The sequence below is a fragment of the Canis lupus genome, chromosome 17 (genome assembly GCF_003254725.2).
Source record: "Canis lupus dingo isolate Sandy chromosome 17, ASM325472v2, whole genome shotgun sequence".
Lineage (NCBI taxonomy): Eukaryota > Metazoa > Chordata > Mammalia > Carnivora > Canidae > Canis > Canis lupus.
Genome location: NC_064259.1, coordinates 60225157 through 60361791, shown reverse-complemented (window position 1 = coordinate 60361791; position 136635 = coordinate 60225157). Strand labels below are relative to the sequence as shown.

The 136635-nt window shown below is 46.2% G+C and overlaps 5 protein-coding genes and 3 long non-coding RNA genes across 27 annotated transcripts; 4 read left to right on the top strand and 4 right to left on the bottom strand.

Annotated features, from left to right (window-relative positions):
* Positions 1 to 23091: 23091 nt before the first annotated feature.
* SELENBP1 (selenium binding protein 1) lies at positions 23092 to 31799 on the top strand. The gene is made up of 13 exons (XM_025453011.3): positions 23092 to 23130; positions 23810 to 23899; positions 26361 to 26417; positions 26575 to 26687; positions 26929 to 27114; positions 27624 to 27744; positions 28905 to 29087; positions 29684 to 29862; positions 30266 to 30344; positions 30438 to 30559; positions 30797 to 30889; positions 31051 to 31169; positions 31401 to 31799. Exons 1-13 carry the CDS (start codon positions 23127 to 23129, stop codon positions 31561 to 31563), a joined length of 1509 nt encoding a protein of 502 aa, XP_025308796.2. The 5' UTR covers positions 23092 to 23126; the 3' UTR covers positions 31564 to 31799.
* Positions 31800 to 42168: 10369 nt separating this feature from the next.
* RFX5 (regulatory factor X5) lies at positions 42169 to 48527 on the top strand. 11 transcript variants are annotated; one of them, XM_025453016.3, is made up of 11 exons: positions 42177 to 42318; positions 42924 to 42951; positions 43187 to 43315; positions 43582 to 43615; positions 44041 to 44123; positions 44382 to 44501; positions 44690 to 44809; positions 44949 to 45030; positions 45303 to 45504; positions 45735 to 45835; positions 45977 to 48527. In XM_025453016.3, the coding sequence occupies exons 3-11, from the start codon at positions 43200 to 43202 to the stop codon at positions 46976 to 46978; spliced, it is 1860 nt and encodes a 619-aa protein (XP_025308801.1). In that variant the 5' UTR covers positions 42177 to 42318; positions 42924 to 42951; positions 43187 to 43199; the 3' UTR covers positions 46979 to 48527. The 11 variants fall into 11 exon arrangements, with proteins under 11 accessions (XP_025308805.1, XP_025308801.1, XP_035556846.1 ...); XM_035700953.2 differs by having other exon boundaries at positions 42924 to 42990; XM_025453013.3 differs by having other exon boundaries at positions 42924 to 43018.
* Positions 44348 to 45795, bottom strand: LOC118351241 (uncharacterized). The gene is made up of 2 exons (XR_004806374.2): positions 45701 to 45795; positions 44348 to 45572 (listed from the first exon to the last, which is right to left on the bottom strand). It is a non-coding gene; the product is annotated as an uncharacterized LOC118351241 (long non-coding RNA).
* Positions 48528 to 58540: 10013 nt separating the features above from the next.
* Positions 58541 to 82757, top strand: PI4KB (phosphatidylinositol 4-kinase beta). 4 transcript variants are annotated; one of them, XM_025453032.3, is made up of 13 exons: positions 58541 to 58683; positions 64241 to 65177; positions 69649 to 69693; positions 72115 to 72342; positions 73607 to 73834; positions 75502 to 75611; positions 76169 to 76273; positions 76483 to 76606; positions 77528 to 77793; positions 80226 to 80358; positions 80607 to 80727; positions 81419 to 81481; positions 81885 to 82757. In XM_025453032.3, the coding sequence occupies exons 2-13, from the start codon at positions 64269 to 64271 to the stop codon at positions 82064 to 82066; spliced, it is 2514 nt and encodes an 837-aa protein (XP_025308817.1). In that variant the 5' UTR covers positions 58541 to 58683; positions 64241 to 64268; the 3' UTR covers positions 82067 to 82757. The 4 variants fall into 4 exon arrangements, with proteins under 4 accessions (XP_025308817.1, XP_025308814.1, XP_025308815.1 ...); XM_025453029.3 differs by lacking the exons at positions 58541 to 58683; positions 69649 to 69693; XM_025453030.3 differs by lacking the exons at positions 58541 to 58683; positions 81419 to 81481.
* On the bottom strand, positions 74155 to 80329 carry LOC125752803 (uncharacterized). Its single transcript, XR_007403141.1, has 3 exons — positions 80192 to 80329; positions 77405 to 79256; positions 74155 to 76945 (listed from the first exon to the last, which is right to left on the bottom strand). It is a non-coding gene; the product is annotated as an uncharacterized LOC125752803 (long non-coding RNA).
* A 238-nt stretch (positions 82758 to 82995) lies between the features above and the next one.
* On the bottom strand, positions 82996 to 91635 carry ZNF687 (zinc finger protein 687). 4 transcript variants are annotated; one of them, XM_025453025.3, is made up of 9 exons: positions 91390 to 91632; positions 86333 to 88455; positions 86008 to 86186; positions 85534 to 85710; positions 85283 to 85445; positions 84800 to 85132; positions 84596 to 84708; positions 84264 to 84405; positions 82996 to 84132 (listed from the first exon to the last, which is right to left on the bottom strand). In XM_025453025.3, the coding sequence occupies exons 2-9, from the start codon at positions 88436 to 88438 to the stop codon at positions 83635 to 83637; spliced, it is 3711 nt and encodes a 1236-aa protein (XP_025308810.1). In that variant the 5' UTR covers positions 88439 to 88455; positions 91390 to 91632; the 3' UTR covers positions 82996 to 83634. The 4 variants fall into 4 exon arrangements, with proteins under 4 accessions (XP_025308810.1, XP_025308811.1, XP_025308812.1 ...); XM_025453026.3 differs by lacking the exon at positions 91390 to 91632 and adding an exon at positions 91186 to 91321; XM_025453027.3 differs by lacking the exon at positions 91390 to 91632 and adding an exon at positions 89902 to 90292.
* An 84-nt stretch (positions 91636 to 91719) lies between these two features.
* LOC118351240 (uncharacterized) lies at positions 91720 to 132480 on the top strand. Its single transcript, XR_004806373.2, has 2 exons — positions 91720 to 92700; positions 131150 to 132480. It is a non-coding gene; the product is annotated as an uncharacterized LOC118351240 (long non-coding RNA).
* Positions 128312 to 135792, bottom strand: PSMD4 (proteasome 26S subunit ubiquitin receptor, non-ATPase 4). Of its 4 annotated transcripts, none has more exons than XM_025453036.2 (10): positions 135637 to 135792; positions 132305 to 132478; positions 131237 to 131351; positions 130764 to 130850; positions 130471 to 130539; positions 130084 to 130299; positions 129595 to 129703; positions 129308 to 129439; positions 129165 to 129232; positions 128312 to 128602 (listed from the first exon to the last, which is right to left on the bottom strand). In XM_025453036.2, the coding sequence occupies exons 1-10, from the start codon at positions 135660 to 135662 to the stop codon at positions 128432 to 128434; spliced, it is 1167 nt and encodes a 388-aa protein (XP_025308821.1). In that variant the 5' UTR covers positions 135663 to 135792; the 3' UTR covers positions 128312 to 128431. The 4 variants fall into 4 exon arrangements, with proteins under 4 accessions (XP_025308821.1, XP_025308822.1, XP_048951879.1 ...); XM_025453037.2 differs by having other exon boundaries at positions 132338 to 132478; XM_049095922.1 differs by lacking the exon at positions 130084 to 130299.
* Between the last annotated feature and the right edge of the window lie 843 nt (positions 135793 to 136635).

The window sequence follows — 136635 nt, the reverse complement described above, 5'->3', positions numbered from 1 at the left end:
TGTCCTCTTAGGCATCTGGTAACTGGTCAGAACAGGGTGGTCAGAGGCCGGGTGTCCTTCATAAGTCGCTCAATCCCTGAAGCCAGGGATTTGGTGTCAAGGTGTTTAGAGTCATTAGTCTTGGAGAATGTTCATGATGACCCCGCCCTGTCATTCCTTAGATGTTATCTATTGTACTGGAAGACTCCGAAGATAATATTATCTCTTTGTCCCTTACCAGGTGGACATATGATATCTGCATTATAAGGCACATGTATAGTGAGGTAAGGGTCCTAGTGAGAATAGAAGCTGGAAAAGGAGCAAAGGGGGAAAAAAACAGCTTTTTTTTTTTTTTTTTTTTTTTTTTTTATGGGATCCCTTTAGTTTTCCTGTCTCAAAAGGATCCCATGAAAAAAGCCATTTTTTTCATTTGCTCCTTTTCCAGCTTCTATTCTTGCCGGGACCTGCACTCTTCTCCACCCTCACTCCCCACACACTCAAGCCTTAATGTATGCCCTTCTGTAAAGGTCAAGGAGGGAGGGGCAGAGAGAGAAGGATAGAGAGAATCCCAAGCCAACTCTGAGCTGAGCATGGAACCTTCTGCAGGCTTCCATCCCACAACCCTGAGATCATGACCTGAGCTGAAATCAAGAGTCAGGCGCTTAACCAACTGAGCTACCCAGGCACCCTGTAAATTGCTGCAATAAATTTTTTTAAAGATTTAATTTATGTACTTAACAGAAAGAGAGAGACTGCACAAGCAGGGGGACTGACAGGCAGAAGGAGAGGGGGAAGCAGGCAGAGCAGGGAGCTGGATGCAGGACTCAGTCCCAGGACCCAGGCTCCTGCTGCAATGAATTCTTAAACTTTTATTGTTACATAGTGAAGTTTTTGTTTCTATAGACTGCATCAAAAGATGCCTAGCTTTATTACTTCTGTATGGATGTCATACATATAGTACATAATCCTAGATGCAGGACTCAATTCATATATGTAGGGGTGCCTGGGTGGCTCAGCTTGGTTAAGCGTCTGCCTTCGGCTGGGGTCATGATCCTAGAGTCCTGGGATCAAACCCAGTATAGGTCTCCCTGCTTCGTGGGGAGTCTGCTTCTCCTTCCCCCTCTGCTGCTACACCCAGCTTGTGCTCTCTCTCTCTCTCTGTCAAAAAATAAATAAAAAAATTTAAGTATATATGTATATATCCATGTAACCACTATTCAGATCAAATTATAAATCTTTTCCCATAAACCTCCCTTATACCCTTTCCAAGTCAATAATCCTCCCCCACGAGGAAAGCACTCTCTTGATGTCTATTAACATAGATTTGTCTCTCTCTTCTTGAACTTCAAGTAAACAAATGATGCAGTCCTCTCTTATGCTTGGTTTTTGTTCAGCCATGTGCCTTTGAGATTCATCTGTGCTGTTGTGTGTAAGAGTAGGGTTTTTTTTCTCTGTGTGGTATTCATTGTATAAATTGGAGTCCATATTTAAATTTTATTATGATAAAATACCTGTTATAATAAAATACACGTGGGATCCCTGGGTGGTGCAGCGGTTTAGCGCCTGCCTTTGGCCCAGGGCACGATCCTGGAGACCCGGGATCGAATCCCACGTTGGGCTTCTGGTGCATGGAGCCTGCTTCTCCCTCTGCCTGTGTCTCTGCCTCTCTCTCTCTCCCTCTCTCTGTGTGTGACTGTCATAAATAAATAAAAATTAATAATAATAATTTAAAAATACACGTAACATAAAACCATTTCATTTTTTTTTAAGATTTTATTTATTTATTCATGAGAATACACAGAGAGGAGAGAGAGGCAGAGACACAAGCAGAGGGAGAAGCAGGCTTCATGCAGGGAGCCTGACGTGGGACTCGATCGAGGGTCTCCAGGATCACACCCTGGGCTGCAGGTGAGCCACCGGGGCTGCCCAACATAAAACCATTTTAAGTGTACAATTCAATGGCATTAATTGCATTCACAGTGTTATGCAACTATCACCACTATCCATGCCCACTTTTTCATTACCCAAACAATCGCCACTCCTCATTCCCCTCAGATGCAGGTAACCTCCATTCTGCTCTCTGTCTTTCTGAATTTACCATTCTGGATAACTTAGAATAAGTGACATCATACAATATTTGTCTTTTTGTGTCTATTTCACTTAGCAAAATGTTTTCAGGGTTCATCCATATTGCAGCATTTGTCACGATTTCATTACTTGTTAAAGTGGAATGATATTCCATGGTATGTATATACCACATTGTGTTTTCTCATTCATCTGTTGATTGGTATTTGGATTGTTTCCACCTGTTGGCTATTATGAATGAGCACTTTTTTTTTTTTTAATGCATTCTGGTGGATTATTTTCTTTCTTTCTTTCTTTTTTTTTTTTTTAAGATTTCATTTATTTACTCCTGAGAGAGAGAGAGAGAGAGAGAGAGAGAGAGGCAGAGACACAGGCAGAGGGAGAAGCAGGCTCCATGCAGGGAGCCTGACATGGGACTCGATCCCGGGTCTCCAGGATCATGCCCTGGACTGAAGACGGCACTAAACCGCTGAGCCACTGGAGCTCCCCATGGTGGATTATTTTCAAAACGATTGTATTGTGGACTGAATTGTGACTGCCCCTCCACCAAAAATTTACACATTAAAACTCTAATCCCCAATGTGACAGTATTTTGAGATAGAGACTTTAAGAAGGTTAAATGAGGTCCTGTGAGAGTGGTGCCCTAATCCTACCGAACTGGTGTCTCTCTTTATATGAAGAGGAAGAGACACCAGAGACCTTGTACAGTCTTTCTCTTGTATTGTCTCTCTCTCCCTACATGTACAGAGGAAAGGCCATTAAAGGACGTAGCAAGAAGACAGCCATCCGTAAGCCAGGAGTAGAGGCGTTGCCAGAAACCAGCCTTGCTGATGGCACCTTGGCCTCAGACCTCCAGTCTGCAGAACTATGAGAAAATAAAATTTCTATAGTTTAAGTCACCAAGTCTGTGGCATTTTTTATGGCAGCCCAAATGAACTATTAAAGATTGTATCAAACTTTTACCCTCATAAATAGTGTGTAATTAGAACGTGCCTGTTATCTCCGCACCCTCAAAACCGTTGGACATTATCAGTCTTTAAATTTTTGCCAATCTGATAGAGAAAAGTATCTCCTTGTCCTTTTATTTATTTTTTTAAAGATTTTATTTATTTATGTATGAGAGACAGAGGGAGAGAGAGAGAGAGAGAGAGGCAGAGACACAGGCAGAGGGAGAAGCAGGCTCCATGCAGGGAGCCTGATGTGGGACTCAATCCCGGGTCTCCAGGATCAGGCCCTGGGCTGAAGTTGGCGCTAAACTGCTGAGCCAACCCGGTCTGCCCTCTCCTTGTCCTTTTAACTTCCATTATGCTGATGAAGAGGGTTATATTCAAATCTCCTATGAACTACTTCTTCATAGTCTTTACACTTTATTTTGCTTATTTGTTTCACATTTATTTATTCAAGATTTTATTTATTTAACAGAGAGAGAGCACAAGCAGGGGGAACAGCAGGCAGAGGGAGAGGGAGAAGTAGACTCCCCGTGGAACAGGGAGCCCCACGTAGGGCTCCATCCCAGGACCCCGAATCATGACCTGAGCCAAAGGGCAGACACTTAACTGACTCGTTTTTTGTTTTTTGTTTTTTTTAAGATTTATTTATTTATTTTGGAGAAAGAGAGCATTAGCAGGGGGACAGAGGGAGTCAGGCAGACCCTGTGCTGAGTGCAGAGGGCTTAATCTCACCACCCTGAGATCGTGACCTGAGCTCAAACCAAGAGTCAGATGCTCAACTGACAGTGCCACCCAGGCACCCCTGCTTCACTTTCTAAAGTTTTGATCTTTATTCTCTGGGTTTTGTTTTTATATGTGATATGAAATAATGTATCTAACCTGATTTTCTTCCAGATGAATACACAGTTATTCCCATACCATGTACAACTAAACATCCTTTTCTTTTGTCAACCTTTGTGAAATAGTAAGTCCTTACATATACTTAAAATCTGCTTGTAGGTGTTGTTCTAGTGATCCATCGCACAGTTATGTTGTAATAAGTTTTAACATTAAATAAGGCAATAACCCTCCAAAAAAGTTTTTAGAACTTTCTTGGCCATTCTTGTACATTTATTCTTCCACATGAACATTAATTTCTTCCATTTCTTCAAATCCATGGGGATTCTTAATGGAAAATAATGATTAATTGAGAAAGTTCAACATTTTTTAAAAAAGATTTTATTTATTTATTCATGAGAGACAGAGAGGGGGGTGGGGCAGAGACACAAGCAGAGGGAGAAGCAGGCTCCATGCAGGGAGCCCGATGTGAGACTCGATCTTGGGTCTCCAGGATCATGCCCTGGGCCGAAGGCAGGCACTCAATTGCTGAGCCACTCAGGCGTCCCGAAAAGTTTAGCATTTTTATATTAAATTTTCCCATCTAGAAATAAGGTTTACCTTTTCATAGATTAATTTATTGATCTTTAAAATAAGAGTTCATCTTTTCCTCATCTAGATTGTGGACTTTAAATGATTACTTTTTACTAATTTTGTCAACATAATTCACTGTATAAATAAAGGGATAGAGCCCATATGATTATATCCAGCAGATGACCCCAAAGAAGCACTTTCTAAAAATCAGCAGTCATTCGTAATAAAACTGTATGCAAAATAGGAATATAAGTAGAAGTCCTAAACATAGCAATTCCTATTTGCCAAAAGCCAACAACAAATGTACTAATTGCTGAAAATTCAAATCAGGAATGTAGAGAAGCTTGCTGTTACCCTAAATACTCAACATTATTTTGAAGATTTCATCTGATTTATTTATTATTTCAACAAATGTTGAATATTTGCTATAAACTGTTTTACATACAACAGTCTTTATAAAGTGGTGAATGAAATCCTTGCCTTCATGGAGCTTTCACCTGAAGGTATAAGACAAGAAAGTGGAAAAAAGTGGCATAGATATTTGAAAAGATGAAATAAAATCATTTATACTTATAAATAATGATTGGAGGATCCCTGGGTGGTGCAGTGGTTTGGCGCCTGCCTTTGGCCCAGGGCGCGATCCTGGAGACCTGGGATCGAATCCCACGTCGGGCTCCCGGTGCATGGAGCCTGCTTCTCCCTCTGCCTGTGTCTCTGCCTCTCTGTGTGTGTGTGTGTGTGTGACTATCATAAATATAAATAAATAAATAAATAAATAAATAAATAAATAAATAAATAATGATTGGTTGGGATTGGCAGCTTCCTCAACATTCAAGCTCCCACTTTGGGGAAGTGAAAACCTCGGGGTCACTTTGATTGAAGGCACAGTATCAGTACATGTACACAAAGGAATTAAAGTCACAGGAATTATTATAAGCTAAGGGAAGGGCAGTCCTCTGTCCCAGTCCTCAGTAAGCAGGAGGTAGCAAGCACCTATTACTTATATAGTGGTTGGGGCAGAGGCCACTAACTTTCTGGGGGTTTACCACTAAGTGGTTATTTGAAAAGATGCCCTGGGGGCACCAGATGGCTTGGTCGGTTAAGCCTCCAACTCTTGATTCTGGCTCAGGTTATGATCTCAGGGTTATAAGATTGAGCCCTGTATCGGGCTCTGCCCTGGGTGTGGAGCCTGTTTAAGATTATCCTTCTCCCTCGACCTCTGCCCCTCCCCACTCCCTTACTAGAAAGAAAAAAAAAATGTGTGTGTGTGTGTGTGTGTATATATATAACATATATGCATAATATATACATATATATTTAATAAATAAAAGGCACCCCCAGAATAGCACTGGAGGAACTTGGGATGGAATCCTAAACTCAGGTCCTTATCTAAGTGTCCACACTCTGGGTGTGAGCAGGGTTGTTATATTGTGAAATACCAAGGCAGCAACTCAAAATGGCTGTTTTCTCACTACACTTACATCTAGCCTTTAAGCATTTACTGAGCTGCGAGCCCCCAAGTTCTAGAAGGGATAGAGGAAGTCTCTTGCTCAACCCCCACACCCCTCCCAGGCGGACGAACCCTGTCTGGTTATGGATATTCAGAGTTTTAACCTAATCCTCCCTAAATCAAACAAAAACAGATTGAAGATGAGAAGGGTAATTCTCACATGCTTCCTGCCAAAATTATACTTAAGAGTCTTTGTCAATACATGAGATAATAGAGCAGATCAGAGTCAGATTTTATATCTCTAAGCAAAGGTTACTGAGGCTTGAGGCAAGAAGAATATAAAAAAAGTTCAGGCTTTTTAAACATATTTGCAAAAACAATAAAATATTAGATTGACTCCAGCAGTGTATTAAATAATATAACACGACCAAATAGGGTTTATCTCAGGACTTCAAAGTTAATTCACCATTAGGAAATTTATTAATGCAACCCACCAGATTAGAGAAAAGAGAATATATAATTATCTCAGTGGAAGCAGAAAGAGAATTCAATAATATTTAACAGCCACTCATGAAAAGAATTTTTTAAAAAAAGCTTTTTATGAAGAAGGCTGATGGGAATTTCTTGAACCTGACAAAGGATATCTAGCAAAAATCCTACAATAGACATTAGTGGTAAAACATTTGCTGTTGCCCCATAATCTCATTAAAGTAAACAACAAGATAAAGAAGACCATTATCACTGCATTTGACTGACTGGCAATCCTTGCCTCATAAATAAGACAAATGGAAGGAAGGAAGGGAGGGGAGGAAAAAGAAATGAGACATAGGAATCGAGAGGGGAAGAAAGAATTGTGGCTGGGCAATATGATTGCCCATGTAGATTTTTTTTTAATTTTTATTTATTTATGATAGTCACAGAGAGAGAGAGAGAGAGAGAGAGAGAGAGAAAGAGGCAGAGACATAGGCAGAGGAAGAAGCAGGCTCCATGCACCGGGAGCCCGACGTGGGATTCGATCATCCCAGGTCCCCAGGATCGCGCCCTGGGCCAAAGGCAGGCGCCAAACCGCTATGCCACCCAGGGATCCCTGAAATGAAGTATTGATACATGTTACAACATGGGTAGATTTTGAAAATATCCCGTTAAGAAAGCCAGATACAAAAAGCCACATATTGTATGATTCCATTTATATAAAATGTCTAGAAAAGACAAATCCATAGATTAGTGGTTGCCTAGGACTGGGGCTAGGGAATGGAAAGCAGCCGCTAAATAGTAGGGTTTTCGGTGGGTTTTTTTAGATTATGAAGATATTGTAAAATTAGATTTTGTTGATGGTTGCATAACTGTAAATATACTAAAAACCACTGAACTGCCCCCTTCACATGGGTGAATTTTATGGTATGTGAATTATAGCTCAATAAAGCTGTTTTAAATGTGATCTGTGAGGAAAACTAAAAAAATAAATAAAAATAAAATAAAAGTGATCTGGGATGCCTGGGTCGCTCAGTCAGCTAAGCCTCTGACTCTTGCCTGAGGCTCAGCTCAGGTCCTGATCTCACTGTTGTGAAATCAAGCCCTGCCTTGGGCTCCACGCTGGGCATGCAGACTGCTTGGGATTTCCCTCCCCTTCTGTCCCTCCCCCCACAAATAAATAAAGTGATCTGAGAGGAAGCAAAGCTATTGGAGAGCAAAGGGGAGAACTTTAGCCCTCCTTCCTCATGTTTGGAACAAGCGCTTCAAAAATCCTACATTAGAGGACTTGTTTCTGCAGCCACATTAGTCTTTCTTGATGCTTTATTTACTATTTTCATTAACATCTATGATCCAGTTGCCAGGCTTTTTTTCAATAACTGTTCTCTTCTACATCACACTCTTTTTTAGGGCCCCTGGCCTCAAGAAAGTATTCTCTGAATTTTATGGAACAGTCCCTCTCCAGGCCCACTTGAGCCCAAAAATGACTTTTAGAAAATATATATTTAAAAAACCCTGCCCTTTATCAATAACAACAACAATAATAAAATGCTGCATACAAAGTATATACAAATAAATATACAAAGTAAATACTATCTAATTTCACTCTTTTCTTAAGAAGTAAACTTCCTTTGCATTTTGTCATGTCTGTTTTTATCCACAGGCAAACAGAGGGGTTTTTGTTTTTGTTTTTGTTTGAAAATAGAATCAGGTTATACATATGGTGTGGCAGTTGGCAGTCTGCTTTCTGCCCAGATATCTTGACCGTCCTGTGCCAATATGTATGGTCTGCTTTCTTTATATTCCACAGCACAGACATATCCCAAATTATTTAACCATTCTTTTAATGAAATGTCTACCGTTTTCACTATTATTAATAATGCTGGGCAGCCCGGGTGGCCCAGCAGTTTAGCGCCGCCTTCAGCCCAGGGTGTGATCCTGGAGACCAGGGATCGAGTCCCATGTCGGGCTCCCTGAATGAAGCCTGCTTCTCCCTCTGCCTGTGTCTCTGCCTCTCTCTCCTCTCTGTGTATTCTCATGAATAAATAAAATCTTTTAAAAAATTAAATAAAATAATGCTGCAGTGGACAGCAACTTTTGTATATTTATGCACTGGTTCAAGTATTTCCATAAAATTGAACTTGGGGTCAAAATCTTGACATCTAACACTTTGAAAGATCCAGCATTGCCTTCCAAAAAAACCATCATTTTGACCATAGCATAGTATAAGATTGTTAAATCACTATGTTGTACACTTGAAACTAAGGTAACATTATGCGTCAGCTGTACTTCAACATAAATAATTTAATGTTTTTAAAGGCATTTCAGTGAACCCTCCCATTAACGATGCATGAGTGCCATTTGCTCACACCCCTCCAGTACAGAATATTATCAACCTAACTTTTGTCAAACTAATAGGACAGAAAGGTTTTGCTGGCATGCACTGGCTTGTGAAGCCTCGTTGTTCCCATGTCCTTCTAATTCCATGGTTAGTGATGGTTCATTGGTAGCTTGAAATCAGTATTATTTACACCACAAAATCAGCAAAGATTTCAAATTAAACACACACATACACACAAAGTAAGAAAGGAAATATGGGTAGAAATTACTGTTCTTGTTTTATGTTTTTGTTTTTACTGGTCTCATTTTTATTTTATTTTAAAGATTTCATTTAATTATTTATTTATTTGATAGAAAGAGAGCACACGCAGAAGGGCAGAGGGAGAGGGAGAAGCCAACTCCCCACGGAGCAGGGAGCCTTGGGTCCAGATCCCAGGGCCCTAGGACCAGGACCATGACCTGAGCCCAAGGCTTAACCAACTGAGGCACCCAGGGATCCCTTACTGGTCTCATTTTTAATTAGACTTTTTATTTGGAGGTAATTATAAATTCACATGCAGTTGTAAGAAAAAATATAGAAAGATCCTGGATACCTGTTTCTCCCGATGGTAACATCTTTCAAACTATAGTACAATTTCACAACCAGGAAATCATTGATACGGTCAAGATTCAGAGTGTTTATGTTACCACAAGTTTCCTCGTGTTGCCCTTTTGTAGCCACAGCCACCCTCAGCCCCACCTGAACTCCAGGTAAGTCCATTTCTATAATTTTATCACCTCAAGAATGTTATATAAATTGAATCATACAGTATGTAAACTTTTGTGATTGGCTTTTTTTTCACTCAGCATGGTTCTCTGGAGATTCACCCAGGTTGTCATGTGTAAACAATAGTTCATTTTTAAATAATTGAGATATAATTGACATACGACATTAGTTTCAAGTGTACAGCATAATGATTTGGTATTTGTATGTATTTTAAATTACCACCACAATCAGTCTAGTTAACATCATCACCACTAAATTTTTCTTTATTGTGATGAGAATTTTTAATCTACTCTCTTAGCAACTTTTATTTTTTATTTTATTTTTCAAAAGATTTTATTTATTTATTCATGAGAGACAGAGAGACAGAGACACAGGCAGAGGGAGAAGCAGGCTCCATGCAGGGAGCCCAATGTGGGACTGGATCCCGGACCCCAGGATCACACCCTGGGCTGAAGGCAGACAGACGCTCAACCACTGAGCCACCCTGGCGTCCCTCTTAGCAACTTTTAACTATGCAATACAGTGTTATTATTTATGATCACTATGCTGTACATTATATCCCTATGACTTATCTATTTTATAACTGGAAATTTATACATTTGACCCCCGGCACTGATTTTCCCCATCCCCCACACTCCTCTGGGAACTATCAATCTGTGTTCTATGAGTTGTTTTTTTAATTTCACATATAGGTGAGATTTGTCTTTCTATATATGACTTATTTCACTTAACATAATGCCCTCAATAAGGATGCGGAGAAAGGGGAACCCTCTCACACTGTCGAAGGGAATGCAAGCTGATGCAGCCACTCTGGAAAACAGGGTGGAGGCTCCTCAAAAAGTTAAAAATAGAGCTACCCTAAAACCCAGCAATTGGACTACTAATTTACCCCCAAAGATACAAATGTAGTGATCTTAAGGGGCACCTGCACCCCAATGTTCATAGCAGCAATGTCCACAATAGCCAAATTATGGAAGGAGCCTAGACGTCCATGGACAGATGAATGGATAAAGAAGATGTGGTGTATACAATGGAATATTACTCAGCCAACAACAGCAAAAAAGAAATCTTACATTTGCAACAACGTGGATGGAACTAAGAGGGTATTATGCTAAGGAAAATAAGTCAATCAGAGAAAGACAATGATATGATTTCACTCATATGTGGAATTTAAGAAACAAAACAGAGGACCACAGGGGAAGGGAGGAAAAAATAAAACAAGATGAAATAAAACGAGAGGCGACAAACCATAAGAGACTTTTAATTATAAGAAACAAAAAGGGTTGCAGGAGGAGGGGTAGATGGGTGATGAAATAATTGGATGATGGACAGTAAAAGGCACATAATGTAATGAGCACTGGGTGTTATATAAGACTAATGAATCACTGACCTCTACCTCTGAAATTAGTAATACACTCTATGTTAATTAATTGAACTGAAATAGATTTTTTAGAAAACATAATACCCTCAAGCTCCATCCATGTTGTCACAAATGGCCAGATTTCCTTCTTTTTATGGCTGAATAATATTCCAGTGTGTGTGCATGTGTGTGTGTTCACACACACGCACGCACGCACATAATACATTTTTTTTACTCATTCCTCCATTGAGAGACATTTAGGTTACTTCTATGTCTTGGCTATTGTAAATAATGCTGCAATAAACACTGGGGTGTGTGTATCTTTTCAAGTTAGTGTTTTCATTTTCTTCAGGTATATGCCCAAAAATGGTATTCCTGGATCATAGATAAGTTCTATTTTCTATTTTTTAGGATGCTCAATCCTGTTTTCCATACTGGCTCTACCAGTATACATTCCCACCAACAGAGCACAAGGCCTCCCTTTTCTGCACATCCTCACCAATACTTGTTATTTCTTGTCTTTTTGATTATAGCCATTCTAACAGGTGTGAGGTGACAGACATCTCATTGTGGTTTTGATTTGCATTTCCCTGATGATGAGTGATGTTGAACATCTTTTCATGTGCCTCCTGGTTTTCTGTGTGTCTTCTTTGGAAAAATGTTTACTGATGTCCTCTGCCCATTTTAAAATCAGATTGTTTGTGTTTTTTTGCTATTGAGTTGTATACATTCTCTATATATCCTGGATATCCACCCCTATCATACAGATGATTTGCAAATATTTTCTCTTATTCCATAGGTTGCCTTTTCATTGTGTTGATGGTTTTCTTTGCTGTGAATTTAATTTAATAATTTAAGTAATTTAAGTTAATTTCTTTTTGTTGCTGAGTAAACTTACCATGGTGTGGATATACTACAGTTTATTTAATCATGGCCCATTGAAAGGCATCTGGATTGTTTCTATTTGTAGTCATTACAAATAAAACATTCCTGTACAAATTTTGTGTGTACTGTTCTCATTTTCCCAACTGATCCTGAGGCTGTTGCTGGTATTTATGACTTTCCTCTGTTACTTCTTATTGCCTTGCCTTAATAATAGCTAACATTTATAGAGTGTTACTGCATGCCAGACCCTGTCCTAAGTGCTTTCTAAGTGTTACTCACTTAATTCTCAAAATAACATTTGAGGTATATGAACTATTATTATTCCTATTTTACAGGTGTGGAAACTAAAAAAGAGACAGGTACACAGCCAGGATATAAGCGCTTAGAGTTGAATCTGGCTGGGCTGGAACCAGAACTCAGCCTCTAAACCACTATGTTATATAGCCAGGACTCAAAGATGGTCAGGATGCTTTCCTTATGGAGACAAGAAACCTAGATCTTCGCTCCTGGAGGATCTAAACTCTTGTTTATCTTGAGTCTGCTGCTTTAGTCTTCTGCTGACTTTCACCATTAGTCATGGTGGTATAAGGTACCCCTGGGGTACCCCTGGCCTGCACCCATCTCCCCCCAACCCTATTGTGTGACAGCAACCTTATTTTCTCTAAATCCCCAAGATCAATCACCCCAGCTAACAGCTCACCCCCCTTTTCTGCATGTTCACTTGATGGCATAAAAAGCCCAAAATACCCAGGTCACTGTGGAACTATTGGTGTCTCCTCTTTGTGGAAGCGAATCTCCGTGGGATACCAAACCTCTAAACCAGCAGAGCCCAGAGTCATGGGTCTGCTAGCCAAAATGTGAATGAGTCATAAGGCCCACCCTTATCTCTGTTTCTGGGCCCATCGTGTATTCTGGTTGAAAAAATAGTGCCATAGGATGCTTGCTCAATCAGAACACAAATTGCACTCTGTGGGCAGCACTCCACTCTTAGAAGGTTTTGCCATAAATGAGTCTTCAGTCAGGCCAACTACTTCTGAGGGATGGTGTACATGAAGATCCATGACTCTTGTGACTGGTCATGTGGTGGTTAAACCATGGGCTCTAGAGCAAATTGGATTCAAATACAGACTTCACCACTCAATTATTCTTGACTTTGAGTAATTTATGAAACTTTCCTGTGACTCAGTTTCCTTATCTGTAAAATGGAGCTAATAATAGTATGTTGCTCAAAATGCTTGCTTATAAAGTTTAGATGAGTTAATCTCTGCAGGCCACTTTGCACGCTGGACATTGCCAGCTGTCTGTCACTGTACAGTGAGAACTTTGGTCAGAAGCCATATTGTGAGGACCATCAAGGGAACCTACGAGGCATCCAGGATATCCACAGATAGTGGTGGTGGCAAGTGTATGAGAACAGGGAAAATAAATCCAAATATGAAATTGCTCCCTAGAGAGGAAAAAATTTCTGCCCCCTTCTTGTTGAAGAGGCCTAACATAAGCATCCTTCACCAGATGGTGAACTGGTTTGGTAGCTTTTGTTGTCCAAGTAGACCTTCAGAATAGCCCCTGCTGGGCCAAACATGGTAAGGGGCTGTTCATCCTATGAAGGCCATGTGCAGCCTGCGTTCTTGCCATCACAGCCACTTCATTCATGGAATGTTTGGGGAGGAAGTGGAATGACACCCACAAAGTAGGATCCCCTAACCACCTGATCACGAGAAGCAGTCTCCAGGAAGGAGACCTTATTTGTGATGATGAATGGCCATAGTGACACAAATTTTCTTATATTCTGGGACCCTTCTGTGAGGTTTATGTCCAAGCCATCTTCCTAAACCCTCTGTCCTCAATCCTCTGATTTTGTTCTCTCCAAGTCTGTCTACCTGGCCAAAGCACTGGCCTTGCACATTGACTCAGTAAAGCTCCTTGGACTATGTCTTCTCCCAACACAACCAGTAATGTATTCTACTTGAAATTTTACCCACTGGAGGATTTCCCTCCTCCGCTAACTTCCAGGACTGTCTCTCAGAAAGCATTATTTTTGTTTTTAAAGAAAGGGGACATTTATTACTTTTCTGCAAGTTAAGAAAAGAATCACTAATTCTCTAGCTTTGAAAGTGAATATCTTGATAATAAGATTCCGTAAACTTAGAAACTTAAAAAATTCAGTTTTCATAAGTTTTATAACATTTCTTTACTGTGGTAAAGAACCTATAACATTACATTTATCATCTTAATCATTTTTAAATGTACAGCTAGTTCAGTTGTGGGTTTGTGCCACAGATCTCTAGAACTTCAGAAGGGCTTTATTGCTGCAATCATAACACTAACACTTAGTGCATGCTCAGTGCCATTAGAAGAGCTTTACATGCATTAAGTCATTTAATTTTTAAAGCAATCTATTAGTGTAGGTATTTTTTTCTCTCTCTTTTAGAGATAAGGAAACTGAGGTACACGGAGGTTAAATAACTTGCCCAAATTCATGCAGCTGGGAACTGGTGGAGCCAGAATTCAAACACAGGCAGTGTGGCTCTAGAATTCTTGCTGTTAATGTCCTAATAGACCACTTCTGCCTGGTGATGGTGTATTATGGAGAGCCAGCCACCTGCCATCCAAGCTCGAATGTTTTTTCTTCTCCATATCTTTCCCTGAAGCCAGGGGAGCAGGCTTTGAAGCCATCAGAGCAGACTAAGGAAGGAGATGCTTTTGGCAAGACAGGGCAAGCTAGAGGGCACACTAAGACATTTTGGTTTCTTTCTGCCTTAGGTAAGTTCTCAGGCTCCACCCGCTGTCCTTGGAGGTGAAAGAAGTATGGAGCTCCTGAGACCCTGGGCCAACTAAGTGCGCTTGGGCCACAAAGTGACCCAGTGTCCCATGTTTCATTTCTCTTGGGACCCAGAAGCCCACCAGAGGCTATTTATCAGGAGAGGAGCTGTTACCTACTGAAGCAGCCGAGCCTCGACACCTCTTTTGGCCACCCTGGGGACTCTCCTGGGTCTTGCTTGCCATGGTCTCCTGGGTCCCCAATTTGCAGAGCACTGTTGGGTCCATTGAATCATAAGGCCCCAGTGGCAGATGTGCTGAACTGCAACAGGAGCAGCCAGAGAGCCCTTCTTCCAGGACCCCCTGTCAGAACACTGCCTTTGCCTCTTGTACTCCAGGTGTGACCCTGGCTCCACCATTCCTGGGAGCTACTGCAGCATGGCTAGCCACTCACATGCTGGCCTGAGCCCACACAGACCAGAGCACACTCAGCCACCATTCTCTTCCTTTGTGTCTGAGCTGTCCCTGACACACCTGGCTCTCCAGGACTGTCATGTGTTTGCTCCCCGCAGCAAGGGTATCTGGCAAAGTGAGCATCTGGCCTTTTCAGTTCAGTGGTGGTAGTGGATTCCATTTCCCACCAAACATAAAAAGGGCTGTATGCCCTTGCCAGCCCTAAACAATGAAACACATTGCGAAGGTTCTATGATTAACTACCTAAGAGCTCGAGATTGGCTGTTACAGGCACAGAGTCCCAAATCAGGTGCCTACATTCTTTTTTTTTTTTTTTTAAGATTTATTTACTTATGATAGACAGACAGAGTGAGAGAGAGAGAGAGAGAGAGAGGGGCAGAGACACAGGAGGAGGGAGAAGCAGGATCCATGCCGGGAACCTGACGTAGGACTGGATCCCGGGACTCCAGGATTGTGCCCTCGGCCAAAGGCAGGCACTAAACCGCTGAGCCATCCAGGGATCCCCCAGCTGCCTACATTCAAACCCTGGACTCTGCTACCCACTAGCTGTGTGAATTGGAGTAAGTTACTTCCTTTTTGTAGGCTGTAATTTCCTTATCTGTACAATGGGCATAATCAAACAGTTTCTACTTTATTTTTTTTTTTTTTTCAAACAGTTTCTACTTTATAGGTTTGTTGCAAGGATTAAATAAGGTAGAGCACGTAAAGAGCTTCAAGAAGTACCTGACACATATTAAGCTCTTATGTGGGTGTGGAGATCATTTCTTTGTCTTTAAAGTGCTTAAAACAACAGCAAGGATATACTAAGCATTTAAGAAGTGATATCTGTTGTTGTTATCATACTGACCTGTTTACGGCCTGCTTGTATTTCTATGGACTGGATCCTAGAAGTGGAATTCCTAGGTAGAATGCTATGTATGCACAATTTAACTTTTGATAGGTATTGACAAATTGCATTTGCTAGTAAGGCATCAGTTGGCACTCTCACCAATCCTGAATGATGCCCTCTTCCTCATGTTCCCATCATGACTGGATTTTAGCCTTTAAAATTTTTGCTCATCTGATAAGCAACAGTGTTACTATATTCTTTCAACATTTCAATGTTTAAGTTATGCATGTATTTCAAGCTTAGTATAAAATTTAGAAAATACATAATTGGTACATAAGGTGAAAAATAAAAGTTGCTCTCTTTAATCCAAGTCCTCAGAGGTAGCTAGTGTTTGGTTACATTTGGTAAGTTTTGTATGATAAAAGAAGCTTTATCTCCTCAAATCCTTTTCTATGAACACATAACCGTATATATATATGTACACTTAAATTATATACTAAACTAAAGTATACAATTACATACTATGTAATTATAAATTATAGTTTAAATTATTTAGTTTAATATATAAATGAATCAAATTAATTAAAACTCTATGGTTTAAATAATTAATTTTATATATAGTTTTAATTAAATGGGATTATACTATTTTTCTGCTTTTTTCCTCCTTGACCATATTTCTTGGATATCCTTCCATGTTAGTATGTATAAAACTATCCATTATGGTTGCTCAGTGTTCATGTTGTGGATGTTTCATACTACATTTAAGTATTCGGATGTTGGTTGCTTCTGACCTTTCACTATTATGAATAATGTTACAATGAACATCTTATTAATATATTTGGATACTTGTCTATTTCCATAGAGTAGGTCACTAGAAGTGGATTTCAAAAAAAAAAAAAAAGAAGTGGATTTCCACTGAAAATGTTGCTAGGTGTTGCTAAACTGCTTTTTTTTTTAAGATTTTATTTATTTATTTGACAGAGGGGGAGAGAGAGCACAAGCAGGTGGAGCGGCAGGAAGAGGGTGAGGGAGAAGCAGGCTCCCCACTGAGCAGGGAGCCTGATGCAGGGCTAGATCCCAGGACCCTGAGAACACGGTATGAGCCGAAGGTAGAAGCCCAACAGATTGAGCTCTCCAGATGCTTCTAAACTGCTTTATTTTATTTTATTATTATTATTTTTGAAATTTATTTTATTTGTTTGGGAGAGAGAGGCAAAGGAAGAGGGAGAGAGAGAATCTTAAGCAGACTCCACACAGAGCCTGACATGGGGCTTGATCTCACAACCCTGAGATCATGATCTGAGCCCAAATCTAGAGGCAGACACTTAACCGAGTGAGCCACTCAGATGCCTGCTAAACTGCTTTCTTGAAATGTTTCACCATTTTATACTTTTGCCAAAACCTACAGGAGTGCCCCTGTCCCCATCTTCTTCCAACATTGAATATTAACAACCTTTTGATTTTTGAAAATCTTACCATATTGCTTTTGCTTCATCAAGTAATTCTTTAATTGCTAATGAGATTGGGTATCTTTACTTATGTTTATTAACTATTTATTTATTTATTTATTTATTTATTTTAAAGATTTTATTTATTTATTCCTGAGAGACACAGAGAGGCAGAGACACAGGCAGAGGGAGAAGCAGGCTTCCTGGAAGGAGCCTGATGTGGGAGGACTCAATTCCAGACCCCAGGATCACGACCTGAGCCAAAGGCAGATGCTCAACCGCTGAGCCACCCAGGCATTCCTGTTTATTAGCCATTTATTCTTCATTTTTGTATCTTTGGAATATTTTTTCTATAGTTTGTCTTTTTCTAATTGAAATGTATTGGAAAAAAAAAAAGAAATGTATTGGAGACCTTTGTATATTAAGAGCAATCATTATTTTTTCAGTCAGAGCCTTTTTAAACTCTGGTTTCTGAGCAGCCTTTTGATAAGCTGACACAGGAAATCCCTTTCCAGACCTCGCTTTCCATCTTTCTACACTTGGACATGACCCTGGGGAAATCCTAGGGGAATAGCAGGTGTATGAAAGACAAAGAATCCAGGGTAGGCAGAGAGGCTCTTCTACATGATTCCATGTAGAGCTGAAGACAAGTCTCCAAAGCCTTAGGATTTCCGTGCCTTTGGGACACTGAAGGGAGTATCCCCCACACACACCCACATATACACACTCTTTCCAGGTGGCATTTTGGTGGTGAGGTGAGAAATGGAAGCCCTGAGAAGAAGGGAACTTGTTCCTGTTTGTCCTGAGCTTAGTAGAGAAACTGTGACTCAAGGATACGATTCCAGGGGACAGAGGTTCTTCCAGCCTCAAATAGAAAGGCTTTTACTTTCCTTTGGATTTTTTATTTGCAGTATTATAACATGTTCAAAATGGAGGCTTGATTAAAGGTTTTGATGGCTTAATTTGGGCCATTAACCAAGACTGATGTAATTCTTTCTTCCCAGGGCTTTTAACTAAGAAGGTGCAAGCCAAGTGAGCCTCTGTAAAGGTGGAGATGATTGCATAAAAGCCATTTTATGGTTCTTGTCTCAGCTTCTCTGGAGCCAGGCTTGGCACAGAAGGAAGGCTGGGGCAGGAGGGATAGGGTGGAGGTAATAACGAACTTTCACCTGCATCCCTGTGACTGCTCTTGCTGTTACCTCTTCCAGACTACATAACTGTGTTCAAACCCACTTTACCTTTTCTTCTTGTTGATTAGATATGTGACAAGATATGTAATTTCAGTTCTAGTCAGACCCTTCTTCACTTAAACTTGAATCTGTCTTCCTTTCTCACCTGCAGATTAAAGAGATTTAAGGGGCAGCCCAGGTGGCTCAGCAGTTTAGCGCTGCCTTCAGCCCAGGGCCTGATCCTAGAGACCCAGGATCGAGTCCCATGTCGGGCTCCCTGCATGGAGCCTCCTTCTCCCTCTGCCTGTGTCTCTGCCTCTCTCTCTGTGTGTGTCTCTCATGAATAAATAAATAAAATCTTTTAAAAAATGTATTAGACAATGGGGAAATTTGAACACAGAATATTTGACAATAGGAAAGATTTGCTAATTTGTTTAGATGTGATTAGGATATGGTGGTTTAAAAAAAAAACAATTCTAATCTTGAAGGGATGAATACAGAAATATAATGCAAGAAAGATCATCTGTCCATGGTTTGCTAAAACAATCCAAGGTAGAGGAGGGCTGGGAGGTATAGTGGAAGCCCGATGGGTTATGAGCAGGTTTTTAGGAAAGGTGGGTGGTATACCTGCAGGTTCATTATACTATTATGTCTCTTTTTGTATATATTGAAATGTTCCACTGAGAGAGACAGAGATACAGAAAAAGATCTCCCTCTCTCCCTCTTTATTCTTTTTTTTTTTTTTTTTTTTTGTCTGCAGAGATGGGGAACAGTTGCTTTCTAAACACTTCCCTCTCCTTGATGTTTCCCTTGCTCTTATCATTAGAGACAGGCACCTGATAAAAGTGAGTCACACTTAACACCTCAGGGGGAGTCCCTACAGCCACAAGGTGAGAAGAGGCCATCCAGTCCCACAGAACTGCACTGATAGCGGTGAAGTTTTCAACATCCATGGAAGTCCACGAGGGAGGACATTTCTGAGCGGGTTGGAGGTAGGCAGGAAACCTTCAAGGTGCCTCTTATATCATGCCCCTTGAAGGAAGCCCCTTAGCAGAGGACATTCCCCACTCCACCCCCAATCTTCTCAGAGCTTTGTTGTTGTTCTGGGTGGCAGGCTTTGAACTCAGCATTTTTCAGAGATGGGGAGGTGCTATGAAATGAGTGTGAGCAGCTCCTTGGATTTGTAAAACTCTCTTTCCTCTGATGTGAGATGAAGAAAAAGCTATTTACCTGTCCAGGTTTGCTGTGGGCAGTACCTGAGATCACTGCCAGCATGCAGAGCCCGGCCTGGCGCCAGTCACACCTGCTAACAGGTTCTCAGGAAACCCTACCCCCTTCTGCAGAGGGCGTGTAGTTGTTCTGGTAAAACAAGGAGAAATGAACAAGAGAGGGTCAGAAACTCTGCCTAGCTGGTAAAAACCTCAACCTGTCCAGCCAGTCCTACCTCAGGCCTCCACAGGCCACTGCTACACGTGCTACAGGCCCCTCAGATTATGTGTGGTGCTGCTCGTTGGCAGGCAAGTGTGCACATGTATAGACTGGACGACCTCGTCTAATCCCTGTCTACTCTCCGCCACCCGCATTATCCCAGGGCACTCATTGGACATCATGCTACTGGTTTATATGTTCCATGACACTGGCCGTGTCCCTCAGCATGCATCTCTGTGAAGCAGACACTCTGCCTCGTTCCCCACTCCATCTACCAAATCACGCTCCAGAAGTGTTTGTGGAGCACAAGATTGAATACGTGAAAGAATGACCACGCACATTTGCATCTCCCAAAGGAAAGGACAGGCAGGCCAAAAAAAAGGAATACCTTTATTTGGGGTTTTGGTTACAAAAGGAATATATGCTTATTAGTTTAAAAAAATATGCAAGTGCATAAAGTAAAAAGGGAAAATTATCCCTTTCCCTCCATTGCTTCTCTCCGAAGATAACTGTGGTGACACTTGGATGTCATATCTTTCCCAGAACACAGGGGTTCCCCCTTCCCCTTGAAGAAGACCATGAAAAAAAAAAAAAAAAAAGAAGAAGACCATGAAGACCCCACTGCTCAGTTCAGGAGACACCTGATTCTTCACCACTCTCCCCATTCCCAGGAAAGAGCCTCTGAGATTCCCCAGAGACAAAGCACCACAGCTTTCTGCCTTCCTTCTAGTGCTCCCGGCCTCCAGCACCTCCCCTCCCCCTCCACCCACCCTCCCCACCTAAGCCAGAGCCAAACCAAACACAAAATGGCCCCAGAGAGATTAGAAAAACTGTGAGCTCCAGAGGCCCATGAACCTGGATGGGAATCCTGCTGGGCAACTCCCAGGTTTTTTTACTTGGCCTCTTCCCAAGTAAAAAGAGGAGGATTTACCTACAAGATTAGGGTGTGACGAAGGTTAAGTGGGGCACAAGGGCAAGAGTGAGTGGGCTCATACAGGTTAATTCTTCTTTCTCCCTAATATCACTCCCCTGGCTGGATTTTTATTGCTTCCATGTCACTTTGGTTTTGCTAGAGATGAAGAAAAACACTTTTTTTTTTTTACATGAAAGTATTCCTGGAGACCTCAGGTTCATCATATCCTCTCCTTTCCCTTCCCTGGGCTTAGTCCTTCTTCCCTTCCCTTCCCTTCCCTTGCCATCTTGCCAAACAGTGGTCCCGGGACCCGTTTAAAGAGGCCCAAAGAAGTCCGACTGAGGCTGGAAGGAAAGGGGGGAGCCAGCAGTGGGGCTCCATGCCCCCAGATACGCAAGAATCCACTTTCTGTCTGTGGAGATGGAGCAAAGCCAAAGTCCAGGCAGCAGTTACATAACCTCCTGGCCGTTCTGCTGCCAGCCCGAAAACCTACCTCTAATATTTACTGTGCTTTTCTGGAGCTTGAAACAGCAGGAAGGAGCATAGGCTGCACACAGCCTTCTTTAAGGTGGGGGTGCCCAGTGTCAGGGCAGGTACAGCCTCCTGGGATTAGCAGCCTGGGGCCACGATCCCACCCTCCCCGAGGACAGCCTGGCCAAGGGGAGGAAGCCCAGTGCTCTCCCCCTCTCCCTTCTGTGAATCTAGGAGTCAGCCAGCTTTGGTTGGACTCTGGTTGGCTAGAGAAAGATTGGACAGAGGGAGCCCTTAAGTTCCTGAGAAGTTACATTTGGGGTGCTCAGGCCACAGTGACACTGATTGCTCCCACCATGGGAACAAAGACACCAGGGGCTATGGAATTTCCTTTACTGGCCCGAGCCCTCTCCCTGGACTGCCTCCACCCATACCCCTAATTTGGACAACTTTTCACAAGCACCTTGCAGGCTCTGGAAGAAGCACTCTGGGAAAAAGCAGCAAAGGCTAGGGGTGCCATGCAGGAGCTGCCATGAACCCCAGGTCTGAGTTCAGGAACGGAAGAACTTGCAGTCCAGGATGGAACAGTGCTTTGCAATTCTCATTCAGGACAAACAAAATCCCAGTTTCTTTTCTTTTCTTTTCTTTTCTTTTCTTTTCTTTTCTTTTCTTTTCTTTTCTTTTCTTTTCTTTCTTTTCTTTTCTTTTTAAATCCCAGTTCCTCTGGAGGTAATGACACAATGACTTTTTATAAGAGGGTGAGGATGGGTTTGCTTTCTCTTTCAGATCTTGGGTGTTGGGCTACTTCAAGTCCCAAAGCGGGAAAGTAGAGGAGGCTTAAGATGGGACCTCAGGAGGAAGAGGAGGCCAGAGTGGGGGGGAGCAGGCTGAAGGCAGGGTAAGTGGAGGCAGCCAGTGCATGAACTCAGCAAAGGCGAAGAAGCAGCCCTCGGAGGCCACCCCCTGTAGGACAGCTGTACCCACAGGGCTGACTGCAGCACGACTAGCTGATGGTGCAATGGTGAGGGTGCAGAAGGAGGAGAAAGCCAGGAGAGGTTGAGAGATCCTGGGGAGAAGAGGGTAGGAGGAGATCCCTGCCATAGGTAGCCACAGAGTATCCTCCTGTGTGGGTTCCTCACCCACAGGAACCGTTTGGCAGCCCGGTTTTCTTCCCCTTCCTTCTGCTGCAGTTTGGAAAGTCGGCGGATCTTTCCGCTGGCAGTGTCAAGACCAAACTTGGTCCCTTTCACTATCCAATAAAAACTTCACCCCATAGCTTTCATCCAAGGAGATGAAAGTGGCTTCTATAGACACAGAGTCAGCAGGTTCCAAGAAGAGTAGAGCAAAGTTTATGCTTGTCAGGCAGCCAGCTTTCAGGGAAGAGGGGGCCCTTGGCTTCAAATGAAGGACTGCTGGGGCGGGTTCCCTTGCACTAGCCCTTCAAACCCAGGCTTCTCTGGATGAGGGCAGCCCCAGAGAGGGCTAGCAGGTCAGGCCTCAACCGAACCTTGGCCCTTCAGCAAGCAGCTGCCATTTGCCCGGAGGCCATTACATGTCCCTGGGACACGCCACTCTCAGGCTCAGCAGCCCCTGCCAGCAGGGAACCCTCCAGCTGGAGGACTCCTTTCTTACATAGTTGGAGACCCTTAGAGTTTTATGACTCATCACAGGCCAGTTAGGGACAGTGGCACCATTCTGGGCTTCCCTGGGGCCCTGCTATCCACCTTGGGAGCTGTTGAGAGACCAAGCAGAGAGATGGGGGGGAGGGCGGGACTCCACTTCTATCTCCTGAGATTTATGAGGTTAATAGGAAGTGATGATGGGCACTGCTGACTTTCCTTCCACTTCAAAGCTCAAGAGGCATACGCAAGTCTGGAGAAAGTGAAACCTGGATATACTAAACCTTGCTTCTCGTCAGGACAGCTGTGGCCAGAAGACATGGGTGAGCAGTTTGAGGGTGGGTAGGATGGTGCCTTTTGGAGCATGGATGTCTGGAAAAGAGGGTGTTTTTAAGAGAAAGCTGACCCTGGCTATGGATAGGAGCAAATGGGCCCAACAGCCCTGGGCGCCTTTACAAGTACAGAAATCCAAGTACAGAGATGAGCGTTTAGAAGCAGGGACATGTGCACACATATGCTTACACAAGCATGCATGCTCATGCACACAGGAACATATGCACAAGCCCACACGGGATAAACATTCTGGCGGGCACATGCTCACAAAAATACACACAGATGTGCACAAGTCCAGACACACAGGAATACCCACACTGGCACATATTCATCCACAAACACACAACACACACACAAGGAGGCAACACACAGGTATATAGACTGTGCACATGCCAGACCCACAAAGTCACATAAGCCCAGACACCCACAGTAGAGATGTGTGCACAGCCACAGCACATATCTACATATGAACAGGCTCCTACACACACACACACACACATACACACACACACAAACCTTGTAATGCAAACACCAGCCTCCCAGGCCATTTGAGAGCGTCTTGGCCAGCTGCCCTTGGTAGTTCATTCTGGGCTGCAACCCAGGCCCTCCCTCTGCCCCACCCTACTCACCCATTGGTTGTATAAATTCCTTCCCTTTGCCCCTTCCCAGCAAAGCCTGCCTCGGACAACGGCATAGCTTCTGTCTCTGCTCACTCCTGGCAGCCCAGTAAGGATCAAAGCATACCAGGAAGCAGCATGGGTAAGGAGGGGGCTTTCTGCCAACCAAGTGTCACCCACCTCTGGCCCACAGTACAGGAAGTGACAGAAAAGCTGGGTGGGGGAAGCTGGTGGGGTGTGTAGTGGACTCTGCTCTACTGGGCCCACCCCACCTCTATATCTCCCAGTTCAGCCAAAGTTTCCGGCGCTACAAGGAGAGGAGGGCAGAGGGACGGCTGGAATTTGTGGCCCTGGACCCCCACCTGACTCCCTAGCTGGGGCCTGGAGCCAGGGGACCTTCCTGCAGCTGGGAAAATCTGGTCGGGGTCAGGAAATACATAGGGAGAACCTTTTGTCCCTGGCTGTCACCATAGGTGAAAGGCCATCCTGATTCTAGCCCTGGGCCAGCTTTTTACTCCAGGAAGTAGGAAACCCAGGCCTTTGGGGCCAGATCACTCACCCTCTAGCCACCCCAGGCACTCTGAAAGGGAAATTGGAGCCCATACACTCTCACTGGGGCCCTATTCACTGCCTCCCACTCTCCCAGAAGCCCCTCTATTCCCCATCTTCAGACTCCTGGATGTCGGCCTGAGGAGTTTGGGTCTGCTTGGGAGTATTGAGGTCCTTGTCCCCCCTGGATCTGGGTTTTTCCTAGACTAGCAGAATGCCTAGCAGCCAGCTTGACACTGGAAAACCCAGCGAGCTTCCCCTGGGTTCATCTCAAACCCAAAGATTTTCAGAGATCTTGATTGAGATGCTTAAGACAAGCCAGGAGATGGGGGGGTGCCCCCAGTAAGAACACTGATGCTCCTGGGGCCTGGAGGTTACATGGGGCCTGATTGACTCCACGAAGTGCTGGGGTGATGTGCAGAGGGGAAGATGCCACAGCCAGCAACACCTCCCTCACCTCTCCATCTCTGTCCAGCTTTGTGGGCCTTGTGTCTCTGTCTTGAGGTCTTGGGGTTTTGAATCTCCTTCTGCTTTGTGTCCAGCAAACTCCTTCCTCTCCCCCTTGCCTCCTATGCCAAGCCCCTGCACAGTCTTCTCAATTCCTTTGGGCTGGATTTCTCATCAACCGCATCCACCCCAGCTCTCTCTCTGGCCACCAACCACTGCCTGGGATTTTTGTCCCGCTTCTGGCACAATCTACCCATATTTATACCGCGTTTCTCCTTTACAAAAGTACTTCTGAATATATCAGCTTATTTGACTTTCCTAGCCACCTGGAAAAGAAGGTAAGATATTATTACCCCCTTTTAGCCAAAGAGGGGAGAAAGTCAAGAGAGCAGATACCAGATCTGGAGCTTGAAACCAATGAAAACGCTGTTGCCTCCTCCTGGCCTCCTGGCCATGTTGGCTGCCTTGAGAGGGGACCTGTTTCCCGGCTGAGGGCCTGAGCCCAGGCACCAGGGAAGGCTCCACTCCGACTGCTCCTGCCTCCCCACTGGGGGTCCCTGTGCTGTCAGGGCAGGGCCAGACTGGCTGTGGGCCAGCGCAGGGAGGCAGCACCCGTCCTGTGATCTCCACTCTGGGATTTCTGACAGCTCCTTCCTCCAGGTCAGATCCCAACCCTGAGGCCTGATGCCTGGTCCTGATCCCTCACCCTCCTTCTCCGCAGCTGACTTTGGGCCAGTTGGTTCTGTGGCTGCTCTTGCCAGGCTTGACCGATAAGTAGGGCCCCGCCTGCTGGCTCTGTGGGTAGCCTCTGAGGCTCCAGAGTTGGACCAAAGACAGATAAAGGAAGTGGGGCTCACGCGAGAAGGGGTGGCGGTTAGAAACCCAATCTAAGGATATCCAGGTGGTGACAGCCCTGAGGCCCCGACCTTCAGCCTCCTATCCCTTACCAGACCTTCAGCTCAGCAATCCAGGTTCTGGCCAGCAGCCCAAGGTCAGAATCCAAGGGGAGAAAAACAAGAAGTGTCCCAGGCCTTGTGGAGATATCTTCTGCGGTGGCCAAGCAGGTAGTGCCCTCACAAGCTGCGGTGCAGTGGGCTCACTGGCTCCCGCCAGGCAAGCACGGAGCTGCAGTCTTGATCGCACCTGCCCGTGGACTCCTCCCAGGAGCCCACTGTGAGATTCCTGTCATCTTCCTCTTATGGATGGTGTGGAAGTTGAGGCTGGGAGGCTAGATAACTTGCCCCAGCTCCCCTGACTACTCAGGAGCCTCGGGGGCTGGGATGCGCATGGATATCATACCCATTGTGCCCCACAGAGCCTGGCCTGCTCCCCCTCCTCCAGCCTCCCCTGGGTCCTGCCTGCGGGCCTGTCCATCTTCAGATCACACCGGAGAGCTCTTCCAAACACCTGCACACACTCAGCAGAGCTTTGAGGGGCAGGGGATTGGTGGCAGCGGTGGGGCAGGAGCTGACACCAGACGTGGCCTGGCCTGTCACCTCAGCCAGTGGTGCAGGGTGTGTGTCGTGTGGGTGTGTGTCCTGGTGTGTGGGGAAGGAGCCCACGCCCTCTGGAGAGTGGTCTGGCCGAGTGCCCCATTGTTTCCGCAGCTACACAATGTGGGAAGTGTGGACCTGGCTACCCCAGCCCTCTGGAGGCCATGAAAGGTCAGTGTGCAAGTGTGAGAGCCCATGATGCCCCCAGAAAGGAATTCCACGAGCTCACAGGGGTGGGAGAGCTGAGACCCCGGCCTCAGGCACACCCAGGGCCACCTGTCAGCCCTCTCTACCCTGCCCTCCCCACTAACTGCTTTCTACCCTCTAGGGCCCAGGGAGGAGATCGTCTACCTGCCCTGTATTTACGGAAACACTGGCATTGAGGCCCCAGATTATCTGGCCACCGTGGACATTGATCCCAAGTCTCCCCAGTATTGCCAGGTGAGGCGGAGTTCGGGCACTGGAGCACCCTGAGACCCGTCCTCTAGCCCTGGCCCCAGCGAGTCCCTTCTCCAGCTCCAGCCTTCTTCCCCCTCTTTGGGTGGGATCGTACAGGGTGTTCATGGCATAAGGGTACCAGCGGTCCAGGACAGTGATGAATCCCAGCCCATGCTGTACCGCCAGGCCCACGCGGGTCCCGGGCTCAGGAAGGCCCCCCTCCGCTGCCCCCCTCCACTCCCAGGTCATCCACCGGCTGCCCATGCCTAACCTGCGGGATGAGCTGCACCACTCAGGATGGAACGCCTGTAGCAGCTGCTTCGGAGACAGCACCAAGTCCCGCACCAAGCTGATGCTGCCCTGTCTCATGTCCTCCCGCATCTATGTGGTGGACGTGGGCTCTGATCCCCGTGCCCCGAAGCTACACAAGGCATGTTCCCTGTCTCTGTTGCTCAGGGACCCTGGGGGCGGGCAATGCAGGGGTGGGAGTAGTTTTTTGGTTGTGGGATTTTTTTTGCCGTTGTTTTGTTTTGTTTTGTTTTGTTTTGTTTTTTGCCTCCCTTAGGCAGGAGCCTCTGATCCTTTCTCTCAACATGTCGTTGAGTACCATCTTTGTGCCAGGCACTCACTGCTGGCTGCTGGTGATACAGAGATGACGCTGGCAATGGCCCAGGCTGGGAGAAGCTTCTGGTCTCATTGGGCTGTGAGACAGGGGGAGAGAAGTCAGTGCTTTCTGCCTGGAGAGTTAGTCTCTCAGACTCTCCCTTGCTGCTCTTAGAAGCTATCAGACTGAATCTCTGCCATATTCCCACTGGGAAAATTGTGTCCGTGTCTTGAATGAAAAGAAAGTGGGGTCAGCAGAAGTAAGGGAATGGAGGAGTCATGGGTGGGTCCCCCCAGCCCAGTAAAATCCCAATGCCATTCCTTATCCCTCTCCAGGTCATTGAGGCTGAGGACATCCATGCCAAGTGTGGCCTGGGCTATGTCCACACCAGCCACTGCCTGGCTAGTGGGGAGGTGATGATCAGCACCCTAGGAGACTCCAAGGGCAATGGCAAAGGTACGTGCTGGCATTGTAGGCGCATCTGTGGGGGGAACAGATCCCAAGCTAGGGGAGGGATAGAATGACCTTCCAGGGAGAACCAGAGGGCTGGGTCTCATTCAAAACTTAAATCATAGCCAAGTAACTTCAGTTGTTTCAATTATTTCTATGAAGATGAAACTTGACGGATGAATTCACTTCAAAGTTATAGTCAGAACAGTATGCTGTGGAGCATGTGAGCACAGACATGGCCCCAGAAAATGCAGAAATTTAATATCAGCCTTTATGAATTCATGAGCAAGTCTCACAGTCCTTAGGATCCTTAATCTTCACATTTGCTCTCTCATTGATGGTATGATCAGAACAGACACTTATAAAATGTCTACCACGTGCCAGATACAGCCTATGGAGAGCTGCTACTACTATCTCTGTTTTACAGATGAGAAAGCGGAGCACATACTGGATAAATAACTTACCCAAATTCATACAGCTAATGAGTTGTAGAGGTAGAACTCAGACCCAGAAATCTAGATCTAGAATCTATGTCCTAGTCACTACACTGGGCTGCTTTTCTCCCGACCTTACCTGTGTGATCAGAGCTCCCTCCTCCCCCCACCAAGGCTTGGAGTGCAACATCAGCTCCTTTTTCTCAGAGATGGGAGGACACTTCTAGATTTAGTGGCACTTAGGAGTAGGTATCTAGTTGTATTTGCAAAGAATTGTCAAGGCATCATAGCATACTAAGCAAGGGAAAATATGTTGGGCATTCATGTTGAGTAAGAAGTAAATATAATTTCTCTGCTCTAAAAAAATAAAAAATAAAAAAACAATGTAGTGAGCAGAATGGAGCCTAGACTCTGGGAGGAATCCACAGAGAATGGAGCAAGAGAAGCACAGGGTCCCAGACTCTTGCCTCAAGGGGACAGAAAATTTCCCCTGGTGTAGGACAGGAATAACATTGATGGGAAGAGGGGCACCAGAGTGAGTCCTCACCTCCCACCCAGAGGACTGGGTGGGGCCCTTTGGACACCTGAATTGAAGGAGCTGGCAAACCCAGCGGGAGAAAGGGGCACCAGGCAATAGACTTGGAACCTCTTGGACATACCTGGGGGTTAGGACTGGAGGAGGGTAGCATTTCTACTGCCTCCACCTGCCACTTTACCTCCTTCCCTGCTCAGGGGGTTTCGTGCTGCTGGATGGAGAGACGTTCGAGGTGAAGGGGACATGGGAACAGCCTGGGGGAGCTGCACCTATGGGCTATGACTTCTGGTACCAGCCTCGACACAATGTCATGATCAGCACTGAATGGGCGGCTCCCAATGTCTTCAGAGATGGCTTCAACCCCGCTGACGTAGAGGCAGGTGAGAATCCCCTCAACAGAGATGCCTGGGTGGCTCAGTGGTTGGGCACCTGCCTTCGGCCCAGGGCATGATCCTGGGGTCCCGGGATTGGGTCCCACATTGGGCTCCCTGCATGGAGCCTGCTTCTGCCTCTGCCTGTGTCTCTACCTCTCTCTGTGTGTCTTTCATGAATAAATAAATAAAATCTTGGGGATCCCTGGGTGGCGCAGCGGTTTGGCGCCTGCCTTTGGCCCAGGGCGTGATCCTGGAGACCCGGGATCGAATCCCACATCGGGCTCCCGGTGCATGGAGCCTGCTTCTCCCTCTGCCTGTGTCTCTGCCTCTCTCTGTGTGTGTCTCTCATGAATAAATAAATAAAATATTAAAAAAGAAAGAAAGAAAACCTATCTCCAGGCCTTTTAACTTCCCTCCTGTGAACCCAACTCCTGCGATGATGGTGTAAGATTGTGCTGAGTACTCTGACCTGCTCAAGTGTCTTTCTAATGCCTCCAACCCGTTTTTCAACCTTCTGCCCTGTGCTGTGCCCTGGCTTTTGCCCACGGCCCCCTGCCCTGATCCTGAGCCCATCCTTTGCACCCACCCCCCATCCATCCCAGGGCTGTATGGAAGCCACTTACATGTGTGGGACTGGCAGCGCCATGAGATCATACAGACCCTGACTCTGCAGGACGGGCTTATCCCCCTGGAGATCCGCTTCCTGCACAACCCAGATGCGGCCCAGGGCTTTGTGGGCTGTGCCCTCAGCTCTACCATCCAGCGCTTCTACAAGAATCAGGTGACATGTGTCTTCTGGCCCTCTCCTCCCAGCAGCCCTATCCTGTACCTCTGCTAGGCTTCCAGAGCCATGAAGTACTCCTCTCTCTAGGGATGACCCAGACCTCTCTTCCTGGCTCCCCTAGCCCAACTTCTCCAGGAACAAGAAGCAAGGCCCCTTGCTCTCTCATCTCTCTAAACCTCAATTCCCATTTACGCATTCAAAAATATTTGTGAACTTCCACATCAGGCAATGTGCTAGGTGCTGGGAATGCAGTAGTGAAGCAAACATTATCCCTACCCTAAGGGGCTTGCATAGGAGCTAGACCTTAGAGGCAAGGAGGCCCCGCATCTATTGTCTCCCTGTAGACAGTAGGCTCTGGAGAGACCCAGATCCAACCCTAACCCTCCACCTCCCAATACAGGGAGGTACTTGGTCAGTGGAGAAGGTGATCCAGGTGCCTCCCAAGAAAGTGAAGGGCTGGATGCTGCCCGAAATGCCAGGTGAGTGCCCTCTGGAGGGTGGGAATCAGAAGGTTGATTCCTAGCCTGTGGTATAAGAGCCCTGAAAGCCTCTGAACCACATCACCACCCCAGGCCTGATCACGGACATCCTGCTGTCTCTGGATGACCGGTTCCTCTACTTCAGTAACTGGCTGCATGGGGACCTGCGGCAGTATGACATCTCTGACCCGCAGCGGCCCCGCCTCACAGGACAGGTGCAGTGTTAACAGCATGAGAGAAGTCTGGGGATGGGACAGATGGCATGAACTGGCTGGGGGATGATAAGGGAGGTGTGGGAATAGCAGAAATGGAGGCTGAGGGATGGTGCAGACCAGGACTGTGAGGCTATACATGGGGAACGTGAGGCAGGAGGGAGGAGGGAACGTGCTCTTCCTACAACATCCTCACCTTCCACCACTATCCTCCTTTATGCTCTGTATCTCCCTACCTAGCTATTCCTTGGGGGCAGCATTGTTAAGGGAGGGCCCGTGCAAGTGTTGGAGGACCAGGAGCTAAAATCCCAGCCAGAGCCCCTGGTGGTCAAGGTAAGGACCTACCCACCCCACCCCACAATGCACTCCTTGCAGCCCCCAGCCTGGCTCATGGGTCCCTCAGGTCCATGCTGGAGAATTATGGGGTGGGGGCATACTCCATGATCCCCCTCCCAGGACCCACGTATTACCACACATAACCTGGTTTTCCCAAGGGGAAAAAGGTACCTGGAGGCCCTCAGATGATCCAGCTTAGCCTAGACGGGAAGCGTCTGTACGTCACCACATCATTGTACAGTGCCTGGGACAAGCAGTTTTACCCTGACCTCATCAGGTGAGAAGCAGACAGCCTGGACTTCCCTCTCTAGCTCTCCTCTCCCAGAAAATTCTGGCTTTTTTTTTTTTAAAGTAAACTCTGGCTTTCTGAAGACTCCTCGGGTACCCCACCTGCCTCCACCCAATAGGTGCTGCTTCTTCCTTAGGACCTACCATGTATCACACACTCTTGGGGGAAAGATGATAGCCACCTCTGACCTCTCTCTTTTCCCCTCCCTGTTTCCACCAGGGAAGGCTCCGTGATGCTGCAGATTGATGTAGACACAGTAAAGGGAGGCCTGAAGTTGAACCCCAACTTCCTGGTGGACTTTGGGAAGGAGCCCCTAGGCCCAGCCCTGGCCCATGAGCTCCGCTACCCTGGGGGTGACTGCAGTTCTGACATTTGGCTCTGAAGTCCACCCCTGGTAGCCACTCACATCTGAGCCCACACTTCCACAGAGACTTGGCTTCACTCTGCTCCCTCTCAGCCCCCAACCCATGTCAGATTGTCCCACCAAAGCCAAACTGAGGCTGTTGGAATGTATTGAGTAGTGTCTTCATTTACAGACCACTGTTGTGTGCTGCTCATTGGCTGTTTTTACATGAGCTTTTGGAAATTACTTTACCAAGAAATAAATTAGTGAACCTATTCCTCAGATCATCTTATCTTTGGAGGCACAGGGTCTGTGACTCCCCTTCAGCTGACCCTTTGTACCTTGCATGGGAAAGTCCTGATATTCCCAGGGGATTACTAGTTCATACCAGTGATGACAACACGATGCCAAGGGTGCCCAAATCTCACTTTTATTGCCAGACAGAATGTGAAGATTTTGGAGGTGGTTGTCACAAGAAGACCTGGGAAGAGAGAGTGTCAATTGGTATCCCTAAACTTTATTATTTTTTAAATCCATGCTTTCTTTAATGAATGTAAAATCTCACTAACCACCCCCAGGAGAATGTAGTGTGCCCCCTCACACACAAAGGACACCCCAAACCCCTAGTAGTGCAATCTGCTGGCAAGAGTACTGGGAGAACACAAAGTTGTCGGGAGTTAGGTGTATCACCTCCCATCTGGACAGGAACATGACCAGGCAAGGAGGGCTGGGAACATAAAGGTGAACCAAACAGACCGGGCTTGACACTCTTGTCTCCTCATACCTGGGTGGTGCTTTAGGACCTTGCCCAAAGCAGAGATGTCTACTTTTGCTGCACTAGGTCTTTAATTCTTTATAAAAGGAATGAGATGGAAGTTTCCAGAACCTAAGAGAAAATAGCTAGGCAGTAGTTCTATTGACTCCTTTACTCCTTACCCAAAACAACACCAAGCAACAGTCAGGTATCAACCTACAATTTCTTCTGCCTTCCATAAAGGTGTCTTGTTTTAATTAATTAATTAATTAACTAATGTAAAAAAAAATAAAAAAATTAATTAACTAATGTCAATTAATTAATTTTTAAAAGGTGTCTTGTTTTAAACATTGGAGCAGTCTAGGACTCCCAAGATGGCCAGAGCACCCCAAGAATGTAACATGTCTTTTTCCTTTGTGGTCTTTAAATATGCTCCTTGAAAGATCTACCTCAACTTAGTCCTCCTACCTTGCCTGCCATCTGGGCCAGTTATCATAGCCTTTGGAAAGCCTTCTTCACTCACTCCCTGGGGTAGGTGCCTCCAGCACTTAACCTCAGCATGAATGTATGTCACATTATGTTGAAACTCCCTGCCTTGCATCTTAGCACATACTATGATTTAATGAATAAAGGTATAAAGGAGGTGCATGGGATACGTTAGTTACAAGGAGCCTTGGGATTTAGTGGGTCTTACCAGATGTTTCTCTCCTAGATTTCTTCCCTGTACTTTTCAATAACCAAACTACTTCAGAAACAAAAAGGATCGTATAGTTCTACATCATTCCTAAATATTTCTAAAAGCTTAAAATTCCGTTCAACAAAATGAACCTCAAACACTTACCATGCCAGAAACCACGGAAACTATGAAGCTTTTAGAAATTATGTCTAAAGGACATGGGACATATCTGACAAAAGACTTATATCTAGATTACATGAAAAACTTTCAAAATTCAACAGTAAAAAAACAAAAATTCCTATTTGAAAATGGGCAAAACACATGAACAGACATTTCACCAAGGAGGATATAAAGACAGAAGTAAGCACATGAAAAGATAACCAACATCATTAGCTATTAGGGAAATACAAATTAAAACCATGTGATACCACTATACATGTATCAGGATGGCTAAAATAAAAAAAATAGTGATAATACAAAATGCTGGCAAATGTGGAAAAACTGGATCATTCATACTTTACTGGTGGAAATTAAAAATGGTATAGCCACTCTGGAAAATACTTTAGCAATTCCTTATAAAGATCAAGCATCAGGGGGAAGCTAAGATAGTGGCATAGTAGGAAGAACCTAGGCTTGCCTTGTCCCTTGAACACAGCTAAATAACTATCAAATCATTCTGAATATCCAAGAAATGGACTGGAGGGCTGATAGAAAAAAACTGCACAGCTAGAGGGACAGAAGAGGCCACATGGAGAAAGAAGTAGCAGAGTCATTTGAAAAGACGAAATAGGAAAAAAAAAAAAAAAGAAAGAAAGAAAGAAAAAGAAAATACAAAATAGGGACACCTGTGTGGCCCAGCGGTTGAACGTCTGCCTTTGGTTCAGGGCATGATCCTGGGTCTGGGGACGGAGTCCTGCATCGGGCTCCCTGTGAGGAATCCACTTCTCCCTCTATATCTCTGCCTCTCTCTCTGTGTCTCTCATGAATAAATAAATAAAATCTTAAAAAAAAAAAAAAAGACCAAACATGTACTTATATGACCCAGCAATTAACTTTCGGGCATCTATCCCAGAAAATTGAAAATGTTTGTTCCTACAAAATCCTGTATATAGTTGTTCATAGCAGCTTTACTCATAATAGCCAAAAACTGGAAACCATCCAAATGTCTTTCAGTGGATTAATGGTTAAACTGATATAGCAGTAAAAAGGAATGAACTACTGGTATACACAACTATCTGGATGGATCTTAAGGGAATTATGCTGAGTGAAAAAGGCCAATCTCAGAAGGTTATACATAGTATGATTCAATTTATATAACATTCATGAAATAACAAAAGTGTAGATTTGGAGGGGCACCTGGATAGCTCGCCTTTCTCTAAAATAAGTTAAAAAATTTTTTTAAAGTAAGGAATTAGAGAACAGATTAGTGGTTGCCAGGGGTTAAGAATGGGACTGGGGGGTGGCTATAAAAGAGTACACAGAGAATCCTTGTGGTGGTGAAATTGTCGTGTATCTTGACTGTCAGGATGGTTACACAAATAAAATTGCATAGAACTAGATATACATACACACACATATGGAAATTAGTGTATATAAAACTGGTGAAACCTGAGTAAGTTTGGTGAGTTGTATCAATGTCAGTTGGCTTCTTGGTTATGATGTTGTACTATGGTTATGCAAGGTGCACCATCAGGGCAAACTGAGTGAAAGGCAAATGAGATGTCTCTGTATTATTATTATTATTTTTTTGCAATGATGTGTGAATCTACAATTATCTCAAAAGAAAAAATAACACGTAAGTCAACTTGAAGGAGTTTCCACTGGCCAAAGACAGAAAAATTGAGTTTCCAAAAGAACAATAATTGAAATAGATTAAAATACACCGACTATGATAAAACCCAGAAGTTCACGACGTCACACATAGAGAACCCTAATTGGTCATGTTTGAAAGATGCTAGAAAACCATCTTGTTATTCTGAAAACTGGAGAACAAAGAGAAAGAACCAAGTATATATTTTGCTTTTCCTCAGGGACTTGCCTTGGGATAACCAAATAGTTGATGAGGAAAAGTTCTTTGTAGAGTTTCAGCTAATACATTTAGAAGGAATGATAGGATTTGAATAACACCAATTTGTAACCTTTAGTGACAATGATCATCAGTGGCTGCTAAAACCATTAAAGGAAACACTAAAATGAAATTTTATAATGGTTAGAGCTGATCAACAAAATCTGAACTCACTAATCAATCTGCGTCACAAAAAGAGACCAGGCATCATGTACCATCTATGAAGTATTCTTGCCAAAAAATCAAAATAAATCTGACCAAGTCTCTAGGTCTCACAATCAGTTTACAGGGAACATAGGAGACAGAAAAACAAGTTTTAAAACTTTTTAAACAACATTACAAAGATACAATCATAAAAATGAAGAATGTGGGAAACTATATAGCAAATGACCTGTTTCCTCAATGAATAAATTGAGAGAGCGTATAGATTAGAAAGATTTAAGAAACACACCAACCAAAACTAAATGCAATGCAGTATGTGGACCTTGATACTGATTTGAACATAACAGAAAAGACATTTTTTGAGAAAGTTGGAGAAATTTGGACAATACCTGTTTGATGATAATAAGAAATTATGTTTTGCTTTTTAGGTATGATAATGGCATTGGGACTGTGTTTAAAATAGTTTTTTTTTTTAGCCATACTGAAGTATTCACATGAATACTAAATTATTTACAGATGTGCTGATATACTGAGTGTCTCCATTAAAATGACCTAGAGTGGGTGAGTTGGAGAGTAGAGGAGATCAGATAAAAGAAGATTGACCAGATGTTGTTTATAATTCTTAAAACAGGATGATAGATATATGTATGTGGGAGATTATGTTCTTCCCTTTCCTTTTGTATGTTTGAAAATTTTTCATAATAAAAACTTAAAAAAAAAAACTATTCACCTGTATCCTGGTCCTGGCTTCGTTTCTCTATTTCTGACCCTACATCTGAAATAGACACTCCAAAAGGAAGAGTCTCTCCTGTCACAGATGACATAGACACCAGCAATATGTGACCCAATCTTCCCTAATCTCTGCTATCCCTACCCTGACAGGAACCATCTCTGTTGTAGTCACAAAGATTCCACCCCATGCTCCAGCACCAAAGTAGAGGACCATGAATAGCAAAACTGAACTTACCATGTAAAAGTCTAATATATCATCTAGGGGCTCCTGCCAGCACCATGGTCAGCTCCACAGGTTGTTTTTTTGACACCATCTGGAAAATTCTACAGAGTTTGCTGAGCTCAGGGACATCCCCAGAAAAACTGTAGCCCAAGTCCATCATGACATAGGATGTGACAGAGTATTGGAAGGTGTCCACCCTTGGAGATTCCTGGGTGGCGCAGCTGTTTAGCGCCTGCCTTTGGCCCAGGGCGTGATCCTGGAGACCCGGGATCAAGTCCCACATCAGGTTCCCTGCATGGAGCCTGCTTCTCCCTCTGCCTGTATCTCTGCCTCTCTCTTTCTCTGTGTCTCTCATGAATAAATAAATAAAATCTTTAAAAAGAAAAAAAAAGAAGCATAAAAAAAAAAAAAAAGGAAGGTGTCCATCCATCATTGGTCCTTTTAGCATGGTTAGCCCTCTCACCCACCGCAATTGGGTAAGTCTTTAAGGACAACCTCAGGTAACTGCATTTATGTCAGGGATTATTGAGGACCATTCTCCTCCTTGCACTTTCCATGCATTTGATTGCCTGGATCCATGTTCTAAATGCCTGCTTCTGGCCATTCTCTGGCACACTATCAGGAGTCCCTTTCCTGACTTACTGATTTTGAGGCCTAGCAAACTCTCTGCTCTAAACACTACTTGACTTAGAGGAATATGTACTACATTATGTTAAGTAAACAAAGGAAGTTGCAGAATTACATATATAAGAGAATAGTATAATCCCCATTTTTAAAAAGAAATTGAACAAAAACTTCTGGTTATGTGGACTTGTGTTTCTAAGAACATGGAAAATGGGCATGGAGGATACTGACCAGAACATGTTACTCCAGAGGGGTAAGGATTTTTTATGAAACTTATAAGCTGTTTCTAAAACTAACCTGGAAATGTAAATGCATAGTGTTTCAATTATCTATTGCTGTGTAGCAAACCACCCCAAAACTTAGTGGCTTAAAGCAATGGCAACATGACTTTTGTTCACAAATCTGTAATTTGGACAGGGCTCTATGGGAACTGTGTTCAGTGTCAGCTGGAGCAGCTTCAAGACTAGAGGTTTAAATCATCCAATGGGTCACTCACTCACATGCTTGGTGATTGATGCTGGTTGTCACCTGGGACCTTGGCTGGGGCTATGACCTACACATGACCTTTCCAAGTGGCTGCGTGGCCTCCTCACAACATGGTGGCTAGGTTCCCAGGGTAAGTGTCCCAAGAGAGAACACAGAGGGAAACTGTATCGCCTATTCTAATCTAAACTTGGAAGTCATACAGCACCACTTCCACGGCATTCCATTCACTGAGATAGTTACAAAGACTTTCTTGGGTTCGAGACTGAACAGGAAATAGATTCTATCTCTTGATGAGGAAGTGGCAAGGTTCTAGAATAGTCTATGAAGCCAGAAATACTATTGTGGCCACAATTGGAAAATACAATCTTTCATATGTAGAAACTAATAATGGATAATGTTCAACATTCTGTTTGATAGAATATTAAAGCATTCTATATAATTATATTAATTTTTTTGACACACTTCTTTTTTTTTAATTTTTATTTATTTATGATAGTCACACACACACACACACACACACAGAGAGAGAGAGAGAGAGGCAGAGACACAGGCAGAGGGAGAAGCAGGCTCCATGCACCGGGAGCCTGACATGGGATTCAATCCCGGGTCTCCAGGATCGCGCCCTGGGTCAAAGGCAGGCACCAAACCGCTGCGCCACCCAGGGATCCCTATAATTATATTAATTAAAACAGTGTGTTATGGGGACCTCTGGGTGGCTCAGCAGTTGAACGCCTGCCTTCAGCTCAGGGTGTGATCCTGGAGTTCCAGGATCGAGTCCTACATCGGGCTTCCTGCATGAAACCTGGTGCCTGTGTCTCTGACTCTCTCTCTCTCTCTGTCAAGAATAAATAAATAAAATCTTTAAAACAAAACAAAACAAAAAAAAAGTGTGTCATGGGTGACAAATAGATAAACAGAATCAACAGAAGAGGAGAAGGTCCAGGAACAGACCCAACTATAAAAGGGAACTTAGCATATGATAAAGGTATGAAAGGAAACAACTATAATAAGGAAATGAGGGCAGCCCCGCTGGCTCAGCGATTTAGCGCTGCCTTCTGCCTGGGTGGTGATCCTGGGGATCCAGGATCGAGTCCCGTGTCGGTTTTGGCACGGAGCCTGCTTCTTCCTCTGCCTGTGTCTCTGACTCTCTCTCAATCTGTGTCTCTCATGAATAAATAAATAAAATCTTAAAAAAAGAAAATGAAGGGCATTTGGCTGGCTCAGTGGAGCATGTGACTCTTGATCTCCAGGTTGTGAGTTTGAGCCCTACGTTGAGTGTAGAGATTACTTAAAAATATATTTCAAAAAAAAAAAAAAAAAAAGAAAGAAAGAAAATGGGATGCCTGGGCGGCTCAGCAGTTGAGCATCTGCCTTTGGCTCAGGGCGTGATCCCAGAGTTCCGGGATCAAGTCCCACATTGGGCTCCCTGCAGGGAGCCTGCTTCTCCCTCTGCCTGTGTCTCTGCCTCTCTCTGGGTCTCTCATGAATAAATAAATAATATCTTAAAAAGAAAAAAATGAAAATAAAAAAATAAGAAAATGATACTTATTTTGAAAAGACTGGCCATCCATTTGGAAAACAAACAAATTAAATTAGATCCTATGGAAGACATGATTGATTGGCTGAACAACCTTTCCTAAAACTCTTTTACCCTCACCAAAGGTAACTTATATCTTTAATTTTATGGTAATAATTCTATTATTTTATCTTTACCACATATGTATTTATTCATAAACAACATATTGTTCAGTTTTGCCTGCCATTAAATGTTTGTAAATTGCATTGCACTGTATGTTTTATTCTGTTTATAGTTCTTTCACTGTTTCTTTTCTTTTAGATTTCTATTTATTTATTCATGAGAGACACAGAGAGAGAGAGGCAGAGACACAGGCAGAGGGAGAAGCAGGCTCCCTGCAGGGAGCCCGATGCGGGACTCAGGACCCCAGGATCACGCCCTGAGCTAAAGGCAGACGTTCAACCACTGAGCCACCCAGGTGTCCCTCTTTCACTGTTCATCTATGTAGATACATGTAGCTGTGGCTCATTGTTCCCACTGCCCTATGACATTCCATCATATAAATATACCACAACTTATCACTTTACTGATGATGGACATTGGGGTTTCCAGTTTTTGCTAATGCAAACAGTGAGACTATAAACCCTACTGCCTCTGTCTTTAGGGAATGCCTGTAGGATTGTTGAATCATAGGATATTCACATATTCAACATTATCAAGTAATTCCAAATTCTTTTCCAAAATGCTTATAGCAAATTGCATCCCTGCCAGTAGTGGGTAAGGGCTCCTGTTGGCTCACAACCCTGTCAGCTCTCAGCATTGCCAGACTTTGTAATTGTTGCCAATTTAGCGGGTATGAAACGGTATCTTATTGTGGTTTTAATTTGCATTTTCTTGATTACTATAGAGAGAGAACAACTTTTCATATGTTTATGCTCCGGTTCTGCTTCTTTTATGAAATTCCCGTTGATTTTCTCTGCCCATTTTTCTGTTTGGGTGTTTATCTTTTCATCGTAGAAGGCCTTTATAAATTCCAGATAATAATCCTTGCCAGTTATGTGTCTTGAAAATACCTTCTCCCAATTTGTGGCTTGATTTTACATTCTTTGCATAGCAGTTTTTAAAATAAATTTAGGTTTTTAATATTAATTATCTAAATTTATCAGCATTGCCTTTTATGGTTTGCTTTCTCGTGTTTAAGAAATTGACTCCCAATATCACGCATTGTGCAATTAGTATCTAGAGCATATTCTGAATCCAGATAGCCTAGTTTCATATCTTGGCTCCCTTGATTACTGTATAACATTGGGCAAATTATTAACCTCTCAATGCTTTAGTCTTCTTATTTGTAAAATAGGGATAATCACAGTACCTATCTGATAGAGTTGCTATGAGATAAAGTGGCAACATATGTGAGGCCCTTAGAGAAATCCTCAGCACATATTAAGCTCTATATAAATACTTGCTATTGTTGTGGTGATGCTTATCAGATTATTTTTACTATTACTTCTCAGAGCAAGGTACATTTTACCTTACTCAACATTGTATCCCCAGCTCCTAACACAATGCCTGGCATAAATGAATACCTGCCTGTTTTTCCTATCTTAACCCCTTCCCCCCATGCAACCTCATCTTCAACAGTGCTGTCAAAATAATCTCCCTTACAAAGCTATGATACTTTTTCTCCCTTTACCAAAGTTTCCATTTATTCCCTGCCACCTGCAAATTCCTAATTTACCCCATCTCATTCTCTAATCAAAGTGCCCTAAATCCCCCTTCTTACCAAATAATGGTGTTCGGGGTATCTCTCCATCAGTCTATACCCATATTTGTATAATGAGTATCTACAAGTATATATACATACAGTCTAGGGCAGTGTCCAAGAGATGGGCTGCAAAGGCAGACTGCCTGTCTTTGGATACTGATCCAGCACTTACTACATATGTAACTGTGGACAAGTCCCTTCACTCCTCCAAATCTCAGTTTCTTTGCCTGTAAAATGGAGACAATAAGTACCTACTTCAAAGAGCTACCATGAGCCTTAAATGAGATGTTTAGCACTTGGGATGGTGCATAGCACACAGTAAACACTAAATGAATTTTTGAATTTTTGCTGTTATTAGAAAACCTTCTTGCCAGTATATCCTTATTCTCACCCAAACTCTGCAATTCCCTGGGTTCTCCCAGTACTCACAGAAGCCAGTAGTACCTTAATGGAAGACTATAAAGGGCAAAAGTGATGAGATTAGGCAGCATTGCTGTCCTCTTTACAAAAGTACACTGATGGGGCACCTGAGTGGCTCAGTGGTTGAGCATCTGCCTTTGGCTCAGGGTGTGATGACAGGGTCCCAAAGTCCTGGGATGGAGTCCCACCCACATCAGGCTTCCCACAGGGAGCCTGCTTCTCCCTCTGCCTATGTCTCTGCCTCTCTTTCTATGTCTCTCATGAATAAATAAAATCTTTTTTAAAAAACTACACTGATAACGAGACTAGAGAATATATTAGAAGTCATGACTGCAAATATAGTTTTAGGTATAACATATCTGTTGTGCAAAACAAAATACAACCATTCAAAAGACTGTTAACTTGCAGGCCCTGACCTCTGAAATTACATGCAAAACTTGGTCTGCATGTGCATTTTTCATGGCAGAAGCTCATTGCTTTCATTTGATTCATGACCTAAAAAAATCCTTAACGAAAAGAGTTAAGAACCCATGACCTATTCATTACTATTCTGAGAGTTCCTGTAGGCATCCAGCACCCCCTGGGGGTGTCAGTCAAAATTCCAATGTTCGCTGGGTGCAGAACTATAGGGATGCAGATACATTAGCAACTGTTTGTAAGAAAATAAAGTACCCGCGGGAAACCCAGGGACGTTTAGCATTTTAAGTGAATGTGGTACAGCTGCGGAGGTTTTGAGGCCTCCATCAGAGAGAACCGTTGAGCCTGTGTTTGCATATTTGTTGTGCGCGCTTGTACGCTGTGTTGAAGGTGGGGTCAGGAGTGTTTTTCACCTAAAGGAGGCTATGTGAGCTTACAGCGAACCTCCATCACACTACCCGTCGTTTTCTAGCTTTCTTATCATCCATTGATTCTTTTCTTCCAGTAGCTCTGACGACCGAGGGTAAAACTGAAACCCGGAAAGAGAAGGCAAAGGAAAAGCAGGCTAGCTCCGAAGGGAGCCCAGCGCCCGGCCTTTGGTCCTGCGGTCCCTTTAAGAGAAGAACCTCTTGGGACCGGCAGTCGCAACCGACCCCAGTTTTAACCGAAACCTAACCCGGACTTCCCCCTCTTCACTCAAATGAGACCAACTTTGGATTTTCCCTCCCCTATTGACCAATCAGAATCTGTTACCAGGCAGACTTTAGGTGCCGCCGGGGCGAGCCCGGCGCCTTCTGTCTCCGGGTGGCAGCAACGACCAATGAGAGAGCAGGTCGCCGGAGTATCTGGGCAGATCGGGACCGCTCCAGCCATTCAGAAAAAAGAAAATAAAGTAGCGCTCTAGCCCGCTGGGCCAGGACCGTGGGGCTGGGCTCGAGTGAAGGTGGCTACGAGGTAGTTTCTCTTTCTCCCTTACCTTGATTGTTGCTTGTGTTGGGAGGCGACGGATCGGGGGGTGGGGGGGCAGAGGGAGGTACTGTGAGTTGGGAGGAGAGCAGGAGGAGATTTTGGCTATATTTCCAACAGCTCCTTCACCCGTGTGCACGTGCCCCGAATGTGGGACCCCGTTCCCCCAACCGGGCTTCCTCCGCCCAGCCCGGGAGTTCGCCGCCCTGTACCCCCGCCCCTCGGCGACGCGGGATTGAAGCAGGGGGAAGGGAGGAGGTGGGGTGCCCTGGGGATGGGAGGTTAGGGAGATGACGTAGGGCCCCGGCCCGGCGGCGTGGGGAGGGGGACCACGGGGGAGCCGTGGCCACATTCAGTGATGGGCACCTGGGCCCGGGTTTTTCCAAGGCTGCAAGGGCAGAATATATTCGTATCCTTTCTGACCCCCCCCAGGAGAATTCAGGCGTGAGGACTAGCTTAGAGAAACGGAGAACTTTGTGTTGTGGTGGTTATTGTTTTTGTTTTCTTTCCGGGGAGGAGGGCAGTACTGGGTCAGAGGCAGAAATGGACATTTTCAACATCCATTCCCAGTCCCCCTATCTCTTCCTTTACAGTTTTCCACATTTAGAAGCCGGCAGAAAGGTGGGACAGACAGAATGGAGATGGCAGAGATCTCTTTGGGTAGATGTGGGCCTGGAGAAGTAATGGGGTAATTTCTAATTTTTGGAGAAGGCAAGCGGTGAGAAAAAGACCCCTGAGGAAATTCAGAGGCTTTCTCTCTGTTTCTGTTTGTTTCTGGGTAGGGAAATAAGGTGTGCCCCCCGGGGCCAGGGGAAGGGAGGTTAACTCTTCCTGCCTGGTCTCCTCTTGACTCTAGCCCTCATGCGGGGATGGCAGAAGATGAACCCAATGCCAAGAGCCCGAAGACTGGGGGAAGGGCCCCCTCAGGTAGTGCTGAGGCGGGAGAACCCACCACCCTTCTTCAGAGGCTCCGAGGTACCATTTCGTAAGTACTCATCACCACCTCCGAATCTTGCTCCGGAGCTGTAGCACTTCACTTCCTTTGTGGATGAACTGCCTCTCCCTGAGCAAGTGCCTCTGAGCACCAGGAGGGAGGTTCTTTATCTCATAGCAGTTGTTGCCTGATCACCCCCCCCTCACACCCCCCCCCCCCCCCCCGCGTTCTGCATCTCATCCCTCTTACTTTTCCTAACAATAAGACACCAGAGAAAATCTTGTGTGTGACCTCCAGCTTTCTCCTCTTCTCCACAGCAAGGCCGTGCAGAACAAAGTCGAGGGAATCCTGGTAAGTATTTTCCAAAGGAGGGCAATAGAGAGGTGGAATTGGTGGAGAGTGAGGATGATGAAGTTAGGCATAACTGACATGTTTATGTGGGAGACGCAGTGTTGTCTTTCCTGTCAGAACATAAGTGGCTTTGCAACTTGTTGCCAGTTTGACCTTGAGCACCTTACCTTATCTCTCTGTGACCTGTTGTGTAGATGCCCAATGAGAATAATATCAAAGCCGATCCTCTCCACTCCCCCTCTCACTGTGGTAGCTCACAAGGGCGTTCCTCAGAGCACAGCGAACACCCAGCCCCAAATCACTTCTGAGGTCCTTTTTCAGTCTGTCTCTAAGGCAGCCAGACTCTTGGCGAAGGATCAGAAAATCCTACCTTGTGTACTTCTTGGCCTTATTTTTTTCTCCTGCCTCTGTTCTCCCTACCTCAGCAAGACATACAGAAATTCTCAGACAACGACAAGCTGTATCTCTATCTTCAGCTCCCCTCAGGGCCCAGTACTGGAGACAAAAGGTAAGTTTGGTGCTAGAGTTTAAGATCTCAGAGGTTCTGGTTCTTAAAGGAAGGCTCACTGGGATGGGGCTGGGTGAATAGGAATACTCATAACAGCGGTCCTTGGTGAGAAGAATGGTCCCTGTCCTGCCCTGGTTTGCCAGGAAAAGGTGGATTCTGGGTGAAGTGATTTGGTCCAGCACTGCTGAAGTGGTAGCCTGGATAGAACCACAACTATTCCAATCTTGGTAAGGCTTGTCCCTTTTACTTCTATTGCAGCTCAGAGCCAAGTACACTCAGCAATGAGGAGTACATGTATGCCTATAGATGGATCCGCAACCACCTAGAAGAGCATACTGACACCTGTTTGCCAAAGCAAAGTGTTTATGATGCCTATCGGTGGGTGAATTGGGGCGTGGGTGGGTTGGTGGCCATAGGACTACGCCCTCGCCCCTGGAGAGCTCCCTGCATTGATAGAGCCTGACTGCTTAAAGGGTTTCCCAAACCTAATGCTAGGGACCCTCCGAATCTAACCATGACCTCCTTCTCTGAGTGTCTTCCCACTCTGCCCTCCCCCACTCACTCAGGAAGTACTGTGAGAGCCTCGCCTGTTGCCGCCCACTCAGCACAGCCAACTTTGGCAAAATCATCAGAGAGATCTTCCCTGATATCAAGGCCCGAAGGCTTGGTGGCCGGGGCCAGTCCAAGTATCCTTGAGTGGAGAGGTTGTGGTGGGAGGGCCCGGGGAGGAAAACTTAGGGTGTGGAGGGCCAGGAGTGGAAACAGCCTAATCTTCCCATGGGGCTTGGAGATCCCCACTGTTGGCTGCTCTTTAACTTGCCTCAGATATTGCTACAGTGGGATACGAAGGAAGACCTTGGTATCTATGCCACCCTTGCCTGGACTTGACCTGAAGGGTTCTGACAGTGTAAGTTACAACCAACCCTCCAATTGCATTCTTTTCTCCAAGGTTGAGGGCTGACACAGCCAAGGTCATTTCTGCACGTAGCTTCTAGGTATATAGGATATGCCCTTCTACCTTCCCTGTGGCTTAAGCAGAGGATGAAGAGAATTTGTGGGTTTCTGGGATGAGTTACTCCCATCTCCAGTCTGGTCTTGCCACAGTTGACATTCGTGTCTGAAAGGGGCCAAGGGTCCTTTAGTTTGGAGTGTGATTGGGCATGTCCTTCCCCACCGCAGCCAGAAATGGGCCCAGAAGTAACCCCAGCACCTCGGGATGAGCTGGTGGAGGCTGCCTGTGCTCTGACCTGTGACTGGGCAGAACGAATCCTGAAACGGTCCTTCAGTTCCATCGTTGAGGTCGCCCGCTTCCTGCTGCAGCAGCATCTCATCTCTGCCCGATCTGCACATGCCCATGTGCTCAAGGCGATGGGGCTTGCTGGTGGGTGGACCCTCTCTTGTTCCCAAGCAGCTGTCAGCCACTCTCCATGTCATAGGCCCTCCCACCTACTAGGACAGAGACACCTTACATTTGTCTTCTAGTCCTAGTGACCCTTGTAGGACATAAGAACATGCCTTACAACTGACTTCTTCCTCCTTCTCAGAGTCACCTCCCTTGTCCATTGTTTCCTCCTCACCTTTGCCTTACTGCATTTTCTGGCACCTCTGCAGAAGACGACGAACATGCCCCTCGGGAGCGGTCATCTAAATCCAAGAATGGTGTAGAGAGCCTAGAAGGTGGAGCCCAGAAGAAACCAGAGAGACCAGCCCAGGTAAGGAAGTTGTTGCCCAGACCTTGCTGCCCTGGGCTGGGGGCTTAGTATCCCTTTTCCCATATTTTCTCACCCTCCCGCGTCTGTATTTGCTCCGATGTCCAGTCTTCCCACTTATTATGTCCTCTTTTTACCTTTTAGCCTCTTAAGGAGATGGAACCCCGGGCTGGGGCTGGCCCCGCTGCACGCAGTGAGCGGAAGAAGAGTGTAGTGGAGAGCCCAGCCCCAGCAGCCAATAACCCACAGGTTAATGCCCTGGTGGCCCGGCTGCCTCTGCTCCTTCCTCGGGCCCCTCGCTCACTTATCTCGCCAATTCGAGTCTCTCCACCCATCCTGGCCCCCAAGCTTTCTTCGGGCCCTCTGAAAGTGGCTACACTGCCTCTGCCCAGTAGGGCTGGGGGACCCCAGGCAGCTATGCCCTTCATTAACATGATCTTACCGACTGTTCCTGCTTTGCCTGGACCTGGATCTGGACCCGGACCCGGGCCTGGGCAAGCCCTGCCTGGGGTGCTCGCTCAGCCGCGGGTCACAGAGAACAGGGAATTAGGCATAGGTGGTGACCCGGGACCCCATGACAAGGGTGTCAAGAGGACAGCTGAAGTACCTGTGTGTGAGGCCATTGGGAAGGATCCACTGGCTAAAGCAGCAAAGCAGGATATAGAGGATACAGGAAGCGATGCCAAAAGGAAACGGGGGCGCCCTCGAAAAAAATTAGGTGGAAGTAGGGAAAGGAACTCTCCCCCTGACAAATCAGCAGCTGCCATGGACTCTGCCCCATCCTCACGGTTACCGCGGGAGACATGGGCCTCTGGAGTGGGGAGCAGCTCAGCTGGACGGTCAGGGAGGCCAGGGCCACTGGGACAGGCTGAGAAGGGGATGGTGCTTGTCCAGGGTCAGGAGGATGGCACTGTGTCCAAAGGGGGAAGGGGCCCCAGTGCCCAACATGCCAAAGAAGCAGAAGATAAAATGCCTGTGGTCACCTCAAAAGTGAGTGTCATCAAGGGCAGTAGAAGCCAGGAGTCTCTTCACTTGGTAAAGGAAGAGGTAGATACTGCAGCACAGGGTAATAAAGACTTAAAGGGGTATGTGCTTCCAAGTTCCTTATTCCACGTAGGGAAAGACCCCAAAGCAGCTCCCCCGTGATAAGTATGTGCGGAAGAGTGTTTATACTCATGTTAGCTCTACCTGCCTAGCAGGGGCCCTTCTCTGCACTTGCTTCTTGTTTGGCTCTTCTTTTCCTAAGGAATTCATTCTCATGTACAGACAGCTGATGCACCCTGTTTTCCTACACAGTATCTGGCTCCTGCCTCTGACCTTTCCAGCTCAGTAACCTTGGCTTTAGAGTCATTGACAAATCTGTTGCCACTGTCTAACCTGGACCTCTATGCTATCCTGTGGGAAGATTAGGAATGGAGTAAGTATGATGAATGTATAGGCTAGGATTCTGTTGGTTTTAAGTCGTTAAAAGAAAAAAAAAAAAAGCACCTAACTCAGACTGGCTTAAAGACTTACTGGCTCACATACTGGAAAGTCCAGAGGTAGTACTGGCTCCAGGAAAAGCTGATGCAGTAGCTCAGTGTGTCTCTAAAACCTGATTGATTTTCCCCCTTGCTACCTTCTGTAGAATCATCTTAAATCTGGGCCACCTAGTGGCTGCCAGAACTCCTGGAATTATACATTTTCTCCTTTACAATCAACCAGAAAGGGAGGGCGGAGGGGCGTCTTTATGCCAGGAATCCTAGCATGCCTTAAGATTAACTCTGATTAGGCCAGCCTGGGTCACATGCCGACCCCTAACCAATTACTGTGGCCAGAAGGATGATGTATGCTAATTTGCTCATTTGCATCAGGGAAAGGCTGGGATCAGCCTCCTTAGAATCGTATAGGTCTCCAAATAGGAACTGATTTGGGCAGTTCCTGGGGAGGTTGCTGACACCTGGCCAACACTAGGAAGTATATGTGGTTTTGGCTGGCTAGGTTGGGATCAGCTACACCTGTTTCCTTTTTCTCTCACCATCTTGCATTTTTCCTTACTGCAGCTGTAACCTCTTTCCTCTTGTAGGCTCAGAAGGAACGAGAGGGAAGTCACTCTCCTTTAGGGACTATCTCTTTAGTCTCATTTAGATGACAATCCCTACATTTCAGAGATGGGGAGCCTTCCCTTTCCTGTTTCTGAATGGTCGTTTTCTCATTCTGCCTCCCTGTCCCTGACCCTACTGCCACTTTGAGCAAGTGGAGTGGAAGATTTACTTCCTAGTCATTTTATTAAATCCATTCTGTATCCACCAGGTGTCAGTCTCTTGTCATACACTTTTCAGGCTTTAGCCAGGATTGTGGGGTTTAGTTTAGGTGTATGGCAGGAGGTAGCTCTGCACATCAGCGAGCACCAGTAAGAAGGGAATCCAGATGTTATCCTTTGGAAAAGGAGTAAACCAACCAGTATTTACTGAGGACCTACTTTGTCTTCTGCATAAGAGTAGCTTCTGTCAGGGAATCTTGGTTCTGCCAAGGAAACAGATTTTCTTTCAGGGAGACTTCATTTGTTTCCACCACAGCAGATTTTTAAAAATTATATGTAATATTTGGTATCTATAAAGAATATATTTAACATGAATAAATTATGAAACATAATGTTAAATGAATACCTTTGACCTATCACCCAAACTTATACATTAAAACCTTAGAAATACCATTGAGTTTCTTGTGTTTCTGCCCATTCCTCTCCTACTGCCTCTCCCCTGGAGGTAACCACTGTCCTTAATTTTGTGTTTATCACCTGACACACACACACAAATATATGTGTGTATATATTTAACCATATATGTATAATATCTTTGAAAATTATTGTTCAATTGTTTTAGCTTTACAAAAATTTTATGCTCTAATAGTCCCCTGCAGTTTACCTTTTTTTCACTTAACATTATTTCTAAGATTCATCTATGCTGTAAGTAGCTATAATTCGTTCATTTTCACCGATACCATTCCATCAAGTACGTAAGCCACAAGTTATTTATGCGTTTGCCTATTAATGGGCATTTGGGTTGTTTCCAATTTTTTGCTATTGCAAACAATGCTGCTGTGAACATTCTTGAACCGGTTAGTGCCTTTTTTTAAAAGTAACATTTCTAAAAAGGTTTCTAAGATTGTTCATTTGGTCTGTACACCCTCTGAGTTGGGGAATGTTCCCTCTTATTCTCTGGAAGAGTTGACCTCAGATTGAAATGAGCTGTCCCTTGAAGGTTTGGTAAAACTCAATTTGAACCATTTTTACCTGGCATTCTAACATATAAAGCAAACACAGAACAACATAAGACATCTGGTAAAATTTTTTAGAATTGTAACCACTGATTCAGTTTCTTTAATAATTATAGGCTGTTTGGATTTTCTTTCTGAGTCAATTTAGGGTGTTTTTCTAGGATTTTGTGCATTTCATGTCTTTTTTTTTAAATAAATTTATTTTTTATTGGTGTTCAATTTACCAACATACAGAATAACACCCAGTGCTCATCCCGTCAAGTGCCCCCCCTCAGTGCCTGTCACCCATTCACCCCCACCTCCCACCCTCCTCTCCTTCCATCACCCCTAGTTCGTTTCCCAGAGTTAGGAGTCTTTATGTTCTGTCTCCCTTTCTGATATTTCCCACACATTTCTTCTCCCTTCCCTTATATTCCCTTTCACTATTATTCATATTCCCCAAATGAATGAGAACATATGTTTGTCCTTCTCCGATTGACTTACTTCACTCAGCATAATACCCTCCAGTTCCATCCACGTTGAAGCAAATGGTGGGTATTTGTCGTTTCTAATGGCTGAGGAATATTCCATTGTATACATAAACCACATCTTCTTTATCCATTCATCTTTCGATGGACACCGAGGCTCCTTCCACAGTTTGGCTATTGTGGACATTGCTGCTATGAACATCGGGGTGCAGGTGTCCTGGCGTTTCATTGCATCTTTGGGGTAAATCCCCAACAGTGCAATTGCTGGGTCGTAGGGCAGATCTATTTTAAACTCTTTGAGGAACCTCCACACAGTTTTCCAGAGTGGCTGCACCAGTTCACATTCCCACCAACAGTGTAAGAGGGTTCCCTTCTCTCCGCATCCTCTCCAACATTTGTGGTTTCTTGCCTTGTTAATTTTCCCCATTCTCACTGGTGTGAGGTGGGATCTCATTGTGGTTTTGATTTGTATTTCCCTGATGGCAAGTGATGCAGAGCATTTTCTCATGTGCATGTTGGCCATGTCTATGTCTTCCTCTGTGAGATTTCTCTTCATGTCTTTTGCCCATTTCATGATTGGATTGTTTGTTTCTTTGGTGTTGAGTTTAATAAGTTCTTTATAGATCTTGGAAACTAGCCCTTTATCTGATACGTCATTTGCAAATATCTTCTCCCATTCTGTAGGTTGTCTTTTAGTTTTGTTGACTGTATCCTTTGCTGTGCAAAAGCTTCTTATCTTGATGAAGTCCCAATAGTTCATGTTTGCTTTTGTTTCTTTTGCCTTCGTGGATGTATCTTGCAAGAAGTTGCTGTGGCCGAGTTCAAAAAGGGTGTTGCCTGTGTTCTCCTCTAGGATTTTGATGGAATCTTGTCTCACATTTAGATCTTTCATCCATTTTGAGTTTATCTTTGTGTATGGTGAAAGAGAGTGGTCTAGTTTCATTCTTCTGCATGTGGATGTCCAATTTTCCCAGCACCATTTATTGAAGAGACTGTCTTTCTTCCAGTGGATAGTCTTTCCTCCTTTATCTTATTTCCACTTCAGTTGCTCCAGAAATTTGCTATTTTACTTGTCTGTGATCAGCTACTATTTTGGGCTTTGTCGATCTTCTCTCTCATGTGTTGTTTTCCATTTCATTAATTCTGAATATCCAGGATTCTTCTACTTTTAGATTTAATTTTATGTTATTCCATAACATCTTGACATTTATCTAATTTTCAAGCTCTGTTTTTTCTGCTGTAAGTTTTTAAGAACCGTTTCTCTACATTCCCCCAATTTTTTGGTTGTATTTTAATTATACCTTAGTCCTAAGAATATTTACCTTTATGGCTTTTTAAACTTATAAATCATTTGGAAAAGTTTTATGGATTTCCAAATGTCTGGATATTTTAAATTTTATCATTTTCAGCTTAATCATTTGTGCTCAGAGATGTGGTTATCTGATACTAAGTCTTTGAAATTTGTCTGGATTATTATTTTATATTTTTTTTTATTTTAAAGATTTTTATTTATGATAGACATAGAGAGAGAGAGGCAGAGACACAGGCAGAGGGAGAAACAGGCTCCATGCCGGGAGCCCGACGTGGGACTCGATCCCGGGACTCCAGGATCACGCCCTGGGTCAAAGGCAGGCGCTAAATTGCTGAGCCACTCGGATCCCGTTATTTTATATATTTCTGTAACTTTTGCTCCATATCTAAATGTTTTGTTTTCTGCTCACTCTTGCCTGTGATAGCTTGTTTCTTTGTATGTTTTCAGTTTGGGGGTTTTGAGCTCATATTTTGTTCAACTTAATCTATGGGAAGCCAGAGAGCCTTAGTTGGGGGTACTCTCCTCCAGAGAAGATTTGCAATTGCTTCTGCCAGGAGCCAAATGATTCTCCTGACCTGGGCCTGTGTTAGCCCCTCAGGAGCCTCACTTCAGTCTGGACATCCCCAGTTTTCTCCCCTCTCTTAGCCTCTGTTCATAATACCCATATTGGCATTTGTCTGCGAGGAAACCTGCTGCTCCTGCTGCATGTTGCTCGTCTTTCATACACTTTTCAGCTTAATGTCATTTCCTTCCTTTCATGGTTTCTCTTACTTTCTAATGAGCCCAGCAAAGTGCTAAACATTATGTCTGTTGTTATTTATCCAGGATTTACTTGTATTTTAATGGGAGAACCCTCTTACCCAGGCTGCTGGAAATACCCATTACTGCAGTTTTTATATTTTCCCTCTTGTAATGTCTATTTCCTCATCCACCAAGTGTCATATTTTTTTTCATTTTAGCCCTAAGTTGAAAATAATTTATAACTTACTTTTTAAATAATCATTTCTATTAAACCAAGACAAGCTCTACATGTCTAGTTTATGGCCCCAAATAAATGAACTTGTTTATTTTTGTGGATAATAAGCAACTTTCTTCAGAAATGAAAGCAAATGCCACATTGATCCATATACTAAACAGGTGGACTAATGTTATTATATATCTGTCTGTTTCATCTCAAGTTATGGTTCCTCAGGAGGCCTATCCCTTCTTTGCCTAGGATTGTCCTGCTGGCTCTATACTATGAGATAAAGCTAAGCACAATACATATATAACACATTACTTAAGAAATGTTCATGAGGACGTATTTGTTTGCTGGAAAGAGCATGAATTCAGTTCACATCTTAGCTTTACCGCTTATGATTTTGACACATTTGTGTGTTCTTCAGTGATTATGATATAAAATGTATTTCTTATTGTGGGTTGAAGTAAAACAACCTTGAAAAAAATGACAACCATTCTGAAGCTCAGTTTCCATAAAATGGTATATCTCTTTCACAGGATTGTAATGAGGAATAAATGAGGTAATGTTTGTTTTCATACACATCAGGGGCTTGGGCAGTAACTGCTGGCTTATCTTTTCTCTGAAAAACACCCCCAGGGACACTTGTGTGGCTCAGTCAGTTAAGCATTGGACTCTTGATTTCAGTTCAGGTCATGGTCTTAGGGTCCTGAGGTTAAGCCCCACATTAGGCTCTATACTCAGTGCAGTCTGCTTGTCCCATTCCCTCTGTCCTCTCCCATGTTCTCACTGTCTAAAATAAATATATAAAATCTTTAAAAAATAAGTAAAAATAGGTTCAGTGTGGTGAGGAATTTTAAAGACTGTCATAAATGTCATATTTTTTAAAGATTTTATTTATTCATAAGAGACACAGAGAGAGACAGGGAGAGAAAGAGAAAGTGAGAGAGGGAGAGACACAGGCAGAGGGAGAAGCAAGCTCCATGCAGGGAGCCCAACGTGGGACTCTATCCCGGGACTCCAGGATCACACCCGCTGAAGGCGGCGTTAAACACCCGGGCTGCCCTAATGTCATACTTTTAATATGGGATTAGCATTCCATTTTATAATTTGACAACTGAGGTCAAGAAGAAGAGGAAAGTGGGGTGCCTGGGTGGTTCAATCGGTTAAACATCTGCCTTTGACTCAGGTCATTATCCCAGGGTCCTGGGATCAAGCCCTACATTGAGCCCCACATCATCAAGCCACACATCATCGAGCCCTGAGCCCAACATTGGACTCCCTGCTCAGCGGGAAGCCTACTTCTCCCTCTCCCTCCACCTGTTGCTCCCACTGCTTGTGCACTCACTTTCTGTCAGATAAATAAAAATCTTTAAAAAAAAAAAAATAAATCTTAAAAAGCAAATAGAAAGAAGAAAAACTAGTGAAAATATTTACTTAATATTTTTAATTTATTAATTCATAAAAAAATAACCTTTCCCAAACAACAACAACCTAAAAATCAGTAAGACAGTTGCATTGTTTTACATTTCTGGAAATCCCTTTAATGCCTGACTCGATTCTCATATCTGCTTCTTTTTTTTTTTTTCATATCTGCTTCTGCATTTCCTCTGTTGCTATATCAACAAACATAATTTTTTCTCTGTGTGGTAGAAACTAAGGATATGGCTAGGAAACAAGATGAGTCCTCTCCTGACTTGAGTTCAGACTAGAGAGGTTTGGAGACTCTTACAAACAGAGTAACCAAAAAAGCAAAAAACAAACAAAAAACACCTCCAGAAAAAGTCAGAAAGACCAAGTCATACAGAAATGCAAAGAAATTCACGCTTGAGCCCTTAAGAGCTGTAAACACAGAAAACTCAACACTCTCCCGCTTAATATTGTATTTGTGGGGTGAGGGCAGGGAAGGAGGTCTCACTTGGTTAATAAAGGTCTTAATAGGGGCACCTGAGTGGTTCAGCTGGTTAAGCGTCTGACTCTTGATTTCAGCTCAGGTCACAACCTCAGGGTTGTGAGATCAGGCCCATATGGGGCTCTGCACTATGGATGGAGCCTGCTTAAGATTTTCTCTCTCCCTCTCCCACTCCATCACCTCCCTCCCCCCTAAAAAATAATAAAATAAAGGACTTAATAACTGCCTGTAGCTATAAAAAAAAGTTTCCACTTGAAGTTTGAAAAGAAATGTTCTTGAAATCTTGTTTTGTTGTTGTTGGAAAACAAATCTTAGGGCATTCACATCCCTTTTCACAATGTTTCAAAACCAGCCTTAAGGGGGCACCTGGGTGGCTCAGGCTTAACAGTCTGACTTCCACTGGGGTCATGGTTTTGGGATCCTGGGATCCAGCCCCATGCCAAGCTCTGTGCTCAGCAGGGAGTCGGTTTCTCCCTCTGCCCTCCCTCCTTATTCTCTCTCTCTCTCTCCCCTAAATAAATAAATAAAATCTTAAAAAAAAAAAAAAAAAAGGCGTTAAGGCCCTTGAGAATCCTACCCCTGGAAGGGAGGGATGTGTGACACTTTAAACTCTAGGCTCAAGCAGGATCATCACCTCTTGACCCTTGCCTGACAGCTGAGTGGGAGCTGGCCAAGAGTTACAGGACCCAACAGGTGGACTGGTGATTCCCCGCTGCAGACCAGTGGTGACAAATTCAAACTATCTTTGGCACTCTTGGCCTCTTTCTTTGCTCATCTTTCATTACTGTACTCCAACTTTAACCTAGTTTACCAGCTTGCCCTCTCATAATTTGAGCAAATTCCCATTTCTATTCTTAAACATACTAATTTTTAGTCTTCAGAATGCTCTCTCTTCTTTCTTGATCTGGTGGATCGTGCCCAATATCTCTTCTAATACCTGGCTTACAGTATTTTTGAGAAGTCTTCCATTCATTCATTTGCCATATACTGAGTGGCTGGGCCTTCTGTATTAATCATACTATATTCCTTCAACAATTGGGTACTCCTCCATTTGTTCCATTTTTGTACACACTGCATATTTTACATAGGTACTTTCAAACTACTATTTTTTATTCGGCCTTCCCATTTGCTTCCACATGTTTTTTTTTTTTTTTTTTTATTTCTTCTTGAACTTCCTGGTTAACCCAGTCATTCAATGCTGCCTCCCCATTAAACCCAGAAACACTGAACCCTTTGCTTTCATCATCCTATATTATTGTCCCAATATCAGTAATGTAGTACTATGGTGGTAATCTGTACTCTAATCTTCACAACCCTATAAGGTGTTAATATTCTTGGGTCCACTTTGCAGACATAGAAACTAAGGTTCAAAGAGGTGACTTCCGTCCTCCCAAATGAATCGGCCTCTAAATGGTAGGAAGGCGGCATCCACGATCTGGGCTAGCCTCAAAAGTCTAAGTAAGGCCGCTGAGGGTGGGGACTGAGGCTCTGAGGAAGAGCTCCCCATCAGTACCACAGACAAATACACACAGCCAAAGCCTGAGGTCCATTTGCAAGGCGTGTTTTTGTTTATTTGCACGTGGTCTGGTTTTGCTGGGAAGCAGGGGTTACGATCACTCACCTCTCCCAACCTGGCCCGTCCGCCCCTCCCTGGAGGGGTCAACGTCCGGAGGCTGGAGGCCAAGGACTACCCGGGCAGGCGGTGACCTCGGAGGCAGAACCACGGCCTCGAGTCGGCCACTAACGGCGGCAGATTGACGCGGTTGGACTCCGCCATTCGTGCAGCGAGGAGGGGCGTTATCGTGACAGCGTCCTTCAAGATGAATAGGAAAAGGGTGGCTAGGGTGACTGTCTTCCCCACCCGCCTCTTCTCTCTCCAGTCCCCGCTGGGCCCCCTGCGTCCATCCCACGGCCGAAGTTACTAAGAGTCTGGCGGAGTAGGGGAGAGCCACTGATAGCAGTTCCGGTAACGCAGTTGCTCACACAAACGGACTTATTCGCATATAATTTGCATGTTCAGGTACTTCTGGAAGTACCCAATGTGTCTATACTTCTTTCCCAACAGGGCGCCCGGACCCGCCAACAGGCCGGCCGCTCTCCGCTTGAGGCCCGGAACCCCGGCCCTCACCCGGTAGGTCCTACTACTGGCCGGGTTTCCCAGCCTCGGGAAGATTGGCCCCTCCTCCCTCCCGTAGGCTCCTCCCCTCACCCTCTCCTCCCTCCCCTCTTCCCAATGCGTCTTCCCCGCCCCCTTTTCTATTTCTGAACAGGCATGTTCCGGGCAGCTCACCCGAGTCCTTAGATTGCTATGGGATTGGTAGGATCCTGAGCGTCGGAGAAGCAGGAAGGCATACCCTAAGAAGGACTACTGGGACTCACAAGAAGAACGGAGGCCTGCTGGCATTTTTTTTTTTTTTTGGTCTTGCTTTTGCAAGAGGGAGGAGAGGAGGCTGTGCGGCCGGGTCGAACCTGTCCAGGCAGCGCGAAGGCCCCCTCAGGCGGCGCCGAGGGCAGCCCCTAAGCCGGGGCCTGGCTCCGCCGCCGCGGCCGCTGTCAGGGAAGCGCAGGCGGCCAATGGAACCCGGGAGCGGCCGCGGCTGCTGAGGCGGCGGTGTCGGCAGCCCGACCCCGACCGCCCGCACCCCTCCGCTGGGGTCTCGGAGGTAAGCGACTCCCGTGCCTGAGCTCCCTGCCCCTGTGAGTGGGGGGTCCCGCTCCCACCCCGTCCCGCACAGCCCCCCCCGCCCCCACACCTGGGTTGGACTACAAAACTGCCCTCCCGGTGGCAGCTGGACCCTGGGTGCCTTTTCCACCCTTTCCCCTCGAGTCTGGGGTCCTCCGCTGCCTTTTTGGCTTCCTCCTCTGTTTAGCTCCTCCCTCTGCCCCGGGGATCCCCCTTCCTCCACACACACACCCTTATCCCTGTTGCCTCCGTCCCGAATTATTTTCTCCGAAGTCATGAACCCTTTCCCCATCAGGGTACCTCTTGTAATGGCCATCCTCGTTTGCCCTTCCTCTTCATGTGTTCCTGCCCCAAATCTTCCCCACAGCCTCCGCCTTCCGCCCTTTTCCTCTTTTGCCCCTTTCGTCCGCTGTCTCCCTGCAGCCGCAGCATTGGGTTCCCATTTCCCTGAGCTCTCTCTGCTCTGTGGCCCTCTATTCATCTGTTTCTGATTCCATTACCTCACCGCCACCCACCCAGCTCCTGGCTTCCAAGAATTGCCTGTTCCCCTCCCCTTAAGGAATCTCGGGCCCTCGTCGTCATTCCCAAAGTACCGTTTGCATTGTACTTTGACCTTAATCCTTACCCTTCTTTAGAGTGAAGATTTACGATCCCTGCAACTTTCTTTAACGTCCCTTTACCAAGCCCTCCTCAAATACCCCAGCCTCTAGAGGTTTGTTCCTATAGAAGAGATCTGACAGCGTCCCTTCCCATTCAGGAATTCCATCTCTGACACTTCCTCCCTCCAGTTTCAAGGATTTTGCTGATCCTTGTGACCCTTGGTTCTGTTTCTCCTGTGGTCTCTATGTGTTCTCTGTCACATTTTTTTTTATCTCTACATACCACTTATTTCAGGATCAGCTAAACCTTGACCTAAGAAGAAAATGTGTTGGGAGGAGGTGGGGGGAGCCTTAGCTGTCTCACTCAGGCTTTTCTGGACAGAAGCGTGTTTCTGAAGGATGCAGCAAGTTTTGAAAAAGTTCCTATTAGATTACACTTTGTTGACTACCCAGGATCAGCCACCACAAGGGATGAACAGGCCTGCATGGAAACTGTATGAGATTGTGAGAAATTGTTTTGGATTACTTAATATTACACTTGTCTTTGAGGAATCACAGAGTAGAGTGTCTTCCCGCTCCTGTCCAAATCCAGAAGGAGTCATTTATTTATTGTCTGTGGCTTACTGGAATAGTTTCGGTTAATTCCATAAGGGCTTAGGCCTAGGGTGGAGTTGGGGGTAACTGGGAAAAGGAACATGAGACATTAGAAAGAGTTTGTACATGCAGAATCAGGACTCCTGGGTTCAACATGTGAACAACAAGTGACTTCCTCACGTGACCTCTATAGTGAACTTTTTGGGAGAACGGCCCCCTCTGTGGGCATCAGTGCAGTAATAGGCTACTTGTAGGATGTGGGTTGGAGGAAAAATTAGACTTGGTTTATTTGTTTATGAAACATTCTGGGTTTCTCAGCAAAAGGCATTTCTTAGTGGTATAGCTGACCTGAGAGTTTATCTTCATTATGATCTCTCTATTGGGTCTTTCTAGTTGACAGCTATCGCCGTACCATTTGGTACAGCTATCCATTTCTTTTGAAAGACAAGCTCCAGGCCTGCTTCCTTTGCCTTGCTTGTTTTCCCCACTACATGTAGTTGCTGACCACTTGTGCTGTTCCTCTTGGACTTGATCCGTAACTCCAGATTCTATAGGTAGAAAGTGTGTTTGTGGGAAAGCTCTCTGAGGAAGATGGCTGGAAAAGAGAACTTGGAGTGAGGTGGGACTCAGGAAACTAGTTGCTCCCTTGTATGGTATGTCTCTCTTGGTCGATGCTAGTGAAGAGGGCATGTGAAGTTCCGTTTATCTTCCGACTCTCGGTCTTTTTGGAAGTAATCACACTTCCTCTTCCCACTTCTCCCTTGTCTCCCTCTTCGTTTGTTAGCTGGTGTGCAGTCTCCTCATCCTCCTTTTTAGGCATAGTTTTACTCCTTGGAAACACTCCCAAAGAGAAATCATATTTCCCCCAGTTTCCCTGCTTCATTCTCAGAGCTGGGTCCATGTTGCATGAGAACATGTTTGCTGAACGCCATCCAAAGCAGCAAATTGAGATTCTTTGATTTGGGGAAGAAGTTTGGGAGGATCCTTTCATTAATTGGCATGAGACAAGAGAGGGCCTAGTCCGAGCACATTTGGGGCTTGCAGCAGGGAGAAACAGTTCAGAGAGAGGTGAGTGCACAGGTTACTTTCTTTGCCATCTGTCTGTTTCAGCAGGGGCTCCCAGAGCTGGCTTGGGCTGTCTGACTGGAATCTGCTTATACCAGCTCCCATGGCCCTGCATAGAGACTTCTCAGCATGATTCAATATTGACTTAACTACCCCAAGATCACTGCCTTCCCTACCTTTCTGCTGCTGGCTTGAGAATGCCCTCCTCCCTGATGCCAGTCCCCCACTGGGGCTTTGGAGAAACATTTACATGAGCCTACTTCACTTTTGACCCTGAGTTTCTACAAGGAAAAAATAGTAATCTCTACCTTGTCCATTGAGGTCAAGGGGGGAATATGAGCTGAGCCCTACTGAAAGAAAGGTTTGAGATAGACTTTTAAGATACGCAGAACAGGCAGCTAGGGTGGATGCGGAGTTTCTCTGAAAGAGCAGTTTCTTTTTTAAAATTGTTATCAAAGGTGGGGTGCCTGGCTGCCTCAGTTGGTGGAATACACAACTCTTGATCTCTGGTTCGTAAATTCAAGCCCCCACATTGAGTGTAGAGATTACTTAAGGGGGATCCGTGGGTGGCGCAGCAGTTTAGCGCCTGCCTTTGGCCCAGGGTCTGATCCTGGAGACCCGGGATTGAATCCCACATCGGGCTCCCAGTGCATGGAGCCTGCTTCTCCCTCTGCCTGTGTCTCTGCCTCTCTCTCTCTCTCTGTGACTATCATAAAAAAAAAAAAAAAAAAAAAAGAGATTACTTAAAAAAAATATTAAAAAAAATTATTGGGGCACCTAGGTGGCTCAGTGGGTTAAGCGTCTACCTTCAGCTCAGGTCATGATCCTGGGGTCCTGGGATCGAGCCCCACATCGGGCGCCCTGCTCTGCGGGGAGTCTGCTCCTACCTCTCCCCCCTTCCCCACCCCCACTTGTGCTCTCTCGCTCACTCTCTCTCTCAAATAAATAAAAATTTTATTTTATTTTATCTTATTTTATTTTTAAAGATTTTATTTATTCATTCATGAGAAAGAGAGAAGCAGAGACACAGGCAGAGGGAGAAGCAGGCTCCATGCAGGGAGCCCGACGAGGATCTTGATCCCGGGTCTCCAGGATCAGGCCCTGGGCTGAAGGCAGCGCCAAACCGCTGAGCCACCGGGTGCCCATAAATAAAAATTTAAAAAAATTATTATCAAAGGCAAACATGCATTTGGTAATAAATCTGATGGTACTTAAGAGTTTATGATGAAATCTATAGTCCCTTTCCATTCATCCCACTCCTGCTCCTTTAGAGTTGACATCTTAATTATCTGTGTTTATTTCTGAAGGTTATCATCATAGCACTAGATAAAATGCTTGTGCCTCTTTTCTGATTAATTAATTGTTACAAAAGAGGATTGAACTTTAGAGGGTTTACACTTTTTGTTTCTATAATTGTCATTTTTATTAATTAGAAGCCTGTGTAATTGTAAATAGCATACGTGAACTTCCTTTTCTTTTTCCATGAATTTGTAACAGTCTCTCTTAACGACCCACCTTGTAGGATGAAGATAGTGGCTTCACTACCCTTTTTTCCAACTCACATGATCCATCTCTGAGGGGGAAAATTGAGCTTGCCTACCTGCTTGGAAATCAGATGATCTCTTAAGACAATTCTGTGAAAATACAGGAACATGTAAAAACATGAGGATTGGTCTAAATCAATCCATATTTTTCTAGTCCCCCTAAGAAGGGAATGGTCATTAACTGGGTGAGGGGATTGATTTGGGGCTTTTACCTTTCCTGTCCTAGCTGAGACCAATCCAGGAAGTCATTTAATGGAGACCAGTACTGGGTTGGAGGGTTGTTTGCATGGAATCTTTTGAGGTGATCAGAAGTGGGAAACCAGGTTAAACATCCCCTCCCCCTAGAGTTTTTACAGACATTTACTTAAATGCTAGGTCATACAGAAAACATGTATGTACACCCTCTCTGTCCTCTATAGCCCTAAACAGCCTCTTGATACTCAGACGAGGATTCCCTACATTGTGCAGTTAGCTGTGGAGCCCAATCAGTTGTTAATTTTCCTCCACTTCCACCCCAGTGCCTAGCAGCCAGCTGGTTGGCTGGGAGGGGAGGGGAGGGGAGGGGAGGGGAGGGGGCCCCCTCTTGGGTTCCCTTTGTCATCTAGTTTGAAGGCCAGTTTAGGTTCCCAGTGTGAAATATGGAGCCTCTGTTGTTTAAACGCTCTTGAGAGCGTACAAGCCATTTGATATTAAAGATTTAGATTTTCTTCCAAAGGGGAAGGATGATGAATACACCCTGTTCCTTTTTTCTCTCTTTCTTTAGAATGGTTACTTAACAAAGCTTACTTACCAATCCCATTCCCATTTCTTATTGTCTAAATTGGCAACTCAACTTGCTTCAGATGCAGGCAGTCCTTGAGGCTCAGAGAGGCAAGGGAGGTCCAGCTCCAGTTTAGTAGTTTCTAGAGGCAGAGCTACTGGAGAGGAGTCCAGTTTTCCTGCATCTCTTGACATCATCTGGTTCCCTGGGGGAATAAAGACTGTCAGATGGGAGATCTGGTCAGTGGAGAACTCCCCTGAGTACTGTGTGTGATTCGGGATTACTGGCTGAGCCCTGGGATTAAATACATACATACATACATACATACATCCTTTCCTCCCCTCCTGGTGCTAGTAATAATCCCAATTGTGATCACTTGGTGCATCTGCTGTATATCCTAGTGAGGATTGAGGTGCTATATGTAGGAAGGATGTCTTTATGTCTTTATATCCCTTGGAAGTTTTGAAAAGTAGATTTCAGGAGCTTTTGATAACTTAGAAGTCTCTGGAGTAGAGGAAAGGGGAAAGGTTTGTCAAGCATAGAGAGATGGAGAAAAAAAAGTTGGTTGTATAAATTGATCGAGACTATCATGTGAGTTTTTCAGTAGACCTAAAAGGTGGTGGTCTTAGTTGAATTAGAATGACCCTCTGGTGCGCGGAGTGCCCTGCAAAGGTGTGGCAAGGAGTGATTAAAGCTTTCTTATTATTTCTGTGTAACATGAAGTTGCGAGTAGAGACAGATCCACATAGGCAGCTATGCTGGTTCTACTGCTCAGAGGGCGCTGCCTAATTTTAGGAGAGAGCATGATGAACGAGTTCCCAAATTTTTACTGATACCAAGTTCAAGCTGCATCAGAGAAATTCAGTGATAGGAACTTCTCGTTTGACAGAGTTGGGAGAAAGATAAACTGAAGTAGCCTTTTTTGGTGATCTCTGAGAACAGAAGAGTTTTCCATCTGTCTTCCTGTGAGACTTTAGTGGTGACTGCTGGGAGGCAGGGACCTAGGCTATATAGTATTGGGCAAAGCAGAGTAACTTTGATTCTTAACATTTCAGAGATACAAGAAGAGGCACTGAAAGGGTGGTGGTGGAAAATGAGGCTTTCCAGAGTGATTAGAGAATTTGTATCTCAAGCCTCCTACCAAAGTTACATGCACCCAGATTCACTAGCATCAAAGGCGATGTCACTAATAGTTGGAAATTACCTGCATTTCAGTACTACAGTAGATTCTGCTTTCCTCTTGCTCATGCTCTTGAGTTTATCTTAGACTCACTTTTAAAAAAAAGATTTTATTTATTTATTCATGAGAGACACACACAGAGAGAGGCAGAGACATAAGCAGAGAAAGAAGCAGGCTCCATGCAGGGAGCCCGATGTGGGACTCGATACTGGGACCCCAGGATCATGCCCTGAGCCAAAGGCAGGTGCTCAACCCCTGAGCCACCCAGGCATCCCTTAGACTCACTCTAATTTGTGTTTTTGTAGAGTGGCCTCTGAGGCCATTGTTGGCTACAGTCAGACTCTGGAACTGGGTTGATCTGACATTAACAATGTGCCTCTCCCAGTCTTTGCTTTGAAATTTCCTTCTGTTACATACTATTCTAATCTATTCTGATTTGGTGAGGCTCTGAAGAATTGTTCTAGGAGGGCAGTGGCTTTTGTCAGCAAATATTCTCTCACTCCAGAGAGGGATTCTTGATGATGTGACTCCTGTTCCTCCTTGTTCTTTGGATGTTACAGTCTCATGAGCTCTAGCTGAATTCTTTTTGCCTTCTCCCAGGCTTTCCAATTCCTGGGCTCTCTGTATGATAATGGAGAAAGTCGTGTTAGGGTAAGAGATAGCTGTCAAAAATGTTTTAGGAGATTCTCAATGAATATAGCTCTAATCCACTTTACTTATAAACAGTATATGTGTGTGCACACACACATGCACATACACCGTTTACTAAATTGTTAGGTGATTAGGATTCAGCTAATAGTTATTGAGTACTACTGTATGCCAGGGACTGTGCTAGATTTTTTTACACTCATGAAGTTTTTCCACACAGCAACAATGAGAAGTAGATATGTTTTTCCCATTTTGTGGTTGAGGAATCTGAAACTCAGAAGATATATGGTTTGTGTAAGTTCATATACCTCATAATGGCAGATCCAGGGTCTTGAATCCCAGCCTGTTTGACTCCTAAGTTCAGGAGTTTCTCCACTATACTTCAGCTGCTGTGGCACTAGAGAAAAAGGGAATGATGTCATGAAGGCACACAAGCAGAGAAATGGCACACTTCAGCAGGATTGATGATTATTTTAGAGCTGTTTTCTTCTAAATGAAGCCGTGATGGTATTTGCTGGCCCTTATTCCTTCGGACCTCTGAGTCTGAAAGGAAGGTAAGAAAGTATCTGTGACTAGAAAAACACATCAGGACTTTGATACTAGGGGCGTTTGACCGGCTCAGTCAGAAGAGTGTGCGACTCTTGATCTCAGAGTCTTCAGTTGGAGCCCCACATTGGGTGTAGAGATTCCTTAAATAAAAATAAAACTTAGGGACGCCGGGGTGGCTCAGAAGTTTAGCGCCTGCCTTCTGCCCAGGGTGTGATCCTGGGGTTCTGGGATCTAGTCCCACATCAGGCTCCCTGCATGGAGCCTACGTCTCCCTTTGCCTATGTCTCTCTCTCTCTCTCTCTCTCTCTCTCTGTGTCTCTCATGAATGAATAAATAAAATCTTTAAAAAAAAACTTAAAAAAAAAGGCTTTGATACTAAATTGAGGTGAAATGCTTAGGACCTGTGTACAGAGTGTTATATGAGTAAGGCAATACAATTTAATGAAGAAAAGAGAAAGGTTATTGGCAGGCATGTCAAGGGAGACACAAGAAGAGCACAAAGATAGAAAAGCATTTGAAGAGTTAGGGACAAGGGAATAAGACCAAAATTGCTTCCCAGTCTACCTGAAGAATTTGTAAACCTGTATAATGATAACATATAAAGCAGCATTTCGCAGATACAAGATAGGAACAGAGGCTTAGCTGAGTAGCTAAGTGCAGAAGGAAGGAAGAGTAATGGGATCAGCAGTGGAGGTAGTCAGGGAAGGCTTCCTGGGAGATGACTTTTCATCTGATTTTGAAGGAGTCCAGGAAGACAAAAGAAAGGAGAGGCTTGGGAAGATTTCATGGTGGATGAAAGAAAGACCTGAGGATGGCACCACTAACCAGTGTGTGTGTGTGTTTCCCTTTCTGTTCCTTTCTCCCTCCTTCCTCCTGTAGCTTGGAAGCTCGAAGTCTGGCTGTGGCCATGGGAGACATGGTGGTGGAACCTGCCCCCCTGAAGCCAACTTCTGAGCCCACTACTGGCCTGCCAGGGAATAATGGGGGTTCCTTGCTAGGCGTCATCACAGAGGGGGTTGGGGAACTGTCAGTGATTGACCGTGAGGTGGCCCAGAAGGCCTGCCAGGAGGTGCTGGAGCAAGTCAAGCTTTTGCATGGAGGCGTGGCCATATCTAGCACAGACACCTCCCTGGAGCTGGTCAATGGGGATGTTCCGGACAGTGCTATCCGTTGCCTGGATGATCCACCTACCCAGATAAGGGAGGAGGAAGATGAAATGGGGGCCACTGTGGCCTCGGGCACAGCCAAGGGAGCAAGGAGGCGGCGGCAGAACAACTCCGCCAAACAGTCCTGGCTGCTGAGGCTATTTGAGTCAAAACTATTTGACATCTCCATGGCTATTTCATACCTGTACAACTCCAAGGAGCCTGGAGTACAAGCCTACATCGGCAACCGGCTCTTCTGCTTTCGCAACGAGGATGTGGATTTTTATCTGCCCCAGTTGCTTAACATGTACATCCACATGGATGAGGACGTGGGTGACGCCATCAAGCCCTACATAGTCCATCGTTGCCGCCAGAGCATTAACTTTTCCCTCCAGTGCGCCCTGTTACTTGGGGCCTACTCTTCAGACATGCACATTTCCACTCAGCGACACTCCCGTGGGACCAAGCTCCGGAAGCTGATCCTCTCAGATGAGCTGAAGCCAGCTCACCGGAAGAGGGAGCTGCCCTCCTTGAGTCCAGCCCCTGACATGGGGCTGTCTCCCTCTAAGAGGACTCACCAGCGCTCTAAGTCCGATGCCACCGCCAGCATAAGTCTCAGCAGCAACCTGAAACGAACAGCCAGCAACCCTAAAGTGGAAAATGAGGATGAGGTAAAATGCCTGGGAGGGGCAGCAGGGCAAGACAGCATGGAGACAGGATGTCTGACATACAGCTCCTCTGTCCTTTTCTCTCCTTCCCTCTGTTTCATTTCACTGATTAAAGCATGGGATGTCAGAGTGGAAAAAGACCTTAGAACTCCTGTATTCCAGCTGCTTCATTTTACAAAGGAAGAACTCCGAGACCTAGAGAGATAGCAGTGCCTTGCCTTAGGTCACATAGTTAATAGCAAAGCTGACACTCCTGACTCTGTCCACTTGTTTTCACTGCCATTCCATTAACTATTTACTTAGTAGGAACTGTGGCAGAGCCCTCCCTACCCTGACTTGAGACCTGGGGTATCTACCAGAACCTCTCAGAGTGGCAGCCGTCAGGGAGTAAAAGGGATGGTGTATGTGCTGGGAGCAGGAGTATTAAACAGAGCCTTGGCTTCATTCTCCTGATCTCTCTTCTTCATAACCCATCTGCCTCAGCCCTCAAAGAGCCTGCTTTTTGTTGACTTAAGAGTCAGGTTCATTCCCCATCACTGAGGCACCTGCAGAATGCCCTTGTGCCTGTCTTTCTTCAGGGGAAGGGATGTCTTAGCATTTGGGAGAAGCACAAAGGGAAGAGGGAAGCAGTCTTGGTATAGAGTAAATCTTGGGCATGCCTAGAGTCTAGTCAGAGACCTGGAGGCTAGAAAGAAGAGAAGCCTGCAGGGGCAGTTAGGGGTTTCCAGAGCAGGGAAGAGAGAAGCACATCAGTAGGTTATGCTCACCTTCAATTCTATGTCTGGATAGATAGCTTGGGGAGTTTCCATGGACAACCAAGTGTCAGTGACCTGGCGTCCCAGCCAGACAGTTATGCCCCAGTACCCGCCCCCCCCCCCCCCCCGCACCCCCGACTCACCGCTGGCCTGGCTCTCATCCTGGCTGCCAGCCCAGCCTAGAAAAGAAGGGAGAAAAGAACAAGGAATTTGCACTTGTTGGAAAATGCATATAGCCATGGTGCTGGCATCTGCCCCTGTGGGGCACATAACCCACCCACGATTTTGATACAATGGGACTTCTTTTCAGCTGCTTTCAATCAGAGTGCCTAGGGAAGGGAAAAGGCAGGAGGGTGGGAGACGACAGAGCCTGCTTTCTGGAAATTTGAGATTTTGTTATAATAGCGAAGCCAAAAGAGCTAACATTGGGCACTTTTCATGTGCCAAGCAGCATGCCAAGTACTTTGCATCTCATCCTCAATAGTCCTAAGAGACAGGGATTATTTTACCATCGAGGAGACAGGCTTAGAGAGAGGTGAGGTAATTTGCCCAGGGTCCCTCAGCTAGGCCTCAGATCACAGCCAGTGCTCCTAATCATCCAGCTGAGCCTTCTTGCTTATTTCTTAGCATCTGCTTTCCCAGACCCTCAGCTATTAGAGTCCACTTGGGGAAGAATGGCCTAGGCCCTCGCCATCTAGGTTTCTACAGTTCCATGCACAGGCAGAAGACCCCAACTGTTCTCAGAACCAGAATGGACCATTTTCTTTTCTGGTTGAGCTTGGCAGGGAAGTTAAGTTCAAAGTCATGAAGGGAGCTTGTTGCAGAATAAGAAGAATCATCCAGATCTGGTGGGACTAAGGTCCTGGAGAATTTGGGAGTTCTTCTCTTGGGGTCAAGCCCATAGCAGTATGTGCATGAGCAGCTTGTAAGTGAGCCCCTTGGTGCCTCCTGCCAGGCATGGTTTTTCTCTATTTGTATTGGGTAGTCCTGTCTTAGGACCAGAAAAGCTGAGGCCTTCGAGCTACCTTGTGCTGGTTCTTGGTCCCTCTTCTTTGGATCTAACTACTTCCCAGGATGGGACTGTGGGTGACTCTGAGACACAGGTATTCTCTGAGCGCTTAAATCCTCTGGGGTGGCTTCTCTGGCTGCCATTCTTCCCATCCTGGCTCCTTATCATGGATTTTTAGATCCAGGAAAAGAAGGAGGTATCAGATCCCTAGGTATTCCTAGGTTATCTGATGCTGGCAGAATGAGACACCTGAATCCATAGTGCATTCTTAGGAAACATGAGAGCAGAAGTGAAAGAATAAATATGAATATATCTATCTAGGGGTCTGAGCATTGGAGTCTTCGGCACAAAGGTCTCCCAGCCCCTTTGGCAGTTTGAGGATACGTCTGTCAAGGTTTTTGTTCCCCAAATACCAAGATTTTCCTCCTCTTGCTCCTCCTTTCCCCCTCATTCATTCACTCAACAAATGAGCTTATACAGTGTGCACAGCCCATGCCAGAGGCAGTGAAGGATGAAGGATAAAGTACGGCTCTTCCCTCCAGGAACTTGTAATGTGGAGACCCCATTATCTAAGAGCTTATTTAGTGTGTGACTCTCAATTTTGTATACTGAAACTTAACAGAATTTATCAGTTCTAACACTTTTTGGTGGAGTTTGTGACTCTCTTAAAAAGCTGTTTCCTGCATATAAGGAGGAAGTCTACAGCTTCCTAAACAAAGCACGTAATTATCTAAAGAGAAGCTCTGGAGGGTAAAGTGAGGCCACAGAAGAGAGGCCCTGGCTGTCTGCTTGTGCAGCTCTCTTCCTGCCTGGAGTCTCCCTGCACAGTCATCCTCTGCCCACATCTCACACAGGGTACTGTTTACTTTTAATGACAGATCTTTCACACTCTCCACTACAAGCCAAGGTCTCCTCACCATTGCAGCCCCCAAGCCTGCCACTTCACAGCAGTTTTTGTCAGCCTAATCAGAGGACTCTGCTCAGGTAGTCTTCCTTCCCATTAGTAACTGGATGGCAAACATTTTGGCCTAGCATGGGGGCCCAGGGAGCAGAGATGGTTTAAGTACCACCCACCCTGCCTCATGTAGTGGCACTCATGGCAGATCAGCTTTGTCTTTTCAGGACTATAACCTTTGTACAGAGAAATCTGCTGCATGTCACACTAGAAGCCCCAGTGAGCCTTCCAGCCTGATGGGGTGTGATGTCAGCTTCTTGGCCTCAGCTTTTCTCTTGGAGCTGACTCAGTGTGAGTGACTCAAGGCTAGAGTAGGAGAGAGGAGCAGGTCATGATATTCCTCCCTTCCCCCAAGGCTGTTAATGAGTCAGAGAGGACCTGTCTGTGGAAGAATCAGCTGGAGCATTGCTCATGGAGCTAGTATCCTCCCTGCTCTTCCTTCCACAACCAGCTCATGGAAAGAAATTGAACCACTAAGAATAGGCTGTGGCATCCTCATGCCTCAATTCTCCCTCCCACCTCTACCCAAAGCAGAGGAGTAGTTGCCTTGGGAGAATATTTGGCTTGCCTTCTCCCTCAAATTGCCCGTCTCCTCAGATTCTTCAAGGAATGACCTGACCATAGGACTCCAGTTAGAACAGAATGTAAACCATGAAATGGAATCAAGCAGATGCTTGAAATGATGATTGCAAAGTAGAAGCTCGGTGACCACTGCCTCCTGCCCTGGGAGCTCCCAGTACTTTGTCTCCTTGGTCCAGGCCCCTGCCCTCCTGCAGATTTATGCACACATATTACCCCTTCTCCCTGGGAGGCCTTGGTGGACAGAACCCAGGATGGGCCCGTGCACAAGCTGCAGTAGAGCTGCTGAAGGCGACTTTTACCACCAGCCCTTTCCCCTGTTGTGCTCACGGACATAAGTAAGACACAGGCACGGGGGGCAGATTTAGATAAATCTCCTAGGCTGGGACCTAGACAGCTGCTGCTTGCCTGCTCAGCTTTCTCAGGTGGATGCAACTAGGACCAGCTCCCCAACTTAAGTCCGAAAATTATAATTTACTGAGTGTGGCATGAAATAGCCGGACAGGCAGCTTGCAGAGGTTTGGTAGGTATGAAAGTTATCCATCCTTTCCCCCAGCAGCATCTAGCCCCAGAGGTGTCATGCTCATGGCTCTGGGGGTGTCCCTGTCACATGGTTCAAGGTTGGGACTGGCCTTCCCAGGATGATAATGAAGCTGATGGGAAAGGAGACACCGCTGGCACTAAGAGTTTAGCTCTTCTGCTTACTCCCTGACATTCCTAAGAAGCTGGAGGAATACAAGCTTTCCTGTATGGGGACCATGCAGCTTGTTAAATTCAGTCCCTTTGTGGTGATTTCCACGGAGAAGGATTTGGTTGGGAGCCTGTGAGTGGGTGAAGAGAAAGCAGGCAGCTTAGCTGCCCTGCAGCTCCCAGCTGTAGGGTTTGTCCTAGAGGGAGAGCTCAGTGCAGGCAGGGAGAAAAGGGGAAAAGCCAAGGGCCACTGTCTCTTCAACCCTTCTGACCTCAAGATCTGAGCCAGCCCTCCAGAGTCTCCCACAGTTGTCACGAATTTGGGCAAATGGTGTTTCTGGGTTGACTTTCTCTCAATAAAGCAGCCAGGTAGAGATACACAAGAGAAGCAGTTATGATCCAAGGTGGAGCTAAATTCTTTGCCTTTGTCTCTCTCCCCTCCCTCCCTGCCCCTCCTACTCCCCTTGCCCTCTGGCCCTTTCCCAGGAGCTCTCCTCCAGCACCGAGAGTATTGATAATTCATTCAGTTCCGTAAGTGGGGCCAGGCTGGGACTGGGTGGCAGGCTCCCCTCCCCCCCTCGGTGGCCGCATTTCCTCTCCGTCCCCAGGTCTTCTGAGTCCCCAGGCCAAGGCTGGAGTTAAAAGGTGTCTTTTCTTCCTGGGAGATCAGCCCCTTCCTCCCAGACCTCCCCAGTCTGGAAGAGTCTCCCACCCTTTGTCACCAATGCCTGGAGCCCAGGCTCAGTCCGTCCTTCTCCCAGACGTAGCTGGGATGCAGTGCGACTCAGCCACCAGTTCCTGGGTCTCTAGAGCAAACAGCTGGGAGAGAGGTAGAATTTACCCTGGATTGGAACCAAGAATTGCTTGGCAGAAACCCCCATGATCCTGTTTCTTCCCACCACAACCCTTTCCTCATGGCTTCTGCCATCAGATCATCAAATATTTATTCAGTTCTAAATGCTAGGCCCTGTGCTGGAGGAGCAGACTCCAAAAGGAAACAGGATTTGGCCTGAAGGAAAGTTTTACCTCCCCACAGCTGGTTTCCTTTTTTAGCTTCAACCACCTTTCTTCCAGGTGTGAGTTCTTCCCTTTCCCAGCTCACTGCCCAGGAGGTTCCTTAATCCACATTCTCCTTTCTTGTTCCCTCTGGACTAACCCCTGACCCTCTGGTCCCTCAGGGTCTCTCAGACCTTGTTGTTGGGCAGAGACGTGAGAGGAAATGCTGGACCCTCTGGGAGTTTTGGATGATTTTTTTTACATTTTCTTTTTGATTTGTCTTCCCAGTCAGTTTTCTCCATTCTGTGCTGATCCCCTTTCAATCATGATTCCTATCTCCTCCCCTGTTGGCAGAGCCTCTCTTGAGGCCTGGGGTCACATCTCCAACATGCCTAAGAAACATAGGGGCCCAACCTGATGCTGATTTGAGGATGGGAAGGAATTCTACCTTTTCTGATCTGAAATGACTATGAATTGGTTGGGGTGGAGGGTCAGTGACCATTTGCCACCTGAGTGGATGGATTGGGGGATCAGGATGAATGAAGGAGTGTTTCCAAATTTCCTCTTCCTTTCTTTTGTTTTCTCTATGAGGCCCCTGGGATATTTCCAGGGACCACAGAAGCCCAAGTTCTACTATCTTCCTGTCTTTGTCTCTTTTTAACCCTGTCTCCCAGAGCATTCCTGGTTGGTTCTGACACCCTGTTTGATTATTATGTGGGGCCCTGAGACAGCCCCCAGTAGTTTGAGAGGCTGAGACACAGGCTGTTCCTTTAAACCCTGGTTTTTTGCACATGCAGAGATGGACCTGGTACTACCCAGCTTTCAAAAGTAGCTCTTTTTTTTTTTTGCAGTGTGAGGGAGTGGGGGGTAGAAATTCTCAGTTCTCAGGAAACTAAGCAGGACCCACAGAGGGAGAGAAAGGTCTGTTCAGTGGAATACTGCTTTTTCTAAGAGGAGGAAATACTGTTCTTATCTAGCTGAGGGGAGCTGGGATAGGGATGCTGAGTGGCTACCTTTGATAAAGTACCCCTTATGGTAGAAAGACTTAGGCTGGGAAAAGAGCCCTTCTTTGTGTCCCTCTTTTCCCCCACCCTCACCTCACTCCCCAGACGGACTTTGTCCTTTCTGGGCATTGTGAAGTGCCCAGCCTGAGGAGCCAAGTTCACATCAGAGAGCTATTAGGGAAGCCTAGTCCCTGAGACGTAGGGGAAGAGAACCCAAGGAAGGATCACTGAAAGAGACATACCTGCAGGGCCTGTGTCAAGGGCCAAAAGGAGCTATTGCTTTTTCTACTCACTTCCCCGTACCTGCCTCCTTCCATCTGCTTTTTCTGTCCACTTTGATTGTTCCTTCATTAATGCAAAGTCTGCTCACCCCCTTCACATCCCCTGCATGTGCACTGACCCCTTTTAAGACATTGTGGGTGGACGGGGATGCTATGAAAGGTAACAAAAGTCATTTGAATGAAATAAATCCTTCTTTGAAAGAAGAGATAGTGACTCAGGGCACCCCTCCCTAGCTTCATGGGGCTCTTACAGAGCCCCTCAGCAGAGACTCAGCCCAAGGACCTGGAGATAGGTGAAGCATGACATGTCCAATATAACCATCTCTTCTCTCTGGATCTTGTGCCCCCATCCATCTTAAAGCCTTGAGACAGTTTGTAAGGAACTCAGGTCCAAGAGAAGAGGGGTGCCTCCCAGTGACACCAGATTCATACCCCCTTAACCCTGAAGAATCAGCCTGTGGAGGGGTATGCTGGCTTTTCTACCTATTCCCAGCTGAAGTTGTCAGGGGTAGAGTGATGAGACTCCCTACCAGTGCCAAAGGGTAGCTCCTTCCCTAGGGTTCTCCAGACATTGGGATCCCTGGTCTTCATGGCCAGGAGTGACTAAGTGGGTGGTCTACTTTTTTCTATGGTTTCTTCACCGTCTTTTACTTTACTACAACTCCCTGTAGCCCGTCAGACTGGCGCCTGAACGAGAATTCATCAAGTCCCTGATGGCGATTGGCAAGCGGCTGGCCACACTCCCCACCAAGGAGCAAAAAACACAGCGGCTGATCTCAGAGCTCTCCCTGCTCAACCATAAGCTCCCTGCCCGAGTCTGGCTGCCCACTGCTGGTTTTGACCACCACGTGGTCCGTGTGCCCCACACCCAGGCTGTTGTCCTCAACTCCAAGGACAAGGTAGGTAGGCTCTGGCCCAGATCCTACCCCTCATATCTCTTCTCCCATGGTTGTCCAGGTTTGTGTATACTTCCAGGGATGCCCCACCAACATCCTGGACTCCATGACTCATGTGCATGTGTCAATCTTGACTTTACCTCAGTGCTGTTATGATTCTGAGGGCCCTCTTGTCTCCCTTCTTGGCTCTTGTTTTTCTGGACCAAAGAGGCCTAATCTTTTCAGCTTGATTCTTCCTTCCCATGTCTCATGAGAGAGTTGCTCTCCAGTTTTCTTTCCACCCCTTTGGTAGCTCTTCCCTAGCCCTCCCATAACTCTTAGGCTTTCCAAGTAAAGTGACATGGAATAGAAAAATCCTCATTTCTTTTTTTTTTTTTTTTTTTAAGATTTTATTTATTTATTCATGAGACACACACAGAGGCAGAGACATAGGCAGAGGGAGAAACAGGCTCCCTTTAGGGAGCCCGATGTGGGACTCGATCCCAGAACTCTAGGATCATGCCTGAGCCAAAGGCAGATGCTCAACCACTGAGCCACCTAAATGTCCCGAAAAATCCTCATTTCTAAGACGTATTCCAATCATAGGAGACAAGAATGCCCGACTCATGTTGGAGAAAATTAGCTGAACTTGTCTGTTGATTGGAATGAGTACTAATGGTTCAGATTCTTCTTCAGAAGAAGCACTGAGGATTAGAACCCTGCTTATTAGAACAGTTGCTGGCTTTTCCCCAGTCTCTTGTCTGTCTTTAGGACAAGCCCCAGGTAGGCTTTTAGGCCTTTCAAAGGTAGTAATTGATAGTTTTGCCCAAGTACATCATCTGTACATATTGAAGCTCAGCTGAAACTGTTTTTTAAAGATTTTATTTATTTGAGAGAGACAGAGACAGAGAGACAGAGAGAGCACAAGCAGGTAGGAGAGGGAGACTCAGGCTCTCCGCTGAGCAGGGAGCCTCATGTTGGGCTTGGTCCCCAGACGCCGGGATCACGACCTGAGCCCAAGGCAGACGCTTAACCAGTTGAACCACCCAGGCACCCCTCAGCCGAACCATTTTCAACACCTGTGCATTCTCTCACCCAAATTCTTGAAATGCATGTTCACAGGACAAGTTCTTACCCTGAATGTGACATTCATAGTGTCAAGGGACTGACAGGTGAGGGGGTTAGAGCTAGGATTGGGCAGCTGGAAGGACTGGGTTAGCAGAGTTGAGATTGGGGGACAGTGGTGGAGATAAGTTGCAACTACTGTTTTCACACACTACCCCTCCAGGCTCCCTACCTGATCTATGTGGAAGTCCTTGAATGTGAAAACTTCGACACCACCAATGTCCCTGCCCGGATACCTGAGAACCGAATTCGGAGCACACGGTCCGTGGAGAACCTGCCCGAATGCGGTATCACCCATGAGCAGCGGGCAGGCAGCTTTAGCACCGTGCCCAACTATGACAACGATGATGAGGCCTGGTCAGTGGATGACATAGGCGAGCTGCAGGTGGAGGTGAGGGAGTTCCCAGGAGGTGGTACTGGGGCCCAGTATCCATTCTCTGGGAGCTTTTATTGTATTTGAGACAAGGCAACACACCCTGAGGCAGGCTGACACAAGTGCCCACACGAGTGAGATAGGTACTAATGGGGATGAGGGGGAAAGTTCTGAACAGTGCTAGTCTGGAATATTCAGGTGGAGTTCTTTTTCCTGCAGAAAGAATTTAGGTTAAATAAAAGGGTGAATTTCTAAGCCTAAGGGAGTAAGGGAAACTTAAAATATCTATTGAACATCTCTATAAAGTTGTCGTAAGAAAGTAGAGAATAAGTCATACATTCATTCATTCAAGAAATATTTATGTAGGGCCTTCTTTGTGCCAGCCTAGAATGCTGTGGGCTAGCAAACAAGATGGCTCCTGCCCACAAGGAGTTTATGACCTAAAAAGAGAAAGAACAAGACCAGTCAGGAGGTAGCTGTAATATGTGAGATCCAGGTTGTGCTACAGAGAGCGAGGCATTATGGTGGCACCTGAGGGGGTGGAACTTATTCCAGACTCAGGCCTGGGCACACACCAAGTGATTTCCTGAGGAAGAAATATGTCAGTGGGGGCCCAAAGATGGGTAGGAATTTGCTGGACAGAACATTCCTGGCAGAGGGAGTAGCAAATGTGCAGAGACTGGAAGACGGGACAGCTTGGCCCATTTGAGTAACTGAGGGACATTGTGTGTGTCTGTGATGTGCGGTGTGGGTGAGAAGTGAAAGGGAGGCTGGAGAGGTTGGCGTGAGCCAGATTGTAGGAAGGATCCTGTCAATTGTGGAAAGAAACTTGGATTCTGTGCTGGAGTTGTGAAAAGCCAGAGCCTCATTTTATGTAGGACTGTGACACAACCAGATTTGACTTTGTAAAGACAGATGCTCTGTCCTGGAGCTTACAGTCCAGTTAGGGAGATCGGACACAGACGTTTAATGGAAATCTGTTCATAGGATATACAACAAGGCCGTGTGCAGTAAGTGCCAAGTGGAGCTGAGAAGTGATCTGCTCGGGAGGAAGGAGAAGGGAAGGGCCTTGCTCTGGGCCTTGGGATCTGGTAGAATGTTTTGTATTTGAGAGAAATGGGGAGATAAGACTGAATGGCTGAGATTGAAGAAATGGTCAGAGGGCCTACTTGGGAGAAACTGTGTCCTGGACCCTATGGGAGAATGCAGCTGTAGCCATGGAGAACTCCTAGTGGAAGGCCACAAGTCCAGCTTTCTGTGGCAGTCATGGTGGTGGTGCGCAAACTTGAGTACACTGGGGGGTCTTCTGGGGAAAACTTGTTAAAAATTCAGGCTTCCAGATCTCGTTCCCGGTAATTCTACTTCAGACGGATGGTGGGATATAGCAATCTGAATTTTAGCAGCATTCCAGGTGATTCTGAGGAGGTAGTTCATACTTTTTTTTTTTTTTTTTTTGTAGTTCATACTTAAAGAAGCATTGCTGTAAGGGCTGTGTAAGTGCCCAGGTGTTTGGGGTCCAAGTGGTGAGGATGGTGTGCAAGTAGGGCACGCTTTCTGGAGCAGAGTCCAGAAGTGGGGAATGATCATGATGCAGAGGCAGCAAGCACACAGAGTTACTGGAGGAGCAGATGACAGAAGTGAGGCCCGTGTTTGGCACTTCTGACCTGTGGCCTCTGCTCTCCCAGCTCCCTGAAGTGCACACCAACAGCTGTGACAACATCTCCCAGTTCTCTGTGGACAGCATCACCAGCCAGGAGAGCAAGGAGCCTGTGTTCATAGCAGCAGGGGACATCCGGTATGGCCAGACCACCCTGCCCTGAGTTCCTCATCCCTCTCAGGCACTGCCTATCTCTGTCCCCTTCCTGTCTGTCAGCCTCTTTCCTTCTTTTCTCTCCTTACTCTGTCCTTGTCCTGAGGCCACCAAACTTGAGGCAGTGAAGGTACAGGTGGAGAAATTACTGGGCTCCCACAGAAGGAAGTTACGTTTTAAGAGGACTCCAAAGGGATGAAAGCACCAGAGGAAGGAATTAGAGCAACATTTCTTGGAGCAGGTCTGAGGACTACAACTGTCCGAATTAAGGGAGAGGGAGGAGAGCTTCTTGGAAATGCAGATGCCAGAGCCACACCTGATCTGAATCAGAGTCTGGGTCGGTCGAGGATGGAGGAATGGGGAGGGCCTAGTAACCTGCATTGCAACATGATTACAAACCACCAGGTTAGCAAAACTCAGCCCAGGTTTCTATCTCTGTGTGCCCAGAATCAAGGAAAGAGTGCAGGAAATGCCAGCTTAGACAGGGACATGAGGCTCTGGGGTAACTCCTCCAAGCAAATGATATAGTTTCTTCCTGCTAGACGGCGGCTCTCCGAGCAGCTGGCTCACACCCCCACAGCCTTCAGACGAGACCCGGAAGACCCTTCTGCAGTTGCTCTAAAAGAGCCCTGGCAGGAGAAAGTAAGGTGAGTTGGGAAGGGGTGGTCCCTAGGCACCTCCCAAAGCTTAGAGGCGACCACAGGTACTCACTGTGGCATATGTTGTCCTCCAGCCTCTCCCAAGCTGTCAGCGTCCCATGCGTCTGAGTCCTTGCCCTGTGGGGAGTTTGGTTTGGACTTTGAGCAGAAGACTTCTGGCATTAGTCCTATGACACCTTTTGCTTCTTTGTTCACAGGCGGATCAGAGAAGGCTCCCCCTATGGCCACCTCCCCAATTGGCGCCTTCTGTCAGTTATTGTCAAGTGTGGGGATGACCTTCGGCAGGAGCTCCTGGCCTTCCAGGTGTTGAAGCAACTGCAGGTAAGAGGGAGGAAGGAAGAAAGGGAACTCAGCCCAGCTGAGGTGAGCACACAGATTGTTAAGCAGCGTGTTCCACAGGGAACTCTGCTGGAGACCAGCTTCCTGCCCAGTCCAATGAAAGCTGGTGCTCCTTCCCCAGGAAGTACAGCCACTGGAACAGCTAGCTCCACAGCGACCCCTCGTGGCCCTTTAGTGACATGCACCTGCTATGTTCTCAATTTGGGGGACTGGATTTGTCCTTTAGTCCCGGCAGTTGGTTTACAGTGTGCTGAGATGTGGATTCCTTGAACCTTTGGATTGGTCGCCTGCAAGCAACTTCACCTGTTAATCCTCTTCTTTCTGTAAATATTGTCATTTTCTTAAGAGGCTTTCTCTGGACCTAAATCCTTTCCTGTCTTCTCCCTATTATTTGAATTTGGATTAATGGCCCACATTCTCTATGCTTGTGAGGTGTCTGTGGTTTCCTGTTCTCCCTGCCTTTTGGGGCTTTCTATTTAGTGCCTTTTTTTTTTTTTTTTTTTTAGATTTTATATATTTATTCATAGAGACACACAGAGAGAGAGCGAGCGAGCGGCAGAGACACAGGCAGAGGGAGAAGCAGGCTCCATGCAGAGAGCCTGACGTGGGACTTAATCCAGGGTCTCCAGGATCACGCCCTGGGCTGCAGGCGGCGCCAAACCGCTGCGCCATTGGGGCTGCCCTACTTAGTGCCTTTTCTTCCATACCTCCCAGTATCCTGTTGAGCCCTGGACTTTCACAACTCCCTGGTCCTCAGTGAGATCAATGGGTTTTACTCACTTGATGGCCTAGAATCCAAGGCCACAAGGATGGGAACCATCCAAGGCTGGGGACAGAGGGGATTTTAGCCCCTTCCCCTAGTTTGGAAAGATGACAGTGGCATGCATCTGTGTCTCCTCACAGTCCATTTGGGAACAGGAGCGAGTGCCCCTGTGGATCAAGCCATACAAGATCCTTGTGATTTCTGCTGACAGTGGCATGATTGAACCAGTGGTCAATGCTGTATCCATTCACCAGGTGAAGAAGCAGTCACAGCTCTCCTTGCTTGATTACTTCCTGCAGGAGCATGGCAGTTACACCACTGAGGCATTCCTCAGTGCCCAGCGCAATTTCGTACAGAGTTGTGCTGGCTATTGCTTGGTCTGCTACCTACTGCAGGTGAAGGACAGGTGGGTGAACTCCTTATCCTAACCTTGTTCCTTCGTGAGTGTTCTCACTTACTCTTCACCTCCTGTTGCCTAGATGTAAAAGTGGAATGAAAGCACATTTGTGTGCCATTAAACAGGGAGTACAGGGGCAGAGAAGTAAAGGACTTGTGAAAGGAGCAGGGTCGTCAGGGACAAAGGAGAATGAGGACAGGGAAAGCTGTGGGGGAAGGATACTTGAGGCACGGGGACAACACTGTGTACTGGGAGCTTGGGCCCCACTGCCTGGCAGAGTAGTAGGCAGTGGCATCATAGGTGGGCTGAGGTCAGGGCAGAAGAGCCTTCATTATGAGGTCAAGGGGCTTTATTTTGCAGGCAGAGGAGTGACAAGATCCAGGTTGTGTGTAGTGACCCCCCTCAGGGCGCTGAGGGTGAGGTTGGACATAACCAGGTCTTCAACAAAGCAAGAGGTACCGAGGTCCGGCCTGAGGGTAGTGGTAGAAAGAGAAAGAGAAGGTGGGTATGAGGAACATGGTGGCTCTACAGTTGCAACTCCCAGCCCTGAACTCTCTCTCTTGTTCCAACATTTGAATTTCAAAACTTTTAAGTATCTCTTGTTTTGCCCAGAGCTGTCATTTCTCCCACTATCACACTGACCTTTGTGAGGTCCAGCTTCACATATAGGCAAGCATGTTGGACAGAGATAATTACACCGCCTAGGGTCTTGCTTTTCTAGACGGTCTTCAGTGACTCAGGGTCAGCACCGTGAATGCTCCTGTGAGTTAAACCTCTCACTGGGCAGAGGGCAGCCTCCTGAGAAGGCAAAGATGCAGTGGCTGGTGCTCCTGGGGTTCTCGTGACATGACAGCACATGAAGATCTAACAGGGCTGCTTATCAGAAATCTAACATTTATTAAGTGCCTGCCATTCTTCTATTAAAACCAGACAAAAACCCTTTCAGGCAGGCTTTTCCTTGTGAGGGAAATAAGGGTCGGGGAGCTTGCAGAGGCTCTGCATGTGCAGGCTGATGGGAAATTTGGTTGCAAGCTTTAGACTGTCCCGGAAGAGGTATGATTTTGAACCCAGGGCCCAGAGAGCCTAGAGCTGAGCCCCAGATTGAGTAAATGGAGGGCAGGGAGGCAGGTGCTAGTCATGCCTCTGGGCTCTCCTGTAGAAAACTAGTATGTTTGGAAGATTAGAGTCCATCCCTTTAAAGAGGCAGAGGGGGCAGGCAGCTGGATAAACCTTTTATAAGAACTCAAAAAAAGAATGGATGTAGTGTAGCTGTGAATGAAATCAGCCACTGGAAAGAAGTGGCAACAGTGAATGACAGGCCCCAGACTGGAGTCAGGTGCAAGGTCTCCTTACCTGCTTCAGAACAAGCCCCGAACGGCTTTGCAGCCAGGAGCTAACTCCAGCAGCTCAGAGAGAAGCTGCCCCTCCGTAGCTTTGAGACCTTGTGCACCGAGGAGCCTCCGTTTCCTCACCTGTGAAACGAGAGGTTGGATGAGGACATCTAGAACCTTTCTTGCTCCCCAGATGGTGCCTGTGTTGGTAAATTTGTAATCCTTTCCCCACGGGAGAAGGACTGAGATAGGGCTGCTTCTCCCTCTGTCCCCCTATTGTGGCCAGTCAGGCCAAACCTAGAGAAGGTGGCTCCAGACCCAGAGCTCTTAGCCTAACAAAGCCTCTATTGACATGGAGTAGGGGGTGGGGGCTCGGAGGGGGAGTCGGTTATGCTGAATGGGCCAGGCTCACATGCTTAGCATGTTAATTGTTCCTCGTTCTGCTGGCCATTCATGTGGGAATCACAAAGACCTGGGAATTATCTCCCTCTAAGTCTTCTTCCTGCAGCAGGCCCCTAGTAATTGCCTCCTGAGATATTTTACATAAGGGATCTTACCATATGGTTAAAGCCTAGTCCTCGGAGGCCCCACACTATTCACTTAAACCCCACTCCGCCCACTCTTCTAGAGGGGCTCTGCTCTGCAGCGGGCTGACAGGAATTACCAGTAACACAGGTAAGTAGGTTCTGACTAGAGGTCTCCCACTGATGCCAGGGCTAGGCCTCTGAGACAATGGGCTGGAGCTACAGAGACCTTTTCTTGTTTCCTTCCAGGTTCTCTATTCAGAGGGGATCGCTTTGGGTGCTAGAAGCATGACTTTTAGAAAATGGGGATATTCTTAAGCTGTTCTAAGTTGTTAATTGCAATTTCAAAAAAAAAATCCTAATGATGGCAGTTTCAGACCCCAGATACTTAGTTTACTTCTCTGATTCCCTTCTTTCCACTGATTAGTTCTAGGTTCTAAGAGGTGGGGCCCAGAGTTGTAGGCAGCAACAAATTTGTCAGGAGGCTCCCCTAACCTGGTATCACGTGGTCAGGGCGTTGCAGCTTGAGGCTCCCGCCTCAGTCAGACTTACCACTGCCTCTTTCTCTCCTCTGCCCCCTCCTCAGACACAATGGAAACATCCTTCTGGATGCAGAAGGCCACATCATCCACATCGACTTTGGCTTCATCCTGTCCAGCTCACCCCGAAACCTGGGCTTTGAGACGTCAGCCTTTAAGCTGACCACAGAGTTTGTGGACGTGAGTCAGGAAGGAGCGGTGCCTTGCTGTGTTCTTTCTCTGTCATGGAAGAGGGAGCTGTGGGCTCCCCCCAAATTAGGGACAAACAGAATAGAAATAGCAGGGAGCCAGGGCAGGGCTAGCTGTCCCAGGAGGCTTCCTGGCTGATAAGAGAGTGGGGAAGTCAGAGAGTTCGGCATGTTTGTCCTGATGGAGGAAGTCCTGGCTGGCTTGTGAGCCCCTGTGCACACACAAGTCTCCCTTCGCAGGTGATGGGGGGCCTGGATGGCGACATGTTCAACTACTACAAGATGCTGATGCTGCAGGGGCTGATTGCTGCTCGGAAGCACATGGATAAAGTGGTGCAGATCGTGGAGATCATGCAGCAAGGTGGGCTGAGAAGAGGTCAGGTGTCTGGGGACAGGGCTGCGCCCATAGTGTTTCAGGTTTTCCACTTATGTTGGAGCCCCGGGGCATGGAACTTCCAAGAAGCGGATTCCACTTCAAGACTGGGGGTGGGGTGTCCCAGGTTTTCAGCTCTGCTGCCAGTTTGTCCTTTGGGACATTCTTCCTAACTCCTAACCAAGCTCTGGGTCCCAGGGATGGGGGCGGGGGGTGGGGCGGGAGCCCAGACTGCAGAAACTACCCCTTAGCCACCCTCTGGGAGAGAACAGCCCCATCTCCTGCTTCCAGGTCCCTCCCTGTCTTCCCATCCCTTGTCCTCCTAAATTTTTGTTCCCTTCTGTCCCTCTGGCTCTGTTCTTGCCAACCTTGGTGTTTCTGGTCACCATTTCCTTCCCTGTTGGCCCTTGACCACTGACTACCCTGTCCCCAGGCCCCTTTCTCTGCCCCAACACCCACTCCTCCCCATGAGCTGAAAGTATTTCCTCTCCACTCACCTTGATCTACTCTTACTGAGCCATTTCCTCACTGCCTTGCCACCTAGAGTCTCTTGTCCAGGATCTCTCTTCTCCCAGCTCTTCTGGGCCCTAGTCTCCATCCCCCTCCTCAAGACTGCCATGCACACTTGGGCTGAGCTGCCAGTCTCCTCCTCCTCCCCATCCCCGTCCCCACCCCACAGGTTGTCGCTGTTGCTCGGGAGCATCCCTGTCTGGCCCCGTGATGACGGTGGCCCAGGTCATCTGTGAGTGTCAGACGTAGCATAGGCAGAGGCCTGCAACCAGATAAGTGCCCAGCTCAGGGCCCATTCCCCAGCCCCTCTTCGCAGCCTTCCCTCTGGGTCCTGAGCCTCTGCTCCCTCCACACTCACCAGGGTCCATGTGGTGCTGGCTCCCCACACACCCTCACCTAGAGGGGCTTAGGAGTGTGGGATGAAGATGGGCTCAAGACAGCCCCCCCCCCCCCATTCCCCCTTCTCTTCCCAGGCAGAACTGGATCCACGGTCAGGGAGCACTCTGATGTGGGAGGGAAGGGGCACTTCAGATAGCCATGGCTCCCTCTGTATCACTTGCTGTGGCTGTTACCACTGCCCCTCCCCACTCCACTTTCCACCCCGTGACCCCATGCGCCCTCACCGCTTCCCCCAGGTTCTCAGCTTCCTTGCTTCCATGGCTCCAGCACCATCCGCAACCTCAAAGAGCGGTTCCACATGAGCATGACTGAGGAGCAGCTCCAGCTGCTGGTGGAGCAGATGGTAGATGGCAGCATGCGGTCTATCACCACCAAACTCTATGACGGCTTCCAGTACCTCACCAATGGCATCATGTGACACTCTCCTTCTCAGGCCCCGGAGTGGTGGGGGATTCAGCGGACCTTCTCTGGGAGGGCCCTTGTCTGAGAAAACCCAAACCAGGAAACCCCACCCATGGGAAATGGAAGGCAAGAAATACAGAGGATCATGTGATAACTGTAGAGCTTGCAGGGGGGGGTGGGAGAGCCAGCGGCAGGGCCCAGACTTGCAGGGGCTCCCCTGCCCCCAGTGGTGGCAGTGTCACCACCTGACAGACTGCAGGATTCGCTGCCCTCCAGAGAACAGAGATAGACATGAGGGGCACTGGGGCCTTTCTTCTGGCTGGTGTCCATGAGGTTCTTTCTGCAGGCCATCCGACTCTGTTCTAGGTCCCGGGAGTGGAGGGAGGGGGGCAGGAGTAGGTTCTCGGTCCAGAGGCTTGATCCTATGGTTGGCCTTTGGCCATGCTGCTGCCCAACTCTGTCCCCTCCCAGCTACTGGCCCAGGCCAAGTTCCCCTTGTCAGGTGGGCTCTGGCACAGGGTCCTGCACTTGCAGAGGTTCCCCATCCCAGGGGAGGGGAAGGGAAGGATCACCGCTCCTCCAGTGGACGAGGAGATCCACCTAGTCACAGGGAGTTCCTTGGCCTGATCCCTTCCCCCACCCAGGGAAAGCGCTCTCAACTTTTTATTTTTAATTTTTGTTTGAAATAAAGTCCTTAGTTAGCCGTTTGTGTCATTTCTAGATTGTATTTGTCTCGGGTTGCGGGTAGGTGAAGTGTGAGCAGATGCCTCAGTGTCCTGGGTGCAAATGCACCACAGAGAATGGGGTAGAGGAAGACTGCTCTTTGCCTGCCTGCTTCGGTCAATGAGTGTCACCTTGTCCCAGGAATGGCCTCCCCAGCTTTGACCCTCGCTCCCTCCCTGTCAAGTCCACAATGTCCTGGTCACATAATAAGAGGAGCCCGGATGGGGATTAAACCACGAGCAGTTTTAATGGTCTGGTTTTCTTCCTCCCATTTCCCCACTGTTAGTATTATTATTACTACAAGAATAAAGGATTCCTGAGAGCCTGTCCCCTCCTCTCCCCTGGGCTCCCCCTTGACAGGACTCGTCCCTACCAACCCCCCCCCACCCCGGATTTCTGGGTTAAAAAAAAAAGTGAAAGGCACTGCGGGGGAGGGGGGGCTTCAACTGCCAAGGAGGCTGAGGGATGGTGCAGGGGCAGGGCCAGGCCCTTGAGGGTTGAGGAGAAGCATCCTGAGAGCCCCATCAGGGGCCTTACCTGGGCCCATCTAGCAGGCCTAGGAAGTCCCTCCTCCCACCTCAACCCACACGGGGTCTGCAGCAGGAAGCTAATTAGTGTTGGGCTCAGAAAGGAGGAGTGGAGGGCCCACTCTACTAGGACCCAAGGGCCAAACCCGAAAGGGGAGGGGGTACTGCAAATCACTATAATCCTCAAAAGCGTGTGTGTCGGGGGGGTTGGGGGAGAGGAGCTGAACAAAATGTGAATTAGAATGAAATCCCTAGCCCAGGGACTAGACAGCAGCAGCGGCCCAGGCTCCTGACCCAGAGGGAGGGGAGGGGGCTGGTCAGTCCAGGCCCAGGCTTAGTTGTCCCCACTGCCCCCTTGCCGAGCCCTGATGAACGCCATGCCGTGTGTGCGGAAATGGGTCTTGAGGTTGAGTGGGCTGTCACAGCTCTTGCCACAGACCTTACAGGTAAGTGGGCCTCCAGAAGCAAGCAAAGGAGACTCTCCACCCTCCGGGTCAGACCTCAGTGGAAGAGGGGCCTCTTCTTCCCCCTCACCCAGGCCCAGGGCACCCACACTCCCCACACCCCGTTTCTTCTTGTGGCTGATGAAACGGTGCCGGCTCAGAGAGCCAGGGGAGGCGAAGCACAATCCACAGTCGAGGCACTGCTGGGCACCGCCATCCACCCTCAAGCCCACCATGAGGCTCTGCTCCACTGAGCCACTGCTCCGGTAGTGTGGGGGGCCATGGCCTCCAGCTCCAGGCCCACCCCTGGGGGACTTGGCTGGAGGGGTCGTGCTGTCAGGCTCCTCACTACAAGAGTCAGAGGACTGGCGGCGTTTCCGTCCTGGCCCCTGGAGAAGAGAGGGAGGAAACTAAGCCTCCTCATCACCCCAAACTGACCCTAGCACCCCCTCCTAGATTCCTGAGGCCAGGGACTAGAACCCTATGGTTTCTCAACACAGCAGACTGGGCCTCAGCCTACCTGGGCTCTGGCACCAGGGCCCCGAGCCAGGGTACTACCCCGGCCAGGGGACTGGGCCCCAAGTGGCAGGCCATGCCGGACCTGGACGTGTTTCTCCAGGATCAGGCGGCTGCTGAAGGTGCGTTTTCCCTCTGTGCAATACCTAGAGGGGGAAAGTGGGGAGGGTGGGTGCCAGGGGTCCGTGGCCAGAGCAGAGGGAGGCCTCGACCTCTAGTCTACTCAAACGAGACACAGGTCAGAAAGTACTTAGTGGGGCTGGGGGTATGGGGTGGGCAGGTCACTTGCTGGTCAGAAAGAGGAAGGGGATGTGGGCATGAGGGAGCAAGGGTTACCTGCATGGGTAAACTCGCTTGATACCCTCATGATTGACCCTGACGTGGCGCCTCAGGCTGGGGGCGGAACAGAAGGAGCGCTCGCACAGGCGACAGGGAAACTTTTTCACTGACTGGGAGAGCAGAGCGTAGGGAGCCTCAGAGCGCGGCTCCAAGACCCCACTCCCCATGGCCACAGACCGATCCCGAGGGAGCCCTGCTCACCTTGCCATGCTCCTTCTTCATGTGAGCCACATACTCGTCCCGTTCAGGAAACCAGGAGTGACAAAGGCCACAGGTCCAGCCTCCAGGGCCCCCACCGCCCCCCTTGATGCCTTTGTTCCCTAGTTCCCGCCGGGGCCGTTTGGTTGGGCGAGGAGGCTCAGGAGAGCTGGGCAGTTCTTCCTCTTCCGAGGATGAAGAGGATTCCTCAGTAGGGGCAGCTGCTCCTCCCCGAGACACAGCCAACTCCTCGGGCTCAGCCTTGGGGCTTGTAAGGGCACCCGCCGCCCCTTTCCCAGCACTGTCCTCCCCCGGGCGCCCAGCCTGATGGGTGTTCTGTGAGAGGGAGACAAGGGGGCAGCCATTGTGGGGGAGGGCCTGGCTCTGCCAGAGGCCTTGCGGCTTCCCCACCAGCACTTCCTGAGGGTTCTATTCCCCAAACCCCCCACAGTCGAGCACCCCGCCTCTGTCCCTTGTCTCCTATACCTTGAGGTGTTCCAGCATGGTCCTTTTTTGGGCAAAAAGCAGAGGACAAGATGGGCACTTAAAGACGCTGACACGTTGGGGCAGCAGGTGTTGGTCGAAGTGTGAGGAGAGGAGGGGTTTGTGAGTGAAGACCGTGTCACACATGGCGCACTTGTAGATCATCCTGTGTGGGCGGAGAGGACAGTGCAGACACCCTGCCCATCAGGACCCCGACCCCGTTCCAGCCCACCCTGCTCCCTCCCAGGTCTCACTTGGCCTGCTGCGTGTGGAAGCTGGGGTGCTGGGTGTAGAGGTGGGCATGGGCGCTGGGCGCAGACTTGAAGGCCATGGGGCAGATGGGGCACTTGTGGAAAACCTCGCAGTGCGACGTCTGGATGTGGGACTTGATGGAGTTCACGCCCCCGAACACCACCGCACAGCTGGGGCACCTGGGGGGCAGGGGGCGCTGAGGTGAGGCAGGGTGTCTCCAGCCTGTCCCCCGGGCCCTGCTCCTAGCCGGAGGCCTATGGAGGCCGAACCGGAGCTCTCTCCCCTCTCCACGGGAGCAGGGCAAGAGCAGACCAATCTGAGGCTGAGGGGTTCAGCAGGAGATGGGGCTCTCCCTGACAGGCCAGCTCAAAGCCTGGTGCTGGGACACACGAGGCCATAAAGTGCCAGGGGGTGGGGGGAGGAGGTGGCAGTGGGGAAACAGTCACAAGGCTCCAGGGAGGAGAGGCAGGAGGCACCTGTATCCTACACGGCGAGACAAATGTAGACAGGCCTCCCGGAGATGGGTCTGGAAATTGGCCTGTAGGAAGTTGCCCCCACACTCAGGGCAGACGTGGGGAGGCCGGTTCTTATGCATGCGCTGGTGGGCACTGAAGCTGCAGCGATTGGGAAGCATCATGGGGCAGGTTGGGCATACCTGTCAACAGGAGTGGAGACAAGGTAAGTCAGCAAGGAGAGGCCCGACCCCATGACCTCCCCTGACCGAGCCCCCAACATCTTCCCAGATCTGACTCCCAGAGCGTTGGGCTCCAGCCCCGGGGAGAGCTGGGACAGGCAACTCACAGTGCTGTTGGCCCCAGGGGCCGGGGGCCCAAGCTGCTGGAAGTGGGCGGCCATGCCTGCCTTGTCCCGGCACTGCTCCTTGCACTCTAGGCAGCGAAAGCATGTGTAAGACGAGGTGGCAGGGGCAGCAGGCGGCTCAGATGACAGTGGTAGCACAGGGGCTTCGGCGGCGACAGCAGTAATAGCGCCAGCGACAGCCGCGTCACCCTTGCCCAGGGCAGGCAAGGCTGGAGGTCCGAAGGCAGGTGGGACAGCCAGCAGGGGCGTGATGTCTGGCTGCCCCACCATCTGGTCCAGGGCGACGGGCCTCATGACCAGGTGTGAGCACTGCATGACGAGCCCTTTGTCCTTGTGCTCTCGGGCATGCAGCAGCAGACTGCATTTGTTGAAAAAGACCAGGCGGCGGGCGCAGTGGTTGCAGGTGACCTCAATGCGCATGCTCCGGCGGTCATAGTGCCGCGCCAGGCTCTTCTCCAGTGAGAAGGCGTCCCCGCACTCGAGGCAGCGGTAGCCCGTGGGAGGCAGGGCCAGCCCGGCCTCGGCGGGGGGACTCAGGTTGGGCCGGTAGGCAGGCAGCAGGTTCTTGCTATTGAGGATCTTGTTGAAGGCCTCCACCAGGCTGGACTGGGTCCGCGAGATCACCGTGCCACCCCCTGCACCTGGCCCGGTGGCCGGCTTGGAAGGCTGCACCATCACCACTGAGGCACCGTTCACCTTCTGCCCCCCAGTCCCCAGCCCTGGCCGCCCCTCCGCCTTGGGCAGGGCCTGGGGCACCAGACCTAGCACATTCTTAGCCATAGTCTTAGGGCTGGTGGCAGTGCCCCCTGGCAGAACCACAGCTTTGCGGGCCACACTGGCTGCCATCAGCATAGCAGTGCTTGCATTCTGGATGGTGGCCACAGGCAGCACGGTGCCCTTCAGCCTCGTGCCGTCACCCAGCTGGACGCTCACCACCTTTGGACCCTCGGGGGTCGGGGTTGCAGGGGATAGCTTTAGGAGGCCAGCCTCAGCCAGGAGGGTCCCCTCAGCCAAGGGGGCAGGAGGATCAGGGTCTGAGGGGACCCGGGTTACAGTCCTTGTGATATTTCCGCAGGATGTTTTAATGGTCTTGATCCGCACCTTGAGAGGCCTTGAGGAGCTGGAAGAAGCAGGGGAGTCATTGCTGTCCTCATCTGCAGCCTCAGCTCCACTAGAGGGGCTCTGGGGACTTTTTGGGGAAGGCTTGTCCACCGGCCCCTCCTCCTCTTCTTCCTTCAGGGGCTGACAACAGGGCACTTTGGGGGAGGCAGGAGGGCTCTGATGCCCTGGAGACTGCTTGAAGAAGGGCAACCCAGCAACCTGGGGAGGGGAGGCGCTGGCAGGAATACCCGTGGCCTCAGGGCTCAAGCTAGAGCCTAGCCCGGCCAGGCCCTGAGGATGAAGGGGGCTGCAGCTGTCTTGCTTCAAGGTCCCCCGTACTGGGGGAGAACCAGGTGGCAGCAAGGCTGGGCCATTCTCCCTGGACAGCTCAAAGGGAGAGGGGAAAGGAGGTGGGGTCATGGCCCCTTCCCGAGGTGGGGAAGGTGCTGGGGGAGGGAGGGGATCAGGGTGCTCCCCTGGCTCAGGCCCAAAATGAGCAAAGAGGTCCAAAGTAGCTTTGCCTTCCATAGCTTTTTCTTTCCAGGTACCCCCACTGAGAGGAGCTGGAGAGTGGGGTGTACTTGGAAGGGATGACTCAGGGCCCCCAAAACCATTTTGCATCAGACGAGGCCCCACAGGCCCTTCCTTAGTCACCCCCCCAGCCCGGGGCCCATCTCCTCCTGAAATCCCAGCTGGGGACTCAGGCTGCTCAGGACACACAGTGTTCTTGACGATGACACTGACTGCCGAGATGTCTGGCGGTGGCAGGCCGTGATCAGAGGCCTGGGCTGGCACCTCAGGGCTGTCCCTGGCAGCTGCTGCCGGTGCTTCTCCAGAGTCACCTCCTATACTAGGATCCGGCTTTCCTGAGCCTCCAGGCCCTTCGTTTTCTTCTGGCCCAGAGTGGATGGCTTCATTGGCATCGATGTCAGGGATGTCAAAGGCAGCAAGGAGATCATCGAAATCAGGAGTCTTCATATCCCCCATGGCAGCAGGTCCCAGACCTGATGAAAACAGAAAAAAGAGTAAGAAATTGAGCCCTCTGAGGGCAGGAACCCTGGCCCTCCTCCCTCAGGATCTCCATATTTATCCTCTTGGGACCATGCGCAATCTCCTTGGGTACACTTTTACCACATCACAAATCCTAGAGCTGGTGGGGGCACCTGGTTTGCCAAACCCTAAAATTGAAAGGTAGGTTATGTGCACATTCCAGGGAAGACACCGAGATTCAGAGAAAGCAGAAGAAAAGAAACTTCTCAGAGACACAGTAGAGAAACAAGGGTAACAGAGACGGAGGAAGTTCAGTGAACATCTTGATTGAAATCACCTCAGCCCCTCCTGAGCCCAGCACAGAACCAATCAATTAATCAATACCATTATTAAGGAGGAAGATATACACCATGCTCTGGGTGTAAGGGCTCATTCATGGCAGCATGGGATCCATTCATAAATCTTCATGGATCTTCTGGGGGTCTGGAGAGATCTGAAAGCCATGTGTTCAAAGGGACAATGACTTAAGCCAAGATGGAAGAAATGATTCTAGTTGCAGCTTTATCAATGGCCTCATGTCCACTGCCTTAGTTTTGAAAGGTGAGGCAAGTAATCCATACACCACAGGGTTATTCGGAGCATGATACAAATCATAACCCTGCGAGTCAAAACCTGGAGCAGGATTTATTATTACAGCTGGGACAAACAAGCTGGGAAGGAGTAAGCACTGGGAATCTACGACTGAGGTCAGGGACAAGAGTCAGGGGTCAAGTCTGGGGACCTGGGGTCATCACTGGCACCTGGGGATCTAGCTTGGTTAACAAGGAGAAGTGGACTCGGAAATCACCCAAGAGAAGAGACCAAGATGGAAAGAATAAGACACAGGAATAGAAAGAGATAAAGAGAAAAGGGGAAAACCGTGCCAGCAACCTGGTCACAAGGGCCCCAGCCTAGGCCTCTCCTGTCACAAACACCTGCTGCTAGCACACCTACCTTCCCCAGAGTGCCTCTGCCCTGCCATGGCCCTCCCGGGGCCAGCCCCTCCTCTCTCCCTCCCCATCTTGCTCTCTCAGGGCCAAAGCTCCAGGGTAACTTAGCCAAGCCTGGCTGCCACAAAGGGGAAAAGCCAAGCCCCCTCACCCGTGTTATTCCTGCTCTGAGCTCCTAATTCACACTCCTCACCCTTTTCATTTTCCCTTGGCAACACCAGTTCAAGAAGTCTTACCCAACCCCAACCTGTCCCAGTGCGCGTGTGCGCACACACACACACACACACACCCCCCACAAGACTCATGTGGCACTAAACCAACACAACCAGCCTAGAGGCTGAGGGGAACCCGGGTCTGTTCCTCACCAGTGTCTCCCCACAAGTGTTTCTATGTCTAGGAAGTAACCAAAGAAGTCTGTCACTACAGTCTCTGCCCAGGATACAAGCCATTTCGCAGGGCCAGTTCTCTCACCTCCTGCCAGCCTTTAGACCGAAACTGAAGATAGTCCCTGCAGGTGGCAGCTGGCAATGCTGGGACCGCGGTAAGGTGGAGGAAGAGGATACCAACAAGAGGAAGAACGGGAAGTTTCCCCTCATCAGCCCTGACTTAATTCTGCAGTCTCTGGCTTTAAACAAAGCCCTCCACCCCTTGCCTCTGCCCGATGCAGAGCTGGGGCTCTCTTCTTGCCTCTCTGCGCACCAGGAGACACTGGAGCTCCCTTCCACCCCGGCCCTCAGAAAGTGGACTGCCGTTGGGCGATCAGTGGGGACTAGGAGAAAACATCTGCCCACTCGGCCTACCCAGCAGCTCCCCCTTGGGCGTCCAAGTGACTTTGGAGGTCATTCGATAGCCCGGAGCTGACAGTCCACCAAGCAGCGGGAGCTCAAGGCCAGCGCGGCTTCCCCCACCCCACAGCCCAGGCCTGTCTGCGGCCGCTGTGCGCCGACTCTTGGGCTCCGGCCCTCCCCCACTGCCCTCTGTTCTTCCCCAAAAGCCAAAGGAAGGGGCTGAACAGGAAGACCGCGAACTGGCCTGGGTCGGGAGGGGGTTCCACTGCTCTTTCCCTGGCCCGGGGCCTGCAGAGCAGGGCGAGGGGCCGGCGGCCGGGGGCGATTAGGCTGCCGCCAAGCTGGGCAGCGGGCGGAATTAAGTCCCTGCCATCTGCCGAGGGCCAGCGCGGGGAACGTGTCCGGGGTTGCGGGGAGGGGACGGGGTGTACGGAGAAGCCTCCGGGGAAACTGAGGCGCAGCGCGCTTCCCTCGTCGCGCTTCCCTACCGGCGTACGAAGGACAAGACGGCCCGGCCCGCCCAGGCCCTCAGGGAGCTGCAGCGCTGCACCTCCCGGCCCAGGAGTTCCCCGGAGTCGGGGCGGTGCGTGGACCGACAGGAGTCGGGAGGAGACGGCTCTCCGGCCGGGGTCCGTCCCAACTCCGACCCCCTCCCCTCCCGGCCCGGCCGCACAGCCGCCGCCTCCCGCGGACTCCCGCCGCTCCCTAGAGGCTGAGGAGCGGTCCGGGGGCGCGCGGCGGCGCGGGGCGCGAGCCCGAGTCCGGCCCGGGCCCGGACGCTGACCCTCGCCGGGTCGGGGTGCAGGCTGCGCTCCGGCCTGGCCCGGCTCCCCCGCCCCCGCCCCCGAACACGGACACCATTTTAGGTCGCGACATCCCGCAGCCACAGTCACCGGGCCGTGCTTCGGACGCCTCCGGGGCGCGGGGCGCCAGGACTTGGGGACCGCGACCCTCCCTCCACGTTTACCCGGCTAGGGGCTGTGCTTTCAACAGGCTGGGAGTTTCACCCCTCCGCCTCACGGGATGGAGGCTGCAGCGGGGCCTTCCTAGAAGCCGCCCCGGGGGGCGGCGCGGGGACAGGGGTAGTTGGCCAAGTGGGGGAGGGGCAGGGGTATTTACCCGCCCCCCCGGGGGCGGGGCCGAGGGCGGGTATTACCCCGGGCACGCTTACTTGTTCCTCTCCGAGTGCGGCCCGGGAGCCGGCGGTCTCTCCCCCGCTCCCGCCGCCGCCGCCGCCCTCCCCGAGGCCGCCGCTACTTCCTGCTTCTCTCCCGTTCAGCCTCCCCCTCCTTCAGCTCCCTCCGCGTTCCAGGTCCGGGCTGCCCGCTTCCGCACTCGCCATTGGCCGCCGCCGCCGTCGTTCAGCACGGGACCCCTCCCAGCCCCGAGCGGGGTTGGCCTGAAGTACTGCCGCTCGGCGCTGGCCCCGCACGGCCCTCCCGGCCTCATTGGGCAAGAAGCCTAGGCCTTCTGAAGACGCCTCCTCCCATTGGTGGTGCCGGGCCCACCTGCCCCGTCAGGGCGTCTCAGAAACGACTGGCTGCCGCTCCCGTCGCTCAGAGAGCAGCCAATCAGGTGCCCTGCTTCCCCCCGAGGCGGTGCCTCTCTCAGGTGCATCTCCACCCCCTCACTCCCCATTGGCCGCAAGCCGCGACGCCTGCGGTTCGCTTATGCAAATGAGAAGAACTCCGCTTCTATTTGGTGGGTACTTTGAGGAGAGCCTCGCCGACTGAACGAGGCCGGATGGCGGAGATACGTTTGTTTTCTCAAGTTAAAGCCCAATGTCAGTCATGCTGTGCAGAAGTCACAAAATGGGACGTAACCCAAAACATTACGTCATCTGGTTGACCAGTTCCTTGGCGATTTCCCACTAAATCGCCACATTATCCGGATGGTCCCGGGCGATGGCGCCACCCGCACCTTGTCCTGTGCAGGAGGGAGGGCTTGCCGGGGGCCGGGGGTGAGTGAGCAGTGTGGAAGGAGCCGGCACCTGAGCCCGGGACGGCCCCGCACACCGGAAGTGGAGGAGAGGTGACGTTAGGGTGCTGGCGTGGCCTGGGCCGTTGCCACCGGGGTCTTAAAGCGGCATGCCAGCGGGCTGCCTAAGCACGGAGACAGGGCTTGAGCCGCGGCGCCTCCATTTCCCATTTAATAACTCCCCTTTCCCCGCCCCCAGCACGGGGTGGGGGTGGAGCCGGAGCCGGTTTTCCCGCGCTTTGTTGCCACGCCTCCTGGAGGCGGGGATAGGGTGGGGACGCTGCGCGAAAGATACACGTGCGCTGGCCCGCCCGCCTCCTAAACCTCCGCGGCTCGCCACCCCGACGGGGTTATTAGGAGCAGGGCTGGGACCCTGCCCAGGGCTCACTGCACCTCCGAACCGCTGGATCCGGGCCTCTCTGGCGCGCCCCGACAGTTTGCAGGAGTAATAACCACTGTATTGAGATGTGAGCCCGAGCCTCCGGGAAATCTCTGCTTCCATCGGGTAAGTCGCTGACCTCCCTGGACCGCTTTTCTCGTGGTTAGAATGGGGAATTATAATACCCACCGACATGATTGTTTTTGTGAGGATTAAACGCGTTTGGAACGTCAGGGACTTTGTAAAGTGGTGGGCAAATGGAATCCGTGGTCCCGTGTGCCTGCAGTGACCCGAGCTCACAGCGCTCGGCCCCCCTGCACTCCTGCCCAGAGGAGCTTCCTGGACGTGGCCAGAGCTTCTCTGCGTCTTTCTGTGGGATTAATAATTACTACTGATGCACACCACTCTGTGTGGGGCCTGTGATGAGAACTGCATGTACATGTAACTTACATAACATTTACCACACCGGCGCGCGGGAGGTACTATTATTATCTCCATTTTATTGGGGAGGCAACTGCGCCACCGACAGGTTAGGTTATGTATTAACCAAACAAGGTCAAAGGCAGTGGAGTTGAAATCCTAAGGGTCTAGAAAGCTAAACACTTTCACAGATTCCTTTGCCAGGAGGGTTCTGAATAGAAGTTTTTTCTTGAATTAGATGCACTGTTCATTCACTTAAATATTTTAATTCAATCATTACTTGAACACCGTCTGTGAGGAAAATACTGTTGTAGACACTGAGAATACAGCAGTGAACAAAGCAGGCAAAAATCCCTGTTCTCATGAAATATACAGAGAAGACAAACTAAATATGATAAATAAGATAAATAGAAGCATGTTAGAATTGATATTGCTGGAAGAAAAATTAAGCAATGCAATTAAGTAAGCCATGAAAAGGGCAGCCCCGGTGGCGCAGCGGTTTGGCGCCGCCTGCAGCCTGGGGTGTGATCTTGGGGACCTGGGATCGAGTCCCATGTCGGGCTCCCTGCATGGCGCCTGCTTCTCCCTCTGCCTGTGTCTCTCTGCCTCTCAGTCTCTCTCTCTCTCTGAATAAAATAAGTAAATCTTTAAAAAAAAAAAAAAAAAGGTAAGCCATGAAAAGAAATGCAGGAAATTTAAATGCACATTGCAGAGTGAAAGGAGCCAACGGAAAAGTCTGTATACTGTATGATTCCAACTATATGACATTCTGGAAAAGGCAAAACTGTGGAAGCAGTAAAAAGATCAGTGGTTGCCAAGCGTTGGGATGGTGGGAGGGATAAATTGTGGGAGCACAGTGCATTTTTAGGCAGTGAAGTTATTCTCTATGATACCATAATAGTGGATAGATGACATTATACATTTGTCAGAAGCCCTACTGTAAACTATGGACTTTAGTTACTTATAATGTGTCAATATTGGTTCATTAGTTGCAACAAATGTACCACACTAATACAAGATATTAACAATAGGGAAAACTAAGAAGGAAGTATATGGTAAGTATAATGTCTGCTCAAATTTTTTTTTTTTAAGATTTTATTTATTTATTCATCAGAGACACGCAGAGAGAGGCAGAGAGAGAAGCAGGCTCCATGCAGGGAGCCCGATGTGGGACTCGATCCTGGAACCCCAGGATTATGTCCTGAGCTGAAGGCAGACCTTCAACCACTGAGCCACCCAGGCATCCCTCAATTTTTATCTAAACCTAAAACTGCTTTAAGAAGTATCCTACTAATCTTTTTTTAATGTGAAAAATAAAGCAGGGAAGGAAGTCAGGCAGTGTGGAAGGATTGCAATTTCAGATAGGACAGAGAGTAAAGGCCTTTCTGAGAGGGTGGCATTTAAGGCTGAAAGTGAGTGAGCGAGCCATGCAGCTATCTGCATATCTATCTGTGAGAACCTTCCAGGAAGAGAGTAAATAGTAGATCTTGAGGTGGGAGTGTATTCCGGAGGGGTCAGGGGATGGAAGGAATGGATCTGGTCACAGGATGCTTGGGGGCTTTGGTGTTTTCTGAGTTTGATAGGAAGAAGACATGACATAGTAGCCTGACTTACTTTTGGTTTGGATGTGCAGGGAAATGCAAATCAAAACCACAATGAGGGGATCCCTGGGTGGCGCAGCGGTTTAGCGCCTGCCTTTGGCCCAGGGCACGATCCTGGAGACCCGGGATCGGGTCCCACGTCAGGCTCCAGGTGCATGGAGCCTGCTTCTCCCTCTGCCTGTGTCTCTGCCTCTCTCTCTCTCACTGTGTGCCTATCATGAATAAATAAAATAAAATTAAAAATTAAAAAAAAACCACAATGAGACATCACCTTACACCTGTCAGAATGGCTAAAATTAAAAATATATATACAAGAAACAAGTGTTCACTCAGATGTAGAGAAATAGGAACCCTCGTGCACTGTTGGTGGGAATGCAAACTGGTGCAGCAACTGTGGAAGGCAATATGGAGGTTTCTTTTTTTTTTTTTTTTTTTTTTTTTAAGATTTTATTTATTCATGAGAGAGAGAGGCAGAGACACAGGCAGAGGGAGAAGCAGGCTCCATGCAGGGAGCCTGACATGGGACTCCGTCCCGGGTCTCCAGGATCACGCCCTGGGCTAAAATCAGCGCTAAACTGCTGAGCCACCCGGGCTGCCCAGTATGGAGGTTTCTATTTAAAAATTTAGAACTGGGACGCCTGGGTGGCTCAGCGGTTAAGCGTCTGCCTTCACCTCAGGGCGTGATCCCACAGTCCTGGGATCGAGTCCCATATCGGGCTCCCTGCATGGAGCTTGCTTCTCCTTCTGCCTATGTCTCTGCCTGCCTCTCTGTTCTCTCATAAATGAATAAATAAAGTCTTTAAAAAATTAAAAAATAAATAAAAATTTAGAACTATCCTATGATCACACTACTGAGTATTTACCCAAAGGATATAGAACCACTAATTCAAAGGAATACACACACTCTATGGTTATTGCAGCATTATTTACAATAGCCAAATTATAGAAGGAACCTAAGTGTCCAAGTGTCCATTGATAAATGAATGGATAAAGAAGATGTGGTATATATTTACAATGGAATATTTTTCAGTCATAAGAAAGAATGGAATTTTTCTATTTGTAATGAGTCGAAGGATCTAGAGAGTATCATGCTAAATGAAATAAGTCAGTCAGAGGAAGACAAGTACTCTGATTTCACTCATATGTAGAATTTAAGAAACAGAACAAACAAACAGCAGGAAAAAAAAGAAAACAAAAAACAGACACTTAACTATAGAACGAACTTATGGTTAACAGAGGAGAGGTGGGTGGAGGGATGGGTGGATAGGTAGTGGGGATTAAGAGTATCAAGTAATCTTGATGAGTACCAAGTAATATATGGAATTGTCAAATCACTGTCTTATACACCTGAAACTAATATCACTGAAATTAATTAAATTAAAAAATTAAAAAGAAAAATCTGTCAAATAAAACATCATTTTTAAGAAGTTGGATATGGGGTATGAAGAAAAGAAATTCAAAACCTTGAGGTCTGAGGAAGTAGAATGATGATGCCATTTCTCTCTCTCTTTTTTTTTAAAGTAGGCTCCACACCCAGTGTGAGGCTTGAACTCCCAACCCGGAGACTAAGAGTCACATGCTCTACTGACTGCGCTAGCCAGGCACTCCCTATGTTGCTGTTTCTTGACCTAGGAATGCTATCAGGAAAAATATGTTCCAGGGCAAGGTCAGCAGCGTAGTTTCAGTCATGTTCAGTCATAAGTGTCGTTAGCTTATAGATAGTATTTAAAATCCTGGTCATAGGGATGCCTGGGTGGCTCAGTGGTTTAGCGCCTCTCTTTGGCCCAGGGCATGATCCTGGAGTCCCAGGATCCAGTCCCATATCAGGCTTCCTGCATGGAGCCTGCTCCTCCCTCTGCCTGTGTCTCTGTGTCTCTCATGAATAAATTTTTAAAAAAAATCTTAAAAAAAAAAAAAAATCCTAGTCATAGTGGATGAGGTCACCAAGGGAATGTATGAAGATAGAAAAGAGAAAAAGTCCAAGGACTGAGGAAACTCTGGGGAACTCCAGAGTTTGAAGGTTAGGGCAGTAGGGCAACCAGTAAATGGGACTGAGAAAAATAGTAAAGAAAAGAAGGAGAGGGGCACCTCTCTGATGACTCAGTAGGTGGACCATGCAGGTTTTTGTTTTGTTTTAGTATTTATTTATTTGAGAGGGGGCAGAGGGGAGGCAGAGAAAGTCTTTTTTTTTTTTTTTTTTTAAGATTTTATTTATTTATTCACGAGAGCCATGCAGAGAGAGGCAGAGACATAGGCAGAGGGAGAAGCAGGCTCCCTATGGGCAGCCTGATGTGGGACTTGATCCCAGGGCCCTAGGATCACAACCTGAGCCAAAGGCAGATACTCAACCACTGAGCCACCCAGGTGCCCCGAATCTTTTTTTTTTTTTTTTTTAAAGATTTTATTTATTTGTTTGAGTGAGAGAAAGATAGTGAAAGCATGAGCAGGGGGGAGAGGGAGAAGCAGGCTCCCTGCTGAGCAGGAGGCCCAGCGCATGGCTCAATCCCAGGATGCTGGGATCAAGATCTGAGCCCTCCAGGCACCCCAGGAAGAGGGAGTGTCTTTTTTTTTTTTTTTTAACCAATCTCCAACTGTAGATATTTTGAAATGAAATTTAACAATTTGCATTTTGAAATTCATATTTTATATTTCTTTTTTTTTATAATAAATTTATTTTTTATTGGTGTTCAATTTACCAACATACAGAATAACACCCAGTGCTCATCCCGTCAAGTGCCCCCCTCAGTGCCCGTCACCCATTCACCCCCACCCCCCTAGAGAGAGTGTCTTAAGCAGACTCTGCTCTGAGTGCAGAGCCCTATGCCAGGCTTGATCTCACAACCCTGAGATCAGGAGCCTGCGACTCTTGATCTTGGAATTATAAATTCAAGCCCCACATTGGGTGTAGAGATTACTTAAAAATAAAATCTTAAAAAGGGAGGGGGGGAGAACTAGGAGAATGTTGTGTCCTTGAAGCCACATAAAGAGTTTCAGGGAGGAGAAAAGAATGATAAATTGTCACATGCCACTGCAAGATCAAATAAGATGAAACCTGAGAAATGACCAGTGGATTAAGCAAAATGGAGGTTATGGGTGAGCATGATAAGGACAGATTATGTGGATTAGTGGCAACAAGAGCTTGCATGTCGTGGGTTCAAAAGAAATATAGTGGGGTGAAGGAAACAATGACTATAGACAGTTCTTTCCAAGTAGGGAAGGAGCAAAGTGGGGTGGTAACTGGAGCAGAAACAGAGAGGAAAGGACTATTACAAGATGAAGGAATTGCACTAAGGAATTGTTAGTACACTGAGGGGAAAGATCCTGTAGTAAGGAAAATCTGGGTTTGCAGCAGAAATAGAAAAAGGTTCCTGGAACCAAGGGGTTAAAAAGATCAGGGGTAGGGTTTAGGTTGCAAGTGGAGGGACATAGCTCACCCAAAATAACAGGAGAGAAGGCAGAGTAAGTGGGCATGGCAAGAAAGCTGTAAAAATCTCTCTGGTTGCTTCTGTTGCTGGAATGTAAGAAACAAGATCATCCCCTAAGACTGAGGATGTTGGAGGAGCTGGAGGTTTAAGGAGAGCAGATCAAGGAGCTGAGAGGCCAGAGGGTTGGAAGTCTCATTTACAAGGAAACAAATCAAGAATTAAAGACAGAAATAGCACAGGAGAGAGGAACAAGGTGTGGTGGGAGCAGAAGATGGCTGCACAAGGAGAGGTGGTAGTGGTTCAGTTGGAAGGTACTGCTGTGTGTGTGTGTGTATGTGTGTGTACATCACTAGCTCCCCAAAGGCTCTCTCAGCCCTTCCTGAGCAATAATTATTACTATCTGCTTCTTTTTGTTTGTTTGTTTGTTTTTGTTTTAAAAGAGAGAAAGGGGAGGAGGGCAGAGGAGAGGGAGAGAATCCCAAGCAGGTGCCAGTTCCAATGCAGGGCTTGCTCTTACGACCCTGATCCAAAATCAAGAGTCAGACACTTAACTGAGCCACCCAGACACCCCAATTGATTAGTATCTGCTTCTATCACCATTGATTCATTTTGTGTGTTCTTGAACTTCATATAAATTGAAATCATACAATATATAATTTTTGTTTATCTAGCTTCTGTCAACATTCTGGTTGTGAAATCTAATGTTGTAGTATTGGTTTATTTTTTTCTTTTTTTTGAATTAAAATTCAATAAAATATAGTACATCATTAATTTCAGATGTAGTGTTGTTGTTTTTAAGACTTTATTTTACTTATTTATTCAGGAGAAACAGAGAGGCAGAGACACAGGCAGAGGGAGAAGCAGGCTCCATACAGGGAGCCCGACGTGGGACTCGATTCCAGGACTCCAGGATCATGACCTGAGCCGAAGGCGGTGCTAAACCACTGAGCCACCCAGGCTGCCCAGATGTAGTGTTCAATAATTTATCACTTGTATATAACACCCTGTGCTCATCACATCATGTGCCCATTACCCAATTACCCCATCCCCCCACCTGCAATAGTTTATTCCTTTTATTGCTGTGTAGTATTTCATTTTATGGACAAACCCACAATTTATCCATTCTACTGTTAATGGATATTTGGTTATATCCAGTTTTTGGCTATCCTGAAGAAAACTCCCATAACATTCTTGTACCTATATTTTCATGCACAGGCGCACTAATTTTCATTGAGTCTGTAGTTCGGCCATAAGGGATGTGTATGTTTAGCTTTAGGAGATTGTAGCAGTTTTCCTGAGTATTCCAGTTTATACTCCTACCAGCAATGTGTAGTGTTCTGGTTGCCTTACAGTTTCCTCAATGACGTTTGGTATTGTCAGCCCTTTTAGTTTTAGTAACACCCTCTTCGGTCTACACCATCTCTGCCTCATCCACAAACCTCTGTTGCCTTGGCCTAACAGCTGTGCATTTGTGTCACTCACTCAGATCTCCCACTTGAGTTCCAGAGTGCCACCCAGAAATGCCACAGACACTTTCAAGGCCCCATGATGAAAACCAAATTCACCACTTTCTACCAAATATTCTCTCATCCCTGAAACTGCATGTCAGGGAATGTTAGCACAGCTAACCCACGCACAAACCACGCACAAACCACGCACAAACCTGAGGCATCTTTCACTCATCCCTCTTAGTCATCACCTGTGATGACCAAGGCCTGTCAATTCTATCTCCTTAATCTCTTTCAAATCCACCCCCCCCCAAAAAAAAAATCCACCCTTCCAACCCCATCATCACAACCCTTGTTCCAGCCACATTCCACATTCATATCTAACCTGGTTGTTTGCAATAGATTCCTTATCCTTGCCCCACCCCAACTGAGAATGTTTTCCTTTTTTTTTTTTTTTCTTTTTTTTTTTTTTGAGAATGTTTTTCTATAAAACAAAACTATTCATATTCAGATGCTTAAAACCCTTCAGTCTCTCCAAATGCCCACGTGATGAACTCCAAACTCCTTGGCACATACAAGAGTGAAGTAAAGACATTTTTACACCAACAGAAACAGAGTTTACTACCATCATATTTTAACTATAAAAACTCTTAAAGGACGCCTGGTGGCTTAGCAATTGAGTGTCTGCCTTTGGTTCGGGATGATCCCAGGGTTCTAGGATCGAGTCCCGCATCAGGCTCCCTGCATGGAGCCTGCTTCTTCCTCTACCTATGTCTCTGCTTCTCTCTCCTGGTTTCTCAGGAATGAATAAATAAAAGCTTTAAAAAAAAAAACAAACAAACTTAAAAAAATGCTTATAGGGATCCCTGGGTGGCGCAGTGGTTTGGCGCCTGCCTTCGGCCCGGGGCGCGATCCTGGAGGCCCGGGATCGAATCCCACGTCGGGCTCCCAGCATGGAGCCTGCTTCTCCCTCTGCCTGTGTCTCTGCCTCTTTGTGACTATCATGAATAAATAAATAAAATCTTTAAAAAAAAAAAATGCTTATAAGATCGCCTTCTAGGAGAATACAAACTATCCCAAAGAGGCTTGCCTGGACAACTCAGTTGTTTAAACATTTGCCTTCTGCTTAGGTCATGATCCCAGGATGCTGGGATCCAGCCCCATGCTGGACTCCCTGCTCAGTGGGGAGTCTGCTTCTCCCTCTCCTTCTACCTGCTTGTTCTCTCTCTCTCTCTCTCTCTCTCTGCTAAACAAATAAGTAAATAAATCTTTAAAAAACAAACTATACCAGAAAGGTCTCTGAAGCAAAAATCTGTGAGAAAAAAAAAATTAGTAAACTTGTGTGTAAAGCTAAATCAACACTGCTTATATATGAAAATAATAATCATCTAATTCATGTGGTTCAAAAGTCAGACTTTTGGGATAGAGAGTATATTATATATACTCATTTATTTTTGCTCCTTCCTGAAATCTACTGAAATGATAAGACATTTTAAAAAAGACCTAAGCTCACAAAGAGAATGGGAAAGACAAAACAGAAAAGTGAAATTTGGGAAGCTAGAAAGCAGGTGAGCTTGACTATACAGACAAAGGAAAACTGAATTCTAGGTCAATGGGCAAAGCTGGGAGACAAGTTGGTCAGACAGCAGGTGCAGCACTCTGTGACTTTGGGGGAGTCAGCAACACCAGGTACTTCTGAAGGGAATGATAAAGGCACGGTGGAAAACAGGAAAACTTTGAAAGTCTATGGAGGGTTGTATCCCAGGTCCGCTGCTGCATTCTCTGTGGCTTTGTGACTCCCTCCCCCACCGTGGTGAGAAAGTGGAGTCTTCTGCTCCAAGAAAGGGCAGGAACATCCTGCTCAAAACAAAAGGACCAAAGGCAACATTTACATCCTGCATTCTGAGAACCCCAGCCCTTTCCCCAAACTCAGGACCCCAATAATCAGACCCATACTTTCCAAACAGGAGACTGAAATATGCTTGCTTCAAAGAATCTGATCTAAAGATACTGATGTCCGGGATTCTCTTAGGAAAAGGCCTGGTCAGATCACGCTAGAAAGAACTTTACAAGCTCCCCACCGAGGCTCAAAAATATTGTCTCCCACACACCCCAAGAAAGTAAAACTTGGAGGAGGTAAAATCCCGCCCTGCCATTCATGAGGCTGGGATAAGAGACAGAAAGCCAGCAAGGTTAACCAAAAAACAAACCACTCTTTCTCCTGAGGTATATAGCAATAAAGTTCATAAGGACTCCCTTCTGTGACTACACTTTCTCACTGACTGGGAAACTTTGTTCTCTAAACTCATGGGCTATAAGAAACATTGCTATTTGAAAGCATATCAGTAAGAATGAGTCAAAAATCCTTTGGCCTGAAGGATCCACGTCACCTTGAGACAGAGAAGCCGTCTAGATTTATCACCCAGGTACAGAGCATCAGATAAGGGGTTTCTGGACATAATACTCCACATCTCTGTTTACTTCACAATCCAGCTCTGAGAGTAACTTCTTTACAGGGATCCCTGTTTTCCTTGAGCTTCTTAGAACACGGCTTCATTTAAATTTCGCTTAAGCCCCACCCTTGCCCTAAGTCCTATAGAATACTTATCACTCCCTTTGTTTGGGGAGATACCTGCCAATTCCCTTGGTCTATGGCCTCCCTCACTGCCCCACAGGCCCATAAGCCCATGCTGGCTGTTGACTGGTTGGGCTTGGACAACTCTTTCAAAGAAAACCCGAGGCGTTGGCCAACCAAAGCAAGGGAGTAAACCAAGAATGCAGTCCAGTGGAATATGGGAAACAGGATCTGACCCAGGCAAGAAGCCAGGAGAAGTGCAGGAGAGTGAAGGGATGACACAGGGGAGAGGGCAAAGAGGTAAGAGAGGATGGGGCCAGGAGCCCTTCAGGATAGGTGGGAAGGGGGATATTGGCCCCGGGCACTTTCAGAGGAAATGCAGACAGTCAGAGGGGAGTTTAGGGTCAGCTCTTAAGAAGGAAAAGAAAAGAAGAGAGAAAGAAAAAAAAAGAAGGAAGGAAGGAAGGAAAGAAAGAAAGAAAAAGAAAGAAAGAAAGAAAGGAAAAGAAAGAGAAAGAAAGAAAAGAAAAGAAAGAAAGAAAAGAGAAAGAAGAAAGAAGAAGTAAAAGTAAAAAGCACTCCAAGGGAGGTAAAGTATCATAGTGACATCTGTGGATAACATTTACATAGTCAAAATAATGTAAATTCTGAGTATATAATATGGAGGAAGTGGGGGAGGGACATGAGGCTGTGGAAGAGCTAAGTCCCCATCTTCTATTTTAGAAATCCATGCATAATATTACAAAGTAAAAAAAAAATCAAGTATTCACAATATAAGATGTTATTTAGGGACATGGAGATAGCTGATAAACTACCAGGCATGAGACTTGAAAGTGGTTGCTTTTAGGTAGGGGGAAAATCTTGAGCTTAACTGCATATTGGTTAGAAAGGGTTGATTAAAGTTATTCTAAGGTCTTAATTTTGATTGTTAAATGTTCATGTTAAAATTTTTCATTTACGGGTGCCTGGCTAGCTCTGTTGGCGGAGCATGCGACTCTTGATTTCGGGGTTGTGAGTTCAAACCCCACACTGGCTGTAGAGGTTACTTAAAATCTTTAACGACAACAACAAAATAACAAGAAAATTTTTAATTTTTTTTTCATTTAAATATTCATAGACTAGAAGCAGACTATATAATTCCCAAGCAGGTAGGGAGGAAAAAAGGAATGGAAGGGGACTCTAATAGCCCAAAAGTAGACAAGAAAGGAGAAATATAAAAGACTTTGAAAATTCTAGACAGATTAAAACCACCAAAAAACATTTGCTAGAAATGAATCCAGTGATATCCCAGTCACAATAAATGTAAATAAAGTGAATTCTCCAGTTAAAAGGCAATTTTTATTTATTAGACTAAATAAAAATTAATATCCAGCTATATATATTGATTACAAGAGATATACCTAAAACGTAAGAAATATAAGGTTTAGAAGTAGTAGAAAATATGTATGTGCCAGGCAAATACAACCAAAAGAGAGCTAGTATAGTTATATTAACATTGAACAAAATGAAACAAAATTTATGACAAAACTTACTTACGGGTAAAAAGAGCTATTACATTAATATAAGCTTCAATTCACGATGAAGACTTGATAATTATAAACCTATATGTTCTTAATAATACACTTTGAATTTTATCAAGAAAAAATTGACAGAACACCCAGGAGAAACGGATAAATCCACCACAGTCATGGCAAATCTTAACATATAAGGAAAACAGAAAAAAAAAAGTGTATATATATATATATACATATATATATATATATGTATATATATATATATATCTGTATGTTTTTCATTAAGAATATAAAAGATTTGGCTCAGGTCATGATCCTGGGGTCCTAGGATCGAGTCCCGCATCAGGCTCCCCTCTAGGAGTCTGCTTGTCCCTTTGCCTATGTGTCTGCCTCTCTCTCTTTCTGTCTCTCATGAATAAATAAATAAAATCTTTAAAAAAAGAATATAAAAGATTTGAGCAACACAATTAAAGGTTTGACTTAATGAATTTACATAAAACCCTGTAGCAATTACTAGAGAATACATATTCTTTTCTTGAACACATACATTCTAAACCAATTTATTGACATAACAATAAACTGCACATATTTGAAAAGTATGATTTGATAAGTTTCAACTTAGTATACATCCATAAAACCATCACCACCATCAAGATAATGAACCTAGGGCATGCCCTGGTGGCTCAGCGGTTTAGCGCTGCCTTCAGCCCAGGGCCTGATCCTGGAGATCCGGGATTGAGTCCCACGTCGGGCTCTCTGCATGGAGCCTGCTTCTCCCTCTACCTGTGTCTTTGCTTCTCTCTCTCTCTCTCTCTCTCTCTCTCTCTCTCTCTGTGTCTCTCATGAATAAATAAATAAAATCTTAAAAAAAAAAAAAAAGATAATGAACCTATTCATCAATCCCAATAGCTTATCCCATGCCCCTGTTATCTTGGGTGGCAACATAACTGGTTTAAAGACTGCATTTTCCTCCTCTTACAGCCACTTATGACCATGTGACTACATTCTATGTATACAAACATAAAAAAGATGTAAGTGGTGTTTATTGGATGGATCTTCCAGAAATGCTCCTTAAAGTAGGGGCAGATAGCTGGCATACACTGTCTTTAATCCTCTCAATCCTTCTTCCCCTCTCCCCACTTTATATTCCCTGTTCATAACACAGACTTGATGATTGAAGGCTCTTGTGACCTGGAGGCATGTTGAGGATGGGGAAACACATGCTAAGGATGGGAAAGAGGGAATTGCCAAGAACCTGGGAAGCTGAGGAAACCCTGACACTATATCTACCCTGGACTATCTACATCCAGACTTCATTACCTTGAGAGAAAAATTAACTTCCATCTTGTTTAAGTTTCTTCTACTTCCCGTCTCAGTTACAAACATAAATGCAGTTCCAAATTGATGGAAGTGGAGTAGCTGCAAGTATCTAAAATGTGGCATGGGGCAGCCTGGGTGGCTCAGCGGTTTAGTGCCGTCGGCAGCCCAGGGCATGACCCTGGGGACCCGGGATCGAGTCCCACGTCGGGCTCCCTGCGAGGAGCCTGCTTCTCCCTCTGCCTGTGTCTCTGCCTTTCTCTCTCTCTGTGTATACACTCTCATGAATAAATAAATAAAGTCTTTAAAAAAATAAAATAAAATAAAATAAAATGTGGCATGTGCTAGGGGAATTATGTTGGCCAATTGTTTAGGGAAGATCCACTGCACTGCAGGCAGGAAAGCTAGCAGCCCCTGGTACTTGCAAACCACTTGATCAAATTGTTGCTCATTGTACCTTAGAAAGCCACAAAGAAAGGGTTTCATGTTCTGGTGTGTTGGTGCTGCTTTTAGCAAAATTCTGCATGAGACATGCAATTGCGTTTGAACCAATCTGTAAGCATAAAAAAAAAAAACAAAAAAAAACCAACAGAAATAACACTGCTAAGGAAAGCACTCTACGCACACACACAACAATCAGGAATATAAAGTTGATGGAGAGTCTCATATGGAGGCTGCTGGATTGAAAAAGCCAATTGCTTCTCTACCCCATACTGAAGCAGTTCAGAATGGCAGCTGCTCCACAGGCACCCACTAGGAGATAACACTGTGACCACAAAACTTTTTCAGGCACCTTGGCTAAGAGTTCTGTGCCTGACTATGGTGCAAGACTCCCAGCAAAGATGAGACTAACAGCGTCATCTTCCCCTCACTTCCCTTCAAGCCTCGAACAATTGACAGGGTTGGGGGATGCACAGAGGGATGACATAGAGGCCAATAGGCAAAATATTAATTTCTACCCTCAGTATGGTATCTTTGGCCACAGTAACTTATGTTTAGGAATTGACTAGAAGGAATGCCTCTGTGCCTCAGTCAATTAGTGTCTGCCTTCGGCTCAGGTCATAATACTGGGGTCCTGGGATTGAGCCCTACTTCAGGCTCCTTGCTCAGTGGGGAGCCTTCTCCCTCTGCCCTTCCCCCCAACTCATGCAAGTGCTCTCTCTCACTCTCTCAAATAAATAAACAAATTCTTTTAAAAAATGACTGGAAGCCTACTAATTATTTCATGAAACTGTTAACAAAACAAACACAAAAACAAATCCATATCTGGACTGCAACAGCCTATGGCTACAAACTAAAACATCTCGGATCCACAACACAGAAGTGGCTCCCTCTACAAGCAGCTGCCAAAGCTGTGTAGCCCTTGAGAAGAGTATCCTCCCCAGAGGCCTCTTCAGATGAGCCATGAAGGATGATGGACAAAGAACAACCTCCCTGAGGGCAGAGCAAGAGGCCATGGAGAACAGTGGAGATTTTCCCCAGGGACAGAATGAAGGTAAGCCAGACAGACCAACTGAGGAACTTACTCTTCTGTTAGGGCAGGTGGTCCTGGCCCCTCCACACTTGATATACCCTGTGGTTCTGTGTGTATATTGCTGTGTAACACAGCACTCCAAAACTTAAAAATAACAATCATTTTTTATACCTGCAGCTCTGTGGCCCCAAAGTGTTTGGCTGGGCACCCTGGTTCAGGGTGTCTCTCATGGTAGTCCTCACTCAGCTGGAGCTGGAACAGCTAGGGGCTGACTGAGCATCTCACTCTCTTTGTGTATTCTTGGGGCTTCTGTGTAGGCAACTTTGGGCTTCCTCACAAGATGGTGGCCTCAGGGCAGTTGGAATGCTAACGTAGGGGTCGTTGGATCAGTGTTCCAGCCAACCAGGCAAAAGCTGCAGTGCCTTTCAGGGCATCACTCTGCTCTCCTCTGTTCCTCAGCCGGACACTGGTACATCCAGATTCAAAGGATGAGGACACAGGCAAGCCCCTCAGTGGTCTATAAACCAGTGACTAGTGACTCCTGAGTGTTTCCTATGTTCTCCTGAAAAAAGAGAGAGCTTTGCTTGTGGTTGACATTTCCTATTCCACCGGTGTAAGATGCATTGGCAGTTAATAAGTTGTCTTGTCTTTGGTTTATAGGTTACTAGGGGCACCTGGCTCACTTTAATAGAGTATGTGACTCTAGATCTTGGAACCATGAATTCAAGCCCCACATTGGGTCCAGAGATTACTTAAATAAGTATAGGTTGGGATGCCTGGGTGGCTCAACAGTTGAGCGTCTGCCTTCAGCTCAGGATGTGATCCCGGAGTTCCAGGATCGAGTCTTGCATCAGGCTCCTGCATGGAGCCTGCTTCTCCTTCCTCTGCCTATGTCTCTGCCTCTCTGTGTGTCTCTCACGAATAAAAAAAATCTTTTTTTAAGATTTATTTATTTATTCATTCATGAGAGACACAGAGAGAGAGGCAGAGACACAGGCTCCATCCAGGGAGCCCAATGTGAGACTCGATCCCGGGACTCCAGGATCACGCCCGGGGCCAAAAGCAGATGCTCAACCCCTGAGCAACCCAGGCATCCCGAATAAATAAAATCTTAAAAAAATAATAAGTATAGCTGCAGGACAATGAATAGTCACATGAAAGATACTGAGTAGCTGAAGGGATGTTCTGCTGCAGAGTCTAGTAGTTACCTATCTAAACTCCATTCTCTGCACTAATGGGTATTTACCCAAAGAATTAAAAAAACACTAATTAAAAGGGATACATGCACCCCTATGTTTATGGCAGCAATATTTACAATAGCCAAGATACAGAAGCAGCCCAAGGGCCCTATCAGTTGATGAATGGATAAAAAAAAAGATGTGAGATAGATATAGATACAATGGAATATTATTCAGCTATAAAAAAAGAATGAAATCTTGCCAATTGTAATGACATAGATGGCGTTAGAGACTATGATGCTAAGTGAAATAGGTCAGTCAGAGAAAGACAAATAAGATACAAATATGATTTCACTCATATGTGGAATTTAAGAAACAAATGAGCAAAAGGGCGGAGGGGGGAGTGAGAGAGACAAACTAAGAAACAGACTCTTAACTATAAAGAAAAAACTGATGGTTACCAGAGGGGAGGTGGATGGGGGGATGTGTGAAATAGGTGAAGGGAATTAAGGACTGCACTTGTCATGATGAGCAGTGGGTGATTAAAATAAAAACTTAAGAGGCAAAAAAAAAAAACAAAACAAAACAAAAAACAAAACTTAAGAGGCACCTGGGTGGCTCAGTCAGTTGGGCGTCTGACTCTTGATCTTGGCACAGGTCTTGATCTCAGAGTCTTTATCTCAGGGTTGTGAGTTCGAGCCTGATGTTGGCCTCTGCACTGGGCATGGAACCTTCTTTTAAAAAATAAATAAAAAATAAATAAAAACTTAAAAAAAAAAAAAAAAACCTCCATTCTCCTCTCCTTTAATAAAATAACTTTTAAATGGCCATGTGACAAAACTCTGGTCAGTGAGATATAAGCCAGGGACACCTGTGTGGCTCAGCAGTTGAGCATCTGCCTTTGGCCCAGGGCATGATCTGGAGTCCAGGGATCAGAGTCCCACATTGGGCTCCCTGCATGGAGCCTGCTTCTCTCTTTGCCTGTGTCTCTGCCTCTCTCTGTCTCTCATGAATAAATAAATAAATAATTTTAAAAAATGAAATATAAGCCAAAGTTGTTGGATGAGACATATAAGAGAGTGGGGTTGTTTTGTTTTGTTTTGTTTTGTTTTGTTTTTAAGAAAGCTTTTTAAAAGAAGCAAAAAGGAGGCACCTGGATGGGTTGGTTGGTGGAACGTGGGATTCTTGATCTTAGCATAAGCTCGAGCCCTACATTGAGAACAGAAATTACTTGAATAAATAAATGGGGCAAAGAGTTTATATTAATCTTTTTGCACCCTTTCCCCATCCTCCTGATTTCTGGCTGGAATGCAGATACAGTAGCTTGGAGCTTCATCAGTCACCTTGGACCGTGAGTTAACCTTAAGAAACAAAAACCGTAGTCTGAGGATGGTGACCCAGAGAGAAGGAGCCTGGACCCTGTTGATGATCGGGGTTCTGTGAACTACCTACCTATGGACTTCTTATACAAGAGAAAAGTAAAACTTGAATCTAATGTAGATCACTGTTACTTCTGGTCTCCATTTTTTGCAGCCAAATGCAGTTTCCACCTTAGACAGCATATCTTTGTCACTTGATTATCCATACAGGCAGGGACTCCTTTGGTTTTGCTCATCATTTTTATCCCCTAAAATTCACATAGAATCTGGCACAGAAGAGGCACTCAGTAAAAACTTGTAGAATTAGGGATGCCTGGGTGGCTCAGTGGTTGAGTGTCTGCCTTCAGCCCAGGGTGTGATCCTGGAGTCCCAGGATCGAGTTCCACATCGGGCTCCCTACATGGAGTCTGCTTCTCTCTCCATCTCTGTCTCTGTCTCTCTCTCTCTCTCTGTGTCTTTCATGAATAAATAAATAAAATCTTTAAAAAGAAAACTTGCAGAATTAATGCCTGGCACTTAAGTTATAACTGGTTTATTGAATTGTCTGGATTTGATATGATGCCAAGAATCTCCACCCCACCCCATGCCATCAACCACTGCTGTCATCCTGGCTCTGTCAGCAACCTTCCCTATCCTTGGAACACATTTCTTAAGTAGACTTCATGGCTTTTTGGTCATTTTCATAAACTTCAAGTCTTGAACAGCCCATTTTTAAAACTTCGATCTTATATTCATTATCTCCCCCTTCCCTCACTCAGGCCAGACCCACAGTGCAAAACCTGCAATGGCTTGGCTCTTTTCCACCTTCCTTCACCTCCTGACTCTGCCTCTCCTCCAAGGTTGAAACAGTGGAAGAAAGCAGGGGTGCCTGTTTGGCTTAGTGAGTAAAGCCTGCGACCCTTGACCTCAGAGCTGTGATTTTAAGGCTCATGTTGGGTGTAGATATCACTGAGATATATATAGAGAGAGAGCACAAGCAAAGGGGGAGGGGCAGAGGGAGAGGGAGAAGTGGGCTCCCTACTGGGCAGGGAGCCCTACCCTGTGGACTAGGATGGTGTGGAGCTCCATCACAGGACCCTGAGATCATGACCTGAGCTGAGGGCAGATGCTTAACCAACTGAGCCATCCAGGTACCCTTAAAATCTTTTCTTTTTTTTTTAAAGATTTTGTTTATCTCTGCCTTTCTCTCTCTCTCTGAATGAATGAATAAATAAATAAAAATAAAAAGATTTTATTTATTCATGAGAGACACAAGTAGAGACACAGGCAGAGGGAGAAGCAGGCTCCATGCAGGGAGCCCAATGTTGGACTTGATACCAGGACTCCAGGATCATGCCCTGAGTGGAAGGCAGACACCCAACCGTTGAGCCACCCAGACGTTCCTAAAATATTTTTTATTTTATTTATTTATTTATTTTAAAGATTGTATTTATTTATTCATGAGAGACAGAGAAAGAGAGACAGAGAGGCAGAGACACAGGCAGAGGGATAAGCAGGCTCCATGCAGGGAGCCTGATGTGGGACTCAATCCTGGGTCTCCAGGATCAGGCCCTGGGCTGAAGGGGGCGCTAAACCGCTGAGCCACCCAGGCTGCCCAAATCTTTTCTTTTTAAAGAGAAAGAACTTGGGGTGCCTTGGTGGCTCAGTCCCATAAGTGTCCAACTCTTTTTTTGTTTTTTTTTTGTTTGTTTGTTTTTGTTTTTTTTTTAGTGTCCAACTCTTGATCTCAGCTCAGGTCTTAATCTCAGGGTCATGAGTTTAAGTCCCGTGTTGGGCTCAATGCTGGGTATGGAGCCTACTTGAAATTTATTTATTTATTTATTTATTTATTTATTTATTTATTTATTATTTTTAATACACTACAAGAGAACAGTGAGCAGTACAGCAAAGGAGAGGCTGTCCACAGTAAATAAATAAATATATGAAATCCTTTAAACAAAAGAAATAGTGGAAGAAAAGGGGTGACAGTTTATATGACCAGACTATTAGAATGTTTGAATAACAGATGCCTAAGTGCTAGCTTTCAATTGGTGGGGAGGTGATGTTTGAGGAGTCGCATGGAGCATTCCACACTGTACAACCCCACCATGTTTGCAGCACACACTCCAGCTGACCTCTTGCATAGTACCCTGAATTTCTCGCCCACAGTGCTATCAGGGTCTTTTTGCCCTACAGGGACCTCTCTTGGGGAGGGTCCCATCTAGATGGTTCAAGCCCAAGTACTTTCCATCATGTCTCTTTGGTTCATAGGAAACTCCCACATTCTTCCATGCCAAATGCTGGAAGCACAGGCTAGCCCCTAGCACTGCCATTCCAGATCCTGGTTCCAGCCATCCAAACCATCAGCAGATACTCATCCCTATGTCCATATGCATCTCCCAAATGCCAGAGAATCATATCAAGTTCTTCTGGAACTTGTGCACTGTTGTACTCTTGGCCAGCACTAGACAATGACTCCACCACCCAAGAAACATCCAGCCAAGGAGTGAGAAGCCCACCTCTGCTTTTGCAAGTACCCTATCTCTTGGTACTCTCTTTACTTGGTCTGTAGCCTCTGCTCATCTGCCTCACAATGAAAGGGGGGGGGGCAAAAAACTCTAAAATAGATCAGCTATTCTATCTCCATACCTCTTCATTCCCTCGTCAAATTTCCCATCTCTCATAGGCTGAAGATGAGAAGGGCCATCATTGTTGGAGGAGTTGTTCTCTCTTGTATGTCCAGTAGTCTTTCCTTATAATGTGGAGTACCTACATGCTCCTCTTCCCTTCTTAAAGACTCAGCCCAAATCCCAAGGCAACAGGAAAAGTCTCTTTCAAAATGCTATTGAATAATGCACTACAACCTTTAATTTTCACATCCACCTTATGAGTTAGAGAAATGATGTAACTGAGACTTCAGGAAGAAGCTTCTGGTTAAATATGGTGAATTGAGCACACACATTTATCTCTGTTCCCTCCAAAAACTATATCAAATTGAGAGTAAGGAGGGGCCCCTGGGTAGCTCAGTTAAGCATCCAACTCTTGATCTCAGCCCAGGTCTTGATCTCAGGGTTATGAGTTCAGTATCCACATTGGGCTCCACACTGGGCATGGAGCCTACTTTAAAAAAAAAAAAATGAGAGTAAGAAAAATAAATAAATGCACAAGGACAAAGAGAGAAGACTAGAGCAAATGAGATGTAATTTTGAAAAAATGGAAAGTCATATATGTGAAGTTCTAAATCCTTACGTTTAAATGTTTTCTATTCTACTCATGAGGTTTGGAGTTGGAATCCCAAAGGTATAAAATAATTGGATTCTTAGAACTTACAAAGACTTAAAAATTTAGAAGGTCTTAGTCCTTTGAAAGCAGGGTTAGGAGGACTGGAACATTCCTTTTTGGAGACAATGACTGACTCAGGAGAAAAAGTTTACAGGAACCCCAAATCAGGGCCCTCTATCATCCACCACATAGTAAGGCCCACCAGCTGGCTTTTTCAGGACCTCTATGAGCTTTCAGTTGCTCTTTTAGATCTCATGCTTAAGTTGGAACAGATAGACAAAGATTAACAGAGCTGAAGGGAGTCTCAAGCATGAAAGACAAGAAAAGAAACCAAGGGTAACATAATGAAGGGATCAAAAGATAATTACAAAAAACTGCAATTAATGTTTTCAGAGGGGCACCTGGGTGTCTCAGTGGTTTAAGCATCTGACTCTTGATCTTAGCTAAAGTCATGATCTCAAGGTCATGAGATTGACCTCCTGTGTCTGTCTCTGTGCTCAGAGGGGAACCTGCTTGAGATTCTCTCTTTCCCTCTGCCTCTGCACCCCCTCTTTCTCACTCTCAAATAAATAAATAAATCTTAAAAAAATACATCTTTAGAAAAATAAGAGAAGATAATGCATCCACAATATAAAAAGAGGATACTATTTTTTAAAGAACACTCAGAAAACAAAAGACTTGGAAGTTGAAAGTATGGAAATGGAAGGAAGTAATTTATTAATAGAATCCTAAGATAAAGTTGAGGAAATACCCTGGAGTATAGAGTAAAAATACAAAGAATGGAAAAACATTTAAAAATTAGAGGTTTGGGATCCCTGGGTGGCGCAGCGGTTTGGCGCCTGCCTTTGGCCCAGGGCGCGATCCTGGAGACCCGGGATCGAATCCCACGTCGGGCTCCCGGTGCATGGAGCCTGCTTCTCTCTCTGCCTGTGTCTCTGCCTCTCTCTCTCTCTCTCTCTCTCTGTGTGTGACTATCATAAATAAAAAATAAATAAATAAATAAAATAAAATAAAATAAAAATTAGAGGTTTAACGGGATGCCTGGATGGCTCAGTTGGTTAAGTGTCTTCCTTCTGCTCAGATCATGATCTGGGGGTCCTGGGATCGAGCTCCCAAGTCGGGCTCCCTGCTCAGCGGGGAGCCTTCTGCTTCTCCTTCTGCCCTTTCCCCTTCTCGTGCTCTCTCCCTCTCTCTCTCAAATAGTCTTTAAAAACTGAAAATTAGGAGCAGCCCCGGTGGCTCAGCAGTTTAGCGCCACCTTCGGCCCAGGGCGTGATCCTAGAGACGCAGGATCGAGTCCCATATCCGGCTCCCTGCGTGGAGCCTGCGTTTCCCTCTGCCTGTCTCTGCGGCCCGCCCCCCGCTCCCCCTCAGTCTTTCATGAAATAAAGTCTTTAAAAATGAATAAATAAAATATTTATTTTTATTTCTCTTATTTTTCTAAAATAAAATAAAAATTAAAAAATGAAAATTAGAGGTTTAAACTGGGAGATAGGGCAGCCCGGGTGGCGCAGCGGTTTAGCGCTGCCTTCAGCCCAGGTTGTGATCCTGGAGACCCGGGATCGAGTCCCACGTCAGGCTCCCTGCATGGAGCCTGCTTCTCCCTCTGCCTGTGTCTCTGCCTCTCTCTCTCTGTCTCTCATGAATAAATAAAAATATTAAAAAAAAAGAAAAAGAAATGTTTAAAGGCTTTGAGAGATAAAACCAGACTGCATACAAGGGATACTCAGTTGCATACATAGAATGGCATTGGATTTGCTAATACTCCTGAAAACTAGAAAACGATGGGGACAATGACCTCAAAATTCTATATGAATATTATTTTTAGTCTAGAATTCCTCTAAGATGTTTCCAGTCATGCAAAGACAGGAAATTTTATTTCCATGCTCCCTTCCTCAGGAAGCTAGTGGATGATGAAGTACTAAAACAGAGCATGAAACCAGGGAAAATCAAAACATGGTATCTCCGAAATAAAGAGTTGATTCATACAGAAGAGAAATAAAGTATTCCCTGGATAAAGTTGTAGGAAAGAGCCAGGACAATTTTGTAGCAGGCTTCTGCCACCAGACCAGCTTGACATCACATGAGGTCAACAGGCTACTTACTGTGTTTGACCAACTTGAGAGGTTTAGACTTTAAAATTTTTTTTAGTTTATTTTTTTAAAGATTCTATTTATTTATTTATTTATTTATTTATTTATTTATTTATTTATTTATTTATTTATGAAAGAGAGAGCAAGCATGAATGAAGGATTGGGGAAGAGGGAGGAGAAGCAGGCTCCCCACCAAGCAGGGAGCCCGAAATGAGGCTCAATCCCAGGACCCTGAGATCATGACCCGAGCTGAAGGCAGACACTTAACCATCTGAGCCACTCAGGCACCTGTACACTTTTTTTTAAAGATTTGCTTATTTATTTGAGAGAGTGCATGCCAGCACTCAAGAGTGGGGGGAGGGGCAGAGGGAAAGAATCCTCAAGCCAACTGGTTGGCTGAGCTCAGAGCCCCCATGCAGGGCTCCATTCATCTAGGGGCTTGACTGGGGCTCAACCTCAGTACCCATTAGATCATGACCTGGGCCAAAATCAAAAGTCTGACACTTAACCAACTGAACCACCGAGGCACCCCAAGAGGTCTACACTTCTGACAGAGTGTATGAAACAAAACCAAGAAACAAACAAACAAACAAACCAAACACAAGGCAATTTATAAATTCCGGGAAAAACAAAAATTCACATACGAGGCAGATTGATAATATTCGTTTGGCTTGGTTGTGAACGAAATTTACATAGTCATAACTATATAAAAATAAGTCCTGGGCACCAGGGTGGCTCAATCAGTTAAAGCATCTACCTTTGGCTCCGGTCATGATCTTGGGGTCCTGGGAGTGAGCCCCACATTGGGCTCCCTACTCAGCAGGGAGTCTGCTCTGCCCCTCCCCCTACTCATGCTCCCTCTCTTTCTCTCTCTCAAATAAATAAAATCTTTTTTAAAAATGATAAATACTAATTATTCCTAAAACTATGGTCTCCTGGATTTCAGCACCAAATCAAACAAACAAAAACCCAATAACTATGGTCTACTATTGGAAAAGGGGATAAGTGTTGCATGTGGAGTATTTAAAGAATGAAATCCTAATTTTCTATCATAAAAAGTGTACTAAATGAACTAAAGATTTTCCTAATTTTATTACCAAAATTGGTGATAGAATTTTGAAATGAAAAAAAAAAGAAAGAATTTTGAAATGACATTTACTCAAAGCAGTAAGTCAAAATTTATTTTGTTTCTGATGACCAGTGGGGTTGTTTTTTTTTTTAAGATTTTATTTATTTATTCATGAGAGACACACAGAGAGAGAGAGAGAGAGGTAGAGAGAGCCGCAGGCTTCATTCAGGGAGCCTGATGTGGGACTCGATCCCAGGTCCCCAGGATCACACCCTGGGCTGAAGGCAGCGCTAAACCCCTGAGCCACCCGGGCTGCCCCTGTTTTTTTTTTTTTTTTTTTTAATGCAAAAATTACATCATAGATAGACCTAGAAGGTATAATGCTAAGTGAGATAAGTCAGTAAGATAAAGACAAATATGATTTCACTCAAATGTGGAATTTAAGAAACAAAACAAAGACAAAAAGTAACAAAAAACCAGACTCTTAAATACAGAGAAATAGTAGTTGTGGAGGGGTAGTGGGTGAGGGAATGGGTGAAATAAATAAATGGGATTAAAAATGTATTTATCAAAAATAATAAAAAAATAAAAATGTATTTATCATGATGAGCACCAAAAACTGTGTAGAGTAATTGAATCACTATATGGTACACCTGAAACTAATATATCACTGTATGTTAAACTTCACTAAAAAAAATGCAGAAATATTCTACATTTATTATAACATTTCTATGTACATTAAAGTATCTATTAAAAGTGTATATAGGGCACCCCCGGTGGCGCAGCGGTTTAGCGCCGCCTGCAGCCTGGGGTCTGATCCTGGAGACTCGGGATCGAGTCCCACTTCAGGCTCCCTGCATGGAGCCTGCTTCTCCCTCTCCCTGTGTCTCTGCCTCTTAGTCTCAGTCTCTCTCTCTCTCTGAATAAATAAATTAAAAATAAAAAACTTATTAAAAAAAAAAAGTGTATAGAGGGCAGCCCTGGTGGCGCAGCGGTTTGGCGCCGCCTGCAGCCTGGGGTGTGATCCTGGAGACCCGGGATCGAGTCCCACATCGGGCTCCTTGCATGGAGCCTGCTTCTCCCTCTGCCTATACTCTGCCTCTCCCTCTCTCTCTGTTTTTGTGTCTCTCATGAAAAAATAAAATCCTTTAAAAATAAATAAAACGCAAATGAATTACTCTGCCCAAGATGTACTGAACCAGTATGTCTCTTGAGATCTCGCAGTGACATTTGACCAAATGCCCCAGTGATTTTTGGTGTCCTAATGGAAACTAATAGAAAAACATATCTTGGATTACTCTAAGGTATTTTCTTTTCTTTTTAAAAAGATTTTATTTATTTATTCATGAGAGACACAGAGAGGCAGAGAAATAGGCAGAGGAGAAGCAGGCTCCCTGCGGGGAGCCCTGATGTAAGGGATTCAAGGATCATGACCTGAGCCAAAGGCAGATGCTCAACCACTGAACCACCCAGGTGGCCCTAGGTATTTTCAATTATAATAATTTATTTTGCATTAAATTTATCCTTTCAATATAGAAAGCTACCTTTCTCTCATTCTGTTGTTTCATCATTATAGTCTTAACTTAGTAGTCATATTGTTCTGATTTTTCTGTACTTATCAGATAATGGCCTTGTAGTTTATTCATATTCTATGTCCATTTCCTTCTTAGGATGTTCAATAGAAGAATACTTCACAAGTATTTGAAGACCAATATTGTCATATTGGTCAAAATATGACAATAAAATAAAATCTGAGAAAAATATATGCTTTAAAAACCTGACATTTATTTTCCCTCAAGGCTTTTTTTTTTTTTTTTTTAAGATTTCCTTTATGTATTCATGAGAGACAGAGAGAGAGAGAGAGACACACAGGCAGAGGCAGAAGCAGGCTCCCTGAAGGGAGCTCGGTGCAGAACTCCATCCCAGGACCCCGGAACCATGACCTGAGCCAAAGGCAGATACTCAACCACTGAGCCACGTAGGTGCCCCCTCAAGGCTTCATTTTTAAAGAAGTATTTTAATTTATTTATTTAAGGTGGGGGGCAAAGAGAGAAGGAACCTTAAGCAGACTCCACATTGAGTGCAGAGCCTAATGTAAGGCTTGATCTTACCACTCTGAGATCACAACCTGAGCTAAAACCAAGGAGCCAGTCACTTAATGGACTGAGCCACCCAGGCACCCACCCCTCAAGATTTCAGATAAAATTCCAATGTGTTTTTATATCTACTGTTGCTGATTAGAAGCCTGTTGTCAGTCTTTCTTTTTTTCATTTGAGATTTATTTACTTTTTTTTAAAATTTATTTACTTATTTTTTAAAGTAAGCTCTATGCCCAGTGTGGGGCTTGAACTCATGACCTCAAGATCAAGATTCTCAATGTTCCACCGTCTTAGCCAGCCAGGCACCCCTTTTTTTTTTTTTTTTTTTTTTCCTTTTCTTTACTTTTTTTTCTTTGGTACATACTCTATTGATATTTTCTTGCACCTTAATGTGTGTAGGAGGAGTGATAGAAGAGGATGAGTTTGGGGTATCTTAAGGAGGTAAAAGTGGCAGGATTTCAACCCTCCTTGACAGTGAGGATGGAAGAAAATAGAAAAAAACAAAGATGATTTATCCCATTAGGAAAAACAAAGCCAAAACAGGAAGAACAATTGTGGGGCAAAGATGGGGTGGGTTGGGTCATTCAAGTGAAGATACCTGTATCTGAAAGCCTCTCTGGGTTTGAATATCTGGAAGAGGTTTCCATCTATATGTTGAAACTACAGATGCAGGAGTCAGCACATAAAATTGTGATAAGATGTTGGAGCACCCCAAGATTGACATGTTGGGGATGTTGAGTGGGAGACAGTACAGAGCGAGAAGTAAGAAATCCCAGGACAGGATCCTGAGGAATCTAACGTTTAAGGAAAGAGCAGAGAAAAGAGAAGCCTGAGAAGACTGTTGAAACAAGGCAGCCAGAAGGAACAGGTTCCAAGAAGGGATGTTTAACCAGGTCAAGTGTTATGGAGAGGGCAAGCAAGAGAAGGGCTAGATTTTGTAAAGAGAATGTCATTGGCCACCTCAGCCAGAGAGGCTTCTTCAAAATGCAGAGTCAAGGAAGGTGAGGAGGAAGAGCAGGGAGAGCAAATTGCTCTTTGGAACAGCTTAAGTTTGAAAAAGAGATGGGGTGATGGCTAAAAAAGGAGGAGGCAGGGGTACTGGGGTGGCACAGTCGGCTGAGCATCCCACTCTTGGTTTCTGCTCAGATTGTGATTTGAGGGTTGTGATCTCAGGGAGGTGATCTCAAGTTGTATCTCAGAGTCGTGAGATGGAGGCCCGCTTTGGGCTTCGGTCTTCGGGCTTCCTAGGATTCTTTCTCCCCCTCTCCTTTTGCCCCCCCCTCCCTCTAAAAATAAATAAATAAGTCTTTTTTTTTTTTTTTCCAAAAAAAGGAGAGGGCATTTTATTTTGTTTTTAAAACATTTGAGGTTTTTTTTTTTTTTTTAATTACAATACCAGTTACATATTCTTTTCGTAAAACGTGGAAAGAAAAGCAAAGTGCAAAGAATAGACAATTCTATAAACTCAGCTAACAGAGGTAGGTGACTACTGTTCATCCCTAGGTGATGGTCTTTTAATTAACCCACATATGTTTAAATAAAAATTGCCTGCTTTGAAGGATGCTTGTTTCATTTCATATGTTGTGAACATTTTCCATTTTGATATATTTACTATTATCCATTGTTTTTGTTATTACAAAGAAAATAGATATTCATTGTAAGATAAAATGTCAAAAAAGTGTAGTCTCAAGCAAGGTTATCTGTGGTGTGGACCTGATCCAAGTCCACAGAGAGGAAACACTGGCAGAGCAGGTGTTGAAGACAGAAGAGACTGGAGCAAGGTCCTAACTGATGCCAGGAGGTGGTGGCCGAGGCTAGAGAGAAGGAATTCATGATAACAAAGGTGACATCATCTGCTGAGTGATCAGGAGGAAACCCAGGGGCGGAGTGGTCGCTACAAGGAAATGGTGAGAGGAGGGCTGACCGGCTCCCTGAGGAGGAAATGGCTGTTTCATGGAGACTTGCCTTCCTGGGTTTTTTTTTTTAATTTTTTTTTTTAATTTTTATTTATTTATGATAGTCACAGAGAGAGAGAGGCAGAGACACAGGCAGAGGGAGAAGCAGGCTCCATGCACCGGGAGCCCGATGTGGGACTCGATCCCGGGTCTCCAGGATCATACCCTGGGCCAAAGGCAGGCGCCAAACCACTGCGCCACCCAGGGATCCCGCCTTCCTGGGTTTTGATCCTGATTCTGCCCCTTCATTAGCTAAGTCCTTGGCCAAATTACCTGCCCTCTCTGAACCTTAGAAGTTGAGATGAAAAAATTGATAAAGCAGTGGGTGAGGGGGAGTTCAAGCTTGGGGTTTAGCCGGGCTTTTGTGGAGTAAAAAGGAACTTGGGGGATGAAGTTATGCCAAGATGGTCGGGTTTCTTTTTTTCTTCTAAGATTTTATTTATTTATTTGAAAGAGAGAGAGAGAGAGGGCACAAGCCAGGGGAGCAGCAGATGGAGAAACAGGCTCCCCGCAAAGCAAGGAGCCCAATGCAGAGCATGACCCTAGGACCCTGGGATCATGATCCAAGAGGAAAACAGACGCCTAACTAGCTGAACCACTCAGGTGCCCAAGATGGTGGTTTAAATGATAGATTATGAGGTCTTTATCATTAGAGATGGAAGCAAAGAAGGAAGAAGGTAACAGGAAAAGAAAAAAGGAAGTTGGAAGATCCCTAGGTGGCTCAGTGGTTTAGCGCCTGCCTTCAGCCCAGGGCCTGATCCTGGAGTCCCAGGACCGAGTCCCACATCGGGCTCCCTGGATGGAGCCTGTTTCTTTCTCTGCCTCTCTCTCTCTCTCTATGAATGAATACATAAAATCTTTTTTTTTTTTTAATTTTAAGAAAAAGGAAGTTATTTTCAAGCAAGTAGTTTTTACATTTTACTACACTGCAAATTTCCATCCCCCACAAATACTATGTATGACATTTTCACATATGTCTTGCCAGTGCTTGTAAAAAGAGAAATAGCAGGTATAATGAAACATTTAAGAACATGGACCCCATAGGGACACCTGGCTGGCTTAGTCAGTACAGCATGTGACTCTTGACCTTGGGGTCATGAGTTCCAGCCGCATGTTGGGCATGGAGCCTACTTAAAAAAAGGAAAAAAAAAAAAAAGAGCATAGACCCTATTGCCCAACTTCCTGGGTACTGTCCCATCACTTCCAAGCTGTAGAATAGTGGTTCTCAAACTTTTTGGTCTCAAGATCTCTTTCTACTCTTAGAAGTTGAAGATTCCCCAAAGGCTTTTATGTATGTAGATTAAATGTATAGAAATTTGATATATTAGGAATTAAAACTGAGGAAAAAATTAAATATTAATCCATTTAGAATCACAACAAGGGTGCCAGGATTACCCAGTTGATTAGGCATCTGGCTCTCTGTTTTGGTTCGGGCTGTGGTGTCAGGGTCATGAGATCAAGCCCCATGTTGGGCCCCATGCCCAGTCTGGAATCTGCTTGTCCCTCCCTCTGCTCCTCCTCCCTGCTCTTGCTCTCTCACTCTCTCACATAAATAAAAAATCTTTTAAAAAAATCACAGCAAATCCATTACATGTTACCATACCTTAGTTTTGATGGAAAAAAAAAAAAAAAACTATTTTCCAAAATAAACATTTAATGAGATGGGTGTGCTATTTTACATTTTTGCAAATCTCTTTAATATATCTTCAATAGAGGAAGACAACTGGATTCTCAACCTGTTGCAGTATGTTGTTTTGGTTGAAGTATGTAAAGAAAATCTGGTCTCACAAATATGCTGTTGGGAAAAATTGAGGCATATTTCTTTCTTTCCTTAGTTTTAGTTTTTATCTTAATTTCAGTTGGTTAATACATAGTGTTGCATTAGTTTCAGGTGTACAAGTTAGTGATTCAGTGGAGGCATATTTCAATAGCTTTTTCAGATAATTCTGGATACATTTTTTTGATATACCAAAACTTGACACATACTAATTTCTTAAAGGTTAGTTGCAACATAGAATCTGAAGCCATATCAGTAAACTTTTTGTAACCTGTACATTTGAATCCATTGCTTTTTCTTACATTTGAATCCATTGCTTTTTCTTACATTTGGAACAGATCATTTGGAGGATACTGGTTCAATGTGTAATGCAGATCTTCCAAATGATGGAACATTACACTATGCAATTCTGATATACAGTAGAAAAAATATAATATCATCCATTGCAAAAATTTTGAGGGGTGCCTGTGTGGCTCATTTGGTTAAGCATCTGCCTTTAGCTCAGGTCATTGATCTCAGGGTCCTGGGATCGAGCCCTGAATCAGGCTCCCTGCTCAGCAGAGAGTCTGTTTGTCCTTCTCCCTATGCCCCTTTCCCCCACTGATTCTGTCTCTCAAATAAACAATCTTAAAAAAAATTAAAAAAAATTTTTTTTTTTTTTAGAATGTTGGGGTGCCTGACTGGCTTAATCAAAAAAGCATGCAAATCTTTTCTTTTTTTAAGATTTATTTATTTTAGGGCAGCCTGGGTGGCTCAGCGGTTTAGCGCGGCCTTCAGCCCGGGGCGTGATCCTGGAGACCAGGGATGGAGTCCCACGTTGCACTACCTGTGTGGAGCCTGCTTCTCCCTCTGCCTGTCTCTCTCTCTCTCTCTCTGTTTCTCATGAATAAATAAATTTTAAAAATCTTAAAAAAAAAAAAAAAAAAAAAAGATAAGGGCAGCCCCGGTGGCTCAGCGGTTTAGCGCCGCCTGCAGCCCAGGGTGTGATCCTGGAGACCCGGGATCGAGTCCCACGTCAGGCTCCCTGCATGAAGCCTGCTTCTCCCTCTGCGTGTGTCTCTGCCTCTCTCTCTCTCCTCTCTGTGTCTCTCATGAATAAATAAATAAAATCTTTAAAAAAAAATTTCACTTATGAGCTCAAATTTTCACTGGCAACAAAAACTGTCGTTTCTTGAAGTGAGTCTTCCTTCCATTCATTTTTCTGATGGGGGGAGAAAGTTTGCCAAATACCCAAGACTAAATAACCATAACTTGTCTGGCAGTTGTTCTCTTATGTAAAAATGTTCTGTGAAAATAGTGGCTACTTAATCTCACAACTCAGTTTTTCAAGTGCTTTTCCTCAAGATGGTCGTTGGGCTCCAGTCTGCAGTAGAAGTGCTCTGTGTATTTCCCACTTGCCTCAGAAAATATTAAAGCTGTGCACTCAAGGGTTGAGATGTAATAAAACTAATATGTTTTACTGCTTCACCACGAAGTTTTTGGTCTATTTTTTAAACCATGAGGATGTGGGGGGTAAAGAGTACCATGACTACCGGTATAGTTTGGTGCTATTGCCTTGGATGTATGCTAAGATACTGATACCAGCAGTTTCCCCTCATTGCCTTTGCATCGGTGCAAACCCTAACACGTGGAAGAGGCAAATGATGTCCTAGTATCATTATGAAAATAGTTTTGACCTCACAATCCCCCTGAAAGTGTCTTGGGGGCACCCAGGAGTTTGTGGATCAAACTGAGAATCATTGTAGAGGAAGTTACCTGGCTTTGCAAGGTTTCAGTTGCCTTCTTTATCAAATAGGATTAATAATGCTACAGCTACCTCAGAGTGATGGGGCAATAGACCAGGATTGTTGTGGAAACTAAATAATTTAAAACATGTAAAACATTTAAAATAGTCTCTGGCACATTATGTTAGATAAGCATTTGCTAATATTATAGATATATAACTATAATATCCTACCTCATCAAATGGTCTTCCAAAATAAATTTATTGATAATGCATTAGTCCATACTAATGTAACGTAATTGTTGGATATTAGGTTGCTTCCAATTCTTCAACACCCTCATACATAAATCTTTGGTACTTCTCTGATTATTTAAATTCCTAAAGTGCTCAAGGAGTATACCCATTTCTTCACATCAACTGTTGAAAAGTATACAGAGAATATCAAAGTAGGAGAGCTGAAAATATAGAGGTCTATGGACCAAGTGAATATTTCACTTCAGTGGGGAGCATTACTTAAAGTGGACACAATCCAGGGTGTAGCCAAAAGTGTGAAAGAATGAACTGTGATGATCACAAAATGAATGTGTGGTGATGAATTGGAAGAGGCTGTGGTGTTGGTTGAGTCATCCTCATGAACACTGACATCACCCAGTTAACATACAAAGGGCCAGAAGACTGGTGCATTAGGTCCTGTCATTACTGCCAGAACAGGATTTTGCTTGGTGAACCACACCCAGGCCCAGGAAAGTGACCAGTACTTCATAACCAACACAAATAAGATTCCTAAGACTTGATGATGGGCCACTTCTTTCAAGTAATATTTAATTCAAAAAATACTAGTCTCCCCTGAAATTTAGAGACAAATACCTACAAAAGCCATTATTCAGAAATGGAACTTATTCAATATGAATATAATGTAAACACTAAGTAGGTTTTTGTAGCTTCTTTTTGTGTAATCTTGTTTATATTCAGGCTTTAAGGTCTGACTTCAAGATAATTAGAAACAAGATTCATGGAATCTAGACCTAGGCAGAAGTAATAGTGCAGATCATTGGAGAAGGGTGGAATTTTTCAGTAAAAAAATGCTGTAAGAAATGGTTATCCAGGGATGCCTGAGTGGCTCAGTGGCTGAGCGTCTGCCTTTGGCTCAGGGCGTGATCCTGGAGTCCTGGGATTGAATCCTGCATCAGACTCTCTACATGGAGCCTATTTCTCCTCTGCCTATGTCTCTGCCTTTCTCTGTATCTCAAATAAATAAATAAATAAATAAATAAATAAATAAATAATAATAAATAAATTTTTTTAAATGGTTATTCATACTTAAATATTAAATTGGGGCGCCTGGGTGGCTCAGTTACGCACCTGACTCTTGACCTCAGCTCAGGCCTCGTTCTCAGGGTCATGATTCAGGCCCCACATTGGGCTCCGTGCTGAGAGTGGCACCTACTAAATTGAATGAATGAATGAATGAATGAATGAATAAATGAAATTGGATCCTTATCCCAATGTACACAAAAATCAATTCTAGATGGAATACAGAATTTCTATGTGAAAGACAAAACCATAAACCTTTAAAAAGAAAACAAGGTATCACTGGATATCTTTCTGACCCCTGGAAGAGTTTGCTGGACACAAAAAACACTAACCTTGAACGCAAATATTAAGAAATTTGACATTAAGAATTTAGTTCAAGGGCAGCCCTGGTGGCTCAGCGGTTAAACGCCGCCTTCAGCCTAAGGTGTGATCCTAGAGACCAGGGATCAAGTCCCATGTCGGGCTCCCTGCGTGGAGCCTGCTTCTCCCTCTGCCTGTGTCTCTGCCTCTCTGTGTCTCTCATGAATAAATAAATAAAAATTAAAAAAAAATTTAGTGGGCAGCCCCGGTGGTGCAGCGGTTTAGCGCCGCCTGCAGCCCAGGGTGTAATCCTGGAGACTCTGGATCAAGTCCCACGTCAGGCTCTCTGCATGAAGCCTGCTTCTCTCTCTGCTTGTGTCTCTGCCTCTCTCTCTGTGTGTGTGTCTCTATGAATACATAAATAAAATCTTAAAAAAAAATTTAGTTCACTAAAAACTACCTTTAAACTGAAAAGAGAAGTCATAAATAGAACATATTTGCAATATGTATAAATAATTGATAATTTAGTACCAAAAAGAGTTAATGAGTTCTTACAAAACAACAATAAAAAGACAACCCAACGGAAATTGACAGAAGACATGAAGAGAGGAAAAAAAAAAAGAAGACATGAAGAGACATTTCATAAAAATGGAAATATAATGACCTAGTTATAAAAACTACAAAAAGGGGCCCTTGCGTGGCTCAGTGGTTGATCATCTGCTTTTGGCTCAGGTCATGATCCTGTGGTCCTGGGATTGAGTCCCACATCGGCTCTCTGCATGGAGCCTGCTTCTCCCTCTGCCTATGTCTCTGCCTCTCTGTGTGTGTCTCATGAATAAATAAAACTTTAAAAATAAATAAAAATAAAAATTACAAAAAGATCAATCTTATTAGTAACCAGGAAAATGCAAATCAAGACCACAATGAATTAATTTATCGTGATTAGATTGGCAGAAATTAAGATGTCTTTTTCTTTTTTTAAGATTTTATTTATTCATGAGAGGCACACAGAGAGAGAGAGACAGAGGGGCAGAGACACAGGCAGAGGAGCCTGACGTGGGACTTGATCCTGGATCTCCAGGATCACACCCCGGGGCTGAAGGCAGTGCTAAACCGCTGAGCCACCAGGGCTGCCCAGAAATTAAGATGTCTTAATGATACTAAGGGCTGGAAAGGATGTTTGTGAATAGGAATTCTTATACCACAGGAAGAAGCGCAAATCCATACAGTCACTTTGAAAAACAACTGAGCATTATTTTTTAAAGCAGCCTAAAGAAACTCTTGCACATGTGCATCAGGAGGGATATACAGAACATTCCACTATAACCCTGTTGCTAATAGAAAAGTAATGGTGCGATGCAAATAGCCAGCAACGGGAAAATGGATAAGATTATGGTACATTCACACCATGTAATACAACACAACAGGGTAAAAAGAATGAACGATTATATGCAACAACTTTGAAGAACTCTAGAAATGAAACGTTTGTTTAGAAAGTTCCTGGGCCGGGGGCGCCTGGATAGCTCAGTTGGTTGGGCATCTGGCTCTTGATTTCAGCTCAGGTCATGATCTCAGGGTTGAGATCAAGTCCTATGTTGGGCTCCACATTCAGTGCAGAGTCTGCTTGAGATTCTCTCCTCCCTCTACTGCTCCCCCTGCTTGTGCTTGCTCTCAAATAAAATCTTTTTTTAAAAAAGTTGTCTTTGGGGTACCTGGGTGGTTCAGTCAGTTAAGTGTTTGCCTTCTACTTGGGTCATGATCCTGGGAGTCCTGGCATCAAGCCTGCATCGGGTGCTCTGCTCAGTGGGGAGTCTGCTTCTCCCACTCTCTCTGTACTCCCTGCCCGGCTTGTGCACTTGCTTGCTTTCTCTCACTCTATCTCAAATAAATACAATCTTTTAAAAAATGGTTATCTCCTGAGGAGTACGTAGAGGTGGGTTCAAGAAGACATACATAGGTATGTGGCATTAGGAATATTCCAGCTTGCCTTTTTTTTTTTTTTTAAGATCTTATTTATTTATTCATGAGAAACATAGGCAGAGGGAGAAGCAGGCTCCCTGCAAGGAGCCCAACATGGGACTTAGAACTGGAGCCAAAAGCAGATTGGCTTTTGAGGCTGTGAGTTCGAACCCCATGTTGGGTGTAGAGATTACTGTAAATACATACATATGAATAGTACTGACCTTTGGGGACTCCAGCAGAGCAGGACTGGCCTGGAAATGAGTGATTACACACATCTAAGTGCCCAAGGGAGCATGAACAAGGCCCTGTAGAAACAGGAGAAAGAGCCAAACCCTCACAGCCTCTGGGAACGCTCCTGGGAATAACATTTGAGCCCTGTAACAGGGCGAAACATTCATCAGCCAACAGGGAAGAGATGGGGTTCTAGAATATTCTGGGTCTAGACGTCTATCCATTCATTTACTAATAGACACAGGTTGCTTCCATTATCTTGGCTATCGTAAATAATGTGAGAGGTGCACATATTTTTCAAGTAAGTACTTTTGTGTTTTGGGGTAAATACCCAATAGTGGAATTACTGGATTATATGCTATTTCTACTTTTATTTTTTTGAGGAACCTCCAATCTGTTTTCCACGATGGCACCAGTTTACACCCCAACCCACAGGGCACAAAGGTTCCCTTTCCTTCACATTCTTATCAGTATTTGTTTTTTTGATATTAGTCATTCTGACTGGTATAGGTGATTTGCATTTCCTTGATGATTGGTGATGTTGAGCATCTTTTCATGTGTCAGCCATTTCTAGGTCTTCTTTGGAAAACTGTCTATCCAGGTCTTCGGCCCATTGTTTAGGCAATTGTTGCTGTTGGTGGGGATTGTGGTGTTGAGTTGTAGAAGTTCTTTATATATTTTAGATATTAACCCCTTATTGAATAGATCATTTGCAAATATCTTCTCCCATTCAGTAAGTTGCTTTGGGATTATGTGAATTTTGCATTCTATTCTATAGCCTATAAAAAAAACCCTCCTCTAAATGTGGGTTTACACACTTGCATTTAGAGATACACCATGTTTATCTTGTGGCTTCATAAACCCCACCTTGTGAAAGTCAGACCTCAAGATTCCCTGATCTTCAGTATTTTGATTGTTGCTGATTTTACCATCCTGTGCCACTTGCCCAACCAGTCTCTGACCCCTCTCAAGGGCCTCTGTGCCATCAGTACATACTTGTCCCTATTGACTGGAAACACCCCATTTCTTTCCTGTTGGCTGATGAATGTTTCACCCTGTTACAGGGCTCAAATGTTATCCCCAGGAGTGTTCCCAGAGGCTGTGAGGGTTTGGCCCTTTCTTCTGTTTCTACAGGGCCTTGTTCATGCTCCCTTGGGCACTTATCAGATGTGTATAATCACTCATTTCCAGGCCAGTCCTGCTCTGCTGGAGTCCCCAAAGGTCAGTACTATTCATATGTATGTATTTACAGTAATCTCTAAACCCAACATGGGGTTCGAACTCACAACCTCAAAATCAAGAGTCACATGGTCCTCAGACTGAGCCAGCCAGGAGCCTCAAGGCCAGTACTGTTTTCTACTCACCCCCGTGGCCCCAGAGCCCACCCAAATTAACTCTCAGCAAAGCTCCTCTTAATCAAACAGTGAAACAGCCCCAGGGCGGAAGTGTCAGGAGAGACTGCCATGGAGATAGACGGAAGGGGATCAGATCTGAAGGGGATCAGATCGGAATTCAGAGGCCAGGTGCTACAGACACAGAGGACTCCACAGGGGACTCTCTCCTTGTGCCAGGCACTCCTCCCCTCTGTCACACTTAGAGCTACCACTACTGGAAGCAAAAGAGAAACCAAAGTTGCCAAGCTTTATTTCGGTTGTACTGATTACAGATAACATATCTGACTCTATTTCCCGCCCCACACAATACAGCCCCCTGAGTAGGCTCAGCCACCCCTGCCCCCAGTCTCATTTCTTATCTTCCTCCTTTTTGTCCTTCTTGCCATCCTTGTTGGCCTGCGAGGCCAGAGAGCCCATGGCATTTCGAATAGCTTCGTTGTTGGGATCCACGCCTGGAAGGTTCTCCAGGACGCTCTGAAGGAACTCAGGGTCCTGCATCACATCATAATCATCCTCCTCCTGTAAAAGGGCAGTGTCAACTTGGGGCAAGGGCTGAGCTCTCTGGGGAACCCACTGCTGCCTGAACTCCTCTCCACTTGACTAGGGGTGGGGACACCTCTGGCCGAGGGCAAAAAGGACCATTCAGGAAAACGCCAGTGCCTAAATATGGTACCAACTCACATTTATTACTGACCAAACAGAGAAACTTGAACTTTGCTTCCTGAGCATACAGGATAAAAACAGATGCCATCAGGTTCAGATTTCTTGCTATCAGACACCCACTCCTTCTTCTTTGCCTTAGACCCTCTTTCAACCTCCTGGGAAGACAATACCTATCCACCTGTTTAGAATGATCCCACCAAGAAGGAAGGAAAATTAAAGATCAGGACACTTACACAACCCAGACTGAATTCATTCTATTGCCTTAACAGGGTTTACAAACAAGAAATGTGTATCTGTGTGTTTCTTTCCCTCTGCTCCTCATAAAGCTCATCTATGAAACCCTGAAGAATGGTTCCAGGCCTAGAGGGCTAGGGGACTTCAAGTGAGATCGGGGTGGGGAGTCACTGCTGGCCCTCACCTTGGCGGGCTCAGATGTGTCCATGGCTGAACTGGCATCGATGTCAGCTGATTCTGCCTGGCCGAACTCTGAGGAAAAGAGGTCTGTTCAGCTCCACTACCCAATCTCTCTGCCTGAGCACCACTTCCCCGGCCCTGGCTCACCTGCACCCTGCAGGGACATCTGCATGGCATAGGCAATCTGCTCCTCCTCAGTCATACTGCTTAGGTCGGGGAGCCCGCTGCGGCCAAACTCCTGCTGGCTGATGGTCATCTTCAGCAGGGCATCATCGGAGTCTGGAAAAAGGAAGAGAGCGGCAGAGTAGAACTGGCGCTGTGTTCCACACAGACCCACCCCCAAACTGTTCCCCCAGCTCATACACGCCTATGCTGCCAGGCCTCCCCACCACTACTCCAGCATCTACGCCCGGCTCCCTGGCCCCATCCCTCACCTTCGGCCCCAGCTGTAGCAATCCCCGCCTCAGCAGCAGAGGCTGCAGCTGCCCGCCGGGCCTCCTCCTCCTGCCGCTGCCGCTGCTCTTCCATAGAAACACGGAGGGCCTAGCGAAGGGCAGGGCAAGGTTAGATGTTCCACCCGCCCTCTTCGCAGGCACTGGGAAGTCAGCTGAGGGGTGGGAAGGGAACATAAAACGGCAGCTTCTGGTCTGAGCACATGGGGAAGAACCTGGGGAGGTAAGAGGTGACGGGGAAAATGGAAGGACTTGGGCAAAGCCTGGGGTTTAATCAGAAGTAAATAAGACAGTCCGACATCGGTTCCCCTACAGATCACACAGAATTAAGGGGAAAAGGGACCAAAAAGGAGTCTGGGAAAATAAGTTCAGGACTGTCTGGGCCAAGATACACTATGTGGCAGGTGAGTCCTCAATACAGGAGGACAACATAGGACCCTTGGGCTCTACCTGAGGTCAACGTTTGCTCACCAGGGCCAGCTCGGGATCAGCACTGGGATCCACTCCGAATTCAAAGTCACTAGCACCAAGACCCAGCATGGCACCACCTTCACCAGCCAGAATTGGAGAACTGATGAGCGCATCAGCCAAGCTGGGCCCAGGGGGCACTGTCACCAGATGAGAACCGGTTCCATCTTTGCCATTCAATGTGTTTACAAAGGCTGTCAGCTTTTCTGTGTTCACCTCCTGGGGGAGGGAAGAACACAGGAGGCTCTCCTTCCCGCCCTACTCCCCTTCCTCCGTCATTTCAGCTCTTATCTGTAGCTACTGTCTCACAGCGCAGGCACTCCTCTGGGTAAGGACTGTTCCATTTAATAACCAAATTGAGTCCATGCTCCCCAACCCGTCCTTACTTACCTCTTCCCCAAAGTTGATAATGTCAACATTTACTTTCTCCTTCTTGAGACGTTTAGCCAGTTTCACCAGCTAGGAAGAGGGAAGATAAAGGAGGAAATCTGTTCCATACCATGAGGGGAAATGACACACCTCACAAAAGCATACAGAAATCGGTTAACCTCCCCGAGGCCCCCAACAGAAACACTGAATTCTGCACATCCACCTTCCCCCAAAATGATGAACATAATGCCTAAGGCTCTCCTAAGGCCCAAGAGACCCCACTGCCACATTCCCCAGCTGTCACCTGGACTCACATCCTTCTCGTTGTCCTCCACGGGGCTTCCCACGAAGGCAATAATGCGCATCTTGTGATTCTTGCCCTGCCTGTGCTTCAGAGCCAGCTTGTAAAGGAAGGGGAAGTTCTTACAGTCAGCCAAAGGAATCACTTAGCTCTCTCCTCTGTTACGCTGCTTCTTTTCTTATGGTTTCTATGTTCCTCCAGTCTATTCATGTTCCTACAAAGTCTAACCCCTTCTCCACCCTTCCCTCCTTGCTGTGCCTTTGTCGGGACAAGGAAGAGGGGCTAAGCCTTAATTCCAGGGGTCTTTTCCTTCACCCATCACCAGTCCTGGAATTCATCCCACCATATCCTTTCTACTCCTTTCTCTGGGTCACTTCTCTTCCCCTCCTGTGGTTCTAGCTCAAGATACTAGGGAAGAAATGAACAACATCGGGGGCAGAACCTCAGAACAAGGAGGAACAATCAAAGGGATCCAGTAGGACTCACATGAGCCACGCGGATACCAGTGCAGAAGGTGATCTTGCCCTTGGGTTGCACAGTGTGGAGCTTGGAAAGAATGCGGCCAGTGTCAGGGGTGAGTGTGGTCAGCACTTCACAGTCACTGGGAGGTAGGGAAAGAGTTTCTATAATTTCAGGTCAGGACAAGTGCCTCCAAACCTGTGTTTGACTCATCTTTTCTTTTTTTTTTTTTCCATCTTTTCTTTTTTTAGGAAGCTCTACACCCAACATGGGGCTTGAACTCATAACCCCAAGATCAAGAGTCACATACTCTACTGACTGAGCCAGCCGGTTGCTACTGACTCATCTTTTCTTTAAAGACCTTGATAGTAACTGTAATCGCTACTTTTCTTAATCAAACATTTACTGTTTAGAGAGTAGATCTTAAAAGTTCTCATTATAAGGAAAGAAAAATTTGTAACTATGTAAGATATGGCTGTTAACTAAACTTACCACAATCACCATTTCATAACACATACACATATCAAATCATTATGTTGTATACCTTAAACTGATGCTATATGTCAATTGTATCTCAATAAAATTGAGGGGGAAAATCTAGTGTTTAGTAGATATGAGCACAGAAAGTAAGGGGTTGACTTTGTAAAAAACTTGCCCTCTTCCTCTCAATGTTTCCCTTGAACTCTTCTCATGTTATCCTGTTCTCAGGGCCCCAAGAATCCAACTGTGGTGGACGCTTGAGTATGTCTCCCACCCACTCCATTTCTAGACCCACGTGCCAGCTAACAACATATATACTGGGACGGGAGGTTACTCATTTGAGGATTATCAGTTCCTAAAACAAATCACTGTGGGGTAAAACAGGCCCCGGGGACTTTTACCCAAAATGACTTCTCATTGACTTTTAAATATATTGTGAAATTTCACCCCAGATTTAGTTTCATAACTGTATTAAATTCAGATTAATATTAAACTCATGTTGCTATTTATATTTCTACTGGATAGTGAAGAAGGTAGTCTAGAAAAGGCTGATGGGCAAATGCAAAGTTCAGCAACCTAACACAACCGGTCACATGTAAGAAACTACCCACCCACCTACCAAGCCCCTTCCTCCTCTGCCCCATGTACTTGGCCAGTGTGATGAGGCCCACGTTGTTTTCAGGGTTGCTGCGGGTCTTAGAGTGACAAACTATGTTGACAGCATCTTGTTGGGCCTGCAGCCGGGTGGGTAAGAAGTCCCCATTCCGCATATACTCACTGTTGTCCACACTGTCAGATTAGGAGAGAAGAAAGAGAAGACATATTGCAGGATCGCTAAGACAGTCTCTCTAGTTTCAGGGACCCCTACCCTACCCTCCAACACTTCTGTGAGGAACACTGTCATGCATAGCAGTGGCTCTCAGTCTCTGTGAATCACAGAACCACCTATAAATTACACACACACATACACACACACACACACACACACAGACTTTCAAGCCTTACATCGAACTTACTGACTCAAAATGACCAAAGGAGAGGTGCCCGGGTGGCTCAGTCAGGTGCACAGCCAACTACTGATTTCAGACCAGGTCATGATCTCAGGGTTGTGAGATCAAGGCCCCACATTGGCTCGGCACTGGGTGTGGAGCCTGCTTAAGATTCTCCTTCTCCCTCTGCCCATCCCCCCTTCCTCTCTTTAAAAAAAAAAAAACAAAAAAAAACAAAGGAGGAAACTTTCTACAAATGATTCTGATAAACACCAAACATTGCAATCTGTTCATGTACCACAATCACCTTCTTATAAGCTGCAGTTCAGTGTTATTAAGCACTGTCATGGATGAATATTCTAACTTTGCCTTCAAAATAGAAGTATTCCAAAGGTAGAAAATACTTATAAAATACATGCTTGGCAGCACTGAGTGCAGGAAAGCACAATACAATCATCTGGTTAAGTGTTTAACAGCGGGCAGCCCAGGTGGCTCAGCGGTTTAGCACTGCCTTCGGCCCAGGGCATGATCCTGGAGACCTAGGATGGAGTCCCACATTGGGCTTCCTGCATGGAGCCTGCTTCTCCCTCTGCCTGTGTCCCTGCCTCTCTTCTCTGTCTCTTATGTAAGCAAGGGGACTTGAGAGGTAGGGGAGAAAGACAGTGGGGAGTGTGGCTTCAGGGCTCACACTTAGTCATGCATCAGAACACTGGGAGGGGATGGTGGTATGGTGGTATTAAAAACACAGATGACTTAACACCTAAGTATGCATACCTAAAAAAGTTTAGTTTTTCTACTCTTGACATATATATGAATTGAGTAATATACCTATTTCTTGACTACTTTTGTTCAATAGTATATAATTTCTCCCAACAAAAATTCATCTCAAAATAAGGGCTTATGGGACACCGGGGTGGCTCAGCGGTTGAGCATTTGCCTTGGGCTCAGGGTGTGACCCTGGGTCCAGGGATCCAGTCCCAACTCCCCTGCAGGGAGCCTGCTTCTCCCTCTGCCTGTGTCTCTACCTCTCTGTGTGTGTCTCTCATGAATAAGTCAATAAAATCTTCAAAAAATAAAAAAAAAAAATAAGGGCTTATGATATTATCTAGCCATTCCATAAAGTCTTCATTTAAAAACGAATACAGAAAGGGACTCCTGGGTGGCTCAGCGGTTGAGCATCTGCCTCGGGCTCAGGGTGTGATCCTGGGTCCAGGGATCCAGTCCCACATCGGGCTCCCTGCATGGAGCCTGCTTCTCCCTCTGCCTGTGTCTCTGCCTCTCTCTGTGTGTGTCTCTCATGAATAAATAAATAAAATCTTTTAAATAAATAAATAAATAAATAAATAAGAATACAGATGCCTGGACTTCCCTGGCTGGGAGTCTGAATTCACAGATGGAGAACAGAGTCAAATACCTGCAATTTTTAACAAACTCCTCCACAGAATTTTGATGCACAGCAGAGCATGAGGCTCTACAGAAAAAAAGAAAAAAAAAAAAAAGGAGTGGCTCTCATCATTATTCTGTGCCTGGGCTATTACAGTTGATCACCAATATGTCTCTCTGGGCCTAATATTTCTTCCTATACATCAACCCAGGCCAATTTTTTTTCTTTTTTAAGTTTCCACACCCAGCGTGGAACCCAATACAGGGCTTGAACTCCTAACTCTTGAGATGAAGACCTGAGCTGAGGTCAAGAGCCAGACACTTAATCCACTGAGCCACCCAGATGCCCCCAGGCCAATACTCTTAACTGCCATTTTGTATACAGCTCTGTCTCCACCAGGCTCAGAACTCTTTCAGAAGTCCTCTATTGAAGGGTACCAGAGTTCAACCTCTGAGCTTGACATTTGTGGTTTTCTTTCAAAGAAAGTACCTTAAACCATCAATCTTAAAACCAAGTCACAGTAGCCTATTTCCGAATCCCTAACCACACACATTGGGCATTTACACTTCAGCAGCTGTTTCTGCCCTTGCCCCTATCTGCCATGGTCTCTCCTCAGCATTTATCAAAAAGTCCCTTCAAGGTTTCTCTTAAATCCCCTCTTGAAGACTCAAGTACACTGCAACTAACAGATGTGCAGTGCTATCCAGTTTATGGAGTACCATCACAAACATTTTACCTACCCGTGTTATAAGGCAAGTGGAGGTCATGATTATTCCCCATGAGAGATTTACTACATTCTCAAGAACATGCAGCTGGTAAGTAGCAGAAAACACAGGATTTTTTATTCCAAACTCTGTTCTTTTCTACCGTAATATGCTCTGTCCCAGAAGTTGCCAGATTTAGCAAATAAACATATAGGACTCCCAGTTAAATGTGAACTACACATAATTAACAAATAATCCTTTAGTATAAATAGGTCCTGTGCAATAGTTGAGACATACTTACAGCCACGTTTTATATTAAAAACTACTACTTCTATGAATTCAAATTTAGCTGGGCATCTTACTTATATTTTATCTGGCAATGTTATCCTTCATTCCCTGCCCCCCAAAGAAAACTCTTAGGTGGCTGTTCCATCCAACTGGCAATTTGTGTTTGTGTTCTATTCCATACTATATTCTACTCTTAAACTTTGAAGAAACTGTTGAAACCTTGCAAAAAGTGTGTCCTCCGCTTGGGGCAGATGAGCCTGAGAAGCAGGACTCTGGCTACCTACAGACAGCAGATCTGGGGCTGGCCTTAAGACGACGCTAAAATACAGCAAGGAAGCGGGGATCGGCCGGTAAATCACTGACAGAGGCCTGATGAGTAGGGGGTGGGGGGGCGCGGTATTCGGGGCCCGTCCTCCGCTCCCGGGCCGGGATGACTCAGGGAGTCGACGGGGCGCCTTCCCCCCTGGACCAGGGCCGCATCTCACCGAACGGCACCCCACCCCCACCCAGGCCCAGCCGGCCTCGCGCGACACGCGCCCCCACTCAGTCCCGCCCCTCACGGGTCCCGAGGTAGCTCCTCACCAAACCATAGTGCTTTCCAACACCATCTTTCCACCTTCCTCCCTTTCCGACCGGTTCTTCTAGACTGCCCAACAACAAATCCTTCCATTGGCCCAGCGCTTACCACCAATCACAGGCCTCGCTCGGCCGGCCGCTTCCGCTCCCCTCCGCGTTGCTCTCTGGGAGTTGTAGGCACCGCCCAAATAAAAGGATAGGTAAGGGGCGGCCGGCGCGCGTCTTTCCCTGGCTTTCCTTCCTTCCCTGGTTGAATTCCCTGTTGGCGGGTCTAAGAGAAGCGGTGGAGGAACCTTTGAAATTGCTGTAGATGAGGCTCTTGGGTGGCTTGGTGGTTGAGCGTCTGCCTTAGGCTCAGGTCGTGGTCCCGAGGCCCTGATACCGAGTCCCGCCTGGGGCTCCCCGGAGCGAGCCTGCTTCTCCCTCTGCTTGTGTCTCAGCCTCGCTCTGTGTCTCTCATGAATAAATAAATAAAATCTTGGAAGGAAGGAAGGAAGGAGGGAGGGAGAGAGGAAGGAATTGCTGTGGATGTGTCTGCCAGCATCTTCATTTTTTAGAAAGTGGTGGGATGACCAATGAAATTCCAGCTCCGTCACTTCCCCATAGCGCTTTGTGCACCTAACCACTAAGCCCTTTTCCTCCCAAATTTAATTTCTCTCTCTCCCGTGTAATTAAGGGCAAAAAAAGGTGTCTTAATCTTTGCAATTCCCTGAGCCCAGTATAGAGCCTGACACATGGTTGGAACCCAGAAAATGTTTGACCAACCAATTCTTGTATAACTAACTCCCAAAAAAGAGGAGACAAACTGGTAAACCATTTTGATTTGTTAATCAAGAATAACATTCAAAAATGCTTTGGACGGGATCCCTGGGTGGCGCAGCGGTTTGGCGCCTGCCTTTGGCCCAGGGCGCGATCCTGGAGACCCGGGATCGAATCCCACATCAGGCTCCCAGTGCATGGAGCCTGCTTCTCCCTCTGCCTGTGTCTCTGCCTCTCTCTCTCTCT

Bases quoted from the DNA above. Each gene is read 5' to 3' on its own strand.
- SELENBP1 (XM_025453011.3), top strand. The intron at 23,900-26,360 runs GTAAGGAGGGGG...TTGTTTCCGCAG, and splicing joins CATACCAGGAAGCAGCATGG to CTACACAATGTGGGAAGTGT. The intron at 27,115-27,623 runs GCATGTTCCCTG...ATCCCTCTCCAG, and splicing joins GTGCCCCGAAGCTACACAAG to GTCATTGAGGCTGAGGACAT.
- RFX5 (XM_035700951.2), top strand. From the start codon at position 42,479: ATGTGGGACCCCGTTCCCCCAACCGGGCTTCCTCCGCCCAGCCCGGGA. The intron at 43,616-44,040 runs GTAAGTATTTTC...TCCCTACCTCAG, and splicing joins ACAAAGTCGAGGGAATCCTG to CAAGACATACAGAAATTCTC. The intron at 44,124-44,381 runs GTAAGTTTGGTG...CTTCTATTGCAG, and splicing joins CCCAGTACTGGAGACAAAAG to CTCAGAGCCAAGTACACTCA.
- PI4KB (XM_025453032.3), top strand. From the start codon at position 64,269: ATGGGAGACATGGTGGTGGAACCTGCCCCCCTGAAGCCAACTTCTGAG. The intron at 69,694-72,114 runs GTAAGTGGGGCC...AACTCCCTGTAG, and splicing joins TTGATAATTCATTCAGTTCC to CCCGTCAGACTGGCGCCTGA. The intron at 80,359-80,606 runs GTGAGTCAGGAA...CTCCCTTCGCAG, and splicing joins TGACCACAGAGTTTGTGGAC to GTGATGGGGGGCCTGGATGG.
- ZNF687 (XM_025453025.3), bottom strand. From the start codon at position 88,438: ATGGGGGATATGAAGACTCCTGATTTCGATGATCTCCTTGCTGCCTTT. The intron at 86,187-86,332 runs GTGAGTTGCCTG...TCCTGTTGACAG, and splicing joins CCCCTGGGGCCAACAGCACT to GTATGCCCAACCTGCCCCAT. The intron at 85,133-85,282 runs GTATAGGAGACA...TCCCTCTCACAG, and splicing joins CCATGCTGGAACACCTCAAG to AACACCCATCAGGCTGGGCG.
- PSMD4 (XM_025453036.2), bottom strand. From the start codon at position 135,662: ATGGTGTTGGAAAGCACTATGGTTTG. The intron at 130,851-131,236 runs GTGAGTCCTACT...TTCCTTTACAAG, and splicing joins CTGGTATCCGCGTGGCTCAT to CTGGCTCTGAAGCACAGGCA. The intron at 130,300-130,470 runs GTAAGTAAGGAC...TCCCTCCCCCAG, and splicing joins TTATCAACTTTGGGGAAGAG to GAGGTGAACACAGAAAAGCT.